The sequence below is a fragment of the Phascolarctos cinereus genome, unplaced genomic scaffold (assembly GCF_003287225.1).
Source record: "Phascolarctos cinereus isolate Bilbo 61053 unplaced genomic scaffold, phaCin_HiC Scaffold_726;HRSCAF=1367, whole genome shotgun sequence".
Lineage (NCBI taxonomy): Eukaryota > Metazoa > Chordata > Mammalia > Diprotodontia > Phascolarctidae > Phascolarctos > Phascolarctos cinereus.
The window spans coordinates 362,986,041-363,106,689 of record NW_027556098.1 but is presented as its reverse complement, the minus strand read 5'-3'; the positions used below and the strand labels follow the sequence as shown (position 1 = coordinate 363,106,689).

At 49.8% G+C, this 120,649-nt stretch overlaps 1 protein-coding gene and 2 long non-coding RNA genes across 3 annotated transcripts; 1 reads left to right on the top strand and 2 right to left on the bottom strand.

Annotated features, from left to right (window-relative positions):
• Window positions 1-41,763: 41,763 nt before the first annotated feature.
• COL16A1 (collagen type XVI alpha 1 chain) lies at window positions 41,764-117,842 on the top strand. The gene is given in 73 exon segments (XM_020983543.2): window positions 41,764-42,143; window positions 43,620-43,731; window positions 45,520-45,594; window positions 45,697-45,814; window positions 46,383-46,438; window positions 46,441-46,505; window positions 48,858-49,124; window positions 49,251-49,331; window positions 49,522-49,647; window positions 52,239-52,292; window positions 52,895-52,933; window positions 53,951-53,986; window positions 55,702-55,728; window positions 56,404-56,466; window positions 57,093-57,134; window positions 57,271-57,315; window positions 57,440-57,475; window positions 58,400-58,462; window positions 58,589-58,633; window positions 58,833-58,928; window positions 59,581-59,619; window positions 61,812-61,856; window positions 62,001-62,036; window positions 62,258-62,368; window positions 64,200-64,238; window positions 64,610-64,645; window positions 68,118-68,219; window positions 68,569-68,613; window positions 68,758-68,793; window positions 69,038-69,082; window positions 69,851-69,967; window positions 70,178-70,213; window positions 70,736-70,843; window positions 71,750-71,872; window positions 72,952-73,005; window positions 73,258-73,299; window positions 73,745-73,780; window positions 73,867-73,920; window positions 76,229-76,297; window positions 78,518-78,571; window positions 78,655-78,681; window positions 79,321-79,386; window positions 79,587-79,634; window positions 79,754-79,807; window positions 83,481-83,534; window positions 83,836-83,874; window positions 85,747-85,863; window positions 85,953-85,994; window positions 86,122-86,205; window positions 86,984-87,028; window positions 87,927-87,971; window positions 90,580-90,633; window positions 92,993-93,046; window positions 94,241-94,294; window positions 95,638-95,682; window positions 95,827-95,880; window positions 96,742-96,777; window positions 97,089-97,151; window positions 102,694-102,765; window positions 102,897-102,950; window positions 103,633-103,677; window positions 103,944-103,988; window positions 104,355-104,408; window positions 105,240-105,293; window positions 106,530-106,580; window positions 107,054-107,143; window positions 111,178-111,213; window positions 111,572-111,616; window positions 111,933-112,121; window positions 112,360-112,426; window positions 113,688-113,864; window positions 114,303-114,380; window positions 115,038-117,842. Coding segments are annotated over 72 exon segments (4,878 nt in total). The 5' UTR covers window positions 41,764-42,143; window positions 43,620-43,655; the 3' UTR covers window positions 115,241-117,842.
• On the bottom strand, window positions 52,503-58,389 carry LOC110206286 (uncharacterized). Its single transcript, XR_002323869.2, has 3 exons — window positions 58,190-58,389; window positions 57,411-57,495; window positions 52,503-52,671 (listed from the first exon to the last, which is right to left on the bottom strand). It is a non-coding gene; the product is annotated as an uncharacterized LOC110206286 (long non-coding RNA).
• On the bottom strand, window positions 96,720-98,075 carry LOC110206285 (uncharacterized). The gene is made up of 2 exons (XR_002323866.2): window positions 97,412-98,075; window positions 96,720-96,790 (listed from the first exon to the last, which is right to left on the bottom strand). It is a non-coding gene; the product is annotated as an uncharacterized LOC110206285 (long non-coding RNA).
• Window positions 117,843-120,649: the final 2,807 nt, after the last annotated feature.

The window sequence follows — 120,649 nt, the reverse complement described above, 5'->3', positions numbered from 1 at the left end:
TATTCCAGGTGGTCTTTCTGATGAAGTATTTCACATTTTTTCCTGTTTTTTTCATTATTTTGACTTTGTTTCATTGTATCTTGGTGTCTCATAGATCATTAGCTTCCAGTTGTCCAATTGTAATTGTTAAGGAATTATTTTCTTCAGTGAGTTTTTGTACCTCTTTTTGGGGGACAATTAAGGTTAAGTGACTTGCTCAGGGTCACACAGCTAGTAAGTGTCTGAGGTCAGATTCAAACTCAGGTCCTCCTGACTCCAGAACCAGGTACTGTATTCACTTCACCACCTAGCTGCCCAGTATCTCTTTTTCCATTTGGCCAATTCTCCTTTTTAAGGAGTTTTTTTTTCTTTTTCCTTTTTTTGTGAGGCAATTGGGATTAAGTGACTTGCTCAGGGTCACACAGCTAGTAAATGTCAAGTGCCTAGTCTGAGACTGGATTTGAACTCAGGTCCTCCTGACTCCAGGGCTGGTGCTCTCTTCACTGCACCACCTATCTGCCCCAAGGAGCTTTTTTCTTCAGTGAATTTTTGTACATCTTTTACCATTGGCCAGTTCTATTTCTTAAGGTGTTAATTTTCTTCAGTATCTTTTTGTGTCTCATTTTCCAAGCTTTTAATTATCTTTTCACACTTTTCTTGAATCACTTTCTCAAATGTTGTCCACCACCATTTCCCCAAATTTTCCTCTACAACTCTTAGCTCTTTTTTAAAACTCTACCAGGCATTCTTATTGGGCTTTTGTCCAATTAGAATTTTTCTTTGAGGCTTTGGTTAGAGCTGTTTTTATATTGTTGTCTTCTGAGTTTATGTCTTGGTGTTCCTTGCCACTGTAGTAGCCTATTATGGTCAAGTTATTTTTTTTTGTTGTTGTTGTTGTTGTTGTTTGCTAATTTTCTGGCCTATTTCCTGACTTTTAATTTTATGTTAAAGTTGTGCTCTGTTCTGGAACAGTGGGAAGTAGACTGTCCCAAACTTCAGATTTTTCATGCTGCTGTTTTCAGAGCTACTTCTGAGGGGTCTGTAAGTTGTCAGTGCTTCCAAGGTGATATGATTTAAGGAGAGGTGTAGTCTCTGCACTCTGGTTTTTACCCAGGAAGGGCCCTTGTACCCCTGTATCTGCAAACACTAGTACTCCTCTTGGTCCTGGAACTGTGACCAGGTCCCCTATTCTCCTGTGGCTACTAATGCTAGTGCTCTTCTCTGCCTTGGAACTGTAACCAGGTCCCAGCTCCTTGGGGACTGACTTATGTCCTTCAATTCTGAGACTCAGTCATTCTGTCTTGTCTAAGGTCCTTTCCCATTCTGAGCTTCTCTGGTTCTACAGAATACTAGGTAAATTGGAGGGGGTTTATTACTCAGTACCCTCTACCACAGGGTAAAGAGATTAGTTCAATTTGTCTGGAATGCAGTGCTTGAAGGTGAAGATTATAATATTTTGTTGTTTGTTTAGTTGTTTTTCAGTCATGTCTGACTTTTGTGACTCCTTTTGGTATTTTCTTGGCAAAGATATTGGAGTGGTTTGCCATTTCCTTCTCTGGCTCATTTTACAGATGAGGAAACTAAGGCAAAGAGGGTGAAGTGACTTGCCAAAGGTCACACAGCTAGTACGTGTCTGAGGCCAGATTTGAATTTAGGATGATTAGTCTTCCTGACCCCAAGCCCTGTAATCTATCTAGTGCACCACCTAGCTGCCTTGATATAATATAACGCTAGAAATAGAATAGTGCCAGATTGTGAAGAGCTTTGAATGCCAGAATAACACAGATTGAATTTTATCTTGTAGGTGACGAGGAACCATGAGAGATATCTAAGCCAGCAAGTTAGGCAGTTAGAGCTGAACTTCGTGACTTTGGCAATTTGTAAAGATTGGATTGTGGAGGGGAAGAGATTTAGCCAGGGAGATCAGTTAGGAGACTAACAATCATCCAGGAAATGTATGATGTGGCCCTGGGGATGGAAGCAATGGGAAAGAAGGAAACAGACATTATGAAGGTAGAATCATCATGGCTTGGCAAGTAATCACTTGGATATGCAGAGAGAGCTGAGAGAGAAAGAAGACTTAAGGGTCACTCTGAGGTTTCAAGCCTGAGTAACTTGGGGGATGATTTCTCCATCAGAAATATGGAAATTTGGAGGAGCTTTTTGGGGAAGACAATGAGTGTGGTTGGAACAAAACATCATGCCAGAGTGGAAAGAACACAAGACTTAAGAGTCAGAAGGCTCTGATTCAAGTCTAGGCTTTATCACTTGCTGTTTGCATGAGTGGGCAGGCCACTTTTCCCCCAGTGTGCCTCATTTGCAAAGTGGGGATAATAATATCTGCACTACATATGCCTGTTTTGAGGATCAAAAGAGATAAATATATGTAATGATATAGTTTATAGATTCCCAGAAGAAGGGGGAGTAACATCCCATGGATTAAAGTCCTCTGGGGGATTCAGCTCAGAAGAGGTGGGAAACTCATTAAGAATAAAAACACAAAGAGAAACAATCCTGATGAGTAGGAAAAAAGCTAGTTATCTGAAAGACAAAAAACCAACAATGTGCGGGGAGCTCAGCAGCAAACGTAATTCTAAAGATGTCTTTGGAAGATGGAGGCGAGGGTAGATGATAGAGGCTGAACACAAAAGGGACCATGGTGCTGTCAGTATAGTGTCACGAGTGCTAAGAATTAGTTAAGGTTGACAAGGATGGCTAAATGCCACAGAAACCCTCCCCAATCCAGGAGTCCCCCAATGTTCAGATGCCTGCATCGGCTATTCCTGCCGGGATCGGCAAGTGTCCCAAATGGGACATTGACCCAGGGTCTCCAGGGCAGTCACAAGGAATTCACTTGGGGAGAACTTGGCAGTTGGCTCCCAGTGCTGCTGCTCTGTCTATGGGAGCAGCCATCTCCTGTCTTTCTCCCCGACGGCTTCTTTGTTTTAATTTTTTTTTTTAATTTTTAGGCAGTTGGGGTTACATGACTTGCCCAGGGTCACACAGGTGTCAAGCGTTTGTTCTGAAGTCGGATTTGAACTCAGGTCCGGTGCTCTATCCACTTCACCACCTAGCTGTTCCCCCTTCCTCCTCCCCCCCCCATGGCTTCTTTAAGCCAGCGCTCCTCATCTGGGCTCCAATCACTGCCCGAGGTTGGTTTGTTTCAACTCTACTGGTGGTGCCATATAATCACAGGCAGGCCAGGCATACCAAGGAAAGTCTGACTGTATCACCCCTCTGCTTAGAGACTTCCCACTGCTTCCATGACCTACAGAACAAAAGCCAAGTTAGGTGGCTTAGCCAGAATCGGAATCAGGAAGACCTGGGTTCATATTCCACTTCACTTTGTCATTGTTCAGTTGTTTTGTGACCCTATTTTTCTTGGCAGAGATACTGGAGTGGTTTGCCATTTGCTTCTCCACCTCATTTTTACAGATGAGGAAACTGAGACAAACAGGGTTGAGTGACTTACCCAGGGTAACACAGCTAGTAAGTGTCTGAGGCCAAATTTGAATTCAGGAAGATTAGTCTTCCGGACTCCAGGCTCTGTGTTCTATCCACTGTGCCACCTAGCTGCCCCTTGACAAGTCGCTTACCCCCTCCCCCCCAACCTCAGTTTCTTCAACAAGAGGATCAAACAGCCTCTCAGGTCACATCCATCTCCAAATCTATGATCCCAGGAGCCTAGGGGCCTCCGTGCAGCGTGGTTTGTGATCTTGTCTTCAGTGACCCTCTCTTTTCCCTGCTTCCATCTTCTCTGGATTTAATCAGCCATACATGGCTATAAAACTTAGCTTGCTTGTAGCCTAGGGGGCAACACAATGCCCTCAGGGCCACATGGTCCCTTTATCTGCTATTTTATGGTGTTTATATCAGATGAAAAGTTATTAATACAATCACAATAGCTCAGAGTTGCTCTCAGCACTGAAATGCCGCTCTTCAAAAGTGCAATCCAGCTTGCTGCTGTCACGATTCCCCATCCAGCCCCTTCTCCTCTTTTCATCTCCTTTTTTTCCTCAGCTTTAGAGATGGAGCCAAGTATAAGCACAGGGCCAATGGGTCACCAGATGGGGGCATGGATAGAAACCCAGTTGCATTTTGGCTTAGTTTTCTCTGCCAAGGGGAGTAACCTCTGGACTGGAAAATGTGGCTAATACGAAATGGATGTCCAAGATAAATAAGACAGCACCTAGCTGCCTTTAAGGAGCTCAAGTCCCCCGGAATCAAGGAACCATGTCCTTAAGTGCTAAAAGAATTAGCAAATGAGTTTGTTGAACCATTGGCAGTGATGGCTGAAAGCTGTGCAAGCTACTTTTGCTTTTCTTTCTTCTTTGGAGGCAATCCGGGTTAAGTGACTTCCCCAGGGTCACATAGCTAGTAAATGTCTAAGGTCACATTTGAACTCAGGTCCTCCTGACTCCGGGGTTGGTGCTCTATCCACTGCATTAAGTAGCTGTCCTATATATATATATATATATATATATATATATATATATATATATATATATATATATATATATATATATATATATATATATTTTGGCTAGGCAATGGGGTTAAGTGACTTGCCCAAGGTCACACAGCTAGTAAGTGTCAAATGTCTGAGGCTGGATTTGAACTCAGGTCCTCTTGACTCCAGGATACTTTTTCTTTTTTTTCTTTTCTTTTCTTTTTTCTTTTCTTTTTTTTTTTATTGTGAGGCAATTAGGGTTAAGTGATATTTTTGCTTTTCAAGAAAAAGAGAATGAAACTTGCAGATACCAGGTCAGTGAACTTGATTTTGATTTGAACTTTGATTCCTAGCAAAATTCTGGACTGTATTATCATTTGGCTGATTTTTTTTTTATGGAAGCCTTTTGCTTTTGCAATGTACTTTTTTTTTTTAAAGACAGGATGTGCCTGGCATACAATAGGAACATAATCCTTCTAATAATAGGCACTTAATAAATGCTTGTTCCCTTCCCCTTCTTTATCTTGCCTAGGCTGGAAACGCAATGGCCACTCACGGGCCTGATATCGGTACTGATCTGCACAGAATCTTTGACCTGATCTGTTTCTGACCTGGTCTGGCTCCCCCCTCCTCTGGCAGCCTGGTGGCCCTCTTCTCACCAAGGGCTCCCCATACTGGTGCCAGAGTCAGTGTGGACACTTGATCGGCCTTAGCCCTACTGTACTTCAAAGCTCATGAGCTCCAATGATGCACTGGCTTCAGCCTCCCCCAGCAGCCAGAATTACTGGCGTGTGCCAGCCACTAAGCCCAGACACATAATTTCTGAATGAATATACATAGTCTCCCTCTCTTAGCCAGCCAGCCTTCCCTGGTAGTGATTAAAAAAAGAAATCGAAAGAAGCATTTTAGCAAAACCAACAAACATATCAATCAAGCCTGATAGCATATGCACTGGGTCCCATCCATTGTCTCCCGACTTCTGCAGTGAAGGAGAGAGATTCATTTTTTTCAGCTCCTCTCTGGATTGATGCTTGGTCGTCATAATTACACAGAGTTTTGTTTCATTTTCTTGTTTTGTCTTTTTTACATTGTTACAGTCATTATGTATAGTGGTTTCCTGGCTTTCTTCTCCATTGATTTAAGACTTCCTGAATTTCTCTGAATTCTTTACATTCATTGATTCTCATGGCATGGGACTACTCCTTTACATTCCCGTACCACGTTTTGCTCAGCCATTCTTGGGGCGCCCATTTTCCGGTTTTCGGTTTGTGGCTACCACAAAGAGTGCTGTTGACATTTGTGTCTTTGACCTTTTTGGGGCTATATGTCTGGTAGTGAGAGCTCTGGCTCAAAGGGTATGCAAATGCAATGGCTGTATAGTAGTTTACCTAGATTTTGACAAAGTCTCATTCACCATTATCTGGGCCAGATAACAGTACAGTAAGATAGATTCAGAAGTGCTTGAATGATCCGACCCCAAAACTAGCATTCATGGTTCAATATCAGCTGGGAAGTAGGTCTCAGGAACCTTCACTTGGCCCTGTGCCATTTAATATTTTTGATTAGGACTTGGATAGAGGCAGAGATGGCTTGCCTAGTAAATTCACAGTTGATGCAACCCTGGGAAACATCACTAACACGCTGAATGGATAAGAGGCAGGATCTGAAAAGCTCTTGATAGGCTTGGACCTGGCGCCAAATCAAATAAGGGGAAATTTAATAGCAATAAATATAGTCTTACCCTTGGGTTCGAAAAACCAATGTGAGAAGTGAAGATGGGGGAGTGCGGATACATTGCAGTTTGTCTGAAAAAAAAGAAAAAGACCTGGGGAATTTTTATAGGACTGTAAGTGCAGGTGAGCTGTGTGATACAGCAGCCACAAAAAGTTAAAGTGATTTTTGGCTGCATTAAGAGAGGCACAGCTATTGGGGCAGCTAGTGCGTAGACTGCCAGGCCTAGAGTCAGGAAGACTCCTCTTCCTGAGTTCAAATCCAGCCTCAGAGACTTACTAGCTGTGTGATCCTGGGCAAGTCCCTTAATCCTGTTTGGCTCAGTTTCCTCATCTGTAAAATGAGCTGGAGAAGGAAATTGCAAAACCGCTCCAGTATATTTGCCAAGAAAACCGTAAATAGGGTCATGAAGACTTGGGTGCAACTGAAAAATGACTGAACAACAAGAAGAGAGCATCAGAGCTTAGCACTGGGGAAGTGAGCGTCCCCACTATCTTCAGCCGTGGTTAGATCCCATCTTGGGTGGTGGGTTTAGTTTTAGATCCATGATACAGGAACGACATTGGTAAGATGAAGAAGCGTAACAGAAATAGTGAAGGGCCTCAACTTTACATCATACCAATCAATTTGTTAATCAACAAGCATTTATTAAGAGCTTACTTTGTGCTAGACCCTGTAGTAGGCTTGGAGATACAAAGATGAAACTCACAGTGCCTGCCCTCAAGGAGCTTACATTCTAATGGGGGAGACAACAGGCAAAAGCTCTAAACAATGCAAATGGAAGGTAACCTTCGAGGGAAGGGAGGGAATGGGACTGAGAAAAGCCTTAGGAGACTTGGTGGGAACATGGTAGCTCTCTTCAAATACTGAAGAATGGTCAGCCAACATGCATTTACTAAACACTTATTATATGTGCCAGGCACTGTTTTAAGTAGTGTGCACAAAAAAGAATAAAAGTCTCTGCCCTCTAGGAGCTTACATTCCTTTTGTGTGTGGGTTGTTTGTTTTTTGTTTTTTTTGCTTTTTGGTGAGGTAATTGGGGTTAAGTGACTTGCCTAAGGTCACACAGTTAGTAAGTGTTCAGTGTCTGAGGCTGGATTTAAACTCAGCTCCTCCTGGCTCCAAGGCCAGAGCTCTATTCACTGTGCCACCTTAGGAGCTTACATTCTAAGGGGAAGACAACACCTAAGAGGTGAGTTGTGAAAGGGGTTACAGCAGTGGATAGAGCGTTGGGCTTGGAATCAGGAAGACTCATCTTTCTGAGTTCAAATCCAGCCTCAGACACTTATGTGCTGTGTGAGCCTGGGCAAGTCCCTTCACCCTGTTTGCCTCAGTTTCCTCATCTGTTAAATGAGCTGGAGAAGGAAATGGCAAACCGCTCCAGTATCTCTGCCAAGAAAACCCCACATGGGGTCATGAAGAGTCAAACTTGATTGAAATGACTAGAGGACAATGACAAGATGGGATGGGCTGCCCCAGAGGTAGGTGGTTCCCCTCGGGAGTTCTTCAGACATTGGCTGGATGATCACTACCCAGGTATGTCACCAAGGGGATGCTATAGTTCAGGTGTAGGTGGGAGCAGACAGCAGCTTCAGTCCTTCTCAACTCTGTAATGAGGGTCTGTAGTGGGGATGTAGCCCATCTTGCTTGAGAGGTTGACAGACTCCCATTGGGAGAGAAACTCCATCAGGTGGAAAATCCGGGGGTCATCAAAGCCTTGTTGGTGGGCTCAGGCTCTAGAGACTCTGATGTGGGGATGGAGAAAAGCCAGGGTCTCATCAGGAGGCATCCTCCCCTCCTCCCTTGACTCCCCCCACACACACCCTGACTCTCCCCTCTCTTCTTCTGCCAGCCGCACAGCCCCTAGGGAGAAGCTGGGTCAAGGCCGCTGTGTCTCTGGCAGACACATTAAAACTCAATTGGGGCTTAATTCACATCTATTAGATGCTGATTAAAAGAAAATTAAGTGTTGTTGTATGGGCATGAAGGGCCAGGCAATTCCCCTTTCTCTTTCCTCCCTCTCTTTACTCAGGTCCTGAGTATTCTCCATTCCCCACCCCCCAACCCCACTCCTCTATACAACCCTCTCCCTCCAGGCTCATTGGGATCATAGCAAGTGCCTGCTAAGCTCAGGAGGCCCCCTCATAAGTCCCCCAATTCCCTCATGGTCACCTCCCCATATTTGACCCCGAATTATATTTAGAGATGGAAAGCCCCTCAGAGGTCACATATTCCAACCTTCCTGTTTTACGGGCAGCTGGTACAGTGCATAGGGCACTGGGCTTGGAGTCAGGAAGACTCCTCTTCCTCACTGCAAATCTGACCTCCTACACTTACTAGCTATGTGACCCTGAGCAAGTCACTTCACCCTGTTTGCCTCAGTTTCCTCAACTGTAAAATGAGCTGGAGAAGGAAATGGCAAACCACTCCAGTACCTTTGTCGAGAAAACCCCAAATACAGTCAGGAAGAGTCAGACATGACTGAAACAATGAAATGACAACAACTGGTTTTACCGTTGAGGATACTGATGCCCCAACTAGAGAGGTTATTTGTCCAAGGTCACATATGGTAGAGTCAGAATCTTAATTCAAGTCCTCTGATTCTAAACTCCTCCATGAGTCTTCCTGATTCCAAGCCTCGTGCTCTATCCACTGTGCCACCCATAATTCCTCCTATATTATTACCCCAGGTCCTCCTCTTCCCATTCTCCTTACATTCCCCTGTAGTTCCTCATGATCCTCTGTCAGGGTCCCTCTCCCAGTGACCCCTCCTGATCCCCCCACTTCCTGCCTTCACACACACACACACACACACACACACACACACACACACGCACACACACGCACACACGCACACACACGCACACACGCACACACCCTAGTCCTTTCCTTAAGGCCTACCTCCCATTCCAGCCTGGTCTTTGTCCTTCCTCCCTCCCTCCTTTATTAATTCAGAACTTCTCATGAATTCCTAATGACATGGACAAACCCAGAATACAACCTATACTGAGATTTCCAAGAGCTAAAGGAGGCTGCTTCCTGGCTCCAGGAACTCATACACTTTCAAGGATTCTAATTCCAGGTGAAAGTGCTGGGTCTATATCCTGAAGGGCAATCGATAAGCATTTATTAAAAGCTTACTTTGTACCACAAGCATCGGGGATACAAAGCGAAAGCCCAGATGGCCCCTGTTCATAAATAGAGTTTACATTCTAAGAGGGGAGAGGACATACAAGGATCAAAACATACAAGAAGAATGCAGAGCAGGGGGAGGGTGACCTTAAAGAGGATGGCACTAGTGCTGGCTGGAGGAGGGGGGGAGAACAAGGAAAGGCCTGGAGGTCAGCTGAGCCGATTCCTAAAGGTGTAGAGGTTGGGAGGGAGATCATGCCAGGAAGGGGTAACAGCCAATGTGAAAGCTTGGAGGCAGGAGATGAAGTGTGTGGGCAAGTAACAGCAGGTATGCCAGCATGGCTAGATCGTAGGGTGCGTGGAGGGGAGAATGTAAGAAGAGTTGGAAAGGTAGGAAGAGATGGTGATGAGCAGGGGCATGATGTGGTCAGATCTATACTTAAGGAGGAAGATCACTTTGGCAGATGAGAGGAGGTTGGGTTGGACTAGAGAGAGTTGCGTAGGGAGACTGGTCAGGAAGCAATAGTCCAGGTGAGAGGTAGGGAGGGCCTGAAAGAGGCAGTGGCCATGGGAAAAGAGAGAAGTGAGATATGGAAGAGATGTTGTAGAAAAAGAAATGACAAAATTTAGTAATAGATCAGAAATGTGAGGTGAGTAGGAAAGAAGAGTCAAGGAGGACACCGATGTTGATGGTGCCTGGAAGGACAGTGGTCCCAGAAACAGGCTCAATAGAAACAGGGAAATTCACATGAGTTGAGGATTTGGTAGGGGCAAAGATAATTAGCTCTATTTTGGACATGTTGAATTTGAGATATCTATGAGACATCCTGTTCGAAATATCCAACTGGCAGTTGGGTGACATGAGAATGGAACTCAGAAAAGAGACCAGGGCTAGAAAAACAGATCTGAGAATTATCTGTGTAGAGATGATAATTGAGCCTGTGTGGCTGCTGTGTGGACACTTCCATAGTGTCCATGACCCCATGTGGGGTTTTCTTGGCAAAGATTCTGGGCTGGTTTGCCATTTGCTTCTCCAGCTCATTTTACAGATGAGGAAACTGAGACAGACAAGGTTAAGTGACTTGCTCAGAGTCACACAGCTAATAAGTGTCTGAGGTCAGATTTGAACTCAGGTCTTCCTGAATCCAGGCCTAGCGCTCTATCCACTGCACCACCTAGCTGCCCATTCGAGTCCACGGGAGTCAAATCATCAAATGAGTGGAGAGAGATAAAAGAAGACCCAGGACAGAGAGTTAGGAAACACCTGTAGTTGTGAGCATGACACGGCGGAAGGTCCTCCAAGAAAGACTGAGAAGGAGTAAAACCAGTAAGACTCAGGAAGGAGCAGAAAACGCAGTATCTAGAAAGCATTTGGGTGGTTGGCAGTAACAAATGTTGCAGAAAGGTCAGGAAGATGAAGATTGAGAAGGGGCCATTAGATTCAATGAGGAAGAGATCATTAGTAATTTTGAAGAGGGCAGTTTCAGCTGAATGATGAGGTCATGATGAATGACAAGAAGGCAGACTACGGAGAGTTTAGAAGAGGGTGAGAGAAAAGAAAGCAGATGGACGCATTGCGTCGGAAGCCTCCATCGTAGATGACATTTCAAGGACTTTGGTCGAGAAACAGAGGGAAGATGCAGGACAATGGCTAGCAGGGCTGGGTGGACCAAGTGAATGTTTTGTTTAAGGATGAGGGAGGCATGGGTGTGTTTTCAGGCAGCCAGGAAGAGATAGAGATCAATTGAGGATCTGGGAGAGAGGGGCAGATGGATTGTGGTGGCAATGGGGAGCCATTGAAGGTTTCTGAGAAGGGGAGTGACTTGGTGAGACCCAGACTTTAGGAATCACAACAGTAACAACAACAATAATTGCTCACATTTTTAAAGATACATTTTGCAGCTTAAAAAGCACTTTTCTTCCAGTAGCCCCGGAGGTAAACAGCAAGCATCTCATATACCTCTCCTAAGCTTCTTAGTTGGTAGTGGTTTTTCCCTCTTGAAATAATTTCTTTGTCTTCATAAATGTTGGTGTTTCCCCAATAGAATGTAAGTTCCTTGAGGGCAGGGGTTGCTGTTGTGAATGTTCTGTGCTTGGATGCCCAGCACTTGGCAGGCACAATGTCTGGCACGTAGAAGGTGCTTAATAAGTAAATGTTAGTAGACCTGAACCGTGTGGAGACTGGAGGCAAGGAGCCCAGCTGGACAGCTCTTCCAGTAGGCCAGGTGAGAGGTGACGAGGGCCTGGCCCGGGGAGGGCAGGAGCTGGAGTGGGGGAGATGCTATGGGGGTCAAATGAACAGGAGTTGGAGACCGACAGGATGTGCGGCTAAAGGACCTGGAAGGCTTGAGAGTTCTACAGTTCTGAGCCAGAGTGACAGGGAGGTGGGTGACACCCTCAGTAAAAATGGGAAAGTTAGGAGAAAGAGTAGGGGGGAAGATGATGAGTCCCATTGTGGCCATGTTAAGTTCAAGGTAACCAGCAGGACATCTAAGAGGAGATGAATAAATGCATGAAAAAGCATTTATCAAGCTCTTACTATGTGCCAAGTGCTGGGGTTACAAATCAAAATAGAAGACAATCTGCTCTCCAGATCATACTCTAATTAATTTCAGTTGCAAGGAAGCTAGCATGGACTTGAATTCCTCAGAGTACATCAGAGCATCTGTCCTACCGGAAGCCTGGAAGGGCTTGGCCACCACCATTAGAAGTGGGGAGTGGGCCCAAGGGCCCCTCATAGTCACTGTCAGGTTGAGAAAGAGAAATACAGCCCTGGTAGGAAGGTGGGAGGGGGAGGTTGGCAGCCAGTTTAAAGTTTACAAAGCATATAACACAACTCATCCCTTTTGTTCCTCGTAACAACCCTATGAGAGAGGTATTATTATTATCATCTCCAATTTACAGGTGGGAGAACTGAGGCTGAGAGATGTTAAATAATTTGCTCAGTGTCACACAGTTAGAAAGTATCTGAGTCTAGATTTGAACTCTGGTCTCCCTGACTCCAAGCCCAGCGTTCTATTACCCTAAGTTGCTTCCAGCTCTGAGAGACTGATTCTATAAGCCTAGAGTGACAAGGAAGAGGAACACAAGATAGAAAGGAACAGTCCCAGAGACCAGCAGGGCTGAGGGAGACTCACCCCCTCTTCTGACCTCTGTGTTCCTTACTCAGGTCTAGGGCTCTTGTCCTACTCTAGGGATGGGGAAGGGACAGCCCTTAAATAGGGGATGAGGTTTGGTCTGATGTTTGGAGCCCAGAAGACTTTGGCAAAGACATCTTTGGGAGTTGGGCCCTGACCCTCTCCCAGCCCAAGTCCCAGCTCTTCCCCTCAGTGGCCCAGGAGAGCTGCCCCTTGAGAGAGCCCCTATTGGATGTCACAGCTGCAAAGAACCTTAGGATGCACCTAGCTCTCTTTCTTCCCTGACACTTTTCAGATCAGGAAACAGGCCCAGAGAGGTTAAGCAATTTGCTTAGAGTCCCACAGTGGCTCCAGCCCGGGTCTCTTATCTCCTAGTCCAGGGAACATTCCTGCAGGCCACATCACCTCTCTTGAGGAGCTTTCAGTCTAAATAGGCAAGCCACATCTCCCCTTATTCCACCCCCTTTCCAGCTCCCCCCTGCCCAGTCACACAGACATCCATCATCCATCACAGGCAGTCCCCAGATATAAATAGAAAGTCAATATTTCATTTGGCCAGCTGGAAAGTGCATTGATTTCCCCTTCCCCAGTAGGGGAGGTTGGGCTCATAGAGGGCCCCAAGGCTTCACCCCAGGAAGAGCCAGGGTCCGAAAGAAAGAAGGGTTTGGTTACCAGCCCCCTATCTCCAGCCCTTGTTGCCAACTGAAGCAGGTGAAAGGACTCTGACTTGTCTTTCTGAGTCCCACCTACCGAGACCAAGTCCCATCATCGTCCTCCTCCTCCAGGTGGAGATACAGAAGCACAAGTAAATCAAGAGACAGAGAGAGAGAGAGAGAGGAAGAAACAAAGAAACTGAAACAGACCCATAATAATCATAGCTCACACGTCATGTAGTGATTCATGGTTCACAAAATGCCTTCCCCATAAAAGCCCTATATGGTACAGAGTGCATTATTCTCCCCATTTTACAGAAGGGAACGTTAAGATTCACAGAGGTAAAATGACTCATTTGTGGTCACAAATCTTGCAAATAGTAATGGCCAAGATTTGAATTTGGGGCTTTTGGGGGGGTTTTTTGCAATAAATGTAAGTTTTCTGAGGCCAAGCCCCTAAATTTAAACTATTACATAGAGCTACATCTCAGAGAGGGAGAATGGAAAGAATGGAGCTAAAATGAGACAAGGACATGGGAGAAAGAATCAGAGACAGAGACATAGACAACTACAAAGACCAAGCTACCAGCCGGGTGATTCTGGCCAAGCCTCTTATAAAAAGACCTTTCCAAAGTCTTGACATTCTACGGTTAGAGAGAATAGAGTTGTTAAAATATAAAAAACATAGCAATAGAGGCACCCAGGAATTCATATGTGACAAAATCTGAGGAAGAAGCCATTAATAAAATCTATTGTGTTATCTACATACAAATGTACCAAACATGGGTAACAAGCGAGGTGAACTAGAGATCTTCATGTAAGGCAGAAAATTTGACCTTGTGGATTTCACTAAGACTTGTTGGGCAGGGATCCATGCCTGGAATTTGGATCTGGATGGGTTTACCTTATTAAAAAGAAACATGGTAAGTTTTAAAAGAGGGAGAGAGAGAATAGCACAGTATATTAAGAAGATGTGTTCACTTGAGGAAATGCAGGAACCAGAGATGGGAGAGAAAGATGCGTTGTTGTTAGAGTACACAACAGACCGCCTGGACAGAAAGAGACAAGAGATGAGTTCAGGAAACAGATTAATTCCATGCAAGCCTCTGAGAGGCATGATATTGTTAGCATCATAGACTCACAGAATATTAGCACTACAAAGGACCTCAATGTCCATCTAAGCCAATCCTTACTTCAAAAAGGATTCTCTGTACAATATACTTAAAAGATTATTCAGCTTTTGCCCCATGCCTCCAATAAGAGTGAACCTACTTCCTCATCAGACAACGCAGTCTACTTTGGGACAGCTTTAAATACGTCATCAAACCAAAATCTGCCTCTTTTTAACTTCTTTTTCTTGGGGGGGTGAGGCAATCGGGGTTAAGGGACTTGCCCAGGGTCACACAGCTAGGAAGTGTTAAGTGTCTAAGGCTGGATTTGAACTCAGGTCCTCCTGACTCCAAGGCCAGAGCTCTATTCACTGTGCCACCTAGCTGCCCCCTCTTTTCAACTTCTGCCCATTCTTCCTAGTTCTACCCTTTGGGGTCCAGCAAAGCCGGCCTGATTACTCTTTCACATGACAGCCCTTTGAACACCTCAAGTGAATACCTCATGACCTCGCATCCCCTTTTCCCCTTAAGTCTTTTATCTTCCTGGTCAAGCATCCTAGTTTCCTTTAAATGATTCACATATGTCAGCAAGAATTCAAGACCATTCCAAGATCTGCCATCCTGGTTAATCTCCCTTGGTTTATCAGCTTACCAGTGTCTTTCCTAAAGCAGTAAGAAGGGACTAGGTTTGTCTATGGCAACAATGCTAAATTAAAAATACCGTGATTTTGTTGCTGGGATGAAAGTATAATAAAGAAAGAAATGTGGAACAAAAGATCGAATAGGACTGATAGCCTTGAGGACTTCACCTGGCCCTTTTGTTCTGGTTCCCAGGTTAATTTGCATGATGGGAGAGCATTATGGGAGTTGGGGGAATTTGTGATGCCTTAACACCCCCATTACCCCCAGCTGCTATTCAGCTTTGTTGGGTGGAGTCTCTAAAATGGTTTGAGGGAATCCAGTCTGATAGTCAGGAATTCGACAAGAATTAAAAGGAATTTTCTAACCTTAAGTCAAACACTTGGCCGGAGCCAAGAACTTCATAGGACCATAGATCGTATGACTGGAAGAAAATAAGAATGGCAGAGGGTCAAAAGAATAGACATATCTAACCTAATTAACTTTCCTGGCTACCTGGGTAGATGTGGTTGTCATGGCCTTTGAATGTATAACATGAAAAGGATTTTGCTCTACTTTGCAAGGGAGGAGGCTCATTAGCTGCTAAAACTTTAGCAAATGGTAACAGGGAGCAGCAATGGCTCCCTTCAGAGGCCAAACCACTGAAGACCACAGGATGACGGTAGAAAGTAGCTGAAACTAAAGAATCCCAGTAGTGACAGTGTAATGCCCAGCATTACATGGCACCCAGCAAAGAGCAACAGAGAATTGTAGTAGCAGCTTTGCAATGTTATGATTCCCTTGGCCACAAGCATGGGCTTCCTATGTGTGTGTCCTCCCTATGAGTCATCCCTGAGTGTATACTACACACGGATTCCCTAAGTGTGCCCCCCACGTATGTTTCTGAGCAATATCATTTCCCACCTAGCTGCATTTCTGGATTTCACAATCTCTAGAAACTCATCATTCTGCAAGAGGAAATCGACTCTGAAACTCATTCCTCCTCAACATCCCCTGCCTCCGGGGCTCCTCCCTCCCTGTGATTGGAGATGATAGAGGACAGACATTGGAAAACTCTTCTCTGATCCTCTACCATACAAGGAGGACTCTGAAAATATGCATCACCATGTCTCACTCACTTTTCCTAGACTTCACGATCTCCGGAAATTCACCATTCTGAAGATGAAATCATCTCTGAAATCCTTACTTCCTCAGATCATCTCCCTGCAGAACTTCATCCTGTCCCCCTGTACCAGGGAGCCTCCCCTCCCTTCTCCTCCCTTCCTGCTTTTCAAATTTTTTCTTTTTGTTTTCTCTCCCATTAGACTGTGAGCTCCTTGAGGGCAGGGACTGTCTTATGCCTTTCTTTGCATCCTCGTCACTTAGCACAGTGCCTGGCACATAGTGGGAGCTTAATAAATGTTTGACACATATTCTCTATGTGTGTATTCCCCTCATCTGCAAGAAAATACACCCCGTTTGTGTATGGAGGGAAGGGAGAGGAAATCTTTTCCTGTCAATTAATTCGTCATACATTTGATTAAATGTCTTTTGCTTTGTTTTTCTGGTTGGCTTAGTAAAAAGTGAACCCATTGTTTGGGGCTTTATGAGCTATCATTTGAGTGGATGCTGACTCACTAAGTATGTCCAACCTGGCACAGCTTTGGGGCGGGGTAGGGTCCGTGTGTGAGGGAGCGCCAGGTGCGACATTCACGTTTTCCTGCCAGGACCGAATGTGATACTCCAGATGTGGTCTGAGCCGGATGGAGGAGAGCAGAATGAACCTCTCCTTCCTGCAAACTGTGCCTCTCTTATGTGGCTGAATATTGAATTAGTTTTCTTGACTGTCATATCATAGTGATGGGGGCCTTCAACCATCCAGACATCTGCCCTTGTTCCCTCTGTCTGCCAAAAGCAGGGTAGCTAACAATTTCTTGGCTTGCCTTGATGATAATTACATTCTTCAAAAGGTGAAAGAACTGATGAAGGGGAAGGCTATTCTAGACCAGATTCTCAACAGAAGGAACTGAAGGAGAAATGACGGGAATCTGGGGAGGAAGTGGCCACTCCATCTTTGAATGGGTGGTAGAGAAGGAGAGGAAAATGGAGCCTAATCTGACAGGCAACTTAGGTTCTGAGAGAAACAATTTAAAAGGGCTCAGAAAAAGGAGAGGTAGGATCCCATGGGCTAAAAATTCTATAGGGGGAGGGCAGCTTTCAAGAATGAAGTTTGGAAGACAAAGAGAAACAATCCCTAGGGAGACAGAAAGGCAGGGAGTTGCCTAAAGAGACTAATGTGGATCCACAGGGGACATATCATCCGACTTGGATTTTTAAGAGGCATGTACAGTATTGAAGATGGAAACAAGGGAATATAATAGAGGACGAACACAAAAGTGTGGCTTGGCCTCTTAACAATTGTGTCAGGAGTGATAAATTTCAGAATGTGTTAAGGCTAGTTAGAAAAGCTAAGAAAAAGAAACAGAATGTTTTAAAAACTATATTGGGAGAAAGAGAAGCAGAGAAGGGACCAATAGATGCACAGGATGGATGGGGGTATGATAATAGATGACAAGGAGAAGGAAGAATTACTCAACTCTCATTTTGCTTCTGTTTCCTCTGCCAAAAAGAAGGATCTCTGGACTAGAAAGGACAGAACAGATATAGCTAACGGGAAGCTGATACTCAAGATCAGACAAGAAGGCTCCTACTCGCCCTTGATGAATTCAAGTCAGCTATCCCAGATGGACTACATCCTTACGGCGCTGAAAAAAAACTGGCAGATATGATTGTTGAACCATTGTCTGAGCTCTCTGAAAGATGGATGGGGTAGTAAAAGACTGGAGAAGGGAAAACATCTCAGTTTTTTTTTAAATGGGTAGAGGGGAAGATTCTGTAAACTATAGACCAGCAAGTTTGACTTTAATTCCTTGCCAAATTCTAGAATATATTGGTTTTTTAAATTGATTTTATTTTTAATTTATGGAATAAAACAAGCATTTCCGTAACATAGTATAATAAAAAAGATGATTGCACATGAAACTGCAAATTTACTGTACACATAGAATGTATTATTGAAGAGAAGGTTAATGAATAGCTAGAAAAGGAAGTAGGAGCTCTTTTTGTGGTGGCAAAGAGCTGGAAACTGAGGGGATACCCATCAGTTGGGGAATGGCTGAACAGGTTGTGGTATATGAATGGAATGGAATACTATTGTGCTGTAAGAAATGATGAGCAGGCGGACTTCAGAAAAACCTGGAAAGACTTGTATGGTCTGATGCTGAGTGAAGTGAGCAGAACCAGGAGAACGTTGTACACAATAACAGCCACGTTGGGCGATGATTAACTTTGATAGACAACCCTTCTCAGCAATGCAATACAAGGGTGGGAAACCTGCAGCATTGAGACCACATGTGGCCCTCTAGGTCCTTGAGAGTGGCCCTTTTACTGAATCCAAACTTCACAGAACAAATCCCCTTAATAAAAGAATTTGTTCTGAAAACTTGGACTCAAAAGGTTGCACCCAAGGACCTAGAAGGCCACATGTGGTCTCGATGCTGCAGGGTCCCCACCCCTAATTCTAAGACAATTTCAAAAGACTCATGATAGAAAATGCTATCCACATCCAGAGAAGAACTATGGCATCTGAATGCAGATCGAAGCAGACTATTCTCTTTTTTTCCCCCCTTCTTTCTTGTGGTTTTTCCCTTTTGTTCTGATTCTTCTTTCACAACATGACTAATGTGGAAACACGTTTAATATGATTGTACATGTATAGCCGATATCAGATTGCATGCCATCTTGGGGAGGGGGGGAAGGGAAGGGAGGGAGAAAAATTTGGAACTTGAAACCTTATGAAAGTGAACGTTGAAAACTAAAAATAAATAAATAAAAGGAAAATGAGATAGGGATCTCTGAGAGACAGCTTGACTGCATCAAGAATGGGTCATGCTAGACTGAGATCATTTACCTTTCGGACAGGATTACTAGGTTAATAGGAGGCAATCTCCATGTGAAAGAGGCTGGGGGGCCTGCTTCCCCAAAAGTTTGATGACACAACATAGAAGTGCCCTGCTACCCAATTTAAAGCACGCACAGACATTCTGTAACTGGTTCTGGCAATCATGTGATGAAAAAATGAACTATTGCTTAGCTATGTAGCTTGAACTGGGGTGCGTTCAAAAGCAAAGCAGGGGGCGGAAGAGTCCTCATTCTCGGGTATGTTGAAGTTGGAAGACAAAGCCCTTGGCAGGGAGAGAGCCACTATAGCCCAGGCTCTCTTGTTTCTTTCTCTGTTTTGTCTATTCTTCCCCACTCTGAGGCAGAGCTTGGCGATGACTATGACCATGGCAGCTTGCAGAGGTCAGGACGGCAAGCTGCCAGAAGTCCAGAGGCAGAGGCCATGCTAGGATATGCCAGAAGCCAGTCAATAAAGAGCAGAGTCCCAGATAACCTTCCCGGCCCAGGCTAGCAGTAACAGAGATGGGGATTCATTCATCCTGAGGCCATGCCACATTTGGAAGTGAATTTGATGGGGTGAATGGGGTGAAAATATATTAAATGTGAGTCCACTCTCTTCAGGGCCTGAGATGGCACAGGATAGGGCTTATGCCTAGGTACCTGGGGAAATGTGTGTAACTTTTGCTCTTGCTAAATCTTCATGGTAATAATTCTTTTGTAAAAGCGAATTGGTGCCAATTGGTTAAGTGAAACTGGGGCACTGATCACTGGTTGTTAACAGTAGACAGAACACACCAGAATGGGGACATTAGAAAAGGGACACCCAAACCCCTCTGAGGGGGTGGATAGCCAGCCTTGTTCTGGAAGAGTGAGTTCAGAGTCTTACTTTATTAGACTGGTAAATTAGATGAATGCTGTTAGTACAGCTACCTAGATTTTAACAAAGCATTTGGCAGACTCTCTTATGTTATTTTGTGGGAAAAGATGGAGAAATGTGGTCTAGATCAGTAGTCTCAAAGTCACCACCAAGGGGCATGTGACAAACAGCTCCCAAGTAATACAGCTACATCACCTCTTGAAATACTCACCTACTACATTCTTCCTACCTCTAGCCTTCTGGAGCAGCATGAGGTGTGGGCTACTCCTCCCAGACATCCACAGGCAAGATTCCTGGTGGTCCCCTCAACACCTGTATCCCCATAGCTGCCCTCCATCACTTTGCGCCTGCAGCAGGCACCCTTCAGTGGTGGGCTCTGCACTCTGGGCAGTGGCCAATGAGTGAACTGTTCCCTCAACCACACACGTACTTTTCATTTTTCAATGGAAAATTGCAGCTAGCCAAGGATGAAGAGGCATGAATGGGCTGTGACTACATCAACTTTCCCTCTAAACCTGCTTTCTTCTAAATTTCCCTCTTTCTGTTGAAGAACACCGCCATCCTTCTACCATCCAGATCGCCAGTCTTGGGGATCTTCATTCTCACACACTTCACCTATCCAATTCCCAAGTCTCTTCATTTCTGTCTTCCCATCTCTCTGCTCACAGACACCACTGTGGTGTAGTCTATTACCACCTCTTGCCCAGACCATTACAATAGTTTATCTTCCTACTGGTTTGTGAGCTCTGTGAGTCTCCACAGAGACTATTTCATCTAAAATCTGCATTGATTATTACAATTTCAGGGGCAGCTAGGTGGCACAGTGGATAGAGCACCGGCCCTGAAGTCAGGAGGACCTGAGTTCAAATTCTGCCTCAGACCAAAGACTTGACACTTACTAGCTGTGTGACCCTGGGCAAGTCACTTAACCCAACTGCCTAACCCCCCAAAAAAAATACAATTTCAGTGTGAGCACTTATACCTTGGAAATCAGCAAACATTACAAATCAGGGCTTGATTTATTGTTTTGCTAATTGTCTATACTTTAAAAAATGAGCAAGAAAATGGTAATAATGCAGTTTAAACTTAGAAACGTGTTTAGTCTACAATTTCCCCCCTCCCCACAGACAGCTGGTCGTTAAATGTTTACCAGCATACCCCTGGAGAGAAGTCTCCTCTCCCTCTCATGCTTTGACGGGCTGAAAAAAAAAGGAAGGAAAATCGTATATTGCAAGAGCGCCGAACACAGCTTGGCATGTTTTCTTAACTGATGATGAGAGCAAGAAACAAGTGAATTACTCACACCCACCCAGGTCCATCTGGTGGCAGCTGCCCACATCTATAAGGACGAGGAATGTCGTGAGGGCATGACTGTGCAAGCTTTTGCATATCCATGCACATGTACGTGGCAGCTTGTGTGTGCATGTGTTCCCATAGAAAGGAGGCGGCTCTATTAAATCAATAAGCAATTATTAAGTGCTTACTGTGTGCCACATGCTATGCTAAGCACTGGGCATATAGATACAAGCAAAAAGACAGACAGTCCCTGCCCTCAAGGAGCTTACCTTCTAATGATGACAAAACATAAAGGGAAGTTGGAAAGGGGGACATGATGGAGAAATCCAGAGGAGTACAGCCTGTTGGGAAAAGAAGAGACAGCTGGTCCAGGTACCTTCTTTATTTATTTTTTTGTTTCTTCCCCACTTTTAATATACTTTATCTATTTAACATTGATTTAAACATTTTTTGAAATCTAAATTCTTTATCTCCCTCTAGCCCTCCTCCATGCATTGAGAAGGCAAGCAATATGATGTCAATTTCATATATATATATATATAAATATATAAACATATATACAAATATATATGTATACATATATATATGTATATATATATATGTATATATATATATATATATATATATATAGAGAGAGAGAGAGAGAGAGAGAGAGAGAGAGAGAGAGAGAGTCATGCAAAACAAATTTCTATATTGTCTAAGGGCTCTCTTCAAATGGAGGTTCTGGGAGGACCCTTCCGCCCTCCAATGAGAGGGAAGGGCAGAGGTGCAGAGCTGAAATGATCTTCCAGGATAAACAGCTCTAGACTGGGAGCTGGGGGAGTCCCAGTGATGTCACTGATTTAGCATGTGATCCTCATTCTCTTCCCTCTGGGACTCACTTTCCTGTTCTGTAAAATAAGGGGGTTGGCTTAGACGGCCCCTCAAGGTCCTTCAGGTTCTGAGCCTCTACTGGGGGCCTGCCTTTGGGAGAATGACTCTGTGTTAGGGGAGAACTTCCCCTCTCCACTCTAAAGGAGGGATCAAGGCCTGGGAAGGGAAGGCAATCCTGAGCTGGCCCCAAGCTAGCTCTAGAACCCAGACATCTTGCCTCTCCAGACTCGGCAATAAGCAGGCGGAATGAAGGGATAGGAGGGATTCTTTCTTCTCCTCATCCTCTCCCCATGCAGGCAATTCCCAAATTTTCCACTAGATGGAGATGCAATCTTGGGAGCCCCCAGCCCACCCTCCTGGGGAACCCACCCCAGCCCTGTAGCTTCCCTGTTCCTCTAGAAAAGGAAATAGGAGGTTGAAAAAGAGACCTGGGAGGTGGGATGCTTGGATCCCCTCCTGGCTCTGCCCCTGGGAGCCTTCTGGGGGAGGGGTGGTAAGAAGTATTTAGAGCTCCTCCCTCCCACCCCAAACCTGCCCTTCTGAATGAACTCTCTCTGCAGCTATATCATTCACCCAGTCACCAACCTGTGAGTGAAGGAATGAGTGTGTGAGTACGTGGACTTTGACTTGGGACCTTTGGAATCTTATCTCCTAGGACTTGAATGGTTTGAGGGTGTGGAGGGGGTCACTGCCACCCTGAAAGAGAATTTGGGCATGGGCTGGCTCCACCTGGCCTTTCTCTCAGGGGTATCTTGCTTCTGTATGCCAGTGTGCCCTGGGCCCCTTCTATGCCAACCTGCCCTCCCTGTGCCAGCCTGCTATGTCTCTACGCCATTGTCATGCTAGTGAGCCTCTCTGTGCCAGGATGCCCTGGGCCACATCACTTGTGCTTATCCTGAGGCCCAGAAACACCGAATAGAAGAAAGCTGTGATTGAAGGCAGCTAATGAATATGCAAATACTCAGTATAATGATATGCTCAGGTTGTTTCAGTCCCCAGCTTGAGGGCCCCAGCTCCTCCTTGGGGTCAATCTACCAGATTTGGCAGGGATGAGGGGAGTGGACGAGACCAAGAACCTCTGCATGGAGGCCAGAGGATCGCTCATTTATTTCATTAACAGGACCATAGACTTATAGCTGGAATGGATCTTAAGGGCCATTGAATCCACCCCTTTGGCATTAAGAATGAAGAAACTAAAGCTCAAAGAGACTGAGTGACTTGCCTAAAGTCATGTAGTTAGGTGTCTGAGGAAGGATCTGAACTCAAGTCTTCCTGACTCTGAGTTTCTACTTTGCTACCTCACCACCTCATCCACCCACCCATCCACCCACCCACCCATCCATCCATCCATCCACCCATCCATCCATCCACCCATCCATCCACCCATCATCCACCCATCATCCATTTTCCATCCATTTACCATCCACCATCCACCCATCCATCCATCCATCCATCCATCCATCCATCCATCCATCCATCCATCCACCTCATCCATCCATCCATCCATCCACCCATCCATCCATCCATCCATCCATCCATCACCATCCATCCATCCACCCATCCATCCATCCACCCACCACCCATCCATCCATCCATCCATCCACCTCATCCATCCACCCATCCATCCATCCATCCATCCATCCATCCACCCATCCATCCACCCATCCATCCATCCATCCACCCATCCATCCACCCATCCATCCATCCATCCATCCATCCACCCATCCATCCACCCACCCATCCACCCACCCACCCATCCACCCACCATCCATCCATCCATCCATCCACCCATCCATCCATCCATCCATCCACCCATCCATCCATCCATCCACCCACCCATCCACCCACCCACCCATCCATCCATCCATCCACCCATCCATCCATCCACCCATCCATCCACCCATCCATCCACCCATCCACCCATCCATCCATCCACCCATCCATCCATCCATCCATCCATCCATCCATCCATCCATCCACCCATCCATCCACCCATCCACCCATCCATCCATCCATCCATCCACCTCATCCATCCATCCATCCATCCACCCATCCATCCATCCATCCATCCATCCATCCACCCATCCATCCACCCACCCATCCATCCATCCACCCATCCATCCACCCATCCATCCATCCACCCATCCATCCACCCACCCATCCATCCATCCACCCATCCATCCACCCATCCATCCATCCATCCATCCATCCACCCACCCATCCACCCACCCACCATCCACCCACCCATCCATCCATCCATCCATCCATCCACCCATCCATCCATCCATCCATCCACCCATCCATCCATCCATCCACCCATCCACCCACCCATCCACCCACCCACCCATCCATCCATCCATCCACCCATCCATCCATCCACCCATCCATCCACCCATCCATCCACCCATCCACCCATCCATCCATCCACCCATCCATCCATCCATCCATCCATCCATCCATCCATCCATCCACCCATCCATCCACCCATCCACCCATCCATCCATCCATCCATCCACCTCATCCATCCATCCATCCATCCATCCACCATCCATCCATCCATCCATCCATCCATCCACCCATCCATCCACCCCACCCATCCATCCATCCACCCATCATCCACCCATCCATCCATCCACCCATCCATCCACCCACCCATCCATCCATCCACCCATCCATCCACCCATCCATCCATCCATCCATCCATCCACCCATCCATCCACCCACCCATCCACCCACCCACCCATCCACCCACCCATCCATCCATCCATCCATCCATCCACCCATCCATCCATCCATCCATCCATCCATCCATCCATCCATCCACCCATCCATCCACCCATCCACCCATCCATCCATCCATCCATCCACCTCATCCATCCATCCATCCATCCATCCACCCATCCATCCACCCATCCATCCATCCATCCACCCATCCATCCATCCATCCATCCATCCATCCACCCATCCATCCATCCATCCATCCACCTCATCCATCCATCCATCCATCCATCCACCCATCCATCCATCCATCCATCCATCCACTCTCATTCCCATAGTCATTCATACACTCACCAGCACACTCATGGTCACACTGATACATACTCACACACATTCCCTTGGACACATCACACAGACTCAGTCACAAACACTTGATCATCTCAGTCATTAACATTCCCTCCCCAGCATATTCAGTCACTCACATACTACCTCACTCATTTACTCACTTGATCACACTTAGGCATTGTTCTCATACACATACCCGAATTCACACACCCTCACATAGATTCAGTCACACACAGACCCACATCCTTACCCATTCACCATCAATCAGTACATTCCCTCACTCACACATAAATTCATACTCAGTCATTCACACACTTTGACACAACCAAACATAGTCCCTCCTACTCATAGCTCATCCATACACTCGTCCTTACACACATTTACCTGCTCACTCAGCAATTCAGTTATTCATAACTCACACTCACCTGCTCACTCAGCAATTCAGTTATTCATAACTCACACTCACCTGCTCACTCAGTAATTCAGTTATTCACACACTCATCCATTTGCTCACTCATGGACTCACTGTCATAATCAATCACTCTTTCATCTATGAGTCTTCAGTCCTTCCCTCCCTCGGGGCACACTCATCGAGCCCCTCCTCCTCTCAAGGAAGGATCTTTGGAAAGATCTCTAGACATTTCTGGAGCAGGGAAGTCATGAAATCACTGAGGCAAAAGCCCGAGTCACGAATGCATGGACGGAGGCATTCCACTGGGTACATGGAGAGGCGGCCAAGAACATGCCCTTCTCCACCTCTGCCAATTCCACTACTCCCCATCATATACCTAGCCTTGGTATCAGATTTGGGGAAGCCAAGCAGGGCTGGCCTTGGGATAACTGGGGCAGGGAAGAAGCCTGGTCATAGGCACCCAAGAGCATTAAAGGGCCTTTGATTCTCCACCTTGACATCACTTCCCCCTCCGGGAGGCTCCCTTTCCTTTCCCCTGCCTGGGGCTGGGCACTGCTTTTTTCCCTGGTGGCTCCCAAGGTCACTTTGTCCCTCCTCACACCCCAATAATGTGATCCTAGGACACAGGCAGACATATCGGGGGGTAGGGAGACAGGCATCATGTTCTGAGTATCTCTCTGTGTGTTAGGCTAAATGGGGGTGGGCTGGGGGCCTGACTGCCCCATGGTATAACTAAGTAAATAGTGGGGTCCTGGTGGATTGGAGGGGAGGGAGGACAAGAGTCAGATGCCTCCTTTTCATCTATCAGTTCAACTCCAGTGCCAAGTGGGTAGGGGGTAGGGGGTGCCCAGAGTCTAGAAGAGACATCCAAAGTGACTGCCTGAATTTGGGCTTCTGTGAATCTCAGTCTGGCCCCTTAAGTGGTCCTTAGGTCAAAATCAACCAATCAACAGACCTTTGTTAAGCTCCTGCTGTGTGCCAGGCACTGCGCTGGCAAGCAAATGTAAAGAAGGAGGCAACAAATGTAAAGGAGATGAAAATAAAAAGAATGAGGTGACCTCCACTTGAGAGGAACTTACATGATTGTGATGAGGCAAACAACAGGCGTATATGTAAGCGTATACAAAATAACCAGAAAGAGAATTACTACAAATAATTGTAAAATAGCTCAATACAGGGATGTTTCAAATGGAGGGAAGTAGTGGTAGGTTGGTTCAAGTCAACAAGCATTTATTAAGCACCTACTGTGTGCCACCTATTGCGCTAGGCCCTAGGAATACAAAGAAAGGTTAAAAACTGTGCCTTCTGCAAACGATGAACACGCTATAAATAGGACAAATTGGAGATCATCTCAGAGGGAAGATGTAAGCATTAAGGAAGATGTAGGAGGGCTTCTTATAGGAAGTGGAATTTTAGCTGGGACATGAAGGAAGCCAGGGAAGGCAGCAGGCAGAGATGAGGAGAGGCAGCATCCCGGGCATGGCAGAAATGCCCAGGGCCGAGACATGGAGTGTCTTGTTCCAGGAACAGCCAGGGGGCCAGTGTCACTGGATTAAAGGGTATGTGTCAAGGAGTTAAGTGTAAGAAGACTAGAGTGGGAGGAGAGGGCTAGGTTATGAAGGGCTATGAATATTTCCTATTTAATTCTGCAGGCAATAGGAAAATACTGGAGTTTATTGAGTGGGGAACGGGAGGTTGACATGATGGACCTTCACTTTAAGAAATGCCCTTTGGTGGCTGAATGGAGGATGGATTGGAGTGGGGAGAGCCTTGAGGCAGAGTGACCCACCAGCAGGTTACTGCAATAGTCCGTATGTGAGGGGATGAGGACCTGCGCTAGAGTGGTGGCAGGGTCAGAGGCCAGAAGGGGCACATTTGAGAGACGTCGAGAAGGTGAAATCAAAAAGTCTTGGCAACAGGTTGGACATAGGTAGGATTACAGATAGTGAAGAGTACAGGATGACTCCTAGGTTGGGAGTCTGAGGGTCTGGGAGGATGGTGGTCAGGATTAGAAAAAACTCCATGGAGAAGGTGACCCTTCAACTGGATCTTGAAGGAAGGAATTTTGTGAGGTAGACGCAAGGAGGGAAAGCATTCTAGGCATGGGGGACAGCTAGTGCAAAGAGAATTGGAGTGTTGTCTATGAGAAACAGAGAGAGAAGGCCAATTTGGCTGGCTCCTAGAGTACGGGAGGGGGAAGAGTGCGTTGGAAAAAACACTGTACTGAGAATCAGGAGACCTGGCTTTGGACATTAGAACACAACTTTGGGCAAGTCCCTTTCTATCTCCCTCTGAGCCTCAGTTTCCTCTTCTGTAAACAGGGCTGTTATGAGGAAAGGCTTTGTAAAGCTTCCCTGTGCTCCAAAGAGGGAGGTCGTGACCATCTCATTAGCATTATTAAGCAGGGCCCCAGATCCTGCCTGAGCCCGGTCCCAGAGCCTTGTGATTTCTCCATCATGACTGTCATTCATCACCTCCCTCCTGTTCTCGTCATGGGATGGGTCCTGATGGGTGGGGGTGCAGTGGAAGACACATGATGTGCCCACCCCACCCTTCCCCTTGGGCCCAAGTTGTGATGCAGGGGGCAGTGGAGGGAAGCCAGGCCCATAAATGAGTAGCACTAACTGCCCTGGGCACTGTGGCAGGACGAGGGCATTCCTAACCCTTTCCTGACCCCAGCCCATTTTTCCTCCCAGACTCCCCTCACCTCTCTGGCTCCCAAAGGCTCACTCCCATCCATTTGCCTTTCCCTATTCCCAGCTGCATGGGGGCCAGATGGGTGCCCTGGCCCTGTCCCAGTGGGACGCTTCATCCTTAGAGCTGTTGTTGTGTGTTAGCGGTCCATCTCCTGGCTCTGCTTCACAGAGGATTCTTCTCCCCAGGGAGTGGCACGGGTCAGACCCCTCCCTGCCCTGGCTATGGACCTCTGTCCCTTGGAACAGTAGAGATGCCTGCCTAGAGCCATGGGGATGGGGGGAAGGGTTGGTAACCCCATCCTCCTACCCATAACGCTTCCCACGTCTCCAGCTCTATAGCCTTCATCCCCATCTTCTCATTCTACCACTCCACATTCCCCCAAGCTCGTTTCCTCATTCCTCCATCCCTGAACCCCCGTCTCCCTTTTCCCTATAAGAGAGGGCTCCCAGCCCCCCAAGCACTGGATTTGGGGTCAAAGAACCAGGTTCAAATCTGAAGCCTGACACCTCCCATGGGCAAGTCACTGTCCGTATCTGGGTCCATTACCTCTTCTGTGGTGAAGAGATTATACTACATGGTCTCTAAGACCCCTTCTACCTCAATTCTATGATATTATAACTCTCCCCCAACCCAACCCTAATGGCTCCCCCTCTTCCACATCCCAACTTCCTTTTCCACCATCCTCGTCGTCCTGGGCACATGCTCCCCTGGGGTGGGGGTGGGGCTGGAGAAACATCCAGGGAATACAAGTGTGCGTTTGGTAGGGGGTACTTGTCATGGAGGAGCCCTAGGTGGTGTGGGGGCATCTAATGATCCCTTGACAGGTCTGCCAGTCCCTGTCCCTTCCCCCAGACCAGAGAGGATCAGGCCTTCTCCCTCTGATCCCCTCCAGGGCCAAACGCAGAGGCTAAAAATAGTTGTGCGCTGTTTTATGAATTAGGGAGATGTCTGCAGGCCAGAGCTTGGGGGATGAGGAGGGGAAATGGGGAAATGGAGTGCCCCCTGCCCTGGTGTAGACCTTCTCTCCCCGCTGAGAGATGAGGGTTTTAGTCTTCCCTTGTAATTCTAGCCTGGAAAAGTGAGGAGCTTCCCCTCCTCTGGCCTGGAGCTGCGAGTCAGGGGAGGGGGGCAGACACAGACAAGGGTAGCCGCCGGAGAGAACGAGGAGTTTCCATCCCCAGATTTATTTGGTTGTTTTTGTGTGTCTGACAGGAGCAGGGAGGCCTGTGGGACAAAAACACCAGCACCTGCCCCAATAGCCTCTCCTCCCCCATCCCTCTCACTCCCTTACCCCATCAGCCTCTCCCTGTCCCGGCAGGCAGGCGGCTGAGCCTGGGCTCAGGCACAATCAGCCCCTTGTTAGACGCTGGCCTAGCCTCTCATGTCTGTGCCCAGTAAGTAGCCCCAGACTCCACCCTGGCCTGGTCCAGCCAAGCTGGCTCCCCTCCTTCCAACAGTGGGAGGCTGGCCTTCCACAGACTCAGACTCTCAGAGTGGGAAGGAAGACTTCAGAGGACACAGAATCCAACCTATACATGAACAGGAGTCCTCTCCAGCATGGATCCATGAGCCTCTGCCTGATACCAGCTGAGGGACCCAGGCATCTATAAAATGAAAGGATTGTACTGTCTCTGAGATCCTTTCTGGGCAGCTAGGTGGTACAGTGGATGGAGTGCCAGGCCTGGAGTCAGGAAGACCTGAGTTCGCTTATTAGCTGTGTGATCCTGGGCAAGTCACTTAACCCTGTTTGCCTCAGTTTCCTCATCTGTAAAATGGGGATAAAAGTAGCACCTACCTCCCAGACTTGTTGTGAGTATTGAATGAAATAGTATTTGTAAAGTATTTTAGGACACCTTAAAAGGGCTATTATCAGGGCTAAGCTATTATTACATTCAGAAGGCCACACGTGAAGTCAATATATAATAGCTGAAGAGGGCTGCTAGATGCTGGGAGCTCTAGGAAAGGCATTGAGTGGACTGGAGTTCCTGAGCTGAGCTTTACAGGAAATAAGGGATTATAAGAGGTGGAAAGGAAGAAGAAGGGCATTCCAGACATGAAGGACTGTCCATGCAAGAGGCGTGAAGATGGGAATAGAGCTCAGGAGACAGACGAGGGCTGGATATACAAATCTGAGAATCGTCAGTGCAGAGATGCTCATTGGACTGATGAGATTACCAAGTAGAGAGAGAAGAAAAGAGAACGCAGGACAGAGCCTGGGGGTGCACCCACAGTTAGGGAGCCATGATCCAGATAATAACCCAGCAAAGACACTGAGGAGAAATCAGGTAAATAGGAGGAGAACCAAGAGATCCAGAGGGAGAGAAAATCCGGGACAAGCAGAAGGCCAACAAGGCCAAAGGCTTTAGAGAGGTCAAGAAGGCTGAGGACTGAAAAAAAAAAAAGGCCATCAGATTGAGCAGATGAAGAGATCATTGGTAACTGGAGAGAGCAGTTTCAGTTGAGTGATGGAGCTGGAAAGAAGCCAGATTGCAAGGAGTTGAGAGAAGAGGAATTATAAACAAGTGTCAACGCTTCTTCTAAGGGTTTGGCTGGGGAAGAGAGGAGAGACACATGACAATAGCTGGAGGGACTGGTAGAGTCAAGTGAGGGTTTTTCGGGATGTTTTTAAGGATGTGCTCTGTGTGTGTGTGTGTGTGTGTGTGTGTGTGTGTGTGTGTGTGTGTAGAAAAGGGGGAAGAGGCAATAGATAGGGAGAGACTGAAGATTGTGGGGGTGATTCAATCTGGGGGGTGGAGATGAGACCAAGGTTATGAATCCTAATTTAAAGCATTCCAAGGTAGAGTGGGAACTAGTAGCCCCTAGTTACTGGGAGGGTTGAAGCAGAGATTAGAGGACCCCAGACAAAAATGCTGTTTCAAGACATTCAAGGACAGAGTGAGAAGCTGGACCATGGGGACTCCAGGGTCTTTGTCAAATCTGAGAATCTTATGATTCTAAGTTTCCGAGCTTCTAAAGGTTACAAGGCTCTAAAGCTCTGGGTGGTCTAAGCTTCCAAGTTCTGAAATGTTCTCGGATTCTAAGGTTCAGCAAAGAGTTCTGGACCTGTATTCAAGAGATGAGGCTTAGCATTCCATTGCAGACACTTTACTGGCTGAGTGACCATGGGTCAGCAAGTCACGGCCTCTAAGAACTTCTCTTTTCTCATTTGTAAAGTAGCCACAAAAATACCTGCACTACCTTCCCCACAGTAATTTTGCAAGAAACTTTGCAAACTTTAAAGTATCCTGTGAATGTGAGTTATCAATATTCTAAGAAATATTCTAATAGTTTAAACAATTAAGGTTCTGAGATTCTGACTTTCTAAGCTTCTGTAATTCTATGAAGGAAGAAAGTCCATTCAAAGGCCTTGGTCCTGATGTGGGTCTCTGTGGCCCAACTGGGCTCTCCCAAACCATTGAAGCTCTACAGATCACCTCCAGATCTAGATCTAGACCTCTCTGATTCACAGGTATCCACCTTCCCAGGTGCTGCTCTGGGAAGTCTTTTTTTCCTGGTTCATTTCCTAGGGTCAGGGGAAGGAGAGATAGATAAGTCTATCCAGGAACACTTAAGTACCCAAAAAACCAGACATTCTAAATAAGAAGCAAGAGGGAAGGGCATTATGTTAACACAGTAGGAGCCCATGAAATATTTATTGATCAGTTGGACAGGTGGGGAAACAAAGGCTCAGAGGGTCAAGTGACTAGTGAAATGATACACAACACAACAGGACCTTCTAGACTTGAGTTCCCCATGAAAGATCCTCATAAAGTGAGATGACCAGTCAAAGGGATTTCCTGAGTTAGGAGATATAAATTCAATTCAATTCAATTCATAATCATGCCTAGCATTTATATAGCACCTACTGTATGCCAGGCACTTAACAAATCTTATCTCATTTGCTCCTCACAACAATCCTGGGAGGTAGATGCTGTTCTTATCATCCGCATTTGACGGATGAGAAAACTGAGGTTAAGTGACTTGTTCAAGGTCACATAGTTACTAAGTGTCTCAGGGTCCCAGATTCTAAGGTTCAGCAAAGAGTACTGGACATGGAGTCAAGAGACAAGGGTTAGAATCCCACTGGAGTTGAGGCTGGATTTGAACTAAGGTCTTACCTGACTCTAGGTCCCCAACCCTGTCCATTGTGCCATCTAACTGCCTCATTCAATTTGATAATCGATTCAACAAGCCTTTTTTAAGGGTCTACTTGTGCTGTGACCTGAGAGAGATGCTGGGGGTACAAAGACAATTTGTGAACTTCATGAGTTGATGTTTTCCTAGGCAAATGATTCAAGAGAGGGGTTTAGTACCCCACTGCAGACGTTGACTTGCTGAGTGACCATAGGTCAGCAAGACAGCCTGTCTTTCCTCATCTGTAAAGGGGCCATAAAAATACCTGCACTCCCTTTCCCTCTCCAATAGAGATGAGAACAGATTGGGGGGAACAGGAAGATTTGGAGGAGGTTCCAGAATTTGCTAATCCCAGGCCCAGATGCCCCCAGGGAGAGGTGGAAAGGAATATCTGGCACAGCACTGAGTGCCTGATTAGGAGTCGAGGAACTTGGGATACAAATGGACTCTGATCCTCGTTCACTGTCTTCTCTGTAAAATGACGGGATTGGGCCAGATGACCACCCAGGTCCCTTCTAGATCGAATGTTCTCCGTCCAGACTGCCCAGTTCCATTCATCTACTTGTCCTGGAATCCGCCCCAATAAACTCTTACCCCAGCAACCTTGACTTCTGACCCTAATCCCCAAGGGTCTGCTGAAGGGAAGAAACTCCCCAATAGGCAGGGATGGCTGGGCCTGAGTCTTGGAGTATTTAGGGTGTGTGTTTATGCACACGTGTGTATATATACACATACATACTAGTATGTACATACACACACATACACACACATACATACACATACATACATACATGCATGCATGCATACTACCTCCATCCTTTGACAGGAACCAGCTCTGTGATACCGGGCAAGTGATTTGACCTCTTAGACCTCAGTTCCTCAACTATAAAATGAAGTTAATGATACTTGCTTACTTCCCATACAGGGTCTATTTGGAGGAAAGTGCTCTGTAAAATCTGAAAGTACAACATTATTCTGAATTATTTTTTGTCATTGTTACTACAACTCTGTATCTCCATGTCACAGTGCCCATGTGTCACAGTATATGTGTGTGCATATGTACATATATTCTCATATTATATAGGTGTGTGTATACACATGTATATGTGTATATGTGTGTGTATGTATGTATATATAGTTATCCTTTCCATATTACGACTTTCCCCATCACAGTTTCAATATATCATGGGTCAGTATAAGAAACTAAATGGGAATTTTGGGGAGTTTTGCAGAAGCCTCAAACAACAGGCAAAGGTTAGCAAACGATACAGAAAAAGTTTAGAAACTCAGAAATGCATCAAATATATGTATAGTATTGTATAATATCAACATTTTTATCTTTTAATACCATAATAAATCAGATTTCTTCTCTGGTATGAAGGGAGAGCCAGGTGCTTAGGGGGTACCCCTAACCCCCAAGATGTGGAAGGGGTAACTGTATACATATATACGTGTGTGTTCAAAGTTCCATTCATAACCACCCCACCTCTCCACCTCTCACCCTCCAGACCTGCCCAGAACAGCCTGAGTACAGATGACCCAGGTGCTCTGTTCTCTTTTTCCTATCTAGAAGCCCCTCTTCCTCCCTTTCCCTACCCAACATCCTCAAGGCATAAGATACGGGGGAGACAGGGGAATCTCAGGGGCCATGCTGGCCTAGGAATCCTGGCACTTTGGCACCACTCTTCCCCTAGCCCCAGGGGACCTTGGCAGCCCCAGCTGTGGGCATTCTTAGGGCAGCTGGTGGTGATTAGCAGCTCTGATCACCTCATGGAGATGCCATCTGGGGTAAGGGCACAGAGCCCAGTGCCAGGGAAAGTTAAGCCTGCAGCTGGCCCCCATCCTGACTGATCCTCCCAGGGATTCCCCAGGGGTGTTGAGGCTAAGACTGGATCGGGGGCAGGATGTGGGGGGTCTATGGTGTATGTGTTTGCATGGAAGCAGGGAGGATGTTTGTGCACAAGAGTTATAGAAGATTATGTGTTGATAACTAATAGCAGATACACTCCTCTCAGGCCATAGGGCCCAGCCAAGGTTCTAGAGGTTCCTGTTCTCTTGGCCCATCCTTCTACTGGGCCAAACCCCAAGGACTCTGACAAAGGAAAGGATCCTCCCCAAAACGTCCTAAATTCAGACTCCCTAGGGATCCAGTGAGTCTAACTCTAGAATAATCTCTGCTGAAGGGAAAGAAGATGAAAAAATTCTAAAACAGAGACCCCTCCTTCCCCCTAGACTCAAGGGCTCTGGAACGTGGTGAGAAATAAGACTGATGGTCTCCAGAGAATCAGTGTCTCTTCTCACGGGACATCTAATCCAACTCATACTTAACCAAGAATTCACTCTACCACATCCTCAGAAAGTGTTCATGCAGGCTCTACCCGAAGACGTCTGGTCTGGCCCCAAGACAGCCTGGTCTACTTCTGGGTGGCTCTAATTTGTTAGGAATAATGCCCAATTCTAAAGCAAAATTTGCCTCTCTGTATCTTCAATTAAATAGTAAACATTTATTAAGTACCTACTATGTGTCAGGTGCCCTGTTAGGCACAGGGGATACAAAAAAAAAAAAAGAGAGAAGAGCTCCTGTCCTCAGTAAGCCACCTTGCACATGATATGTCTTCAGATGCTTGATGATAACTGTCATGTTCCCAATAACAATAGTGCATTTAGAAGGTGCTTCCAAATATTATCCTTACAACAACCCTGTTAGGTTATTACCCCCCATTTTACAGATTGGAAAAATGAGGTAGACAAAGGTTAAATGACTCACCCAGACAACTAATAAATGTCTCAGGTAAGATTTGAACTCTGATCTTTATGATTCCAGGGCTGGCACTCTATCTACTTCACCACCAAACTGCCTCTTTTCCAGTGTAAGGCTTTCCATGCCAGGCCAGACATGCCCATTTCTTTCAACCTCTTTCCATATGGCTTGGTGCCCAGGCCCATTTTCTAAAATGGGGCATAACTGGATTTGGTGTGATCAGGGCAGAGGATAGTAAAATGATTAGCTCTGCCATTAAAGATGCCTGGCTTTTGTCCCTTTCGTTCAGGCAGCCCTTGAATCCTGGCCCTAGAGGCCTTGCTGTGGAACGGCCAACTGTCTTCCATTTGCACTGGGAATCTACCACTTCTCGCTGCTGCTTTGTGGTCAGCCTCCTCAGATGAGAAGGCTTTAGACCATAGGTGAGCTAGTGCCCTGAGCCTTCCATCTCCTGCTGGACGAAGGGTGTCCCTAAGGAAAGACTGCTAGAGGCTGGAGCCAGGGGTCTTCCATTTTCCTGAAATCAACCATTCCATCTGTACCTGCACATGGCATTTTCTACCTCCTGCTGCCAGCCCAATCTCCCAGCTGGGATATGGTGCAAAGAGTAGCCCTCCTTTTGACTAAAGGTTTTCCTATCTCCTGCTGCTCCTGTCCTTTGAGGCTAGGGGAGTAGCGTCCTCCGCTCTATGCTGAACATTTTTACACCTGGTCATCCCTGTGACTCTGAATGCCAGAAGATCATCCCTATCCATACCCCCATCATCTGATTCCTCATCCATATCCCCCTCAGCCCTTCCACCCAAAGTTTCATCCTCATTCTAATTCCACTCAGCCCTTCCGTTGTGCCCTCTGGAATTCCATAAGCAACAAACTTCCCTTTATCTTAAATCGATTCCTCTCCTACTCCTATCTACTAGCTATTACTGAAACCTGGCTTTCCTCTGCTGATGCAGACTCCCTGGTCAATCTTTCCAGCACCGGCTGCACCTTCATTCATTCTCCTTGGTTTACTAGGTGAGGTAGAGGAGTTGGAATACTCCTTGCTCCTCATTGCCACTTCCAGGTTCTCCCCATTCCTCCATCACTCAGTAACCTCTCTTCCTTTGTGGTTCATGTTATTCAAATCTATTGCCCAATCAAAATCCTGGTAGCTTCTTTCTATAGACCCTCAGATCACTTCCCTTCCTTCCTCAATGAGTTCCATATCTGGCTTAAACTTTTCCCTCCTCCCCAACCCCTGCCCTCATACTAGGGGTTTTCAATATACATACTGATTCTTCCTCAAATACCCAAACCACTCAGTTCCTTAACCTACTCATGTCCTCTGAGCTGCAGAGACCCCACTTCAGCCACACACAAAGATGATCATATCCTTGATCTTCTCATCACCCACAAATGTATCACTTCCATGTTGAAGAATTCTGAAATCTCCTGTCTGATCATAATCTATTGGCTTTTCACCTCTTCATCTACCTTCCCTTACATAACCCTACCCTTTATCAATATGTTGACCTCTACTCCCTTGACCCTTCAATGCTCTCCCGGGCCATCCCTGCACTACACACTCTCTCCTCTTCTCTCTATCTTGACCCCTTGGTGAATCAATTCAACTCCACGCTGTCCTCCTCTCTTGATTCCCTAGCCCTCTTCTCATATCATTAATTACACCCAGCCAAGCTTCAACCTTGGATCACTCCCATCATTTGTCATCTTCGCTGCTACAGATGTGCTACTGTATGAAGGTGGAGAAAGTCGTACAACTGTTCTGACTGGGTCTACTACAAACTTGTTACACAACTTCAGCTGGGCCCTCACTGCTGCTAGGCAATCCTACCATACTTTCCTTATTAGCTCACTCCACATTGGCTCTTCCAAAACTTTTCATCCCTCCTCAAACCGCACCCATGGCTCCTCTTGTCCCTAGTCTCTTAGCTGAGAAACTTGCCTTATATTCACCATGAAGTCTCTCTTCTCCCCTCTTCATTTCCTATCACACAGGTGCTTTTTGCTGCTCTCCTCCTTCCCTCCTGTCTCATATGATGAAGTGGCTGTACTCTTTACCAAGGCTAACCTCTCTACTTGTCTCCTCCAACAGATTGCCCCTTCTATCACCCTCACTCCTTCCCTTATTTTCAATCTCTCCCTCTCTATTGGCTCATTTTCTACTGTCTACAAAATGTCCATGTCTCCCCATCCTGAAAAAAACAACAAGCCCTTCCCTGAGTCCTTTCATCCCTGCTAACTATTATCCTATTTCTCTTCTGCTCTTTGTAGCTAAACTCCTCAAAAAGTCAGGCTACAATAGCTGCCTCTACTTTCTCTCCTCTCACTCTCTTCTTAAGCCTTTTTAATCTAGCTTCTGACCTTATCATTGCCCTGAAACTGCTTTCTCCAAAGTTGCTAATGATCTCTTGGCTGTCAAATCCAATGGCCTTTTCTCTATCCTCATTCTCCTTTATTTCTCTGCAGCCTTCAGCACTGTTCATCACCCCCTCCTCTTTGATAATCTCTTCTCTCTAGGTTTTCTTTCTACCTATCTGACTGCTCTTTCTCTGTCTTCCTTGCTGTATCCTCCTCCAGATATCATGTCCTCTAACTGGAAGCATCCCTCAGGGTGCTGTCCTGGGCCTTCTTCATGGTCTTTTGTCCTCTTAAGGTGCCAGTGGGCATTTCCACACCCTCTGTGGAGAGAGGTACAGACAAGCAAAGGTTACAAAGGCTCATAAAACTGATCAGGGAATAACCCCATATATCCTCATCTGTCAACATTTCCCAGTGAAGCCCATACCAGATTAAAATGAAATTGGGAAATATGGAACAAAATAAATAAAAGTACGATAAAACATAGACAATATTATATTTTAAAACTAAGTCAATATGCAGCCTGCAGGGATCCTTATGTATGGAATAGAGGCCCCCATTGGTATTTGAATTTGGTACCACCAGCTTAGGGAAGAGAGATGAGGGGTCATGTGATCCAACCTCCTCATTTTGTAGATGGGGAAGCTAAAGCCCCAATAGATGATTCCATGGTTTCCATATCACACAGGAATTAAGTGGTAGAACAGGGACTACAATGAGGTGCTTTGATGCTAAATCCAGTGAGGCCATGTTGGTACCTGTCCATCATTATAAAAGCCATAGGAGGAAAGCAGGCGAAGATGACCATCCCTGATTGACAGATGAGGATATATGGGGTTATTCTCTGATCAATTTGGCGAGCCTTTTTAAGCTTTGAGTGTCTATATCTCTCCAGGTGTGGACATGCCCACTGGTACCTTAAGAGGATAAAAAATAACGCCCTGTCAAGTCTCAATAACTGGGGCTGTCCCAAGAGGAATTGGTTAGATAAGAGTTAGCTCTTAGCATTCCCAAGAGGTGGGTTTCAGTGACTGGGTGGCCATCAAGGCAATTTGGAGGCCTCATAATACAGTGGAGCATTGGGTGTAGAGTCAGGAAACCTGGGTTCAGATTCTGCTTCTGACATTTAAAGAGTCGACCTGTGTGATTTTCAGCTAGTCCCTCATCCTTCCTGGGCCTCAGTTTCCTTATGTGTAAAATAAGGGGGTCGGACCAGATGGCCTCTAAAGGCCCTTCTCATTCTAACTTTATGATTCTGTGACTCTTGGAGAAAAGAGTCTGTTGGAAGGAGCCATGCTTAGACCTGATGTATAAGATGACAGATGTTCTCAGCCCTTTTGGGCTTCATTTTACTTTATGATTCCTTTGGGAGCATAATAAGGGGTATGTGCATGGGGACTGGTGTGGAGGACAGTAAGGGACTACAGCCACAACATGGGGAAACAGAAGACAGGTCTATAACTAGGCCTAGTCAGACCATGTAGGTAATACAGAAAGGGGGCTGCCTCTCCAGTAGAGCGTATTTGCTTTGTGGGGATGTGTAAGCCATGGAGTAGTACTGGTTCAGAAGCATTTTAGGACTCTGGTGGAAAAGGAAGATCCACCAGGAGAGAAAAACTCTCTTGCTTATTTGTGGGCTATTCTAACTCCCTTTCTGTATTTTCTACATTTATTTGCACGCTTCTATGATTCATTTATGTCCTTTACTCTTTCTGAGGAGTGGAATATAAGCTGTCCTGCATCTGATATACATTTATTATCCTCAGTGCTTGTTTATAAACTAGAGACACATGGTCTGCATTTGGGGAAATAACTTTTAATGAGCTATAAGCTCTTGGTGGGGACAATGAGCCAAAAGAGATATTGACCCTAGGGAGCTCTGGAAAATTCTAAGCTTATAAGGAAACTGAGTCCTAGAAAGATAAATTGACTGGAAAGAGTTAAATCCTAAATCTAGATCTCCTGAAGAGTACTAAACTAGGAGTCAGAAGCCCTAGTTCCAATTCTCAACTCCTCTACCAACTTGCTGTGTGACCTGCAAGTTAATTCTCTACACTGGGGATCCTGGGCCTTGCAAAACAAATGAAGTGTTTTAGAGCATCTCTAAGGACCTTCAGGCTCTAACAATCTAAGAATTTATGACTTCCAATCTGGAGCTCCAAGGATTAGTCCACTACATTTTTGATTCTGCCCATAGCTTCGTGCCAAAGGGGAAGTCAAAATTGAATAGGCCCATTTCACAAGCCTCGGGTAATGTTTCTTGACCATGAGAGTTTCCATCTTGTTTTACTCCATCATTGTCACCCCCAAGCACCTGGGGCTATGGAATTGGGGAAATAGACATCTGGGTTCCAGCACTCACCGCCCCTCCTTGCATGCTATCACCCCTCCTTCCTCCCTCCTCCTTCCTGGCTGAGTGTCTCTGCTGAACTCAGCACTTTCCCTATAACTGTGGCTGGGAACTGGTTCCTGAGGGCTGCCCCGAGGAACACTGAACACCGTGGTTGGGTTTCCACTGACTCAGCTTCCTCTAAGTCACTGCTTCAGGCTCTTCTTCACCTAAAGCTACTTCTTTCTTCTTCCCATGTGGGCTCAGCCAGAGCCTCAACCACACAGAATAGCCTCAGGGTTCCAGGTTACTTCTCCCTTCCTAGTGTCCCTGAGGGTGGGAGATGGGCAGGGGGATCCTGTCATGGCTAGCGTTCCCCTTGGAGTCCCCTTCCTCTTGCATGCTAATTCTAATGGATTGGTGTGCTGAAAACTGCTCAGTGGTGGTTCCTCTGGGAGGATTTAGACCTGAGAGTCCACAGCATGAGCCCTGCTGGTGGGGAAGGGCTCTTGGATCCAGATTTAGTTTTGAGTCCTAGCTTAGTCACGTCATAGCTATAGGCAAATTTCTTTATTTTTCTGAGCCTCAATTTTCTCATCTGCAGAATGGGGATAAAAATACATGCTGCCTACCTTAGCGGACTATTATGGAGGTAGGGCTTTGTACACCCTCAAAGAAATCCTAAAATAAAATCACTTTATTATTACTACTACCATCCATTTCCCAGAATTCACATGGCCAACTCTCTACTTCAGGCCCTTGTTACCTCTAACACAGACTATTGCAGTGGTCTCCTGACTGTTCTCTCACCACTCCACTCCATCTTCCACAGCTGCCAAAATGATTTTCCTTAAGTACAGATCTGACCATGTCATTCTCCTACTTGAAAATTCCAGTGGTTTTCTATTGCCTCTATAATCCTATATAAACTCCTTTGTTTGGCTAGAAAGCCCTTCACAACCTGGCCCCAGACGACCTTTGCCGTTCAGTTGTTTCAGCCCTGTCCCACTCTTCACGTCCCCATTTGAGGTTTTCTTGGCAGAGATACTAGAGTGGTTTGCCATTTCCTTCTCCAGCCCATTTTACAGATCAGGAAACTGAGGCAAGCAGGATGAAGTGACTTGCCCAGGATCACGCTTCTAATAAAGTGTCTGAAGCTGGATTTGGATTCAGCAAGAGGAGTCTTCCTGACTCCAGGCGTGGTGCTCTATCCACTGTGCCAGTAGCTGCACCCCAGACAACCTTTAGAGCTTTGTCATTCCTTGCTTCATTTCTTGAATTCTTCAGTCCCACCAAAGGGGCCTCTCCATTTCTCACCCCTGCATTCCACCCCCCCCATTTCCATGTCTTTGTTCACCAGGACATCCCCCAGGCATGGAATGCACTCCCGTGTCAGCTCTGCCTCACAGAATCCTCCACTTCCTTTAAGACTCAGCTCTTATCATGAAGAAGCCTTAGACCTTCTCCAGGAAGCCTTTCCTGCTCACCCCAACTTCTAGTGTGCCCCCTCCCCAACTACCTTGCATTTATTTGTATTTATTCTGTATCTGTGGATTCTATATATGTTCCCTGACACCAGCAACTATTTCTTTTGGGGTCCAAACTCCTTTTGATTCATCCGGGCTTTGGGCAAGACCCCTTCCTTCTCTGGGGCTCAGTTTTCTTTGTCTGAAAAAAGGTGGGGGTCTCAAAGGTTCCTCTCAGCTCTAAATCTATGATTTTGCGATTTCTCTTCTCCCTAAATTCTGCTTGGGGGTGTAGCAGACAGATAGATGACTGGGAACTGACTTGGGAGCCTTCGGGGAAAGAGTTTGTGGTTGGGATGCTGAGGTTGGAAAAACGCAGACCATGGAGGCCAATGGCCACGTCACAGTGGGGGTGGGGGGAGCCATAGAGCTTGGAACGGGGGCGGGGACTGGGGGGGGTCTCCCCTAGAGATGTCTTCTCAGGCCCTGGACAGAGCAAGGGGGCAATCCTGGGAGCCAGTGGGAAGGAGGTGGAGAAAGAAAAGAGGGGAACTGAGGATGACTTTCCAAGTTTTCTTTCCAAGTTCTTAAAAAGCCAGCAATCCTGTTTCCCTTGAAGGGGGGCCCTTCCTGTGACGCTGTCTCCATGCAATGTGAGACACGCCTAGAACTGTGGACTGGGGATTCACCTGGCAGGGAAAGGGGAAGATTGGGGGGGCGGGGTGGGCAGGAGGCAGGGCAGCTCGGTCCAGCCCCTTCGAACCCCCAGCTTAGCTTAACTGGCCTCGGAGCCCCCTTCCTCGGCGGACGGCCCCGCCACAGCTGGCTCTCATTAGCTGAAGGCCTGGCGAGGGGCCAGCCTCCACCCGCCTAGTCTCCCCCTCTCAGCCGCGGCCCGGCAGGCCCGCCAGTCTTAGGCTCGCTCTAGAAGGGGACACAGCAAGAGCACCACGAGCAGGTCGGGAACCCCAGGTCCCAGGAGAGCCTGTGGGGGGGTCCCCCAGCCCACTCACCCCTGGTCCCCAAGGCCCAGGCAGCCAGGTTCTTGGCCCCACTCCCAGCCTGGGGGCGGGTGCCCAGGCATCCGTCAGGCCTCAGGCAGGTAAGTGGGGGACCCCGGTCCCCAACCCCTTCCCCGTCCCGGCCCCAGGCAGCCAGATTCTCAGCTGTTTCTCAGCTTCCTTCCCATGCTTACTCTAGGGCTGGGTGTCCAGTTAGGGACGAGCCAGAGCTTCAGGGAGTGAAGAAGGAGGGTCCTGTCTGCCCCAGCTCCCCACAGCCACTCTCCCAAAGCTCTTCAGGACCTTCCCCTTCGGTGGCATCAGCATCCATCCCCCCTCTACCACCAAGCCACGTTTAGGGCTAAGGAAGGACTGCAGGAATTTGGGAAAGCCGTGGGACAGGAGAGAGGAAGGAGATTGGAGGAGAAGGGACTAGAAGAGAGACAGGAGGCAGGAATGGAGGTCACACAGGTACATACATGTCCGGGTTACTGCCCGAATCCACATGCCTCCCCATGTCATGGCTTCTTTCCATTGGCCAGTGCTAGGCTGGAGGCCCTGCAAGCTCCCGGAAGGCAGAGACAGAGGGAAACCTGCTGACCCAGACTACCTTGGGAAGAAAAAGCTGAGGGGAAGAGGAAGAGGCTGGAGAATAATGGTCTCCAATTCCATTGAGGAGACAATGTTCCTCTGCCCCCTGTCTTCCCCAGAGCTGAACCAGTGGAGTTAACATGGTGCCATAGAAAGCACACCGGTTCTTGGAGTAAGGAAACCTGGGTTCCAATCCTAACACTAAATGTGCAATCCTGGACAGGTCTCTTTCCCTCTCTGAGCCTCCGTTTCCCCATCTGTAAAACTGGAGGGGGAGGGAACATTTGGACCAGATGTTATCCAAGGTCTCCTCAAGCTTTGTGATCATTCTATGATTCTATGAAGTGACTACAGCAGTAGGGAGGGAGGTCAGACATCAGCCCAAGCAGAGGGCTGTCCCAGCCTTAAAAGGTTTGGGGTAGCTCCTTTCCTCCAACTAACCCCTTCTTCCTGTGCTGGCCAAGAGACAGGGTGCTAGACTTAATGACCTTTGCTGGACCCGTGCAGGTAAGGGAGGGAGGGAGATTGAGATATTGGGATGTTTTATGGGTCAGTCCTGTTGAAAGGGTAAGCTCAGGCTGATGTATTTCCTCACATTAATCTTGGTTTAATCAAATTAAATGGGCCTAATCTATTATGGGACATTGACAGGTGGCCCACACTGCGCCCCCTGGTGGCCTTTGGCCTGGCCTGCGTCTCCCTGGTCCCTCACCTTGCCAACAGCTGGTGCTTCCATTTAGGCTTGGTCCCAGCCTCATCAGCTCTTTCCACTTGGGTGGTCACTGAGGGGTGTCCACGTCCAGGTGAACTAAAGCAGGCGTGGGTGTCCGGCACCAGTTGCTAGGTCTGGATCAGTATAAAGCACGGTCACAGGAATAGGAGGTGTGTCTCTTGTTAGAGTTCTTGGGGCCACTCAGACCCCAGTGGTTTCCTTTTGTGAATGGGAGAGGTCAGCTCTCATCTCCCTTTTCCTCTCTCTCACGTAGGCCTGCCTCCTTCCCAGGTGACATCTGGAGTCCAGCATGTTGGCAGCTTGGGCTCCAGCACTGTGGCTGATCAGCCTGTGGGTCACCTGTGGCAGTCAAGAAGCGGACACTGGTAAGGACTCAGGTGTATCCATCCCTGATCCTCCGACAGAACCTGGGCCCAGGTCCCTCCCTCCCATTTCAGGAGCAGAGGGTCCCAGGAGGTGACTAAAGGGGGAGAGGCCTGCATTGGACTTATCTCTAAGGGTGACTAATGAGTCCAGCAGCCTTGGCCTTTGCATTTGATTCTATGTCTGAGTGTATTTGTGTCATTGTGTATCTCTGTGTGTGTGTGTGTGTGTGTGTGTGTGTGTGTGTGTGTCTGTCTGTCTGTCTGTGTCTGTGTGGGATTGCCTCTAGGGCTCCTTCTGCATGGAGGTGGGGGAGGGAGTAAGTGGACCCTCCTTGCCCCAGAGCATGTCTTAGGCTGCATGCGAGTGTGTCTGGGAGGAAATGGACTTCTGCCAGCCCCAGCCCAGCCTCTCTGCAGCCACAGATGCCTCCAATGCCAGTGGCCCATTGGAGTTGCGAGCAAAGCCTCACTGCAGAGGGGATCTGAGTCCTTCCGCTCCCTGCTTTGCTCACTGTGGAATATCATGTGGGGGCCTGGTCCAAGCACAGCCTTCTGGGGAGGTCCTGTTGCCTCAGCATGGCAGGAGATGGGGGAGGGGCTACAAAGGAGCCCAGACCCAAGACTAGACAGAAGTCTGGACTATTCCCAGAGTCAGTGCCAGGGGAAACAGCTTTGGCATGATTCCTTTTGGGTGCCGGCCCAAGGGCCGGGAGAGAAGCTGTTCAAGGGATCCCTCAGTTTGTCAAGGGCCCCAGAGCCCCTTCCGGGAGCTATATGTCTCCTTTCCTCTGGGCCAGAGGAGCCCCCCGGGGTCAGCAGCACAGAGGTAGGGAGCGGGCTGGGTCTGTGTGATTGTGAGCTGGTGCCAAACTTCACTGTCCCTGTGACTGGATGCTTGAATGCTCCTGGATTCATGCGGCTACATGTGCACACGTGTATGTGCATTTCACCCACTCCCCTCTCCATGAGTGTCCTTGGGGGCTGGGGCAGCAGATTTCAACATCTCTGAGGAATCTGGGCACCAGGCCAGGCGATGAGTCACCCAGGCTGCTGCTGATGGAGATGGCCCCTCCGGCTGCATATGTATGTAAGGAGTGGAGAGTGCCAGGGCTCCTGGACCCCAAACCCAGGAGTCTGCTCTTCTTAGCCAAAAAGCCCACAGAATCCATTCCTCATTCAGGATGCACTCAGATCAGTCTGGAAGACCAGACTAGCCCATACAGGATTCTCCCACCCAAAGAGGCCAGGTGTCCTTTCTGGTATCTAACGTCCATCCTTCTTGTAAGCAGTCACTCGATCTGTTCTGGGGGGTCATCACACATGGTAGTTCCCCAGCCCTATCCTTTCACACACTCCTTGATTATGATGAAGCTGCTCCCCATGACTCCTTGTCCCATGTCTCTGGCTTCTGCCACCTCTGCCAGTGCCCCAGGGGCAACAATGGAACAGCAGAAAGTAGGCTCTGCCTCTACCTCCATGCGCTCTTTTGGGCAAATGGCTTCCCCTCGTGGGGCCTCAGTGTTCTCTTCTGTCAAATGGGGACACTGCTTATGGTTTCTCCTCTCCCTTTTGTTCTGCCTCCCCTCATTTCTGTGCCTGACTGAGGAAGGTCCTGCCTGGTTCTCCTGGGGCCAACAGGGCAGAAGAAAGGTGGGGCAGTGCCAAGGCTGGTCCGGTATGTGCCTACAGTGGGTAGGCCGACACTATGGAACCTGTGTCTTCTGGGAACACTAAGCATTCCAGGTGCCCTACGCCTGAGCATGAGAGCTCATGCCCTCTCTCTTCCAGGTGAACAATGCCCAACCCTGCAACAAGAGGGGCTGAGGCTAGAGGCCGGTGGTGATGCCCCAGCCAACATGACAGGTGAGTCCTGGCTCTCCCCAGCCCCTCCCCGTCCCTGCGCATCCAAGGTACCTTCTCACCCGCCCCTCAGCTGAGCTACCTGAACCCCTCTTTTCTCCCCAGGTTTCAATCTCATCAAGAGGTTTGCCCTCATGAAGGTCTCAGCCATCAAAAGGATCCGGAACCCCAAAGGGCCCTTCATTCTGCGGCTGGGGAATGCCCAGATTGCTCTCCCCACAGCGTGAGTGCCCCTGGGTAGCCAGGGAGGGTACCTCTCTAGGGCTTTTAAGCCATTCCCCTGCTGCTGGGTCCACTTTGCCACCGTCCCAGCCCCATGCTGATTGGCTTGGACTTCAGTGCCCAAGAACAGGATGAGTTTTCACAAGGGCAGATCCACATGCTGCTCAAGAAGGCAGGCTGGACTTCACCGTCAACTCTGATCCTCCAGTCTCTGCATATCTGTCCCCAGATGGGCCCTGGGCCCAGGCAGGCAGGAATTAGGGTACGGTAGGGGTAAGGAAGGAGACTGGATGCTATACTAGCAACAGGCAGGACCTAATACTTGACTGGCAGTGGAGAACTTGGCCTTAGGTTGACACTAAGCAATATGGACATTCTCCTGGCACTTTGCTGAGCTGGCATTATCCTGATACTAGGGGAAAGAGTAGGTACCTGGCAGGTAATGGAATAAGAGAAGATACTAGGGGTAAGAAGTGGTGTTACGTGGACTATGGGAGGAAGCCAAAACCAACAAGGTGGGCTTCTGATGATGGCAAGGCTCAGTGGTCCTTCCTTCCTCCTCCTTCCAGCCAGGTGTTCCCTGGGGGTCTCCCTGACCAGTTTGCAATAGTGCTGACCCTTCTGCTGAAAAACAGACAAGCAAAGACACCTGGTATTTACTGCAAGTGACTGATAAGGATGGGTACCCACAGGTGAGCCTCAGCCTCCTGCTTCCCCTGGCCTCCTCCCCTTCTCTCCCCACCTCCTTGGGCCTTCCACCCACTCTAGCCTCTTTCTCTCCCACTAATACGGTCCTGCCCTAATCCTTCTTCTCCTTGTCCCTTCCTGCATCCTTCCGCTCCCCTGCCCTGGTCCTCACTTTGTCTTCTTGCCCCTCTTCCCCCCCGGGTCCTCCTCACCCCTCACTAGTCTTCCTACCTGCTACCCAGCCCTGATGGATCATCCTTCGAGCCACCTACCTTCACTCCTCAGTCTCCTCCCCACCCAGCCCAGGGAAGATCCTTGGATGCAAAGTCCGAGAACCCAGTTTTTAATCCCAGCTCTGCTACATGCTCTGTGGGCAGCCTCATACAAGTCACTGCTTCTTGGGAGACCTCAGTTTCCTCATGTATAAAATGAGGGGATGAACTAGAAGAGTACTCCCTATTTTCTTTGCGTTGTGGAACCCTTTGGCAATTTGGGGAAGTCTGTGCACACAGTCTCAGAATAATGTTTTTAAGTGCATAAGATTGTAAGAGAAACCAATTATATCAAAATCATTGCCAAAATATTAAGAATCTAAGTTCATGGACCCCAAGTTAAGAGCCCTTCTGCTAGGTGATCTCTGAGATCCCCCCCAATTCTAAATCTGTGATTTTAGGTTGATTTTCCATCTTCTCCTTACTCTCTTTGTCTTCTCTGCTCTGCCCTGGGGCATCATCTTCGGCGTATGTCCATATGCATCTTGAGACCCTGCCGTCCCTTGCCCTGTCCACCTCCTGTCTACTCAGCCCCCACCTCACTGCTTACCTGCCTGCTCCACCCCTGCCTCTTTTCCTCTCCCCCCAGGAGTTTTCCAGCCCTCATCCTTTCTCATCACCCTGTACTGGCCACTCAGAGCCCTGAGAAGGGGCCCTTGGGTTACCCCTCACCAACAATGCCACCAGCTGCCTTGGCACTGCCCATCATGGGCCCCCCCTACTGGAATACAGAGCCTGGAGGGGAAGGGGTGCAGTGTGTGAAGGATTCTTTGGTGGGGCTGATTTCAGGAACCTAGTGATGCCCACTCCTCTGAGAAGATCCAAGGGGCATTCACCTCTAGGACTTCCCCCCTTCATTCCTTTTTATCCTTCCCATCCCAACCCAAGCTCTGAGCCATCTGGCCTTCCCATCCTCTGAATCTGCTTGGCTCCTAGGGCTGAGAGAGCAGTAGGACCTTGATCACAATTATCTCCCCAATTCTACAAGCTACTACAACAGACTGCCCCAGTTGGGTCTCTGCTTCCCCTACAGGCCCTCCTCCCAGAAAGTACTGAAACGGTTGAAACTAGAAAGAAGGAAACCTCAGGGACCACCTGGTCCAATCCCCTCATTGATTGATGAGGTAACAGAGGCACAGAGGAAGGGAATGGACTTGGTCAAAGTCACACGGACATTTAGTGGCAGAGCTAGGACCCAGATCTCCTGCCTGTTAGTGCAGCCCTCCTCTGACAGCTGAGGCAGCTGCTCTCTCCACCCATTCTGGGCCTTCTGTGTGCCTTTCTTTATGAGGTTTATTTGCAAGGACAAAGAGAACATACAAATGCTGAGATGGGGCACCAGGGGAAGGCCATCAGTTGTATGAATAACAGAAAACTCTCCAGTCCCAGGCTGGTGATGATGGCACTTAGCTCCCTAACCAGCCTAGAGCACTCCCCCCTTTATAGTCCCCAAAGAAGATGGCATTTATCATTCAAGAGCCTCCAATTGGCTGCCAGGCCCCATCGGGCCAAGCTCATTGGTTTAGTCTATAGGGCAGGGCCAACTGGAAAACTTCCTTATAGTTGGGTAGGAATGTGAGAGTGATGTGTGGTGGTGAAAAGGGTGATTGAATGAGGACAAATGGAAATCTCCATCTGAGAGAGGCAGAACCCAGGCCTAGAGAAGGGTAGGACTTGATTTGGAAAGGTCACACGGTTACCAAGCAGCAGGGTTCAAATCTGAACTTGACTACAAATCTAATGCTCTTTTTGGTATAACATACTGGGCAAAATGGGGAGAAATCACAAAGAAACAAATCTAGATTGGGTGTCTGGGAAAATTTCCTAATAATGAGCACTGTCCTAAAGTAGAAAGGGCTGCTTGGGGAGGTAATGAGCTCCCATCACTTCAGGTTTCAAGCATCCGTTGGGTGCATCTGTCTTGGCTGGATGAGGTACCTGCTAAGATCCCTCTTCCCCTCTGAGATTCTGCGATGCTGTGAATTCCCATTCCTTCTCGGGGCCTTGCTTTCCTCGTGTAACATTAGGATCTGTGGGGTCCCTTCCAGCTCTCAGTCCCATGATTCTATTATCTTGCCTCCTCAGATCTCCTTGGAGGTCAACAGTCATGACAAGAGCTTGGAGTTCCGGGCCCGTGGCTTGGATGGCGACTTTGTGTCCTGCATCTTCCCTGTGGCCCAGATCTTTGACCTGCACTGGCACAAGCTGGTGCTGAGTGTGACCGGGCGAGTGGTCTCTGTCCACGTGGACTGTGCCTCCGTCTCCTCACAACCCTTGGGTCCGCGGCATGTGGTGCTTCCCGAGGGCCACGTCCTCCTGGGCGTGGATGCCGAGCGAGGCAAGCCCGTCTTTGTAAGTGTCTTCTGGGGCTGGGGGCTGGCATCACCCAGCAGCATGGCCTCCCATTCCTGGAGGTCCCCTTGGGGTGATCCCACTTTGTTTCCTGTGCCCCTCTTACCTTTGTCTCCCCCTCCCCAGTTTGATTTACAGCAGGCCCACATCTACTGTGACCCTGCCCTGGTGATGGAGGAAGGCTGCTGTGAGGTCTCACCAGCTGGGGTAAGTGCAGGAACCTGGGGGCCCAGGGGGTGGTTCATTTAAGTGAGCGCTGGTTGTCTTCGGGGTCTGGGGCTGCCACAGCACAGGCAGGGCAAGGAAGCTAGCCTCGGGCGGGTGGGAGGAGAGGCAGGGACAGAGTGGCACTCAGGTGTCCCGAGTGACAGTGTCTCCCTCTTCACTTGCCGAGCAGTGCCCTCAGGAGGCCTCCAAGGCCCGGCGGGACACCCAGAACAATGAGCTCATCGAGATTAGTCCACAGGCCGAGGGCAAGGTCTACACTCGATGCTTCTGCCTGGAGGAGCCGCAGGGCAGCAAGGTGATGTTCTAACCACAGCCCCCACACCTCCCCATGCGCCATCCCTGCCAGATGCGACCCCACAAAATGAGTCAGATTGAGCTGTGGCGGGTATGCCCGAGTTGTGAACCTGAGGTGAATGACCCCGAACAGCATGGAGAGGTGAAGCCCTAGAACTAGGGCCAGGGGGCAGGGGACCCGATGGGCACCAGACCTCTGAGCGGGGGGTATGAGGAGCTGTGCCCATTTTTCAGCCAGCTGTCCATCCATCCGTCTATCCGTCTATTCATCTGTTCGTCCATTCATTCATTCATTCAAATATTCCATAGGCACCTCCTGTAGAAGAAGGCCTGTTCTCTGAATTTGACTTTGTATCTTTGGATTCTTGGCATGCAAAATTCACCTAAGACACAGTGCCTTCTCTCATGGAACTCACACCCTAGCAAGGATGAGACACTAACACAGAGTATACACAATCTCACACAATCAGTGCATTGGAAATGGGCAGAAACAGTGCTGGGGAGGGACACTTAATTCCAAGGCAGAGAAGGCGGTCTTTTACCAGTTGGGGGATCCAGGAAGACTTATTGGAGGAGGAAGCATTTGAGAAGAGCTTTAAGAAGAGGTAAGAATTGTCTGGGCAGAAGGGAAGGAGGAAATTTCAGGCACTGGGAGCGAGGAGAACCAAGGGGCAGGGCTGGGATGCTGCCATAGGGTGAGCCCTGGGAGCAAAGTGAGTTCTGGTTGGTTTGAATCCTCAGGGCCTCGGGGGCCATAACAGTCAGTCTCCCTCTCCGACACCCTCCCCAAAGTGAGTGGTATGGGGGACGGCCTCCCAAAATAGGAAGAAGGGGGCACTGCAGGAGGCTGATATCTATACCCTCTCCCCCTACACCCTCGGGGAAGGCAGGCAGCCAGGGGCTATATTTGCCCAATTTGCCTCTGCACCCTCCCCCTTCCCCCCTTCTCCTCTCCCTTTTCCCAGCCAGCCCTCTCCTATGCCTCCAATAACTTGAGGTCTTGTCAGTTCTAGCAGCCCTGTGGGGAGCAGGGAGGTGGTGAGCTGTACCCCCAGGGTCTGCCTAACTGCTGGAACCCCACGTGCCCTTGCCTGCAGACAAAGAAAGGGGATGCCCACCTGTCTCGGTGGCTTCACAAACACCCTGCTGATTCCTCCCAGAACCCAGCTGGGAAGGGGCCTGTGTGTGTATGTGTGGATAGGGCCTGGGATCCTATTTCTAACAAACACTCAATCATTAAGCATCAGGAGGACCCACTGGTTCCCAAAGCCCCCTGATTCACTGAGCACTAGCGGACTTGCTTATCCAACCTAGGAAAAAACATCAGGTTGACCTGCACTTGGTCGCTAGATTTGCAGTCTGCAGAAGTCCCTTCCTCTTTCTGTGTGTGCCCCCCGAGAGGCTTAGATTAGATCTTTGAGGTCCCTTCCTTCCATCCATGACATTCCATGTTCTATGCTCCCTTCCGGTTCTAATGTTCTGTGTTCTAAGCTCCTCCTCAGCTCTGACATCTGATGTGCTAAAGTCGCTTCCCTGTTCTGACAGTCTCTGATCCTCTGATTTCCTGCCTGAGTAATGCCAGGACATGTGTGTCCCCATCTCGTGGGTGGGACCTGGAGTATGGTGCTGGGGAGTAGAAGCAGGAAGCTGCTTCCCTTATGCCCCTTCCTGGGCCTCAAACTCCAGGGCTCCTCCACCCCTACACCATTGATCAGAAGGATGCAGGGACCAAAGAGGTTGGGGGGAGGCCCGTTCCCTCCTCACCCACCTCGGGCAGCCAGCCCAGGCTCTGACTCTGGAGAACACATGACTCCATTCATTAGCTGGCTCAGTTTTTCCAGCGTCCCAGGGGCAAAGGGAGGGATTTGGGGAGGGAAAGGAAAGAGTAGGGGGGAATAGAGGAATTAGGAAAGCAAAAAAGGGAGAGGGGGGCCACAGGGAGTGAAATTGGGAAGGAGAGGAAAGAGGGAGAGAGGGACAGGTTATTCATATGGTCTGGGGGGGGGATGGGGGTGCAGAAAGAGCCTTTCTTCAGGGATGAGGCTCTGAGTGTGTGTGAGGGGGACACCCAGCAGCCGTCATAATTCTGCCTTCTGATAAACTGCCCCCCTCCCACATCCCTGACACTTCTCAGAGGGGCTCACTTCAGTGTCAAAGTCTCCCGCTTCCAGGGGAGGGCTAAGACAGCCCAAGTAGATTTGACCAAGTTTTAGAGGGACATCAGCCTCCAGTGTCCAACCATGTGTCCTCATGGAGAAGAGCCCTCCCTGGGATGGCAGCCAGAGGGATGATTCTGCCATTTATTACCTGTGTGACCTCGGATAAGACCCTTCCCCTCTCCAGGCCTCAGTTTCCTAATACGTCAAATGACAGGGTTGGACTAGTCCAGGGGTGGGGAACCTGCAGGCTCAAGGCCACATGTAGCCCTCTAGGTCCCCAGGTGCAGCCTTTTGACTGAGTCCAAATTTTACAGAACAAATCTGGGCCCTCAAGGCCATAGGTTCCCCACCTCTGGCCTAGAACTTCTCTTCCGAGTCTGACATCCTATGATCCTCCAGCCTCTTCCCTGAGCCCCCTTTTCTTTCTGTCTAGGTGAATGCTCAGCTCTCAGGAAATGCTGAAGTACAGAAAGAGAAAGAAAGCAAGGTAGGAGCTGAGCTGGTGAAGTAGAGCCCCCCTGTCCACCCTCCAGCCTTTCCTCTGTGCCCAGGCCACACTCTCCTAGCCTTCCCCCTGTCCCAGTCCCCCCAACCCCGCCAGGGCTTGGGGAGCATTCTGAGAGGTAGCACATCTTCTTATAGAGGGTGGGAGTAGTGTAGTGGCAAGAGTGAGATTTGGAGTCGAGATGGGTTCAAATCCTGACACTACCATTTATTAGCCATATGACTTTTAGCAAGTCCCTTCCTCTCTGTGGGCCTCAGTCTCCTCATTTGTAAGATGAAGATGTTGGACTAGCTGCGTTTTGAAGTCTTATCCAGTTTGTCTCCTAAAAACGCTCCAGGGTCCATGGGCAGAGGTACCAGGTCTACAAAGCAGAAAGGCTCACTGGGCACCACATGGATGCCCACCAAGGTCCCTGTCATCACCAGGGAACTAAAACTGTGATGCCCACACTGGCCTAGTTTGTGATGTTGGGGTCCCTGGGCCCCCAGTTGTAGTGAAGCTGGACAGCCCTGGCAGCTAGGGCTCCCCTGTTTTCCGTTCCTCCCCCTCCATCTTCACATCCCTTTGCCTCTCCTTCCCGTTAGGACCCCTCCTGGCTAGAGAAGACTATGCCAGCGGATGAGGTAAGGCTGCCTGGGAAGGACAGAGAGAGGCCTGTTGTGAAGGTGGCCCAACAAGCCCCTGAAATAAGTCTTTAAGGATGCCTGGGGGCAGTCAGAGGGGAGCGGGGCAGCCGGAAGCCCGCCCGTCTCTCTGCATTCCTCGAGAGGCCTGGGCACTCTGCCCTGTCACACAGGGATTACTGGCTTAGCTCAGAGGCCTGTGGAGAAGTGACCACCTTGGCCCTGAGATAGCCACCGTGGGAACAGGGGGGAGTTCAGCTTCTCTCAGTCAGTCTGACAGACCTTTGTGGACCTGCAATGCAAGGCCCACACCAAGGGGGCCATTAGGGCCAAGGAAGATGGGGTCACGGGTTCCCTTCCTTGCCTGTGCCCTCTCAACCTAGTGTTGGCATAGTGGAAAGAGTATGAAATCAGGAGTCTGAAGATCTAGGTTCAAATCCTGACTCCATTATGTATTAGCAATGTGACCTTGGGAAAGTCATGTAATTGCTCTATGCCTCAGTTTCCCCATATGTCAAATGAGTGCATTGGCATATGACCTGCAGAGATTCTTTTATCTCTAGATCCTATGATCCTACAATCTTGGGCATGTCCCTTCTTCTCCCTGGGCCTTAGTTTCCTCATCTGGAAAATGAGGTTAGACTAGATGACTTCTGAGATCCATCCATCTCTACCCCCATGCCCTACTGTGGAGCAAGCCCCTGGGCGCTAACAGGGCAAGCTCCTGGGCACCAACTGGGCAATGCACGTGTGTGCACTCAGGGCGAGCTCCTCAGTGCTAACTGGGTGATGCGCGTGTGTGCAGACGGTAGAATGGCACCCAGGGCAGCAGCACTAGCTATGTCCAGTGGGCATGTCCAGGGGGCCTGATTCTCAGCCCAGCTTGGATCTGCCAGGACAGCTGCTCCCAGGAAGCTGTTGAATGTTCAGGACATTGCAAATTAGGGGGCTGGGAAAAGGTTCTCCTGTGGGATCCCCAAGGCTGACTTGACCGGTGACTAAGCTTTCTTCCTCTAGTGCCCACCCTGTGCCAGCCATGCCATGGAGAACAATGTGAGTGAGCCCGCAGAGGCAAGGGCACCAGGTGGGAGGGAAGGAGCCCAAATGTGTGGAGGGGGGAAGATAGAGGGGGCTCTCAAGTCTGGGTGGGCAGAACACAGGGCCACTCTGTGGGCCCTTTCTGGGTGCGGGCCGGCTGATAGTCACCCCATTTGAGCAGGGCATCTTCCCTAGGCTTCGTTTTCCTCACCTCTAGAATGAGGTGGCTACTAGATGGCCCCTGAGGTCCCTTTCTAGGCTCCTACTTGGCTGAGAATGGGGCTGTCCATAGCTTGCTCTTCTTCCTCCCCTCCCTGGGGCTTCAACGCCCCGGGCTCTGCTGTGTCCACCCCGAGCATGGCCAGAGGGATCCTTTCTTGTTATGTGTCCTGTTTGGGGATCTTTTAGGGAGAGAAACACCTAGGACTACCCCTTTGGTCCCTTTGGTCTCCCCCTTGGAGAACAGTGCCAGGAGTCAAAGATGGAGGCTCCAATCCGGTTTCTGCTGCTGGCTTGCTGGGTAGCCAGGAAACCCGGAGAATTCCCAAGATCTTCATCCTCATATGGAAAATAAGGGGCTTCACTCCTTGAAATCTATTCTGGCTCTAGATAGTATGAACCTTGGCTAAAGATTAGTCCTCTTCCCAAATCATAGCTCTGACCCCAGCCTGGGCAGCCGCAGGTCCATCTTGCTCCCAAGGGTCTTGCCTGGAGGTCTGGTCTGGCCTTGGAGGGGCAGGGACCTTAGGTTTCCCTCTCCCAGGCCATCCCTTGAGGTTTGAGGGGAAGAAAGGGGCCCCAGCAGCTGTTGTCCAACTGTGTCCCCACCATGCCCACAACCACACCCACATGTGGCTGGGTACCCCCCATGCCGCCAGCCTGACTCATCCCTCTCCCACAGCTCTGATGCGCTCAGTGGGCCTGCCCAGAATGTCCCCCTGCTCTGCCTTGGCTAAAGGAGCCCGTAGGCTGGAGGGCTGGACAGACCATCCCCATGCTAATCTCTCAGTGAGCGTTCCCTTCGAGGGCCCCTCAGTCAAAATCCAGGCCATTCTGCTCTGAATATCCCCTTTCCCCATAGCTGCAGAGGGAGTTGGCTGGTGGGGTTACCTGGGTTCCTATTTACCCCCAAACTCCTTCTGGAGCTCAGGGAGACTTGGCTTGGCTCCTAGCAGGATATCGGAGGCGGGAAGGAACACTGGGAACAGTGTAGGCTAGGGCTCAGGGTTGGGAGACATGAGGAGTGGCCCAGCCCTCCCCACTCCCAACTTTCCATGACTCTGTCCCCCATGACTGTGCTGCTCCGTCCCTCCCCTGTCCAATCGTCTTTCCCCACTGGATTCTCAATACCCTTCCCAGCCAAACTAGCCTGTAACATCTGGCAGGCCTATGGCTTCCAGATGTGTGTGAAGTTGTTATGGAAACAGCAGGATTGCCATGGCAAATGAGCAGCTTGGGAAGGAGGAGATAAACTTGGGGGGGGGGGACAAAGACCAGACCCATTCTCCATCTGCTGAAATAGAGGGTCCAGAAGGGGGAAGTGGGAATCCAGAGCCAGATGGGTGGAAAGAGCAGTGGAATGGGGAGGATGTCGGGGGTCAGTTTTTTCCTCCCCTTGAGGCCCCAGTGAAGTTGCTTGCCCTCTCTGGGCCTTAGAATTCCCCTCCGGACATTTACTTCCCCCCTTGGCCTCCCTGTCTCCCTGCTCACCCATCTCTGTGTCTCCTCAGGTCACACTGGGTCCTCCTGGTCTTAAGGTGAGTCCTCAGCCCCAGGGGACAGAGTTTTCTGGTCTTTTCCTCCTGCCTTCCCCATACCACCCCCAACCACCAAGCTGCTGTCCTCAGCCCTGCATGATTATGGTCGTGTGTGTATGACCCTCGGGGTAACCATGTGACTGTGGGTATATGGAAATGTGTGCACATTCTCTCGTGGGACACACACTCTACACGTGATGGCATGTGTGTGTATCCGAGGCATGTTTACCAATGGGGCTACATGTACATGAGCATGACACGTACACTTGTATCTCTATGTGTGAACTGTGGGGGTTTGTGCATGCGTGTGTATGTATATTTGCATGGTGCCTATGCGTGGATGTGGGGGGGGAGGGCAGGGAGGCAGTCTACCTGTGGCTTTGTCATATTTGCCCCACATGCCTTTTTATGTACATCTGTCCCCTTGTGTCTATGTGCTAGAGATAAGGGCAGGAAATAATTTCCCTGAGATTGAATGTGGCTATTCCAATCTAAACACGTATATGCATACCCAGAATTACTGGGCACAAATGCTTACAGGGACCATGGGACTTGGAGTGGGAAAGGGCTTTGCATGTGCCCCCGTGTGAGGTGGGCTAGCCACCTCTCCCCATCTTGCTTGCTTGTGTTAGCTTTGGTCTAAGAGGCTGAGTTCCACTCTGCTCTTACCCACAGGGTGGGAAAGGTGAGCGGGGTCTACCTGGCTCTGAAGGACCCAAAGGAGAGAAAGGAGCTCGGGTAAGTAACCATCACCCGTGCCTGCTGTGGGAGAGGGGCTGACAGCTGGCAGTGGGGGGACCTCCTCCTATAGCCAAGGCAGCTGTCGTCGCAGAGGCAGGTATAGGCACACAGAAGCCTTCCCTGCTCTGAGAAAGGGTGTCCCCTAGGTTCCCAGAATGCCCAGAGTGTGTACCATCTTCCAGGAAACAAAGAGTCTTTTCCCCTAGCAATTCCCATTTAGTAGAATGGAGTCGCTACGTAGTACAGTGGATAGAGTGCCATGTCTAGAGTCAGGAAGACTCCTCTTCCTGAGTTCAAGTCTGGCCTCAGACACTCACTAGCTGTGTGACCCTGGACACGCCACTTCACCCTGTTTGCCTCGGTTTCCTCATCTGTAAAATGAGCTAGAGAAAGAAATGGCAAACTACGCCAGTATCTTTGCCAAGAAAACCCCAAATGGGGTCATGAAGAGTTGGACACGACTGAAAACAGCCGAACAGCAGAACCAGGAAGATTGCTAACTCCCTGTAACTCTAACGCCCCACCTACCCTTGGTTTCTCTTCCCCCGAATCTTGATCTCCATCCCCCTCTGCTGCAATTCTGGCCCCAGTCCCTCTTCTCCTGAACTCCCTTTTGCCCACAGGGTTCTGACTGTGTCCGTACCTCCCCGGAGGCCCCTCTCCAGGTAAGGCTCAGTGGAATTGGAGGGCAGTGGGGAGAGTATTCAGCCACACAGGAGAAGTGATCCATACTGGATTCCTAAGTAAGGTAGAGGTTCCCACGCTCCTCCCTCACCCACTCTCTCTTCTCCTACTCACCAGTGCGCTGAAGGTCCCAAGGGTGAAAAGGGAGATCGAGGAGACCCGGTGAGTGGGGCGGCCCCTAGGGCACGGTCAGGGTGGGATAGGAAGGAGTCAGGGTATGAGAGCTGGGGCTGGCATCGCAGGGGACAGGGGCTCACCTTCTCTCCTCCTTTTATCCTTCTTCCAGGGTCCCACTGGAATTACTGGATCGACTGGGCAGAAGGTAGGCTTTCTTTGCCTTCTCTAGGGAAAAGAAGACTTGCAATGAAGTCAGAGGAGCCCTCACCTTAGGGGTCAAGAGACCTGCAGTCTGGTCTTGGCTCTGACATTCTGTGACCTTGAGTCCCTTCTCTGGGCCTCAGTTTCCCTATCTGTAAAATGAGGAACCTGGATTTAGTGAACTCTCTGATCCCAGCTATGACAGACAGTTGGGTGGGGGAGCAAGAAGGCTCTGAGTACCAGAACCTCAAGCTGTCAGGGCCCCCAGGAGGTTTGGTCACCCATGCCCCTACTTCTCTGACAGTCCTCATCCCTGATCCTTCTGTTGTAGTAAAAACTGTCATTAATGTACTATTTGGAGGTTTGCGAAGCCTTTTTTTTTTAAAATAAATATCATCAGGGCAGCTAGGTGGCACAGTGCATAAAGCTACAGTCTTGGAGTCAGGAGGACCTAAGTTCAAATCTGGCCTTATGACACTTGACACTCACTAGCTGTGTGACTCTGGGCAAGTCACTTAACCCCAATTGCCTTACCAAAAAGCAAAGAAAAAAATCAATATTCTCACTTTTTACATATGTTACCACCGAGGCAGGGACTGGACCTGCAATTTCATCGATATATAGAATTCCCAGATGAGGAAGCTCCCACTACCAATGCTAGTAGGCACCTTCCAGTCTTAGAGAGTTTCCCAGAGTTCCTAGAGGTTAAATGACTTACCCAAGGTCACTCAAGCCAGTCCGTCTGTCACGAGCAGAACTGGAACCCAGGCCTTCCGTCTGTCACGAGCAGAACTGGAACCCAGGCCTTCCTGGCTCTGAGATGGACTCTGTATCCATGACAACACAATGTGTCTTCTTTTAATCTTCACAAATCAAGCTCTGGAGTCTAGGTCTGCACCCTAAGATGATATTCTGTCTTCTTTCCTAGGGTCAGAAAGGAGAGAGAGGAGATGCAGGCTTCAAGGGTTCCGTGGGGAAGCCTGGCCGAGATGTAAGACGCATGGGGATGTGGGGCAGGGGAGGGCAGAGGGACACTTGGGCTCCTCTGGCGTCAAGGCCCAGGGCTCAGGGCTCAGGCTGGAGCCAGCCTCCCACACCTATCTCCCGTTTTCTGTAGGGCCGGCCTGGGGAGATCTGTGTCATTGGGCCCAAAGGGCAGAAGGTAAGGGTTCTCGGGGCTTCCTTCTGTGGGCTAGTGGCATGATAGGAAGAGTCTTCCCATTTCCCATGTCTAGTAGAATGGAGGCTCCTTGAGGGCAGGGCAAGTTTCACTTTTGTGCTTTACTTTTGTCCCCAGCACCTAGTACAATGCCAGTGTAGGAATTTAATAAATGCTTGTTGACTTTTTGTGTTTGGGCCAGGGTGATCCCGGCTTCGTTGGACCAGAGGGACTGGCTGGAGAGCCAGGGCCCCCAGGACTCCCAGGACCCCCTGGGATCGGGCTGCCAGGAAAGCCCGTGAGTGCCCTCAAACCTCTCTCCCCACACATGGGGTAGTCCATGTCAAGATTCCCTCATTGTGCCCCATAAATTTGGCCTGTTCCCATCACCCTATCCAGAGAGACCCTGAGAGCAGAGGACTGGGTCAGATGAGAAAGAGGAGACATAACCTCAGAGAACCCCCAGTCTGAGGATAGGCATGACTCTTACCTCAGAGACCCCAGTTCTGAAGGGGAGACACAGCTCTGCCCTCAGGGACCCCCGTCTGAGAACAGGCATGATTCTTACCTCAGAGACCCCAGTTCTGAGGGGGAGACACAGCTCTGCCCTCAGCGACCCCCAGACTGAAGGATAGACATACCCCTGATCTCAGGGACCTTCAATTTGAAAGGATGCAGCTCTAATCCTAGGGGGACCCCTAGTCTGAGGATAGACATGACTCTTACCTCAGAGACCCCAGTTCTGAGGGGGAGACGTAGCTCTTCCCTCAGGGACCCCCAGTCTGAGGGGTAGGTATACCCCTGACCTCAGGGATCCTTAGTCTGAGAAGGCATCACAACTCCTGTCTGGGGGAGATACTTCACCCCCTCAGGAGGAGAGATCCAAAGGTGAAGAGAGAAGGGGCTTTTGAAGGCAGGTTGCTGAGTCTAATTTCTGCCTCTGCCTACAGGGCGACCCTGGTGGCCCAGCTGGTCCAAAAGGAGACAAGGTAAACTCGGGGAGCTTCGGGGCTAAGCCAGCCACAGCTGGACATGGGAGGGAAAGGGTTGAAAACCCCAGACAGTCTTCTCAGTCACCGCCCCCAGCCCCTGTCTCCCTCCCAGGAAAGAGGCCAAGCCTTAGCCAGTCTCCGACTCAGGAGTCTGGAGATTAATCTGTAATAAGCTGGAGAAAATGGATTATTTTCATTTTCTTCTCCTCCCAGCTCCCGGCGCCTTTCAGCTCCCCCAGGTCCCTGGCTCCCTTCACAGTCACAAAGCCTTGCCCAGTGCGCAGGGCACTGTTGGGGGATGTGTTCAGGGCCCTAGAAGGGCCAATTCAGCCCCAACCAGCTCATTCTGGGCCCTGACCCCAAGTCGCTTCATGCAATAACGAAGGCTCTCCCTTCTCAGTCTTTCCATCGATATCAAAAGGGTGTCTGACCCTGTGACAAGTGGCTGCCTTTGGGACTCACCCAAGGCCTCTAATCCTGCTGTAAGAAGCAAGGACAAGACAGAAATCTGAGCTAGAGAGATGGTGATGAGCATTGTCGTGATCAATAACAGCTGCCTTTTATACAGACAGCTTTACCAACATCGTCTCACGTAAACATCGCACAATCTTTGCCAGTGCGGCAGAGATTATTCTCCCCATTTTACAGATGTGGAAACTGAGGTCCAGGGAGTGGAAGTGACCTTCCCAAGGTCACACATCTGGTGTGCATCAGAGACTTCAGATCCACTATTCTTTCCACTCTGAAAGTTGGGGAGGCCACAAGTCACATCAACAATCAGTATGAATTTGTTAAATGCCAGGCCCTGAGCTAAGCAGTGGGGCTACAAAAGCAAAAGTAGGCCCTGCCCTCAAGGAGCTTGCCTACATTCAAATGGGGGAGATGACATGTTTAAATGGGAACATACAAGACAAAGAAGGTAACTTAGAGGGTATGAAACTAGCAGCTGGGAAAGGATGAACGGCTGACCCTGCAAAGGACATACCAGGAGTAAAGTGTGTTTGGCTAGAGCCAGACAGAAGAGTCAGGAGCCCTGGAATCGAGTCCTGGCCCTCATACTCCCTAGCAGATGAGGCAGACCCGAGCAGTGAATAAGAGTGCCTGACTTCAGAGTCAGGAAGACCTGACTTCAAATCCTGCCTCAGTTAGCTGTGTGACCCTGGGCAAGTCACTTCTCCTCTGTGTTTGTTTCCTCCTCTGTAAAATGAGGGGGTTGAACTTGGTGGCCACTAAGGTCCCTTCCAGCTGTAAATCTACGATCCTCTGAACTATGTGATCCTAAGACTTTACCTCACTAAGCCTTACTTTCCTTATCTGTAAAATGGGTGCAATGCTAAATTATACTCTGAACCTCCCCGGGCCGTTGTGAGAAAAAAGCTGGGTTCATTCTAAAGGGTGAGAGAAACGTGACCTGTTGTCGTTCAGTCAGTCGAGTCACGTCCAGCCCTTCCCGACCCCATCTGGGGTTTTCTTGGCAAAGGTACTGGGGTGGTTCGCCATTTCTCTCAAGCTCATTTTACAGATGAGGAAACTGAGGCAAGCAGGGTTAAGTGACTTGCCTAGGATCACACAACTAGTAAGTTTCTGAGGCCAAATTTGAACTCAAGTCTTCCTGACTCTAGGCCTGGCCCTCTATGCGCTGCTTTGCTGTCCTGTTGTTATTCATAAGAAAAGCAACATGCATATACATACACATACACATAACATACACATATACACATACACATACACATGCATATACATATGTGTGTATGTATGTATGCATGTGTGTGTGTGTATATATATATATATATTAATATTACATAATATCTCTTGGGCTGTAGCTGGAATTGAGGGAAGAACTTGCCATAAGGGAAGGGTGCTTGGTAAGGGAGCAGGGAGGAAGGGGCTGAAGAAGTGAACTCACCCTGGAGTCGCTGCATTGAGGAGGACTCCCTGGAAGAGGAGGTCCAGGTCCCTGGCAAGTATACGGCACAAGGGAAAGAACCTTGGATCAGGAATCAGGAGGCCTGGCTTTTGGTCCCAGCTCTGCCCTTCACTGGCTGTATATCCCTGGATAAACCATTCACCCTGTCTGGACCTCAGTTTTCCCATCTGTATAATGGGGAGGGTTGGACATGGTGATCTGTGACTCTCCTCCCATATCCCTCCTACACCACTAACCCTTTGCCTCTGGCTATTCTCTGCAGGGAAGCTCTGGGTATCCAGGGAAGGAAGGTCCAGGAGGAAAGCCTGTGAGTATTTCCTGGAAGGGCTTAGAGGGCAAAGGAAGGCCAGCTCTACCGAGCTGTAGATCTACCCTCTTGGGCTCCTCTTCCAACTATACCCACCTCCCTCCCCATGGGCCTCCTGCTCATTAAGGTTTCTTTTTCCAATAGGGGAAACCAGGGATACCAGGGCTGAAAGGAGAAAAGGTGAGGTCTGGATGGAAGGTTTCAGGGCTGAGGGTCCCCGTGGGTGTTGTTTGCCCACTGCAGGGACCAAGATGTTCTCACACGTCCCTTGGGGGAGCTACTGAGCCTGGGGTTGGTGGAGAAGAAGGTTGGGCAGGGCTAGTGATTTTGGGAATTAAATGGGGCAGGTCTAGAGCTGGCCTGGGTCCAGAATTCCCTTCACAGTTTCTTTCCTCCTGCAGGGTGACCCCTGTGAAGTGTGTCCTACACTGCCCGAGGGGCTCCAGAACTTCGTGGGACTGCCAGGAAAACCTGGCCCAAAGGGGGAGCCAGGAGAGCCTGGCAAGCTCCAGGTGGGATGGCAGTTGCTGGGCAGAGTGGAGGGCACACAGATACTCACAGGCGTGACTATTTACACAGAGTGGCCTCTGAAAGCTAACATTTTTGTGTCTGAGGCAGAATGGATTTGGGGTTAGGTTTATCTAAGTATGGTCACTAGGGGGAGGAGGTGAGCCTCAAGATTCCACGAGGTTTGGCATCTGCTAAATGGTGAGGAATCCCTCCCCAGCCCCAACCCCTACCATGTCCCTGGCCAGGATATGATCATCACTGCTGTGGGGATAGGCAGAGGAAGAAGGGTACCCCAGAACAGTGAATTAGCACCCTCTAAATTTTGTACCCTGGGACAAAACTCTGATGGCCTTTCCTGGTTACAGTTCTGGGTGGCTTAGAAGGGTAATGTTGGGGTAGCTAGGTGGCACAGTGGATAGAGGTCCGGCCCTGGAGTCAGGATGGACATGAGCTCAAATCCAGCCTCAGACCAAACACTTGACACTTACTAGCTGTGTGACTCTGGGCAAGTCACTTAACCCCAATTGCCTAAAAATAGAAAATTAAAAAAAAAAAGAAGGGTCATGTACCTCCGTTAGTCCCCAAGTGTATGATAATAGATTGTGGTATAAACTGGTGGGGGCTATGTTCCTCCATTATTCCCATGGACATGTTCACTGATCTCCATGCTCTCTCACTTTCCATAAACCATAGATGAAAGTATGGATTAGTGGCACCGTATACTCCTATTTATTCCTTATGGGTACCCCCATAAGGATAGTAGAGTCTAGAAAGGCCATATTCTCTCATTCCCCTAGACCATTGACATGGGAGAGCCACAACCTCTCCCTGAACAAAGCCATAATGTGGGCAGTAGAGACCAGATGTCCCCATCATTCCCGATAGGCAGCACCTCTGATGAGGGGTGATCTGAAGGGCCCATCATCTCTCACTGTCCATGGGCAAAATCATGCCCTGGTTATTCCCTATGGGTACCACCACTGGTGGGCATGGTCTAAAGAGGCCACATTCTCTCTCTCTTCAAGACCCCTGATGGGAGGTGGGCCCAGGGCATCCTTGTACTCTCCACGTGCAGTGGCAGAGCTATAGATCACCCTGTGGGATAGTAGGCCCATGTGTCCCCACTGCTCCCAATTGGCAAGACCACAGATGAGACTAGAGAATGGCCACATCCTTTTCTCTTCTCCATAGACATAATCATATGTTATAGTGTAGGCTACTGGGACCATTCAGTCATTCAGTCATTTTTCAGTCGCGTCCAATTCTTCACGACCCCACTGGGGTTTTCTTAGCAGAGGTACTGGGGTGGTTTGCTATTTCCTTCTCCAAGTGGGACCATGTGCCTCCGTTATTCAAAATGAACCAGACCACTGCCGTGGGGTGGCCTAGAAAGGCCACATCTCCTCAACCCCCATGGGCAGAACCATAGATTACAGAGCCGAGCAATACCAGCGATGGGCTTCCTGGAAGGTCCGCATCCTCTTCTTCTCCAGGGGCAGAACCATAGATCACAGAGCGGGCTGCAGGGGCCGGATGTCCCTTTTATTCCCCAGGAGGAGGGACCATAGAGTTGGCGCCGGCCCTCCTGGCGTCTCCATGGCAACGACCCCGCCCTCTTGCGTCTCCATAGCAACGGCCCCCTGCGCCAGGGAGGCGGCTGTAGCTGTGCGGGCAAGATGCCCTTCGGGGGTGCCGGGGTGGAGCCGGCTCTCATCGTGAGCCGGGGCAGACGGGCAGGGCGAGGCTGGGAGGGAAGGAGGGAGGGAGGGAGGCCGGGGTGATGCGGGGCCGTCAGACCACCCTGCCCTCACCCCAGCCCGGCCTCTCTTTCAGGATTACCTAGGCAGCGCTACGGGGAGGAAGGGCGACCGGGTAGGTATTGGGGGACCTGGTGCAGGCAAGGCGGGGCCCCAGCTTACATCCGTGTGGGAGCCTGGGTCTGGGTGCAGATCCTAACTTGCCACTGTCACTGGGGGATTTGGGGCAGATCACTACCCCACCCATCTCACCCTCAACTCGGGCCTCAGTTTCCTCATCTGGAAAAAAACAAGGGGGTTGTCCCAGCTGACCCAGTCTGTCCTTTGAATAGCCCCAAAAAGGGGAGAACCAGCTCTCACTCCCACTGCAGTGCCATGGGGGAGGTGTTGACAGAGACCCTCCCCTCCTCTCCGCCTTGGCTGGGGTCTGGGGGTTCTGAACCTTGCCCCATTCCCCAGCCAAAGCCCCCTCTTGTCTCTGGGCAGGGAGAACCTGGCATCAGTGGAATGAAAGGTGAAAAGGTAAGTGGGACCTCCCACCCCTTTAATTTCACACAGCAAAACAAATGCTCTCAGCATAGGTCACCCCACCAATCACCTACTTATCTTTGCAAATTTGAAACTGCTCTATATAAAGCCCAACCCAATCTGGCTCCAACCTGGCTTTCTAAATTGATTTCTCATTACTCCTCACACACTCTTCAGTCCTCACTCCCTCCACTATACCAGCTGCTGTGTGTTGCAGCCGTACTGGCCTCCCTGCTGCTCCTGGTCCATTTCCATGCCCATGCCTGCCACCACCTCTGCCTTAGAGAATCCCTAACTCCTTTGAAGGCTCAGCTCGGGTGCCAACCTTCTCCACGAGACTTTCCCTGACCTCCCATCCCCACCCCTCCTTGTTAGTACTCTGCCACCCACCCCCAGTTTCTTTGCATTTCCTTCTACGTGTGTTTCATTGACTACGTACAAATTGTCCTCCTCCTCCCTTCCAGTAGAATATAAGCCACCTGAGGACAGGCACTGTGTCTTTGTCTCCCTAGCACATCTTAGAGTGGGTAGGGAGCTGGCTTCAAAGCCAGGAAGACCTGTGTTCAAACCTGGCCTCTGACACTGAGTGACTGTGTGACCCTGGGCAAATTGCCCAGCCTCTCTGTGCTTTCAGCAACTTTCTGAGACTCTTAGCTGCAGAAAAGGAGCTGAATTCCTCATACTAATAAAATCACAAGGCTAGCCCCTATCCTTGGCACTGTGACTGGAACCTAGTAGGTGCTTTAGAAAGGCTTACTAAATTGAATTACATGCTTGTTGTATGCCAGTCCGAGGCAGCTGGTACTATGGGTAGAGTTCTAGACTTAGGAAGACCTAAGTTCAAATTCTGTCTGTGCAGGTGACCTTGAGTGGGTCATTAAATGATTCTGAGCCTCAGACAGCTAATTGCTAGGACTTTTCTACACAGGCTTAGATGGGTAGTTACGTCATTGGGGAGAGGGGGGTTTGCACATTGAGATGAATGAAATCACAGATATTAGAGGCATTTGCCATTAGGAAGATAGACATAATATAGTTTCTGCATGCAAGATGCTTATGATAAAGGGTCACAAATAACTATGATACAAGGCAGCAAGAGGTAAGGGCAGCAGAACTCTGGTAAGGGCAAAGGACTCTGGGAACTTTCTGTAGGGAGAAACCATTTTTTCCTGTGGGGAAAGTTGGGCAGAGCTCCACGGAGGAGCTGGTATCTGAAGAGGACTATGAAGAACGGCGGGAATATCAACAGACTGAGATGGGGAGAGTCCATTTTAGCCACAAAGTCACAGAGCCGGGAGAGATGGGACAAAAATAGGGAACTGAGACGGGGTTGGCAGGGCTGGCACTGGGAGTTTCAGATGGGAGTGACATGGCCAGGGCAGGGTGTGTTCATTCAAGTCACCCGTGCACAATGCATTAGAAATGTTGGCAGAAAGGCCAGCTGGGAGGCTACTGCAGTCATCCAGGTGGGAGGAAATAATGGCAGCCAGAGGCCTTGCATGTGGCGAGAGGACGACAGCCCGGAGAAGTATTGTGGTGGCAGAATCTGGAGGCCTTAGCGACTGCTTGGCTAGGGGGCGGGGGTGGTGTGAAGAGGAAGGAAGAGTCAAAGATGATTGACAGGATCCTAAGACTGGCTTGTTGGAAGGATAGTGGTGCTATGTGCATAAATAGGGCAGCTAGGTGGCGTAGTGGGTAGAGTCTAGAGTCAGGAAGACTCATCTTCTAAGTTCAAGTCTGGCCTCAGACACTTCCTAGCTGTGTGATCCTGGGCAAGTCACTTTACCTTGTCTGCCTCAGTTTCCTCACCTGTAAAATGAGCTAGAGGAGGAAATGGCTCCAGTATCCTTTCCAGGAAAGCCCCAAATGGAGTCATGAAGAGTCGGACACGACTGAAAAATGACTGAACAACAATAACAAAGCGCATAAATGAGGAAGCTGGGGAGACAGGGCAGCTTTAGGAGGAAAGGTGACATATTCTGTTTTAGATTCATTCATTTAGGGGTACCAACCTTGCCATCAAGGGGGAGGCATCTGGATATGAGAGACTAGAGCCAGAGATAGAGGGAGGGAAATCGGGGCTGGAGACCTAAATTGGGAGGCATTCTGCATAGACGTGCTTATTGAAGCAATGGGAGTGGGTAAGACTAGCCAGGGACAGAGTGAAGATAGATCAGAGCCTTGAGGGAAGATGATGCAGGAGAACTGTAATCAATGTCATGGAAGCCAGAGGAGGAAAGAGTATCAAAGTGGAAGGAGTAATCCATAATATCAGCTGCTTCAGAAAGGTCAGGGACAACGAAGATTGAGGAAGAGGTTAATAGGTTGGGTTAGTAGGTCAGTGGTGAGCTTAGAAAGAAGAGGATTAGTGGGGGCACAGAAGCCAGATAATAGAGGGATTGAGTGAAGGGGGGCGAGGAAGTAGAAGCCATGAACCTAGCTAATACTTTGTAAAGTCTGGCAGTGAAGGAGGAATGGTCTCTATTGGAGGACCCCATGGAGATTATATTTGTAAAGCACTTAACACAGTGCCTGGCACACAGTAAGTGTTTAATAAATGCTCATTCCCTTCCCCTCTCTCCCCCTCCCCGTATGGGCCCTGTTCTGCTTAACATTTTTCAATGACTTAGATCAGGGCGTAGATGCCATCTGGATGAATGCTGGTAGGAGCAACTAAGATGGTGGATGGTGAATCAGAATCTGGAAGGATCCAGATGAGCTGGGGATGATAAGCCAGATCTAATAATAGTGGAATTTTAGGAGGACAAATATAAAGATCTACACTTGGGTTTAAAAAATTAATTCACTGGTACTAGATAGGGGAGGACTGGCTAGACGACAGTTCATATGCAGAAGATCTGGGCTGCTGTGAAGTCGAGGTGAGTCGAGGGTGAGACGAAGCAATCAAAACAGTGTTAACACAATCTTGCCTTAAATTAGAGGAAGGACTTGGATGAGTTACAGCTCACACCTCCTCCCCCTGACCAGCAGCCAGTCTTGGGGCGGGAAGTGGGCAACATAAATCCATTGGAGAAACTGAACGTGTTTAGTTTAGAGAAGGGGAGGGCTGCGGTGAAGACAAAGGAGTAGATTTATCATGCTTAGCTCCAGAGGACAGAACTGGGAGCAGGGGGTAGAAATTACACGGGCAGATTTAGGCTTGGTGTAAGAAAGATCTTCCTACCGATCAGAGCTCTCCAAAGAGTGGAACAGGCTGCCCCCAGGAGGCCAGGAGATCACCATCACTGGGGTCTTAAAGGACAGATCAGAATATCTTTCATTGCAGATGTTGTAGTGGGGATTCCTGCTCAGGGACCCATTAGACTGGATGCTCCCTGGTATCCCCATCAGCTCTGAGATTCTGTGATTCTTCCAGAGGGTGATAGCTTAAGGACCAGGCAGGGTGAAGGGAAGGACTCTGGGGCTGGTGGGGTGACCCTCTGTTCACTCTGGGGCTTTTTTCTAGGGGGAGCCATGTCTGTCCTGCAGCCCAGGCATAGGTGCTCAGAACTTGCTGGGGATCAAGGGAGAAGTGACTTTCCCAGGTTTTGGACTGCCTGGCCCCCCAGTGAGTGACTGTACCCTTAGACCTGTGGAGTTCCCCATTAATCCCAAAGTCTTGGGTTTGGTATCTGGGCAACCCAGGAGTCCCATGATCTTAGACTCCTTCCCTCAACCAATGTGGGAGGCCTCCACTATGAGACTATTTGGCCTTCATCCCAGCCCTACATCTGGCTTAATATATGACCCTGGCTGAGTCAACCCCATCTTGGGCCACAGTTTTCTCATCTGGTACACGAGCAGACTTCTCTTCCCTCCAAGGAGTTGAAGTGACTGCCATTCCTCGCTCCAGCGTCCTGGGATGTTTCTCATCAGGGTGAGGAACCTCCTAATTTCTTACTTTGGTGTATTTTCAGGGGAAAGCTGGGGCACCAGGCCCAACAGGAATTAAGGGAGAGAAGGTAAGTGCTGAGGAGAGGTTGGGGAGAGGCTGAAAGTGTGACTTGGGGTGGAGGAAGAGCTGAAGATGGCAGGTCATATATGATGTCACTAGGGAACTCAGAACCCTTGCCTCAGTCCCATTTTAACTCTGCTTTCCTTTTCAGGGTAATTTTGGTGAGATGGGGCCAGTTGGCCAACCGGTGAGTGAGTCTGAACTGGCAGAGGTGGGGATAGGCAGTGTTATGGAGGCCAAAACCAGCTGCCTTCTCCTGGAGTGGAGGAGAGGGAAGATGAAGGAGGGAGAAGGCAAGGGGCAGAGGGAAAGAGAGGAGGAAGAGGGAGCAGGGGTCCTTGACAACCATATGGTAGACTAGAGGGCTGGCATTAAGGGTCTGGGATACCTGCTGGCACCTCTGCTGGTCTCTCACAGTCTGTCTCTCATAGGGGACTCCTGGAGCCATGGGACCCACTGGCATTAAAGGGGAGAAGGTGAGGCTGGAAGTTACTGATGAGGGAGGGAGGAGGATAGAGCCCAGACAGTTCACACAGTGTCTATGTGTATAGGACATAGTTGGGGAGCAGGGTAGGGAAGGGGGAGAATGGTATCTGTGTAACTTTGGGCAAGCCCCTTAGCCTTTCTGGGCCTCATTTTCTTCATCTGTAAAATCAGGGGTTGGTCTCTAAGATCCTTTCCAGTTCTATATCCTACGACCACCTCCCCTCCCAAGACCTTCCCAGTGGCCAGCCAAGGGCACACAGTCTGGTATAGGGGCTGCTGTGCTGCCTTGGAGTCAGAAAGACCTGACCTTCCCAGTGGCCAGCCAAGGGCACACAGTCTGGTATAGGGGCTGCTGTGCTGCCTTGGAGTCAGAAAGACCTAGGTCCTGATCCCGATTCTGATGCTTACTAGCTGTGTGACCTTGGACAATTTACCTACCCTCTCTTGACTCCTTTTTCTCCCTATAAAATGGGGATAATAATAACTGTAGGACCTACTTCACACACAGGCTTGCTGTGAGGCTCAGATGGAATTTTAAGTATATGCACACATTATATACAGATTATTATTATAGCCTTCCCCAATTCCAGATTCCAAACCCAGGGTAAAGAATTTGACCTGGCTTGTCCAGGACACCTGTCCAGTCCGTGCCAAACTTGGGATGAAGAGTGGCCTCTAGGAAGTGGGATTGGGCTGGAGTGGGCCTTGGGGGGGCATCCCCCCTGCCCACTTAACTCTGTGCCCCTGCCTGCTGCCAGGGGGAGCCATGTGAGCAGTGCTTTTCCGTGTCAGAGACGTATAATGGGGCCCTCCCCGGACCTCCCGGGGAGAAAGGGGAACCAGGACAGCCTGGTAGTGGCCAGCCTGGGAAGCCGGTGAGTCTGTCCCCTCTGACCCTGGGAGGGAGGGAGCTTATAAAGGATGGCACCCCCCATAGGCGTTCCAGAGGCCTTTGAAACTTAAAGGTGCCAGGGGACAGTGACTCAGCAGGACCCTCGGTGCCATTGGGATCCCTGGGGGTGTGAGAGGACCGGGGAGAACTGATGTCAGCCTCTCTCCTTTCCTATGTGCCTTTGCTTCTTTAGGGTAAAGCAGGGGACCCTGGATTGAAGGGGCAGAAGGTGAGAAGGGGGGCTTTGTGGGTGTATTGTTGCATGGAGGGGCAGGGGACAGTTTCTAGTAGGACAGAGTTGGTGGAAGAAAGGGTACTGGATTGGAAGTCGGAGGATATGGGTTTAAATCCTGGCTCTGATACTTATTACCATTATGGTTTAAGGGAAGCCCCTGCCCCAGTCTGGCCTTTAGTTTCCTTATTTGTAAAATGAAGAATGCTCATTCATTCATTCATTCATTCACTCTAAGGTCACTTCTAGCTCTAAATCCAATGATCCTAGGAAGTCTGGTTCCTACACACACACACACACACACACGCACGCACACACACACAGCTTGGCACAGGGATCCACTTCCTTTTCACCTTCTCTGCCCTGACCTATCCCCCTATTTCTGGCCTCTGAGGGTGCTAAGTTCAGCCCTACTCTCACCCCTGGAAGGGGACCTGCTCCACCTTCTCTAGGGAATGCTCTCAAGCCCCACATGTCTGGCTTCTCCTCCTCATGCCCTTCTACCCTAATCTCACACAGGGTGATGCAGGGAACCCAGGAGACCCTGGGAAGCCAGGCACCGAGGGACAGCCAGGGCTGTCAGGACAACCTGGGGTCAGGGGTCGTCCAGGGCCCAAAGGCGAAAAAGTAAGTGCTGGACATCAACACCTTCCCCTCCCGGTGCCTAGCAGGCAGGGGAGGCCTGGCCCTCCCACCAGCCGTCACCCAGGGCCTCTCTGAGGTGTCAGCTGCCTCCCTAACATGCATGCACTGGGCCTGGGTGCCACTCACTCTCAATTATGACAATTATTCTGTAACCAGGGGCCCTGAGAGAGCTCAGAGCCTAAGCAAAATCAGGAAGTAAATGAAATGAGACAGAGGGTCAGAAAACAAAGGCTGCTGGGCCTTGGGCTTTGCTCTTGGAGAGCTGCCAGAAACAGGTTTGGGAGGAGGGTACCACAGAGCCAGGAGGCCAGGTAAGTAGGAGTCCTAGCTCTGAGAGCTCCCAGCTAGGCCAGCGGGGGGCTGCCAGCTGCTGACTCCACCCCCACATCCCAACTTCATCTTCCTCCTCTGCAAATCCAGAGTGATGTTTAGACAGCCTGCTTCTCCAGATGGTTGTGGGGAGAGGCCTTGGAAGCTGCCAAGCACTAGAGCCTTGGGGATTGTGCCCAGGAGTGATCATATTGGGTGCTGTGGAGGAGGGGACTGTTACTACAGGAGGGGAGCACTGGCTGGCCTTGGGGTGAGAGGATCTTGGCCCACATCTTGGCTCTGGCACCAGCTAGATGACCATGGGTCATCACCTAACTTTCCTGGACCCAGGTTTCCTCATCTGAAAAATCACGGAGCTGGATAGCAAAGGTGCTGGGTGGCTTTAAATGCTACCATCCTCTTGAATGTGGGGAGGACCATTGTAAGTCTTCTAGGCCTGTTGGCCCTACTAGCACGTGGGCATAGAGGGGCAGACAAGGCCTCCTGAGCCTGGACAGTGCCACTTCTCAGATGCCCAGCCCCCTCTGCCTGACTGCCCATCTGCCCCCATCTGCCCAGGGAGATGCCTGCGACGCCTGCCCCACACTGCAGGGAGAGTTTGCAGACGTTGTTGGAATTCCTGGGAAACCTGGTGCCAAGGGAGACCAGGGCCCCGAGGGTGTGGGCCGGCCTGGCAAACCGGTGAGTCCTCATTGTCCTTTTGTCCCCTTCCCCGTGGTATAGATACCTAGGGTGGCTTCCGTCCCTGGCCCTGATCCGTTTGCCACTTTTATCAATTGCTTATTTGAAAACATGCTTAGTACATCTATCAACCTGGATATGATACAGATCTGGGAGGAGAAGCTAACATAACAGATGACGATGAAAGCCAAATCTAGAAAGATGTGGACGAGCAGGAATTATGATCTGTGGCTAATAAGATGAAATGTTAACAGAGCTAAATGTAAAGTCCTATTCTTGGGTTCAAGAAATCAGCTTCACAAGTACAGGATGGGAGAGGCATGGCTAGACAACAGTTCATCTGAAAAAGATCTGGGAGTTTTAGTGGACCGCAAGTTCAGCATGAGCTTACATCATGACATGGCAGGCTACATTAATCAAAGCCTAGGTCCAGCACAAGGGAAGCAATGGCGCCATATGCATTAGACCACGCACATGTAGAATGTCGATTTCAGTTCCCAGCCCTCATTTTAGGGAAGATATTGGCAAGCTGTAGGGTGTGTGTCCAGCATATGAACCGAGGGGACCTGAGAAGAGGATTGGTTGATGGGACCGAGCATGTTTAGCTGGGAGAGGGGGAGGCTTGGAGGGAGCCTGTTTGCTGTGGTCAGACCCAGGAAAGATTGTTTGGGCAGAGGCTGGCTTTGAAGGCAGAACCGAGAGCATGGGTGGGGGCAGCAGATGCTTAGCATTGTCTCCAAATGGGGTGGGATCCTTCCAAAACCAGAATGATATTGCTCGCTCTATCTCCTGGGCACAGAGGAAAGTGCTTTATGTGTGTGTTTCATTATTCATGATTAGTTATGAATAACAATGAGTGAGACCCCATAGCCAAGTGACTGACCTTGGACTCTGCTCCTGGCACCTATGAGCTGTGCAGTCCGAGTGAGTCTCACCCTCCTGGAGGTCTTCAGGCTGGGACTGGGCGCCTGCTTATTGGGTGTATTGTATGGGGGAGATGGGGCGTGGGCTGTGCTAGATGGCTCCTACTGTCACTACCAGCTCTGTGATGACCCCCTCCCGCCATCTGTGTCTTTCAGGGACAGCCCGGCCTGCCTGGTGTGCAAGGCCCCCCTGGGCTGAAAGGTTTGCAGGTAATATGGAGGGGCAAAGAGGGAGAGAATAAGTAAGGAGGGAAAAAAGCCCAGGATGAGATGAGGGAGGCCAAGGAGAGTGACCAGGGAAGAGGCCGAGAGGAAAGATGCAGGGAAAAGAACAAGAAGGAATATGGAGGGATGAGGGAGCTGGCCAAGAAGGAAGAGAGGAAGGGGGTGGGGTCCAGGGAGAGAAGTACAGGGGGGCAGACAGAATTGTTAGAGACCAGAGTTTCTTGTCCTTCTCTTCAGGGTGAGCCAGGGCCTCCGGGATTGTCAGTCCAAGGTCCTCCGGTGAGTTCCTCCTCCCATCCACTGCCTGCCAACCCCTGGCCCTTGCCCCAGGCCAGAGTCCCGACAGAAACCTGACTGCAGTGGCTTCTCAGGGACAGAGCCCTAGGCTGGTTGGAGGCTTCCAGGCTTAGCTCTGCCTCATTCCTGCCTGGGCCTCTGGGAATACTGCTGAATTAAGGCAGCTTTAGTGCAATGGAAAAATTGCCTGGATTTAGGGTCCAAAGAGCTGGGCTCAAACCCTATCTGTGCCACTTAGTACCCCAGTGAATTGGGAGTCATTGAACATTTCTTCATCTATAAATGAGGGAGGCTGGACTCACCGGCCTGTAAGATCCCTCTGGCTCTAAATCTCTGATCCTGGCTAAGATGTTGGCCAGTCAGCAATCCATATGTCAAGGTGTGCTAGGGCCTTCTCCTGTTGTAATCCATGCTCTCTGGTCCACAGGGAGAGACCGGCAATCGGGGTTTGCCCGGCACCATGGTACGTCTGTCCCCTGGGCTGTAAGGGTGACTTGGAGGGGTGGGGCCCCTTGTAGAGATACAGTGTGATGGTCTTTCTTTCTCCAGGGACCTCCAGGACCTCGGGGACCACCAGGCTTTGTTGGTGAGAAAGGTGCCAAGGTGAGCCAATGACCAGTGCTCTGAGAGTTACTTACTGGCTGGAAGGTCTTGAACAAGGCAGTTCCCATCTCCTGCCTCAGTGTCTTCATCTGTAAAGTGAAGATGGGGGCAGAGTTATCTCTAAGATCCCCTCCTGCTCAATTAGGACCAGTGTCCTGAAAGTCCCTTGTTAGCGATGTGATTTTGGGCAAGTGGCTTAACTGGGATAATAATTGTTGCAATTGCTAAATCACGGTGTTGTTTGAGGAGAGCATCTCTTAATGTGTTTTTAATATTATTGATAGTTAAAGAGACAGCATGGCACAGTGGACAGTGGGCTGTCCTTGGATTCGAGAAGACAGGAGTTCAAGCCTCCCTCCTGGCATGTATTGGGCAAATTGCTTAACCTCTCAGTGCCCCCTGGCAACTCTCTGAGATGCTGAACTACAGATGAATTGGTGCTCTGGTTTCCACACTAGAAGTACCCTACACTGATGTAATCACAGGAGGTCTAGGCTAATAATAATAATAATACCTCATTAAAAATAATATTTAAAGGTTATTGTTATTGATGATTGATTGTTAATAACAATAACAGTTCCCTCTGCCAAAGCCCTCCAGGTTTCAGCATGGAGGTAACCTTGGATCTGGAGGATTGATTATACCAGTAGAGCCGGAAGGCCACCTTCAGCCCCGGGTTCCATGACAGGTTTTCCATGTCTTTTGTTCAAGGACCAGAGAGAGACTCATTGCCAGCTTAGGTTCAGGGAGATGAGCTATTTTGGCTGTTGCAGAGAGGGTGGAGTTGGTGTGGGTGGAGGGGGATGCCCGCCAGGACAAATCTATAGATCCTCAACTGATTGAAGCCGAGACAGTCTGTGAGCTTTGTCCCTGGTAGAAAATCCTCCTGGGGGCAGTCACTGGTGCACATGCTCTGACAGCGGCTGCAAGGGCAGATGGCATGGGAGCACAGTGGTTCCCGGGAGAGGGGCATACGCCTGGGGCGACAGCATTCAGGATTGCATGCCTGATTAGATGTTGCTTACTTGTGTCGCTTCAATGGTGTGGGAGCAGATTGTGGCTTGGCTCTCCCTGCCAAAGGAATGAGGGAAGGAAGGAAAGGAGGGAGGAAGGAAGGAGAAAGAAAGAAGGAAAGAAAGAAAGGAGGAAGGAGGGAGGGAAGAAGGAAGGAAGAAAAAGAAAGAGGAAAGAAGGAGAAAGAGGAAGGAAAGAAAGAAGGAAAGAAGAAAAGGAGGGAGGAAGGAAGGAAAGAAAGAAGGAAAGAAGGCAGGAGGAAGAAAGAAAGAAAGAAAAAGAAAGGAAGGAAGGGAGAAAGAAAGAAAGAAAGAAAGAAAGAAAGAGAGAAAGAAAGAAAGAAAGAAAGAAAGAAAGAAAGAAAGAAAAAGAAAGAAAGAAAGAAAGAAAGAAAAAGAGAAAGAAAGAGAGAAAGAAAGAAGAAAGAAAGAAAGAAAGAAAGAAAGAAAGAAAGAAAGAAAGAAAGAAAGAAAGAAAGAAAGAGAAAGAGCGCTTATTCTAGGCTGGCCACCCCTCAAAGGAAGTCATGAGCCACACCCCATCTGGGTTCAGGTCCCAGTCTCAGACTCAGGCTCACAGCCTCTATTCTGGGGAGGCACTGCTGGCATAACTTGACCGGGGGAGGCGCTACACCAGGGGTGGGGAATCTGCAGCCTTGAGACTGCATGTGGCCCTCTGGGCCCTCAAGTGAGGCCCTCTGACTGAATCCAAACTTCACAGAACAAATCCCCTTATGAACAAATCCCCTTGATAAAAGGATTTGTTCTGTAAAACTTGAACTCAGTCAAAAGGCCACACTCAAGGACCTAGAAGGCCACATGTGGCCTCGAAGCTGCAGGCTATAGCCATGGTTCATGGCTAAAGCTCCTAGTTCGAATCCTGCCTCGGGCACTTTATGGTCAGTTATCTGACCCTAAGCAAGTCACTTCATCTCTGTGGGTCTCACTTTCCTCATCTCAGGCTGCCCTTCTCACACGTTTATTGTGAAGAAATCTCTTGGTTCCCCTGAAAGGGCCAGGGAGACAGGGAGAGGTGTGGACAGCACAAGGACCTCCTTCTTGGGGGGTTAGGATCCCTAGTTTCCTGGAGGGCTGAGAGGCTGATTTGTATGTGTCAGGGGCAGGACCTGAACCCAGAGCCCCTAGGACCCTGTTCTCTCTCCCGTGCTGTGCTGCCTCCTCTGTGGCCACAGAAGTTATCATGAGGACGTAAGTGGATGCCCTTGGAGGCTGCAGGGCTGTCGGTTTCGTCCTCCATACTTGAACTTTAACTTTTTTTTCTTCCTTTCCTCTAGGGCTCTGCTGGGGTGAAAGGTGCCATTGGACCCCCAGGACCCACAGGCCTCAGTGTCACCGGCCCCCCGGTAAGGGCACAGCCCTTGTTCCCACTAGGCTGTCCTACAGCTGGGGAAAAGTGGGACAAAGCTGGGCTGGGAGGCCCCAGGGGGCTGGGGCCGGGGGCAGGCTGTTTGTGGGGCTGGCCAAGGCCTTGGAAGCCCTTGTCTCTGTCTGGTGGAGAGCTGGGACAGAAGCCAGGGCTGGACACACATGCAGCAGCCCCTGATTGGTGCCTGACCCCCTCCTCAGATTCCCCACCTCTCCATCCCTCTTCCACACAGCTGTCAAAGCGATTTTCTTTAAGTGCAAATATAACCCTAAACTCCAGAGGCTCCTATTGCTTCTGGGGTCAGATACAAATGAGTCTGTTTAGCATTTAAAGCCCTTCCCAGCCTGATTCCACCCAGCATCATTGTACATTATTCCCCTTCACATACTCTAGAGTCCTGCCAAACTGGCTTAGGAAAGACTACCAACCATGGAGTCAGAAGACGTGAGTTCAAATCCTGCCTTTGACTCTTAACCTGAGGGGCTTTGGGCAAGTCAGTAGTCAGTCAACAGTTACTTAGTCATCAAGAATTTATTAAGTGCTCACTATATCCCAGGCACTGTGCTAAGCTCTGGGGTTACAAAGGAAAGCAAAAAACCAGTCCCTGCCCTCAATAAACTCCCATCGTGATGAGACAGACATGTCTATAACTGGGTTCATACAGTCTACCTCCAAAGGAGACAGACAGGATTCTCAGAGAGGACCACACTGGCAACTGGAAGGCCTGGGCCAGGCTTCCTGCAAGAGAGCAGGACTGGAGCTGAATCCTGAAGGAAGCCAGCCATCATCCCAAGGATGGGGGACAGTCAGGGCAAAGGTGCAGAGGTGGGAGATGGCAGGTCGTGTTCAGAGAATAGCAAAGAAGGCCAGCATCTGGCTCATAGAGCGCGTGGAGGGCAGTGAGAGGCAGGAAGAGAGCTGCTGGAGTTTGTAGGGCTGACACTTTAGCAAAGTCACCTTGGTGGCTGAGTGGAGGAGGGATTGGAGTAGGGAGAGACGAGTCCAGGTTGCAATAGTCCAGGTGGGAGGTGAAGAGGACTCGGGACCCTCAGAGTGGTGTCTGTGTGAGCAGAGGAGACAGATTGGGGAGAGAGTGTGAGGGTGGAACTGATGAGATTTAGCAGTAGGCCACTTGACCTCTCTGGGCCTCAGTTTCCTCATCTGAAAAAAAGGAGGTGGTTGGGCTGGATGGTGTCTGAGATCTCTTCCAGTCCTTGTCATGTCACCGGTCCTCTTTGTGAATGAAGGACGAACAACAAGAAGACAAGAATGATGTTTCTGTGATCCTGCGACCCTCCCCCTGCCTCCTCAGAACTCTGCCCCGCCTGGGCCCCTTGCCTTCCTGCCACCTTGGAGCATCCCTGGTTTCCTTCAGTGCTCAGTTCAATTTCTGCTTTCTCCATGAGGCCTCTCCTGACTCCCCCCAGCTGCTGGCGCCTCCCACTGTTCCCTACTGTTGCCTTGTCTTTTGTATAAGCTTGTTCGTGCGCGTGTCGTAGGATGGAAGCTCTTTCAGGGCAGGCACTGTGTAACCTTGGTCTATGTGTCCCCAGAGCTTGGCACATAATAGGTGCTTAATAAATACTTGTGGGACCGTAGATTCGAGCTGGAAGGGACCTTGGAGGCCCCCCAGTCTAACCCTCTCATTTCACAAATAAGGAGAAAGGAGCCAGTTCAGTGCCTTGTCTACTGTAACTAGCAGAACCAGTAAGCGTCTGAAGCAGGATTTGAACCCTTCCTGACTCTCTGTCCACTATGTTGAACTGTGTTTGATTGAATCACACGTGACACTCAGCAGATATTAAGCTGAGTGAAATGCTTTGCGGCCATAAGAAGTTGGAGGGGAGGCTTCTTGGGAGGAGCCCAGGAAGATGCAGGTGTCTGGGGTAGAGATTTAGGTTCAGAGTCTGGCCCTGGCCCTGATTAGCTGGGACCCTCGTCGCAGGCACGGCCCTCCACTGCTCCGAGCCTCAGTTTTCTCATCTGTAAGATGGCAAGGGGCCATTCCTTCCACCTCCAACATGCTCCAGTTCTGAGAGTCCTCTGGGCTGCCCCCTTGAACCTCGGTCTCCCTCCTCAGGCATCCAAGATGCCCAGTCCCGGATGGTGCCCATACCCTTTCCTTCTCCTTTCTTCCCATGAGGAGGGAGGTGCCTGGACCCAGCCTCACCTGCCTCTGCCTTTCCTTCTCCTTTAGGGCCGAGATGGGCCTCGAGGGCAGCCAGGGCTGCCAGGAACCAGTGGGATGCCGGTGAGTAGCTCGCTCAGAGTCAGAGCTGGGGTTTGGCTGCCTCCTCCATCTGGGCCTCTTACTACGCTCTGTTTGTTTCCCAGGGGGAGAAGGGAGTCCGAGGTGAAAAGGTGAGTGTTCATGGGCTCTGCTGAAGCTATAGAGTTCCTGATCTTGTATTGGTGGACAAGACTCTTCCCCATTTGGAGCCTGTTTCCTCATCTGTAAAATGGGGATAATAATATTTGTACCACCTGCCTCACCTTGTAAACCTTAAAGGGCTTGATACATCCAAGCCATCATGGCAATTGACAAAGGTAGCAATGGGCGTGATAATGGACGGCACTACCCCCAAGATCTTCCCCTCCCCTCCTTCCCTGCAGAAGGTTTGGTTGGATTCCTCCCCTGGGTTCCTTCCAGCATGTGGAGGTGGGTAGGCCTGACCCAGCCAGGGTCAGGTGTGGGATATCAGTAACAGGTATGGGAATCCCTCACTGTGGAGACACAGCTTCATGCTCATCCCTTCAGCCCGGGGCAGAGACATCTGTGACATACACAAAGATGTGGAGTACCCACCTGCTGTATTGGGATGAATGGGGATGTGGGAGCTGAGTGGTCAAGGATCAGAGGGCATTTGGGACCAGCAGCTGTCTGGGTCCAGGGGGTCACAGGCCATTAGAAGGCATCTGGTCCAATGCCTCCCTGAAACTCCAGAGGATGCCCCCCTCTTCCTTTTTCCCTACTCCCTGTAACTTCTCTTCTCTTTTCAGGGAGATCCAGGGGAGTGCTCCTGCCCCCCCGGTTCCCGAGGAGAACCTGTCTTCTCTGGCATGCCGGTAAGTGCTGCCCCCCTAGCCCGGGGGAGCAGCCCGGCTGCCCGCCTCACCCCTGCTGTGCCCGCTGTGCCAGGGGGTCAGTGGGGCTTTGCGCTCAAGCCAGAGACCTCCCTTCGCACTCTCCCCCCCAACCTCCCGCTTGGTGTGTAGATGTCTCCTATAACCTCTCCCCTTCTTTTGCAATCCCCTCCCCCAACCAGGGTGCTCCAGGACTTTGGATCGGCAGCTCCTGGCAGCCGGGCCCTCAGGTGTGTGCCGCTTCTCTGCCTCTTGTCCCGCCATGCCCCTAGCTTCCCGCCCCTGTTCAACCCTTACCAAGACAGGGTAGGACCTTGCCCAGTGTCTGAGTCTCCCTCCTTTCTTTTAGGGTCCTCCAGGAGTCCCCGGACCTCCAGGACCCCCCGGAATGCCTGGACGGCAGGTGAGGAGAGAAAATAAGGGTGATTGGGGCAGGGATTCCACAGGAAGGCTGGCCAACAAGACTCCTGGTATCTGGGCACCACTGCCTCCTTCCTGCCCCTTGACCAAAGTCATCCTGGAGGGTTTAGGGCATCTCTAGGGACAAAATAAGTCCCCTGTGACTATTACTTCCAAGGGCATGGCCTCTGGACAATAGAAGAGATTGAAAATGGTGCCCTCTGAGGTACCCCATGCAGATGTAAGAGACCCTAGACCTGGGTCACACCACTCCCCAGGGCATCAGAATGTCTGTAAGAATTAGAACTCGGCTCTCAGTGGTGTGTTAGAGTCCACAAAGTATCTTCCTCTCAGAATTTCTGTGAGGAAGACCATACAAATGTTACTTGTATATCATTTTACAGATGAAGAAACTGAGGCCCAAAGAGGTTCCACAGTCTGCCCAAGATCAGATAGTCAATGTGTTAAGGGTGGGCCTGAGACCCAGACCTTCTGAGCCCAAATGTAGCGTTCCTTCTCCTTCACCACAAGGCCTGTCAGGAAAGCCTGGGCTCCTCTGAGAGTCAGCAGGATAAAAAAGAAATAATCAGCAGAGGGAAGGCACTAGAACGAAGAGGGATTGGGAAAGGCTTCTTGGACAAGATAGGAATTTCAGCTAGAACTTGACAGAAGAAACAGAGATGAGGGAAAGTATTGCAGATGTGGGGGGCAATGGCCAGACTCTGGAGATGGAGTGTCTTGTCTGAGGAACAGCCAGGAGACCAGTGTCACTGGACTGCCAAGTATGGCAGGGATGGGGAGGGTGGAAAAGGTGAGAGGTGGTTGTGAAGGGCTTTGGACACCAAGCAGAGAATTTTCTGTTTGAGCCTGGAGGTAATAGGGAGCCACTGGAGTTTATTGAATTGGTGGGGAGATGAAATGGTTAGAGCTGTGGCAATCACTTTGACAGCTTAATGGAGGATGGACTGGAATAGGGAGGGACTTGTGGATAGGGAGTCCAACCTGGCTTTGTCCAGCTGTGAGGACAGAGATGAGAAATGTGGAAGCACAAGATCTGGCCCCTGATTGGTTATGTGTGGCAGAGAGAGGTAGGGTAACATCAAGGTTATGAGCCTGGACAGGAAAAATAGTGGTGCCATTGACAGGGATAGGGACATTTGAGATGGGTGGATTTGGAGAGGAAAGATAATGGGATATGTTTGAGATGCCCACGGGACAGAGACTGGGACCAGGCATTTTAAGTCAAGAGTTGCCTAGCATAGATGTGATCACGAAACCCATGGGAGATGACGAGGTCCCCAAGAAAAAGTGTGTGCAGAGAGGAGAGGGCACGGAGCCCAGGGGTCTGCCTACAACAAGGGACTGTGATAGAAAGCATGAGCCATCCAATGAGGCTGAGAAGCCATGGTCAGATAGGAGGAGAACAAGAGAGAGCAATGGCATGAAGGAAGAAGGACCCAGGCGGAGAGGGTGATCAGCAATGCCCATGGGACGGAGGAGTGAAGGAGGAGGACTGGGAAAAAGCCATAGGGTTTGGCCATTGGTAGCCTTGGAGGAAGCTGCTTCAGCTTGGTGATGTTGTCTGAAGCCAGACTGCAAAATGCTGAGAAGAGACTGAGGAAAGAAGGTGGGGGTGCGGAGGGGGAGAGAGCATTTCTAGGCATTTGGCTAAAAATGGGAGGAGAGAGAGAGGATGAGAACTTGAGAGGATGGTTGTGTCTAGTATGGGTTTTTTTCTTAAAGACGGAGGAGGCACGGGTGTACTCGTAAGCAGGAGAAAAGGACCCAGCAGATGAGACACTGAAAATAAGGGAGAGAGAAGATGATTGTGGGGGCAATTGGCTGGAAAAGATGGTAGATTTGGAATCGAGGGCATATGCATTCAAGTCACCTAACCTCTCTGAGCCTCAATTTTCTCAGCTGTTAATTGGGCATTATCTATCTCACAGAATTGTGAGAATCAAATATAATAGTGTGCATACAATGTTTTGTAGGCCTTGAAAAGCTATATAAATGTGAACTCTTCTTATTGTCAGAGAGGCTGGAAAGGCCAGGATCTCCAAGGGGGAGAGGATACAGAGTTAAGATCAAAGGGTCAAGGACTGAACCTTGGGGAATGTGGATTGGAGGAAGGGTAGCCCTCCAAGGACTGGCCTGAGAGGTAGAAAGGAGAAAACCAAGCCAGCACAGACTCAGGAATCCAAGGGAAGAGAGCTGTTAAAAGGAAGTGGGGGATCAGACGATCAAGAATGTCAAACGGTGTAAGAGGCCAAGGAAAATGAGGCTTGAATACTTCCTTTGTATGCTGCTGAATGTTCCAGTGCTCAGAAGTCCTCCGTCCATCCTTCTCCCGGCCTTGCTGGGCTGCCGGTCCCTGCAGCCATGTAGGTGGAAGAGGCAGCATGGCCTAGTGGATGATCCCCAGACCTCAGTGTTAATCCTGGTTCTGACAGTCCCTTCCAGTGTGACCTTTGGCAAGCCCTTTCTCGCCTCTCCAGACCTCAGTTTCCTCCTTTGTAAAAGGAAAGGGTTGAAGTCAAGAACCTCTGCCAGACCTAAATTTCTCCAAAGTCAGAGAGGCAAGTGTGGCCGGCGGCCCCAAGCTGGGGAGCCCAGGATCCTGGCCCTTCCACCTCTCACGGGTTGCATGATCATGAGTGAGCTGCGTCAGCTCTTGGAGACTCCGCTTCCTCATCTGTCAAATGAGAACACTTGAATTCCCTCCCTCACAGGGCTATGCTCTCAAGAAAGCATTTCAGTTTGAGTTCATTTTTTTCCTACTAGATTGTGAATTTCTCAAGGGCAAAGACTCTGTTGTTTCCTCCAGGGCCTCATGGCGTCCAGCATATAATCAGCACTTAACAAATGTTTGTTGAATGAATGAATGGATGGATGAATAAGTGAGCGAGTGAATGAAGTGGTCTCGCCTGGAAAAAAACCCAAGTTCCGCTCTGCCTGTGTCTGCCTGGGACACCACGTGTCCACCTGCCAAGTATCTGGAGATTCTCAGGAGCTAGGCCCATGCCGAGAATGAATATGAGCAGCAGCAGCCCTTCCCATGGTCTGGTCCCCAAGGATGGACTGGGCTGTGGTAAAGAAAATGAAAATTCCCCTGAGCTCTGCCTAGGAATAAAAATAATGAGGGGAAGGGAAGATGAGACAGAGACAGTGAGGAAGCTGGGCAGGGAGGGAGGGAAGAGAAGGAGGGAGAGAGAGAAAGAGAAGAGGGAGAGAGGGAGGAGGGAAGGAGGGAGAGAGAGAAAGAGAAGAGGGAGAGAGGGAGGGGGGAAGGAGGGAGAGAGAGAAAGAGAAGAGGGAGAGAGGGAGGAGGGAAGGAAGGATGGAAAGAAGGAAGGAGGGAAGAAAGGGAAAGAAGGAGGGAAGGAAAGAGAGGAAGGAAGGAGAAAGGGAGCTGGAAGCAGGGTAACCAGGGCACTGGACGAGAAACATGTACTATTTAAATTACATCCAATTCCCATTTCTACTGCACTTTATGATTTACAAAATGCGTTCTTCACAAAAGACCTGCAAAGGAGGTAATTATTGCCAGTTTACAGATGGGGAAACTGAGGCTGAAAGAGGCAGGGTTATTAGTCACACAACTAATAATTGATACAACCCAGGTCCTCTAACTTCGACTCTAGGACTCAATGTCCCACTTTTATCCTTGGCTTTAGGGAATACCTGGACACAATGGTTTGCCAGGACTGCCTGGGCCAGCCGGAGATTTGGTAGGTATAAGACTAATGATCCTTGCTCCGTATCCATCTCTTGGCCCACCCCAGAGCTGAGCTGTCCAATCTGTTCTCTCTTTGAGTGTTTCTTTTTCTTTCTCTGTCTCTTGATGTGGAACTGTCTCTGATTTTTAATTCCCTCAGTCCCATCTGGATCAAGTGCCCAGGAAGAAGGCTCAGAGAGTTGGGAATCACTTTCTGTTTCCAATATTCCTCTCAATCCCTCCCTCCTCCTCCTCCTCCTTACCCCCCCCCACCAGCCTGGCCCTGAGCTGCTGTGTCTGTGTCTCCCCTTCAGGGACCCCTATCTGCAGAGGCTGAAAGACATATTCTGAAGGTAAGAGCTTGAATGCAGTGGGAGGAAGGAGTGAGGATGTGAGGGCAAGAGAGGTCCCAGGGCGCTCGCCATATTCCCTGTGATCAGCTCTTTAGGAGATACCTAACATGGTGGCATGCAGATGGAGAGCCATGGGGGAGTTTGTGGCCTAAGACCCCCTAACAAAAACTACAGGGGCTTGTATGTGAGATACACAGATGGCAGAGTAGATACCACTCTGCCCAGACATCACGTACATGTTGACATCATGGGCAGAATCACACTGAGGGGATTCGTGCTTCAAGTACAAGCTGGACTAGATGACCCCCTGAGGCCTCTTCCAGTTTGGAGCATTTATAAACCGATGATTCATTTGATAACTATTAATGTAGCCCAAGGTTTAAGCTGAGGGGGTGAGATCAGATGAGCTCTAAGCCCCCTTCCAGCTCCTGAATTCTATGCTCTCTGTTCTAATAGCTTCTCATCTCTGACATTCTATGCTCTTGTCCCTTCTCATTCTGAAATTCCCTGTTCCAAATTCTCAAGTGAAGGAGGGTAAGGGGCTTCAACCAATATACCATGGGTTTATCAATCAAAGGAACTAGGGATGTTTAGTGGGGAGAGAAGACTCAGGGGCTATTATTTGGAAGAGGGGGTCTAGACTAGTTCTCCTTAATTCCATTAGACACAACCTAATTTCCAATGAATGGACATTGACAAAGTCTATCTAGGCTCTGTGTCAGGAACAAGGTCCTCCTGAATGGTCAGAGAAATGCCAAAGTGGCCTGGGCAGCCTCAGGTGGCAGAGGCTGGATGGCCGCTTGGCTGGGAGGTTGGAAAGGAGAGATGGGGTGAGGGTCCCTTCTCTCGGAGCTCCAGCCTTCCCTAGGCCGTGTCCTAGGAGCCCTTCCAGCTCAGACACTCTGTGATTTATGAGGCTTCATTAGGCTTTGGAGCCATCATCACCCTTTGGCTCATATTAAGTTTATGGTCAAGTCACCTCCCAGTGAATCGCTCCCCAGCCCTCTCCTCGCCCCCCTCCCTTTCCTGTATTTATGCAATGAGGCATTTTTTAAAAAGCTAAATGTGAAATTTTCATTCATCTTATTGACTTCCTGATGGAGACTCCTGGCCAGGTTAAATGAAAGGATGCCTCTCTAGGGAAGAGAAGCCAGAGAGAAGCGATGCAGTCCTTCTTAACAGAGGCTGCAGAGCAGTGGTCCTCAGGTACCACCAGAGGAGAGCGCTTAGGGTTCACAATGAGGGCTTTGCCAGTTGGGACCTTAGTTATATGACTGGCTCTCTGGGTGAAGCAGAATGGGCAGCCCCCGCAGGAGAGCCCCCAAAGGGCTTGGGTGTCTTTAGGCCATTGCCCTGTGGGTGGGAGGCAAAGGGCTTCCCTCCCAGCCCTCCTGGGGCTTATGGTGCTGGGCTGTGGAGGGAGCTTTTCAGATCCAACATCTACCTCCACGGGAGCAAGGAAGTGACCAATGGTACCTGGTCTCTGGCCTGAGCCCCAGGCCTAGCCTTACTGACCACTTGCCTTCCTGGCAAAAGGAGTTGGGGTTCTGTGTGGACAGAGCTTCCTTTCTTCCTCACTCCCACATCTCCATCCCTGCCTAAAGCCCCTCAGGGCTAAGGGAAGCTAACATTTGGTGCCTGGATCCATAGCAGAGCCTGGGCACAGTGGGTGTGGGTGTGTCTGTCATGCTTCTGTGTGTCTGACTTTCTGTCTGTCCCTGCGTGTCCTTGGGGTGGGGTAGTGCCTGGAGAGCAGGGGCTGGAGGCTGTGCCAGGCCTTAGAGGACACTTGGGTGTGGACATGGGGGAAGGTGTCCCCATGGTCTCAGCTGCTGATGGCCCCATTGCCTTCCTCTCCTCTCCCCTGCCTAGAACATCTGTGGGGATTGTGCTCAAGCTCAGACAGGCCTTCCGACCGCCAGCCTGTTGAAAGGAGAGAAGGGTGACCAGGGCACCCCTGGGGTTCCAGGCCTCGACAACTGTGCCCGGGTAAGAGACTATGCATTGAACTGGTAGTCTGGCTAGAAAGCTATCTGCCCCCTCATCCCCTGAATAATGCCTCAGATTTCCCTCCCCAGTGCTTCCTAGAACGGGATCGCCCCAGAGCCGAGGAGGCCCAAGTGAGTAAATCTTCACTTCCCCCTTCCCTGGGGAGCCCCTTGGCCACAGCTCCTCTATATCCTTCCTGGGTGCTCGCCAGGTGACTGTAGGGCCCCTCCATTCTCTGTGTCTCTGTTCCCTCCCCAGGGAAATGGAGAGGGGGACCCAGAATGTGCTGGGAGCCCAGGCCAGCCTGGCCCTCCAGGACTGCCAGGACAGAGAGGAGAAGAGGTAATCATGATGATAATGATGAGACTATTATAATCCATAATGGCCACGGTAATTCCTATAACCTATGGAGGGTTACAGAACCCATCCCTCATAACGTTATAAAATAGGCAGGACAAGTATTCTTATCCATGTTTTATAAAAAAAAAAAAAGAAGAAGGAACAGAGAGGGTAGTGACCTGCCCACTGCTGCACAGCTCAAAAGTGTTAGCATCTGGATTCAAACCCAGGACTTGTGAGTCCTGATTCTTCTGGTCTACCTGGTGCTGCTGCTGTTCTTGACTTTGAGATCATGGAATATTAACATTGATAGGAGCCTCCAAGAGTATCCAGGCTCAGCCACTTCAGTTTTTTAGAAGAGGAAACTGAGATCCCAAAAAGTACCTTGGCCCAGGGTCACACAACTAGCCACTCACAGAATCTGAATTTGAACCCAGGCCTCCTGTCTCCAAGTCCAACATTCTTCCCTCCCAGCCAGATCAGGGGACTTCCCATCTGCTGTGTTTCCCAACTTCAGTGCTCCAAGGGATGGGGGAGGCAAGTTCTTCCTTTATTACTATCAAAACCACTTAGAGTCAACTGCTCAATTATAGGCAGGCAGATTATCCCTGGCCAATCTTCCTTTCAAGTCCTTAATGACATTAGAGTCCACTGGGCTTAGCAAAATCTTGTGTTGACATCCATACTATCTCTGTTTACTTTCCCTGGGAGAGCCGGATAGTGTGGGAGCTCAGTCTTCTGACCCTGCCTTTTTAATGTTATTGTTTGCCTCCTTTTGCAGGGTCCGCCTGGTATGAGAGGCTCCCCGGGGCTTCCCGGGCCCATTGTAAGTGTCTCCAGTCATCTGCTTGGGGCACCTGACTTTCAGGTGCTAAGGGTGCTTCTGAGAATGGGGGAATGGACAGCCCAAAGTCGGGTCCCACTGTCTTTGGCTTCCTCAAAATGGCCCCAGGAAGATACATTCATCTTCCTGAGGTTGTGTGTCAGTTTTGCTTCCTGGGGTCCAGCTGGGCTGGGAGCTGGGTCCTCTTAGCATTGGGACCTTCCGAAGCGTGCCCGTCCCCCCAACTCCTTGCTGCGTGACAGCCATCCCTGCAGGAATGAATGAGTGCGTAGGCCCTTTGGCTGGCTGTCTTGGTGATCCAAAGTGTCCCCTTCCTCCTCTGGATCATGGGAGCTAGAGCTGGGGGGTCCTTGGTGATCATCAAGTCCAAAAGAGAAGGAAACTGAGGCCTGGAGAGGTGAAACCCCAGGCCCAGAGTCACATCTTTAGTGAGCGGCAGAGCTAGTGTTCAAACCCAGGTCATCTGTCTCCAAATCCAGGGCCCTTTCCGTTCTTTGAGGCCCTGGCAGGAAGGCTGGAGAAGAGGCCTGATAAGCCAAGTGGGCCCTTAGCTTGGATGAGAAGGCCAGGCAGCTTTTAAGAGGGCAGCAGGGGACAGACAGCTAATCTTGACGTCCACCATGGGTAGGACAAAGGGAGCAGGCTTCAGCTGCGAGGAGGGCAGAGTGGAGACCTTAGGAGGGACTGGGGGGGGGGGGCGGAATTCTCTCATCTTGGCTGCGGAGTGATTGCTTGGCCCCAGAGGCCTCAGGGCGTCTGTTGTGCAGCCGTCCCAGAACGTCCCCGAACGTGGCTCTCCCCAGCCTTGGGCCTTGTCTCCCCTGCCACTCCCCGGGTTACTGTGCTCTGTGAGATGTGACACGCCTGTTTCTCCCCTCAGGGCCCCCCAGGTTTTCCTGGCGCTGTCGGCTCCCCCGGATTGCCTGTAAGAACCTAGAGCTGCACGCACCCCCCACCCCAGGTCTCTGTGGTTCTTGTTGGCCTCCCCTCGGCTTACCCCACCCCACCCCACTACACCCCGTGTTTCTTGTTCCTCTTCAGGCACAGTAGCTAACGACGGCGGGTGCCCTTCTCTTATCAGGAGGCTCTCTCGCCTCGCAGGGATGCTTCCAGCTCTGTGGTTTCTTCTTGACATGGGTGCTCTGTCGTCTCTTTTTCACTCTCCTCTTCATCTCACCTCACCTGCTTCCCTCATCCATCCCCTTGAATTCTCACCTTCTGACCCATCCATTGACTCACTCTATGAAAGCCGTATTTCTCTACCCACTCTCCCTCCCTGATCGTCTTTTTCTTCCTCCTTTGGTCTGGATGTCTTTGTCCCAGGTGGTTCTTGGGGGGGGCTTCCAGGAGTCTGGCAGAGATGCCAAAGCTCTCGGGTTTCTTGTTGCAAGTTGGCACAGACTCAGTGTCATGCTGGGTGGTGGCCCCCAGCGACACCAGCCTTTCCCGTGATCCTGAGTAGATACGATAGCCTCCCTATCTTCTCTGCACCTGGCACTCCCCCCCCCTTCCTCACCCCTTATTCTGGCATGGTATCAGGCTTGGATTTCTGGAAAATTGCCGGGACATGCCCTCCCCCACCTGGCACCCCTGCCAGGTGTCGTTAATTGCTCTGCCTCCATCAGCCCCAGTGTGTTTGAGCCCCTCCCTGCCTGTCAGTCACAGACGCTAACCTGACTCGCGCTTGTGCGACTCCACACAGCTCCGTTGCCTACCTCAGGGGTAGCCACAGGGAGCTGGGATGGGGAGTCTGGGCGTGGGGCGCCTCCCCCTTGTCGCAGTTCCATCTGCTCTTGTCTTTGTCCCTGGTGAGAAGTCTCCTTGCTTCCACCTTGTGTCTCTCTGCTTGCTTGGGTGAAGGGCCCATCTATTTGTCCGCCCATCCATTCATCCGTGTCGTGTCGTCGTCCTCTGTGGGCACCTTGGGACACAGGTGGGAGGGAGGGTAGGGCACAGGGAAAGGGCAGAGTGGGAGAAGAAGCAGTGATGGAGTCTTTGCCTTCATTGATCCAAGACAATGCCATTGGCAGAGTTCAGCTTGGGAAGAAACCCAAACTTCTGTTATCTATTTCACCATCCTTCTTCCCCTTGAAAAGCGTCAGGTGCTGCTCCCAAGGGAGCACTCCTGTCTTTGCCTTTCCTCTGCCCAGGGTATGGTGGGATGGGACCGGTAAGTACTGGGCATGGGGAGTATGCTGCCATCCCTCGCTCATCTGGGATCTGGGCGGGGAAGGTGTGCCACTTGCAGTCACTTAGCTGGAGGAGGAATGAGCTTCAGGTCACTTGGTCATCTGGAGGGAGGAAATATAACCACTGATGGTTACTTCCTTAAGGGGAGCTCTTTGATGAAAACCAGCCCTCTGGAGAACACTTCTAACAGTCACTTCTTTGTGGAGAGGGGATCTTGCTTGAGTCATTTTTATTGTATTGGCCCTGCCTACCCATGAACAATTGATATTTCTCCAATTATTTAAACCTGTAAGGCAGAACACTGAAGACAGTTAAGGGGGCCATACCATTATATTCCATTTCTCTGGGTATAAATTGTTGAGATTCACCGCTCCCGGCAGACTGTCACCCCTTTGGACAGAATACTTGAAAGTCGCTCTCCTAGGGAGGAAAGTATTCCCCCTAATGATGATTTCTCTTGGGTATATCTGTTTTGGGGGGAGGGGTCAGGTGTTGGGAAATGGGAAAGAGGTACCTGTTGAGTATACCTCTGGACATATCAAAGCTAATGTTTCAACCTAGAGTAAGTCTTCAGCCCCTGGCCCTGCTCCTCGAATTTTGGCTTTTCATTATCTCTTCCCTCCCATCCCCAAGGGCATGACACTAAGGAAGAGGACATCCATAGGCTCAACAACCTTAAGATTGAATTGTACAGGTTAAACGGGACTGGACTGACCTTCTATGCTTCAGTTCCTCCACTCCCAACACTGATAACAGTTTCTGTTTCTATAATAACCTCATGGTTTACAAACAGTCCTGTGAGGGAGGAAGTGTGTGCTTCTCCCCATTTTGTAGCTGTGAGGAGGGAGAACTGTGGAGTTGAAAAGACTTGCCCAGAGTCACAAAGGGCCTGGCCCCTGCCCTCCTGACTCTAAGCCCAGTGCTGTTTGTGCTAGACTCTCCCACCTCTCCCACTATCACTGATCTCCCAGGGTCTGAACCTGAGCCACCCATATTGAGCACAGACAGGGCTGACAGCCTGCGGAGTATAATCATAGGAGACAGATGTGTCAGGAACCAACAGATGTTTGCTCTTGCAGTCCCCAACAGCTTCCATTAGGTGGATGTAAAACTAGGTCACCCCTTCCTGACCAGAAAACACCGTACAAAACCTAGCTCACCAGATTCTCACCCTGGGCGTGGTAATAGGAAGACAGGCTCGAATCTCAGAGGGGACCCCCTAACAACATGTGGGTGTGGGTGGATTAGGCCCAGGCACACACCAGTATGAGCCACGGGCAGAGGAATGGGGGGGAAGGGAGGGAGGGAGAGCCCCTTCCCAGTAGTTTCTGTTCTTTCCTAAGGGTCTCCAGGGAGAACGTGGTCTCACAGGGCTGACAGGAGACAAGGGGGAGCCGGTAAGTTAAGAGGGACGCCGTGTCCCGCGTGGTATTGGGAACACCAGGCGGGTGGCCAAAACGGAGAAGGAAATGTTTGGCCATGACGGCTTATCAGCGTGACTCAGTAACATAGTGGTACATGGCATGTATATCAACTTGGGGAATGAGTCAAAACTAACACATTGGATGACATCATTGGTGACCAAAAAGGTTCTGACAGACCAAACAGATGGGCCAGATCAAATAAGATAGGGTTAATAGGAGTAAATATCTAGTTCTCTACTGGGGGGGAGGGGTGTCACAACAGCCACTTCATAAATACAGGATGGGGAAAATGTGACTAGGTAGCGGTTTGTGGGGAAAAGACTTGGAAGCCTTAGTGAATGAATAAATAAAAAGCATTTATTAAATGCTTCCTATGCACCAGGCACCATACTAGCAGCTGGGGATACAAATACAAAAGAGAGCTGGTCCCTGCTTTCAAAGAGATTACATTCTGACAGAAGAGCAGATCCATGGAGGGGTATCATGGTCAGAGAAATCCCAGGGAGGGCGAAGGGAGCTATAGAGTGGCTGACTGACACACTCTTTCCTAATGCAATGGCAGAATTGATTCAATTACTATTCCTATAGAAGGGGGAGGAGAAGGAGGGGAGGGGAGGAGACGGTATGTGAAGGGGTGAAGCCTGGTTACTGGCTAACTGCGAGGGCCTATACGAGTTTGTGCTCACTCCCTGCCCTCTCAGGACAGCCCGTCCTCCCTCTCTGTGGCTGGCTTACTTCTGCTCCAGGGCTTGGTCTCTAGAGGGCCGGTGCAGAGGGGCCTGGTTCAAAGGGTACAGAGGCCACAGCAATGGCAGGCAGGCACGGATGGGAGATGGGGCAAAGCAGGCATGCACAGTCAGTGTAAGACACTCCTGATGTGGCAGCCATAAACAGCTAGCGCTGCCTCAGGCTGCATTAATAGACAGTGTCCAGAGCCTTGGTCAGAGCACATCTGGAAGACAGAATGTCTGGCTGGAGAGACATCACTTTAGGACGGTCTCCGACGAACCAGAGTCAGGGAGCCGGGGTGGTGTGGGAGTCCCGCCTCAGGAGCCTCAGTTTAAACCAGGTATGTTTAGCCTGGAGAAGAAAGGGGAGAGGGGGACACAATCGCTGCTTTCAGATAGTTAAAGGGCTGCCATGTGGCAAAATTCTTAGACTTGTTTTGCTTGGCCCCGAAGGGCAGAACTAAAGCAACTGGTGAAAGTTGCAACATGGCAAATTTTAGCTTGATGCCAGGAAAGACTCCCTGCCAATGAGCTCCTTCAAAGTGGAAACGGACTGCTGCTTTCCCCTTTCGTTGGAGGCTGCATGACCCGTTTGTTGGGGATGAAGGGATTTTTTTCTGTCAGATGACCTCTGGGGTCCCCTCAAGCTCAAAGGATGCAGCTCATCTGGGGTAGAGACCCACTGTCATGGGCAAAGGCCCCCTGTTCCAAGAAACAAAATCCCACTGGAACCAAACTCCGGCAGCCTCCCTTTCCACTTGATGACATGGGGTGTACAGGGGCAGTATAATGGGCTGTCCTGTAGCCCATAAAGACACACAAGGGACTCATCATTAGGGTCAACTTCTACTGCAAAGACCAGTGAGCTAGGCTGAGGGGAAAGGAGGAATGGGAGCAGGGAGGGCACTAAGGGACAGGGAGGCGGTGAGAAGGGATCGATCCAGCAGGGGAAGAAGGAATACGACAGAGGAGGGACCTAGGCTGGTGTGAGTGACTAACGGCCTTCGAGCTGGCTCCTGACAGGAACCAGGGGGGCTTGGCAGGAGCAGAGGTGAACGGGCAGTCACGGGCTGGGGGCCAGGGGAGGCGGCTTCCAGCCACATCCCTCTACCCTGGCTCCTTCAGGGGGTGCTTTCCACATCGCTTTTAGATTGGAAGGGGCACATTCCCTGGCCTCACAACCTTCTCTCCACACACCTTGGGGGCTCTACCTTCCTAATGCCCTTGTCTTTTTCCTCCACCCAAGAATTCTCCTCCAACCTCCTCCTCCACCCACCCAGAGCTGTCTCCAGCCTAGTTCCCAAGGACAGAGCCAATCTGGAACTTGCTACTGAGTCCTGTTAATGAACTCCTGCTGCCAGGCAGGCTGCCGGGGTGGGCATGGGCAGAGACGGGCAGAGTTGTATGTCCAGGAGGACTAGGTTGGAGGCAGAAATAGTGAGCCCAAGGCCTGGGGGTAGGGGAGCTGGGCCAGTGGTTTGGTGAGCTGGTGCCAACAGGCTTCAAAGGCCTTAGGTTTTGGCACTGCCATTGGCAGCCTGAAATTCAGAGCTGAGCCTGGATTTGGGGAGAAGTTGCTGCATCATCTCTGCTTCCCTCTGCAGGGCCCACCAGGACAGCCAGGCTACCCGGGTGCCATGGGACCTCCAGGACTGCCTGTGAGTAAGAACTGGAGAGGGTAGTCACTTCAGAGTCACATGGGCACAGGGTGCCCAGAAGACTGGCAGGGGTGGTGAATGGGAATAGGCTTGTGCTAGGCCAAGTGCCATGGACAGGGTGGGCATCAGAGAAGCCTTTGGAGGTCCCTGTCCTGAATTAGGTGATTGCCTCAAATGCTCCCTTCTTCCTCTCTATCCTCACTTCCAACTGGTCTCCCTCCTCCCCTCCTGCCTGCAACTGTCCACCTGCAGAATGCATTTCATGGTTGTATTGATACTAAGGCAGCTGTGACTTAGAGGGGTTTTCTGTCCAGCTGCCATCCCGGAGAGCCCCTCTGAAGGTAGCTGATCCCACACCGAGAGATCCTGGGTGCTGCTGGAACCATCTCTTCATCTCACTGCAGTGATCTGACTGGATTGCCAGTCTGGGCGGGCATTCGACATTGTGTGTATGTGTGTGTGTGTGTGTGTGTGTGTGTGTGTGTGTGTGTGTGTGTATATATATATATGTTCATTCAGCTAACATACACTTATCCTACACAGTGCAGGGATGCTTCTGTGCTGGGAGAATTGCAAAGTTTAGATAAGACACAATCCCTCCCCTCCTGGAGCTAATCAACAGTAATAAGGGCATTAGATAGAATGCATTCATAATGTCCTGTGAGGCCCGAGGGGAAAGATCATTACTGACAGTTTGTAGAGTAAAGTGGTGGGCACTTGAATTGGGTTTTAAAAGGATGAGTAGCAGTTCATTAGGGGGAAAGGACATTTCCATTATTAGGAACAGCATGGCAGGAAAGTTCAGGGCGTGTTGAGGGAGATGCATCATGAAGGGCCTTGAATGCCAGACAACAGGGATCCATGCTGGCCCTGGGAATTGAGAGGAGGACACAGATGCAACAGATATCCCAGAGATGGATTTGACAGCGACTTGGTAATTGATTGGATGTGAGGGAGGAGGAGGAGGCAGAAGACACCCCTGGCAAGGCCTGCGATTTCAGGATAACTTTGTGATAGGGGAGCCAGTGCTAAGGGCTAGAGGATGGCCCCCCACTTCCCCGCTCCCCCCCAGCAGCCTTCTTCAGTACCATCTGTTTCAGTACCATGCTGCATACCAGCTGCCTTCTCCATCCCTCCTATGACAGCTATGATGGAGCATGGGGCTAATTTTGGTTTTTCCACCTGTTTGCCAAGGGCATCAAGGGAGAGCGTGGCTACACGGGTCCTGCCGGAGAGAAGGGAGAGTCGGTGAGTTACAGCTGTTTAAGGGATTTGTTGATCCCCTCCCCCAACAAACACACCCAATACGCTGGAAGAGTATTCTGGCAGTTTGAGAAGAGGAGATCGCGCCACCCCTGCCCGCCTCCTGCCACCCCCTCAGCCTCCCCAGCTGTATCATAGAGGGATCAGCCTGTGTGGGAGGGAGGGTCTAGAACTGAGAGGGACCTGAGAGGGAAGCAACAGGATAGGGTAGAAAAAGCCTTCTGGTCTGGGCTCTGAGAACCTCGGTTTTGCATCCTGATTCTGCCACTTACAACCTGTCCGGCTGCCTGCCAAGTGCCTTCTCCTCTCCTGTAAAACCAGGGGGTCAGCCTTAGATATCTGTCAGGTCCTGTGAGAAATCAGCTCCCTCACCCAGGGAAATGAAGCCACACAGCTCAGGTCCCACAGGTTACTACCCAGGCCAGGATGGAAATGCAGGTCTTCTGCTTCCCAATGCGGAAGTCTGGCAGCTCCACAAAGGCACCTCTTTATTAGTGGTGCCTCCTCCCCTCTTTCCTCTTCCCCTCCACTCCCCCCTCAAGCAGAGCTGGCTAGAAGGAAGGGCTGGTATGAAGAGGCCCAGGCTGGGAGCTGCTGCTCCTGGCCCTGCCTTGGCCTCCTTACTGTTCTCAGCCTGTGTGTCCCCGTCTGTAAAAGAGACATGGGGAGCCAACCCTGACTTTGGAGTCAGAAGCCTGGCCCAGATCTGCACTTTACTCCATGTAGGCCTCTTAGGGCCTCCAGTTCCCCTGCCTGTCAAAAGGGCCTTGGACCAGTCCAGCTCCGGCATTCAGTGATCAATACTACAATTCCACCTCAGAGGGAAGTCTCTTCTTCGCTCTGGTCTTCAAGACTGTGTGTGCATCCTCTTCCTCCACCCGCTCACACAGAATTCAACCGTGCCACTGCAATGAGATAACTTTGCCATGGTTCCTGGGTCTCATCTCCTTCCAATCATTTAGGTTTTGTCCCCCTCTTCTCTTCTGGACCTGCCTGAAGAGCCTATAAATAGCTTCTCTGCCCCTCAGCCCTACCCTGCAACCCTGCTGGGTTATTGAGTTTCTCCCTTCAGGCAAACAGGATCTCTGGTCATGTTTTCCCCCCTCATTCAAACAGAATCAGCATTAGTTCTTCCTCTACATGAGAGGGTCATGGTCCCTGGTCACCATTAACCCTTCGTCAGGTCAGGCAAAGTCACTGTGCCCTCCCCGCCTCCCCCAATCCTTCAAGTTCAGCACAGTCACGACTCACTCAATCCTGCAGAAACACGTCCCCACCTCTGCTCTTGAATCTTCAAGGTTATTGATTGGCTTTCTCTCTGTTTCTAGGGTCCACCAGGAGCTGAAGGTCTCCCAGGCCCCATGGGCCCTGCAGTAAGTGTGGGAGGGGTCTCAGGGTGGCTGGTGGGGAGATGCTGACTTATCAACACAGTCCTCTCAGGGCTGGGTACTGCTTGAGGGCTGAGAGAAGAGGGTGAGGGCAAGGCGCCAGTTTTCTTTGTTTTCTGTGGGTGACAGGGTCCCCGAGGAGAAAGAGGAGCCCAAGGTGGTGCTGGTGAGAAGGGAGACCAGGTGAGTGGGAAGGGAAGGAATATGTGAGTGTGTGTGTGTACGTGTGCGCGTGTGCATGCAACACACACACACACACATGCATGCACATGGGCAAGTCTGTGTTTATGGGAGGGGAAGGGGAGAAGAGAAATCAATCAACATTTATTAAACACCTTCTATGTGCCTGGCACTGTGCTAAGCACCGGGATATAGACAAAAAAAGAAAAAGGCCCCGCCCTCAGGGACCTTATATTTGATCATGTGAAGGATGTGCATGTGTGGGGCAGGTGGGGGTAACACAAATAAAGATGACTTAAGTCTGATTATCTCTGATGGGTCAAGGAGGAGATGGCACCGAGTTTGGTGCCCATGAGTGATGGCAGCCTCGATTCCTTTTTCTGGAGGCGGGTCCCTTTGAGTCCTGTTGGCTTCCATTGTCACCTACCCTAGGTTGGAAGCAGGATGGGAGTGGAGAAAGGGATAGGACACTGGGGAAATAGTTAGTGGCTGGGGCAGAGGGTTATCTGCTTCCAGAAGGCAATGCTAGAGAAATACAAAATGGATGACCATGTCGGATATGGCCAGAGGGTCCCCAGATCTCACTAATCCTCCCCCCTCCACCCAGAACATCCCTGACAAGAAGACATTAGCCTCTACTGGAAGAGTTTTGATTACGAGGAACTCACTGCCCCCAGAAGCAACCCGTTCCACTTAGGAACATCTCTGATGATCAGCAAGTTTTCATTTACATTGGGCTGAAATGTTCCTGCCCTTCATTGCTCTGATCCTTTCCACTGGGGCCGTGCAGAACAAAGTGAATCCGTCTTCCATATGGCAGCCCTTGCCCTTCCAGAACTTACCATTCCTTTGTTTTGTCTGCAGGGATTTCAGGGACAGCCAGGATTCCCAGGCCCACCGGTAAGTAAAGGATCTACCAGAATAAAATCAGGAAAAGAGAGATGCACAATATCGCAGAAGGGCATTTGTCCTGATTGAAAGGGTGACCAGGACGAGAGCAGGTGGCTTGAGGCAGAGGCAAGGGAAGGGAGTGGGGTAGACACAGGGGGAGGATACTAGGGAAGTACTTAGTGACTGGGGCAGAGGGTTTCCTCCTTCCAGAAGATGGAAGCATAATGTCTAAGAGGTGAGCAGTAGCTAAGCCACATAGAGAGATCATGCTCTGAAGTCGGTCCCCTCTGTTCTTATTTTTTTCCCCTCTGTTCTTATAGGGGCCCCCAGGATTCCCAGGCAAAGCAGGACCAGCTGGTCCACCTGGCCCCCCAGCTGAGAAGGTGAGCAGGAAGAACTGGAGGAGGGGGGGTGAGTTAGGAGCTAAGCCTCTCTGCAGAGCCACCAGGAGTCTGGCTTATTTCCTCTATCAGGCAGTCCAAGCTGCATAAACAGATATCAAGACACTTCCCCGTGGAATGAGAGGGAAAGCGAGGGAAGGAGGAGTGGGGAAGGGTCCTGGCAAATGGAAGAAACAGATGGATTCTGGGGTGGGCAGAGAAGGAGAGATGAGATGGGGAGGGGGGTGGGTTAGGGGCCTTACCTCCGTGTGGCTTCCAGTTTAGGAGGTAGAAGGACAGACATTCTGAGTGAAAAGACTTCTTCTCCTGCATGGGGAAGGGAGTAGGATGGAAAAGTGAAGCCAAGCCCCTGGAGGTCCCTTTGGCCTGAGGTTCAGTCCCTCCTCTCAGCTGGCTGCTGTGCCCCCTTCAGTTGGCTTTGCACAGGGTCTGCCTTTCTGCCCTGAAAGAGGAAAATAGAGAGGAGATGGGGGAGGGGGAAGAAAGAGGGAGACTAGGCTGAGCCCTGCTTCTCCTTTAGGTTCCAGAGATCAATGGGCTTGCTCTGTGAGGTCTTTCCTTAAGGGGAGGGAGGGGGCAGCCGCAATCTAAATCTCTAGACCTTCGGCCTTTTGGGTGGGAGGAGGGCTCAACTCAACATTGATTAAACACCTCCTGTGTACAGAACACCATGTAGGGTGCTAGGGGAGCTAGGCAGCTTTGACAGACTTCTGCCCTCCCAGAGCTTACCAGAGGCATGACACATCAGTACCAACCCACATTTATGCAGCGCTTCAGGGTTAACAACGTGCTTCTGTGAGATAGGTAGGGCACAAGTATTATTATCCCCATTTGAGAGAGAAGGCAAACCGAGGATTAGAAAGGTGAAATGATTTGCTCTGGGTCACACAATAGTAAGTGCCTGAGTCAGGATAAGAATATGATTCTTTCCCAACTCCAACGTCCTGCCAAAATACCATGCTGACTTCTGGCACGCAGAATTTCATCAGTGCATTCAAGAGGAGCAAAACACGAATTTAGGGTTAGATGAGGTCTATGGCAGAAGGTCGTTACGGACTCCTGAGATCACAAAGGACTTACTGGAGGAAGAGGCATCCCAGTTGGGCTTTACGTGATGGGTAGGAAGGAGTCCACCATGTGAGAGCAGGGAAATAGGGCGTTCCAGGCATAAAGACCAGTGGGATCAAAACAAATAAGAAACCACCAGACCAGTGCAGGGGAGGAAGATAGGCAAGTTTGGCTAGAAAGTAGAAGGTCTGGAAAGGGACACAAGATGAAGCTAGAAGGTAGAATGATACAGATTGTGGAGGGCCTTGAATGCCAGGCAAAGGAACCTTTACTTGGGTGGGGGGGGTAGGAAACTGCTTAATGGTTTTGAGCAAAAGATTGTACTGATCAGACCTGAGTGCAAGGAAGACTATTGGTAGTGAGGGTAGCCTGGATGGGCAGAGAACGGAGCTGGGAAGATGTGTTAGGGAGCTAATGCAGGCTGGAGCCCAAGCTGGCAGCAGCAAGGACCTGCATGTGGATAGCCATGGGAATGCAGAGTTGGGGGCTCTGTGATGGAGTTGGTGCCGTCATCCTGCCACGGTGATAAGGGGAGAAGGAAGGTGACCAGAGGAAGCTCCTGAGTCAGGGCCCTAAGCCAGCTGGGAAAGAGGCAGAGCTGGGTGGGTGTTTGGGAGTGGGAAGAAAGACAGAGACAGAGAGAAGAGAGGGGGAGAGGGAGAGAGACAGACGTGGAGAGAGGCAGAGAGAGAAAGACAGACTGAGAGGGGAGGGAGGAATGGAGGGAGGGAGAAACAGAAGGAGAGAAGAGAGAAAGAGAAATAGACTGAGAGGAGAGGGTAGACAGAGGCAGGGAGGGAGGGAGAGACTTGGAGATGGGGGGAAGGAGGGAAGGAGAGAGATAAGGAAGGAGAAGGGGGAGAGGCAGGGAGGGAGGAAGGGGGGGAGAGAGAGAGAGAGAGAGAGAGAGAGAGAGAGAGAGAGAGAAGAGAGAGAGAGAGAGAGAGAGAGAGAAGCAAGAGACTGGCTAAAACTGATAATGACCACAGGGAAGGGCTGCTTTTGTGTCTTTCTCACAATTGTCCCTCCCAGCCTGTCAGCACAGAAGCCTGACCCACCCAGAGCATATAGCTTTAAAAGCAGTCAAGCAGCTGGCTGCCTTGTCTTTCTCTCATCAGCTCCCCCTTCCCAGGAGAAGAGCTTTTCCATCTTCCATACTGTTCCATCTCCTCCTCCTACAACAGCACATTCTGCCCTGGGGTCCCTCCTTCTCCCTTCCCCCCTTTTTAGACCTTGCCCTGGCCAAGGAGGAGGAGACACACATTCAGACTTGTTGAGAAGATCCTGTCTAGAACAGGGAGTGATCTGGGCTGGTGACTGGCTCCCTTTGCTTCCCTGGGTCCCTCCTGTAATCAGGCCAGTTTCAGCTGAGAAACCTAAGCATCTGCTCTCTGCTCCCGAGTAGGCCAGGGTTTGGGGGAGTGAGCACTGACATTTCTAAAGTTGCACTGCCCCCTCTCAGCTAGTGCAGACATTGCAGTGCCTAACAGTACAGGCCCAGAGGGAGTGCACTAGCTAGACACATAAGGGACCTTGGAATGTAGAACACAGAATTTCAGAGCTGGAAAGAACCTTAAAATAGAGACTGTAGATTGTCAGAGCTGGAAGGGACCTTGGAAAACATGCCGCCACAAACCTTCCGATTTGGAAATGAGCTCAGAGGCCAATGAATCCAGCCCCTACCTGACAAAGAACCTCTTCTCTACCGTTTCCCACTTCCACTCCAGGAGGAGGCAGCCCTCCTGTGCTGAGCCTGCCCAGTCCACTTGTAGACCACTCAGTGTTAGGAAAGCAGTCCTGACCTGGAGCCTAAGCCAGGGCCTTGCTCCTATTGCTCCCACTCCTGCTCTCTGGGCCTAAGAAGAGGCCTCATCCCTGTCCCACCTGATTGTCCCTCCAATACTGGAAGCCAGCTGCCATGTCCCACAGGCCTGCTCTTCTGGCTCCACATCCCTGGTTCCTTCAGCTGATCATGGGTGCCATGCTCTTCAGTCCCCTCTTCTTCCTGGCTGCTCTCCTCTGGACTCACTTCAGTGACTTGGTGTTCTTCCTGGATCGTGGCACACAGAACTGAACGTGGTATGCCAGAGTCTAACAGAACAGTTGCCTCCTCCATTTCTGGGCATCAGGCCTCTCTTAATGCGGCCTGCAGTTACATTAGTTGTTCCAGCTGCCACCTCACTTTACTGACAGGTCATTAACACCCCCAGATCTTTTTCAGATGAAGTGTTATCTAGCCATATCTTCCCTCATCCTGCACTTCTGCAGGTAATTGGGGGTTTTTTCTTTTTTTTTTTCCAGGTAATTGTTTTTTAATCCAGGTATAAGACTTTACATTAACCTTTATCAAATTTCATCTTGTTAGATTAGGCCCAGGGTTATCCTAGCCTGTTGAGATTTTGTTTCTGGATCTTGACTCTTCTTATCCCATACATTAGCTCTATGTTATTGGCCAAGTTGATAAGCTCCCCACCTATTCTTTCATCTTAATTAATAATTATATTTCATACCATAGGGCCAAGGATAGATCCCTGAGGTTCTGTGTTAGAAGCCTCCCCCCTGATTTGACATTGGCTTGTTAATTGATACTCTTTGATCTGGTCACACTCATTCAACTCACCTAGGTATATAGTCATCTAATCCATATCCTTTATCCTTGTCGGCAAGACTATCATGAGAGACTGCCAAATGCCATGCTGAAATGTTGGTATACAGCGTGTATAGCATTCCCCTTATCCACCAATCTAGGAATCCCATCAGAAAAAGGAAACAAGGGTCATAGCTGGCAGGACCTGTTCTTCAAGAAGCCATATTGGCCTGTGATGGTCACCACTGTCCTTTCCAGATGCTCATGAACCATCCCTTTAATAAGTTCTAGAATTTTGACAGGAATCCAAGTCAAGCCAACACCCAATTCTCCAACTCTATTCCTCCTCCCTTTTTTGAAAATCAGGATAGTATTTTCCCCTCTCCAGACCTGTGGCACCTCTCTCATTGTCAGCCATCCTTCAGAGATTACTAGCCATGATTAAGCAATTCTACCTGCTGACTCAGTACTGTAGGGAGTGCCTTTTCTGGGCCTGAGACTTATTAAAGGCAGCCGTCTTACCGTTTCTTCATTTATCTTAGGTCTCAACTTTCTTCTAGCTGTTTGGTCTATTCTCAGGACAATGATCATTTTTGTCAACAGAGAAAACAGTAGCAAAGTAAGAGTTGATTAGTTCTTCCTTCTCTCTGCCATGATTATTGTCCCATCCATCCCTAGAAATGACGCTGTCCTCTCTGGGAGTTTTCTCATTCTGTCAACACAGCTTTAAAAAAATAGAGAGAAAGTTCATTCTGTTGCCCTTAGGATTCATCACTAGCTTCAGCTCATTCTAGACGCTGGTGTTCTGGATACCAGTTCAACAGGACTGTAATACTTGATGGGATCAGTTACTTCGTGGGCTTCCATTTTCAATCATCTTTAAAGTGTCTGAGTTGGCGAATGAATTCCCTTTGCATACACGTCGTTTCCATTTGTACTTCAGAATGTCATTCTTGAGAACTTTCAATGCCTCTTGGGCCAACTTCTGAAGACTTTTTTAGGCCTCCAGATGCTACTGATTCTTTCTTTGAACCTTTAAAATCTGCTTTTCAGTTCCCAGATGATCGCTCTCATCCCAACTAGTTCTTATCACTTCTACTTCAACAACGGTTTAGTTCCCCACAACTGGTCAGAATCAAGTTCAGGATATCAGTTCTCCTCATTACTCTCTCGACCTTTTGAAGATTATTACCACTGATCCACACCCCTAATTTAACAGATGATGAATTGAGGCTCAGAGAAGGAAAGTGACTTGTCCAAGGTCTCAGGTGGTCTTGGGAGCTGTTTGCACACACTCCATTTGGCTGCATGGTGAGGGAGGGACATCCTAGGGGATGGCAGGGGATAGGGGGAGGGGTCCAAGTCATAGGGAAAACTCATTAGGAGACAGGGTGGGGTAGTGGAAGGAGAATCGGATCTGCAATCAGCGAACCTAAGCTGGAGTCCCAGCTCTCGTATGTCACTAGCTGTGTGAATTTAGGTAAATCTTTGATCCTTAGTTTCTTTGTCTGTAAAATGGGGATAATATTTACAATATCTTACTCGTAGGGTTGTGTTGGGATGAGACTGTTAACTATAAAATACCATAGAAATGTGAGTAGTTATTACCCATTATCTAGAACAGGGATGAGGAACTTGCGGCCTTGAGAACACATGTGGCCCTCTGCATCCTCAAGTGCAGCCCTTTGATTGAATAGGGCTGCACTTGAGGACCTAGAGGGCCACAGGTTCCCCACCCCTGACCTAGAACTAGAACCCCAGTTTCTAGTAGTCAGAGACCACACACACTGCTCCTGAGCCAGCCCCTCCCCACTCCTTCCCCCCCGCCAAGAGTAAGCAGGCTCTATTGACTCTGGGGTGGTTTTGCAGGGAAGTGAAGGAATTCGAGGACCATCAGGCATGCCGGGCCCTCCAGGACCTCCCGGACCCCCTGGCATACAGGTAAGGGCCTTACTTGCCCCAGGATACATGGGGGAAGGGAACAGAGGGGCCAGGTAAGCTTCATTCCCTGTGGCCCTAATCCATTCACTGTTCTAGGCACGTGGAACATTTCACTTCTCTCTACTTTTCAGGGTCCTGCCGGCCTTGAGGGGCTAGATGGGAAGGATGGGAAGCCTGGTTTGAGGGTAAGACAGTGGGATCAAGGTAGAAGGGGAGGTTTTGTGATCAGATGTCCTCCCCCATTCCAGCCTTCATAAAGAAAGCCTTAGAACCCCCCAGATCTTGGGGTTCAGTCAAGTTGAGAATCCCCTGTCTTTGTCAAAGACATAGGTTTCAGAGCCCCTGTCTCTTTCCCTGGTGAGAAATTCAGATGTTCTTAGGCACCTGGAAGGTTCTGTTGTTCTGAGACTTGTTGGTACTCACAGAAACCAGGACAAGAAGCAAAATGAACTCCTGCCCAAGTTCCCAAAGAAACTTTGTTTCATCCAGTGTGGCTGGATGAGCTCAGCCATGGGCTTCAAAGGCCTGGAACAAGCCCCATCTCCTTATGTCTCATTTTACTGGGCTTCCATCAGAGATGGGGGAAGTGGGATGGAATCCTAGACCATTAAACTGCAAGGGGCCTCTTTTATATGTGGGGAAACTGGGGCCCTGCCAGGAGAAGAGACGGGGCCAGAGTGTGGGGGTGGCAAAGCCAGACCTTCGATTCCTAGTCTAGGCTCAAGCCACTCCCCATGAATCTCTCATCCAACCGCCCATTTCCCTTTATCCGGGAGTATGGGGCGAGGGTGACTTTGGCCCAGTGAACATGGCTGAGGGGTAACTGGACCAGCCCTTTGTCCTGATGTTCTTGTTCTCTTTCTGTAGGGGGACCCTGGCCCTCCTGGACCCCCAGGACTCATGGGAATCCCGGTAGGTTGAACTCTAAGGTCAAATCAGGCCGCTTAGATAGAATGAGCCGACCCCTGCAGAAGGAGGCTCATGGATAGGCTTGAGCACCTCTCTCCAAAGACTTCCCAAGACTGGAGCCCATTCTTAGGGCTCGGGCTTTTCCACTGCTGTGTGCCTGTTGCATTCAGAGCCACAAGACACGATTCTGGAGTTTGGATTTTGATGAAAGAGCAGACCTAAAGGGGTCTTCATCTTATCGGAGAATGACCTCTGTCTCTCTCTTCCAGGGCTTCAAGGGAAAAACAGGACATCCAGGCCTCCCTGGGCCCAAGGTGGGTAGTGGGGTCTCTTTTCCTGTTGGGGCCCTTTTTGCTCTCCCTGGAAACCCAACACTGTCCGGGGATGGTGACCTGACCCTGGGTAGTAGAGGTGCCAGCCACCCCAATGAGGCCCATTGTCACACTTTAGGCATTCTAGGAGGCCTCTGTGCCCCTCTCCTCCCCACCAAGTGCAGCTTTAAGGCTTGGCCCTCCCCCGGCTGTTTCCCTCACTGGTCTGAGCCTACAGGAGTCCCCTTCTGGAGTGTAGCAGGTGGCTGTTGAGCTTTGGGGGGGCTGACCATTGCCAGCGATGGGTGGCTTCTGAGGGGAGCCCGTGGCAAACAGGCCTGGGGCCTCAGCTGCTCTTTTCTCCTCCAGGGTGACTGTGGTAAACCAGGCCCTCCTGGCAGCAGCGGACGGCCAGGAGCTGAGGTGAGGCCTGGCTCTGTGTGGGTAACTTGTTGAATGCTGACATTCTCAGGAGGCCAGACTATGTTGAACCATCCATGGTGGCAGTTACCCAGACCTGGAGGCCTTTGCTGCTTCCAGGCTTCCAGGGGCCTCGGGGCTCTGCTGCTGTCTGAGGCTCAGCAGCTTCCTGAGTCTGTGTCTTCCATCCATAGGCATCGGGGCAAGACTCTCTTACTCTCTGCTCCCCATGTGTATATCAGCACTGGGGAGGGTCAGAAGTCATGAGTTGGGCTTCTGACTCCACAACCAATTCTCTCTCAGATCTTGGCAAAGTCCCTTTCATTCTCTGGGCCTTAGTTTCTCATCTGTAAAATGAGGAGATTTGATCCATAATCCCTAAAGTCTCTTCTACTTCTAAAATCCTCTGATTTGAGATCTCCCCTGAGGGGCAGCTTGTGATCTGTGGCTCTCTAGAACACCCTCGGCTCCTTCTGTCTCACTGGAATAGGGGCAGGATGGGAGGAGATTCCCTGGGGCCATTAGAATGCGTACCCAAGTCTAGGGTATTAATCTATCATTATTACTCTTTTCCATGGGGGAAGACAGTAATATGTTGCTGTGATATGGTCATATATGCTTATCTAGCTGCATAGAGATGGCCAATGTGCTTTAAAGAACTGTTTGGCCTTTCTCCTCTTTTGTGATATCATCTGGTCTATCACTGGTTTCTGGAAGTCTTGCCTCTAGAAGTTGTACTCAGAATTTTTCTGGTCTCCTGCGCACATCACCTTGCTGTAGAGGCTGTAGGTGAAAATTAACTTTTCTGTTTCTTCTTTTTCTCATATTCTCTAGGGTGAGCCTGGCCCCATGGGACCCCAGGGAAGACCTGGCCCACCTGGCCATGCAGTAAGTTGAAATTTGAATGCTACTCCTATTAGAGAGAAGCCCTAGCTTTGAGGAGGGGAGAGAGTCAGTACCCTGGAGCAGAAACAGAGTAAGATGGTGGCAAAATGCACAGTTGTGCCAGGGCCCCCAGGTCTGATGGTCTGAGATAGTCAGTGGTCATTAAAAGAGCTTCATCTCTTCCTCATCCTCCCCAGAGCTAGACAAGCGACTCATTATCTTCCAGGCCCAGTGGCAGAGAAGGGAAGGGACACTTTGATAGTGGTACCCACAAGATAGGCACTCAGGAAGTTTGTGTCAGTGTGGATGAGGTCACAGTGCGTGCTCTAGGTTCAATTCAAAAGCATTTACTGACTGCTGCTATTTTTCTGTGTGAAATGGGTGGGGAACACATGGGTGAATAACATTTAGTTCTGGCTCTCCGGAAGCTCACAGCTGAGTATGAGAGATGAAACAAAAATATACAGTTGGACAGCAATAAAAATTCCAAAAAGTCCAAATCCTCGAGCCACGGGATGGAAAGAATAGCAGAAGACTGAGGCTGAGGTAAAGGCCCCTCTTATTCCCCCAAAACTCCTTCTCAGGGGCGTGGCTCTCTCATAACTGAACTGCATAATTCAAACTCACTGGTCAAGGCCCCATAGGGTATGACCGAGTCCCTCCACCAATCTCTACAGACTTCCTGTTGAGTCAAATCAGAAAGCATTTATTGAGCAGGTATATATATCTGTGCCAGACACAGATAGACAGACAGTCCTGGCATTAAGGAACTCCAACTGATTGAGAGAGGCAACACATAAAAGGGGTCAGTGTGAAGGTCCTGTGGACGTGAGTCTGGAACAGGGTGAAAGCACAGTTGGTTAGCCTGGGTGGCCAAAGGACCTTCTGGGAGGAGCCAGCTAATCAGAGGGAGAGGCCATGGGGGCTGAAGACACTTCCAGTGTGGGAAGTCATTCAGGACTGGAGTGAACTTCCAGGATTCTGTGAGATGGCAGCAGAGTGGCCTAGGGGAGTGCCCAAGCCCAATTCTGACCCAGCATGCTTCCCCAGAAGACAGTGAGGATAAAGTCTCAGACTACAAGGAATGGGAAGGAAGATTTTTTTAAAGCTTTAGGTATATTAGGTATCATTTTCATTATTGTCAGTGTCCTCCTCTCCACTGTTGGGCCATTCAGAGTTCCCGTGAGCCTTCCCAGCTGGTCTTTTCCATCCTTTCATTCTTTCTTTTTCTTGTCCTAGGGTCCCCCTGGATCTCCCGGCCAGCCTGGGCCTTCTGGGATCAGTGGAATCGTAAGTACCAATTACTGTTGTTCATTTTCCCTCCCAGTAGGCCTGCCTAGCTCAGCTGTGAATGGAGGGAAGAAAAAAATCTTTTGTCCCCATTCCATACCATCTGGTGTCAGCCTCTACTACACCTTTGCTCCCCAACACACATACACACACACACACACACACACACACTCTCTCTCTCTCTCTCTCTCTCTCTCTCTCTCTCTCTCTCTCCCTCTTTCTCTCTCTCTCTCTTTCTCTCTCTCCCTCTCTCTTTCTCTCTCCTACATACATACATACATACATACATACATACATACATACATACACTGAGAGAAAATGAAGAAGAGGGATGTGGAGCCCTGCACCATCTCACTGTAGAGTAGATACCAAGTGGGAGGAGTGGAGGGAGGTCTTGTAGCTGGCCTAAACTATTGATGGGCCTTCTTTCTCCCTTCTTCTCCTCCTTCCTCCCTTCTTTCTTCTGCCACCAGGGACTAAAAGGAGATCGGGGAGCCCCAGGAGAAAGGGGTCTTGCCGGTCTTCCAGGTGAACCTGGCGCACCTGGGCACCCTGGACCCACAGTAAGTACCTGGCTGGGGAAGGGCCACGTGATGGCTTGGAGGGAAGGATCTGGCCCATCTCTCAGTCAATACCCAGAACATTTCACACGGAGTCCTGCCAACAGCTATTGCAAGAACAAGGGAAGACGGACAGGGCCCTTGCTGTCAGGGATCTTGAGGTCTCGTGGGCAGATAGGACTTGTGCCTGGTAATTGGTTGCCTCTACATACATCATAGAAAAGCAAAAATACAAAGTTAGAGGCAGAGTGGAGGTGGGGGGGGCAGTAAAACCGCTCCACCTGGGTGCAGAGCCCAGGGCCAGCGTATCCTAGCCATGTGAGAGCGCACAAGTCATTTCTCTGAGCCTCAGTTTCCAAGTTTTGTGCTCCCTGCCTTATAGAAAAGGCCTCACAAACTGTAAAACCTGGAAGAAACTGGAGCTACCGCTGATACATAAAGCCAGCCCATGTTCGTCACTGAGCTTTACCAGGCCCCATGCACCCCAGTCCTGGTCTGGGCCAGCTGGTCACTTAGGACAGGGAAGGCATCTTTCCTTCGTTCTTGGAGAGCTCCCATTCTAAGGAAGAGAACATTCACTTGATGTGTTCAGCTGTTTCCAACTGGAAAACCTCTAAGGATACAGCAAACCGTGACCCGACACTACACATGGGGTATCACAGCAGCTCCCTGGGCTACATCATAAGAATTTTTTCCTGGCCTCAAGGCCACTGGGCTCACTTGGTGCTTTCAGTCAGTGCCCTTAGCCTTCAGAAAGACAGTGGTGGTTCTATGAACCTTTAGAATTAGGCAGCTAGGACCCAGCACCCCAGAAAACAGTGGGCCCTGTGCTGGACACAGTGTATGAAGGAGCCACCAAACATTTATTAAAGGTCTACTTTGTGCCTGGCACTGTGCTAAGTGGTGGGAATACAGAGATAGGCATAAAACCCAGTCCCTGCTCTCAAGGAGCTCACATGCTAATGGAGACATGTAAATGACTGTACATACAAGATATATATGTTGTAAATAGGAGGTAATTTCGGAAGGAAGGCTCTCACAATTGGTGGGGGTGGAGGGATCAGGAAAGGACACTCGCAGAAGGCAGGATTTGAACTGAGTCTTGAAGGAGGGCAGGAGGCTGAGGTGAGAGAGGGAGACCATTCCAGGCATGGGGAGTAGCCAGTAAAAAGGCATGGAGTTTGAAAGATCTTCCCACAGGGGCAGGGGCTAGGCAGGGACTAGGCAGGGCATGGGACTGCTGCTCCCTCTCATTCCCCTGCAGGCCCAACAGCCACCGCTGTCAGTGAAGGGCCCCACAGGTCATGCAATCCCACATCCCACTAAGACCACAACAATGGGTATGGGGAGCTGCCAGGAAGATGGCCTTGGGTATAACCATGGAGGGGGGGGCCTGCCTTGGCAAATGAATCATTGACTCACAAACTGAGCAGTAATCCCCTCCCTAAACAGGTGGTCATCCAAACTGTGTTTAAAATCATCCTGTATGGTATAATGTCCTGTCTCCTAAGACAGCCAACTTCATTTTTTAAAAGCTGTAATGGTTAGGAATTTTTTTTTAGATTAAGCTGGAAGCTGTCTCCCTAAAATCTTTCTCCCTTGCTCCCATTTTTGGCTTTCTGGAGCCAAACAGAACAAATAACTTCCAGATAACCCCTCCTGAGATATTTGTAAGCCAATCAGTTCCCTGAAGTCTTCTCCAGACTATTCCCACTCCCCATTCCCACTAATCGGTCTTTGTGTGGCAAGATTGCTAGTCCCTTCGCCACGCCCTCTGTCACCCTCCTCTGAACATACTTGTCATTGTCCTAAAATGGGCACCTAGAACCAAACACTGTTATTCAGCTGAGGTCTAACCAGGGCAGAGGACGATATTCCCCCTTGTTTGGAACAATCGATGAATATTTAACAAGAGCTTCCTATGGTGCCAATGGTCATAGTCGGTGTTGAGAATACAAAGACAAAAATTTCACAGTCTCTGCTATCAAGGAGTTTATATCCTCTCTGGGGAGAGGTGTAGATGAGTAGTGACGTCCACGATCCATGTAGAGATGTATAGCAATCTGAAGGGGGAAGGCTTAGCACTGAGAGGGGCCAGGAAGGCCCTCCTGCAGAGTGATGTTTGAGCTGAGCTGAGCCTTGAAGGAAGCCAGGGAACCTGAGAAGCAGAGGGGAGGAGAGAGAGGGTGCTCCAGGCACAGGGGAAAGGCAGCAGAGAAGACGGATGGGGGCTTCATACCTGAAGAACACCGAGGGACTGGGTCGGAGAAGGAGCAGGGGGGAGTAATATGGGAGAAGACTGGGTAGAGAGGAAAGGGGCAAGAGCTTTCAATGACAAATGGAGGAGTGGACATTTGAGCTCAGGGGCCATAGGGTCCACCAGAGTCCGTCAAGTAGGAAGCTGACCTGGTCAGACCCTGCTGTAGATAAACCACTTTCACTGTCCCTCGCAGCTTTGCATCATACGCAGATATAATAAGTTGTGGTAAGAATACGGGCCTGGAAGTCAGGAGAGCTGGGTTCAGGTCCTGGCTCTAGTACTTAAAAGCTGTATAACTCTGGGTAAGTTACTTCCCCTAAGCCTCAGTTTTTCATCTGTAAATAGGGACAATAATACACGCATAATCTAGCACAAAGGCTTGTTGTGAAGAAAGGGATAGATAAATGCAATCCATTATTAGGGAGGCAGTGGAGAGAGCTCTGAATTTAGAGTCACAGAATGTGAATTTGAATCCTGGCATACTAGCTCTGTGTCCCTAGGCAAATCACTTCACCTGGGTGGGCCTCAGTTTCCTCATCTGTAAAATTGGAGGGGGTGGAGGAGATGACCCTTCCAGCTCTAAATTTATTAGCCTAGGATTCTTTAGACCTCCCTGGGCCTTGGTTTCTCTGTCCATAAAAATGGATGGTCTGTCCTTGTCAGATTCTGTTCACGCTTGGTTAGTTGGGCTCTTTATTCTTTGCTACAAAGGACAACTCCCTGGGAAGGGTAGAGGTATATAGTCAGAAAGGAAGGTGAGGTAAAAACAGACAGCAACAAAAACAAATACTAAAACATGTTAAAAAGAATTATTTGGGTACTTGCTTTGAAAGAATAAAGTTAGGACTTCCCCTCCTCTCCCGAAATGAGGAGGCTGAATTTGATCATTTCTAGAATCCCCTCCAACTCTGTATCCATGATGCTATGATCCTAATAATCATACATGGGAAAGTAAACCCTAGAGGTGGCCAGAGCAGATGGGATAGAGAGCTGGCCCGTAAGGCAGGCAGGAAGGAAAGTTAGCTGAGTTCAGGCCCACCCCTGACACACACTGACTGCATGGCCCTGGGCAAGTCACTTAACTACTAAGCAAGCTAGGCAATTCTCTAAGCCTGGACATTTCATAGGAAGCATCGGCCACCTTTGGTAGCAGGCATTTCCTCATCTGAAAAGGAGGGCCCTGTATGGATGAAATCTCAGATCCAGTCTCCATCCCTATCCCTAAGGAAAGCTGTAGAAATCTGAGTTGTGGTGGTGGTTATTATTTGTCTGGACCCATGGTTGCGCTGAACTCTCTAGGAGGAAATACCTTTGACTGCTGCAAGGTGGTCACTTCTGCAGCTCATGTATAGCCTTAGAGAACTGCCCTGGACGATGAGAAGTTAAATGACCTCCCCAGGGTCATACGGCCAGCAGGTGTCAGAGACAGGATTTGGACCCAGGTCTTCCTGACTCAGATACCCTTCTGCCATGCTCTGTCTCTGGGAGAAAAATGATGTGGGATTATTTATTATAACGATTAATGTGATTTACCCTCAATCACTGATGACAAAGTGAGCAGAGAACCAAAGCCAGGAGCTCATTCTTTCCTTTGAGGGTGCAGCCTTGGGCCTCAGCCCTGCCTCAGTAGAACTCAGGGTTTTTGACTTAATTGAGCCATCCTGCGTGGGCCAAAAGCCCATCTTGTGATAGGGTCTGCGCCCCAGCCTTAGGAAGCATGCAGAGCCGTTCCACACCAGGGCTCCTGACTCCTTCTGTTTGCTCTTGTCATGCTTAGGGTGAGCCTGGCGCCGATGGAGCGACTGGCAAAGAGGTACTGTGTGATGAAGGTTCCTCCTTGCTTCCCCTGGCTGACGTGCATGCCTCTCTCTCTTCCCCTCTTTCCTCCTCTGGCCTTTTTTTGCTCAGCTTCTCTTCTGTGCCATGTGCCACATGCCACCAGCACCCTGCCAATATACTCGAACCACAGCTCTTGCTCTGCTGCCATTTCTTGGAGTCCAGACTCAGCTTTCGTTCTTTCATCAAGGCCTTCACCCTGTGAGCTGACCTAGAATGTAGTCTGCAATGGCCTCAGGCCGTTCAGAGGCTTCCCTGCATCCCTGTGATACTCTTCCCACAATGACTTCTTTTGTCTCCTGTGATATAGACCCCTGACTTTTGCTTTCTTCCAGGGACCTCCTGGAAAACCAGGACCTTATGGCCTTGTTGGCCCGAAGGTAAGAAGGTCAAACCCCTTCTGGCCTCTGTTCTGAGGGGAGGGGCAATCCCTATGGATAAGGAGAGCTGAGGTGTCTGAACCCCTGGCTATGGGACACCGGGCAGACAGGTTTGAGCATGGTTTGTTGCCATTACTGGCAGCCACAGAGGGGCCAGAGGAGGACCAAGAAACAAGAGAGGAAGACCTGAGGGAAACCGCAGGTCAGGTCCTGCTCAACTGAGTCTCACTTGGAGGAGACATACCGGCCTGGGCTTAGGAGGGAAACAGGAATTTCTCAACTTTAGCATTGACAAATAGCTTCCTCTCCTCTGTAGGGTGACCCCGGATCTGCAGGACAGAAGGGAGAGCCTGGAGAGAAGGGGAGAGCCGGCATGCCGGGAGGACCTGGCAAGAGCGGCTCCATGGGCCCTATTGGGCCACCAGGGCCTTCTGGTGAGAGAGGCCACCCAGGTTCTCCAGGGCCTGCAGGGTCCCCAGGGATGCCAGGACTGCCAGGAACAATGGTAAGGAGGAAGTAGGGCAGACACGTGGAGGACGGGGTCACTCAGAAAGATGGGGGGTATGGCAGAGAAGCACCTTGAGAGTGCTCCTGGACTTTGTTGAGAGAAAGAAGATTCAGAAGCTCTCAGCAAGGTGAGGAATCGGTGCCCCCAAAGAAATGTCACTCTTCTCTGGAAAACAGCTACTCAGATGAAAGACATTCTATTTAGAAAGAGACCTGAAGTGAGCTCTCTCTTACAGGCAGACTCGGTGAATTATGATGAAATCAAGAGATTCATCAGACAGGAGATCATCAAAATGTTTGATGGTAATTGGTCGTTTATGGTGGGTGGGGGCAGGAGGGGGCATTGCTTCTGTCTTTCACCTTTCCCCAGGTCACCCTGCTGTGGCCTAGATTTGGGGGGACCCCTGGTTTGAAGGCCTTGTTCAGCTCCTCCTTGGGATGTGTGATCTCACTAACTGGGGTGCAGATCACGGCCAGCCCACACCTGCTCATCTTGGAGGACTCCTAGCCGCATCTTCCCATCTGCTTGCTCCAGGATCCCCCCAATGTGCTGGGGGCCTTCCTTGGTTCCCCCACCATGATCTGCCTTTGGAGGCCTCAGGCAACCGGACCAGCCTCTTTGTTCAGTCAGGCTCTTCCCTCCTCCAGCTCTCCTTCAGAGCCCCCTATCCTATGTCACAGCCTGTTCACACCCACCATGCACGCTCTGCTTCTCCATTGCCCAGTGTGACTGACACTCACTTCCAGGTCTTCAGAGACTGGTGTGCACTACATCTCCCAGCAGTATGATTACAAACGAGGAACACCCTGCTTTGTTATTCCTAACCCCCATTTCTGCAGTGCCGGGGGGGGGCTACCAAGGGCTCTCCTCCCAGTAATTCCACAAGGCACATGGTCTAAGGGTTATCCCATTTTTCCATTGAGCAGAGAGGCTCAGAAAGGTCACAAGAAGTGTTCAGGGTCACCCAGCCAGAAAGCCTCACTCAGGGACCAGAAGTTAGGTCCTTCTGACTCCAGGCCTCGTGCCTCCCTGGATGTGGGCTTTTTCACCTAAAAGCTGCTTGAAGATGCAAGGAGTGTGAGGATTTGTAAGCAGGATAGCCAGTGTGGCAAGCAGGCCCCAGCTTCTCCTCTCCTATTCCTGACCCTCACCAGGGAAGGGAGGAGAAGCATCACAGCCTCTCCTAATGTTAAGAGGTCACTGCCCTTGTATTCTTAGCATCCAAACGAAAGTCCCTAATGCTGCCTTGATTGATTTCCCTCGTTCTGCTGTCTGGGGAGCTGGAGGAGGAAGCTAAAGTGCTGTCCAGGAGATCTCTAGACTGAGCAGAACACAGACTGGCCGAGCTGGGAGGGAGCCTAGTGAGCATCTCGTTCTCCAGAAGAGGAGAATGAACAATGCTGAACCAGCCCCCATAATGGCTCCCTCTCCTGCTCCCTCTTTAAAAGAAGTTTGCGTTGATCCCCATTCCTAGCCGTCTGCCGCTCCCCTACAGGGTTCACCACCACAGATGAGGCAGCGTGGGTGGTGACTGCCAGCGTCAGCCTTTGCCTTTTCTTGCAGAGAGGATGGCTTACTACACATCCAGGATGCAGTTCCCTGTGGAGATGGCAGCAGCCCCAGGCAGGCCAGGGCCCCCGGGAAAGGACGGCTCTCCCGGCCGTCCAGGCTCTCCAGGCAGCCCTGGGCTCCCAGGACAGATCGGCAGAGAAGGCCGCCAGGGCTTGCCGGGGATGAGAGGTAGCTCTGCCTGCAACACTGAATAGGTTATCTGAGATACTCACGGCTAGTCCCCAATGCCTGAACCCTCTAGCAAAAGTTGTGAGCGTTTTGCAGATTTTATTTGGTCATGCTTTCCCTTCCTGTGCTGTGCCAGATCTCCTTAGACAGCTCCATCCTTGCAGTTCACTGACTGCAGTATTGCTGTAGAGAGGCCTCTTGGGTGCATGCTTTATATCTGTCCATGAATCTGTGAGCACATGTATGAGTGCATATGAGTATGTGCGTGATGGAGAGTGTGTGGGTGGGTCTGAGGAGTATATGGGAGTAAAGTGTGTGTGTGTGTGTGTGTGTGTGTGTGTGTGTGTGTGTGTGTGTGTGGCCGTTCCACCACAGCCAGCCTGGTGTAACACTTTCCTGGCCAAGTATGTCTTCTTACCTTCATTTCCCTTGTTTCAGGTTTGCCTGGTACCAAAGGTGAAAAAGGAGACACTGGCATTGGCATTGCTGGAGAAACCGGTCTCCCTGGTCCTCCAGGTAAGAAGAGTCAGTGGCAGCTGACGGGGGAGATGGAAGATGGGAAATGACCCTGGAAGAGCTGGGAGTCCATCTTCTCTCCTGCCGGACGGCTTCCTTAATCACATCTTGGTAGAAGTACACACAATCACGCCTCGATCTGTCTACCTCCACTCACTGGTTGCCATTTATCTGACTCATTTGGATAATGAAACTGTGTTTTACCTCATCTTTAGTCACTTGCTAATTGAGTCAATTCAATTTAATTAAAAAATGGCCAATTTCTGCCCTTAATGGAGGAAATAAATAAATATAGAAAGGTGGGGGTGAAGGTACAAAGTGCCATGACTGTCCAGAGGAAGGGGGGAGGTTGGTGATGCTAGCAAAGCAGCTTCCTTTTCTGTAGGAATAAGCTTCCAAATGCCCAGGGGAGTGGATAGTGCAAGGGAGACCACCCTGATCTTACAGGTGGGGAAGCAGAGGCTCAGGGAGAAGGGACTTACCTGACCTCATGCATAGGAAACTCAGGGCCACGGTTTGAACCACGTCTTCTGACACCAAGGCCATGGCTCATTGCTCTCGAGCACAATTTCTCTCCAAGGAATATGGCAGGAGAAGCACTTGTATTGGGTGAGAAGGGAGGAGTTTCCTAATCTCTTCTTCATCTTCCCACTCTAGGTCCCCAAGGACCCCCAGGGTATGGAAAGCTGGGCCCGACTGGGCCCATGGGTCAGCAGGGGATTCCTGGCATCCCTGGCCCCCCGGGCCCTACAGGACAGCCTGGAAAGGCCGGCCACTGTAACCCTTCAGATTGCTTCAGTGCCATGCCCATGGAGCAGCAGTATCCACCAGTGAAAAGCATGAAGGGGCCATTTGGTTGAACTGATGCGCTGACCATCGGCATTAAGGACTCTGTTGGAACAGCCAAAGCTCTGTGGTCCTTCTGACTGGTTGTGAATGATTCTTAAAATTGCTGTTGATATTTTTTTAAAGAAAACACCTCCTCCAGTGCACGCACACACACACACACACACACACACACACACACACACACACACTCCAATCCCCTGTTGGAGCTTACCTCTCCAAATCTCATGTCTGTCCTTGTACTCTGTTGGCCTGTTCCAGGTTTAGGAAAGGTAATGTCCCTTGTCATACGTGCTCAAGCCAGAAATGGTCTGTAAGGAGGCTGCTCTAGATGGTCCCTGACTCCAGATTTCCTTTTTTTTTCAGCAGCTTCTCTTCCAGTTTTTTTTTTCCTTATGCCTTATTCCATCAAGACGACATCTCTGAGCCTCTCACTCCCTCCTCCTCCTCCTCCTCGGGATGTTTCTCAGGAGGCCTGGAGAAGCAACTTAGCTTATCCTTTGGGTGGCAAGACAATGGAAGGGAGGTTCCAAAATGCCACTTGTGACTCATAGAGGTCCCTCCTCGCTCCCTTGCCTGAAAACAGTCTTGCCCTGATATTCATCTCCACGTGTAGACTATGACCAGAATCCTGCCTGGTTTAGCTTTCCCTGCACCTTGGAGAATGCCTGAGTTTACACTTGGCTGCCTGGCAGTGCTTTCAGGCATGTTATCCCTCCCCATCGGTTCAGTAATTCACTGATGATTGAAGGCCTATGCAAAAGGGAGAAAGATAAGCTCATGTCCCCAGCAGAGACAGCTAGGGAACGCCTGGGGGGAAATGAGGTGGAACCTCCTGTCGGTGATAATCTCCAGCCTTGTCTTCAAAAAATGCTTCTGACAACCCCTTTTCCAAACTGCAAATTGCATCAGCTGGGATTCTAACTCACTGCCTATTTCCTTTATAAGGTAACCCGAGTCTCTGGTTTGGAAATTGGCTTGCAATGGGCATATTGGGGTCCCTGTCAATGTAGGAACTACCTGTTTTATTTCTAAATCTCTGATGTGCTAAGTCCGATGGGGCTTGGTGATATGCCTCCTGTCTGCCTTTGTACAATGACCAGGTCAAAAAAAGGCATTATAGAAACATTCCTGCCCCAGCTTCATCCTCATCCAATTTTCCAAATGCTTGATCCTTCTGGCCCAGTGGGCTAGTTGCCCTGTGCAAAAAATAACTGGTGTCCAAAAGGGTTTCCAAAGAAAGCCGCTCAGTTGGATCCAACCCTGGTTTTCTGAAAGGTTTATTAGTGATGGATAAACTTCAAAGGGACCACAGAGGCAGTAAGTTCAGATACTTATCTCAATCCCTTGGGGTTCTTGGGTAAATTGTTCCCATGAGATTTCTGAAACTCCACTTTTCTGTATGGGCCTGAAATAACCATCTGGTAGCCAGGAGCAGAGGTGTGCTGATAAGGAAAGGAAGGAGATCCATGGGGCCCCTCCCAATCCCATAGTGCTTCCATTGGAGTTCTGAGGAAAGAGGCAGCTGGCTCCTGTTTCATCCCCATCAGGGATGCTTCGTTTACATGAATTCCAGGGTGCTCTGTTAGAAAACAAACACAATCTTTGCATCAAAGCATTTGGCTATGTTCTTGGATACAGGAAGAGAGAGGAGACAAATGCTAGCATTTCTATTGGAAGCCTGACTTCCATTTGCCTACGTGGGCTGGGGTATGTTAATTGAAGACATACCACTATGAGGGACACATTTGTGGGAAAGGGAAAAAAAAAAGCTGGGTACCAGCTATCACGTTGGGTACATTGGCATAGAAGGTTGAGCTGGAGAAACTCTACTAGGAAGCTTGCAATGCATTCTCTTCAAAGGTTAATAGAGAATCCCTCTCATAGCAGGATGGCTCCTCACTTTAACAAGTCAAGTTAACTGCTAGTCTGGCGATAATTACCCTATAGTCTAAATTTGAATCTTTTTTTGATAGTCTGTCTCACTGATGTTTAAAATTGCTGCATCATCTTGGGCCATACGGGACCATGGGGAAAAATTGAGCTTACCTTCTCTTGTTAATGTGGTCAGTGGAAAATCAGTTTAACCTCTCTCAAACTTGCTCATCAGCTGCTCTGGTTTTGGGCAAATGGCATAGGAGTTGGGCAACCCCCAGAAAAGAGATGGTCTCTGAAAGCTTTCCTTCTCTACTGGGGCATTCTTTTCTGTTTTGTGTCTGCCTAATTGGTTTTCATCATCCCATCCAAAAAAGGCAAGGGGGACATACTTGTTTGTCCATGTTGTAAGGTCTCCAGCAGTAGGATCCTTAAGTGAGGAAATTGGAACATTCACCCGATGCTCTGTAAAGTGGAAAAAAGGCAGCCAGCTGCATAAAGAGAAAGGGACTGAATTTGAGGTCCTGTAAAATTCAAATCCTCTAGTAACAATTTCCCCTGTGACTGAAAACTAGCCAGACTCCCTTAAAACTGGGATTTCGCTTATTGTCTGTTGACTCCTTGCATGTCTGTGAGATTTCATTGTTTTGGTTGTTGTTCATTAATGGTTTCTGGGGAGGAAAAAAAGTCTATAAATTTACTTTCCATGCCCTCCCATAATGGAAGGGAAATGTTGCAAAACTGCCAAGTTGTGGTCTTTTGTCTGTTGGGTTTTTTTTTCATTGCTTTCCTTTCCATAGCCTCCAAGTAGCAGTTAAAAGTCTTCTGGACTTGATCTGGTTCAGGTCAGAAGGAATCAATTCCATGATATCTTAGTGGTAATAGGATTCCTTCTTGGTAAGCAGTCCTGGAACCAGAAGCTGAGCCAAAGAGTTTTATTAGGAGAGAGAGGCGGTGGGACTGGTCTGTCTCTAGGGGTAGTAATATTTTCCAGAGGGTGAGCCTCCTATTACCAAGTTATGCTTTAACTTTAGAGTTAGAGGGGTCAACTCTGGAACTTTTATTAGGCCAGTAAAGCATTCCATGGAGGCATGTGCTGAAGCCCGCCCCTTTAGCTGCCACCCACATCTCGCCACCCTCCCTGGTTGAGTCTTCAGAAAGGATTAGATTGTTTCTCCTCCTGTGAGAAATCCTTTGGTCCTCCTGCTTCAGCCCTCTCGAAAATAAACAACCGAGGCAGAACAAAGAGCCCTCCATGCTCCAAGAATCATTGAACAGCTGTGTGGGAGCCTGGGCCCTGACCTTCTGCCTGGAAAATGGCTCAGGGCCCTCCCTACCCACCCCATCCCATCTAAGTGCTCCAGTCAACACAACCATCCAGCAGGAAGCCCACAGGACATGAGCTGGGAGGGATCAGAGAGAAATATCTGCTCCAATACCCTACATCTTATAGAGGTGGAAATGGTCAACTGGGTGTAGCCCACTGCTTGGTTCTCCAATTTGTGAGAGTACCCCAGAGAGTAATACGTTTATTTTCTATGAGTTAAGAAAGGAGGAAACTTGCCCCAGGATCATATAGCAAGTAAAGTTTAAGAGTGAGGCCTAGAACATGAGGCTACTGACATCCAGCTTGTTAAAAAGAACAAGAGAAGATGTATCCCATCTCCCCCTAGCAATTGTCCAATTGAAGAAACAGACCCAGAAAGGGAACTTAGTAACAAAACCAGGGCCACAATTAAGGATTCTGCAGTCTTTGTTAAGTTAGAATTGGAAGGGCCTTATAATGATTCCATTCCATTCAAGAAACACTAAGCGCTCTGCTAAGCTCTGCCAGGGATAAAACAGGGTCCCTGTCCCCCTGGAGATCAGACTAGGAGAGGGATATGGCAAACAACTCTATCATACAGTAAGTGGATTAGAGAGATGTGAACAAAGGGCTATGTTCAAAAAGGGCACTCCAGAGAGGCTACGTGGAGGCAGCATCTGCATTGGGCTTTAAAGGATGGCTAGAACAGATGGAAGGAATTCAGGGAATGTCCATTGTTTCATATAAATAACGTGAGCACAAGCGCTGACAGAGGTGGGGAGAGACGTGAGCAGTGCTAGCTCAGGATGGAGTTCAGGAGGCCAAGAGAGCAGTCCAGTCTGGCTGGAGCCTGGACGGGAATCATGTGAGATAATGCTGGAAGAAGATTATCTCCTCTAACCCACTCAGTTTCCAGGAAACTGAGGTCCCCAAGGGACAACTGACATAGAAGCCCTAGACAAGCCCTCCACTGCCCAAGGGCCAGAGCCTTGGGAAGAAAAATGGCAGGAGCGGAATGGAAAGTGCCTCGACCTCTCAGCAGCTTCCTGAACTGACCCTCTTTGCACCCCGGTGTCCACTTCTGTAAAGTGTATCCTTCCAACTATAATTCACAAACATAAATTCTGGGCAAACAGAATCTAGCTAGGCACATCTGACTCAAGTCAGAGACTCAGTTTCACTGTGGAGCAATGGAAACTCCTGGATTTGGAATCAGAGGACCAGGATTAGATTCTTGGTTCTGTGGCTTACTGCTGTGTGATCCTAGGCAAGTCATTTAACCTCTGCCTCAGTTTCCTCATCTGTGAAATAATGAGGGTGGATTAGATGATCTCTGAGGTCCATTTCAGCTGTAATAGGCAGGTAGGGGATAGCTTGCTAGACCTGGAGTCAGGTCTCAGACACTAGTTGCCTGCAAGTTACTTAACTCTGCCTCAGTTTCCTCATCAGAAAAGCAGGGATAATAACACCTACCTCCCAGGATGATTGTGAGAATAAAATATTCTCAAAGTGCTTTGCAAATCTTTTTTTAAATTTTATTTTATTAATTTATTCTGATCTATCAACAATCACTTCCATATGCTTTTGAGTTTAAAATTTTTCTCCCCCTTCCTCCCCCACCACCTTCCCCAACACAGTGCACAATCTGATATAGGCTATACATTTACATTCCTATTAAACATCTTTTCACATTAGTGAAGTTGTAAGTAAAAAATTAAAACCAATAGGAGGAACCATGAGAAAGAAGAAACAAAACTCAACAGAAGAGAAAAAAAAAAGATAGTGATTCAACTTTCACGGTTATGATTACTATCTGTGTCTTTTTCTCCATCCTTTTTCCCTCCTGTTTATGCTTCTCTTTCTCCTCTCTCCCTTCCCCCTCCTCACCAGTACTTTGCTTTTTGACCACTGCTTCCTTCAGTCTCTCCTCCCATTATCCCCTCACAGCTTCTTCCCTCCCTTCCATCCCCTCTCCCTTTTCTTTCCCCTTTTCCCTCTTACTGCCCATAGGGCAAGTTAGATTTCCATACCTAACTGATTATGTTATTCCCTTCTTGAGCCAAATCTGATGAGAGCAAGGTTCAAACAATGCTCACCCCCCTCCCTTCTTTCCCTCTGCTGTAATAGGATTTTCTGTCTTTTCCTGTAATGTAATTTACCCTTGTCCACCTCCTCCTTTCTCAGTACATTTTCTAAGATCAGACTAATCCTCTTATTTGGATCCATTTAACCCACTTGACTA